This window comes from Oncorhynchus keta, chromosome 32 (assembly GCF_023373465.1).
Source record: "Oncorhynchus keta strain PuntledgeMale-10-30-2019 chromosome 32, Oket_V2, whole genome shotgun sequence".
Lineage (NCBI taxonomy): Eukaryota > Metazoa > Chordata > Actinopteri > Salmoniformes > Salmonidae > Oncorhynchus > Oncorhynchus keta.
Genome location: NC_068452.1, coordinates 24,895,065 through 24,997,564, shown reverse-complemented (window position 1 = coordinate 24,997,564; position 102,500 = coordinate 24,895,065). Strand labels below are relative to the sequence as shown.

General features: G+C 46.1%; 8 protein-coding genes across 9 annotated transcripts in view; all 8 read left to right on the top strand.

Annotated features, from left to right (window-relative positions):
• Nucleotides 1-11,003: 11,003 nt before the first annotated feature.
• Nucleotides 11,004-17,119, top strand: LOC127914420 (basic proline-rich protein-like). The gene is made up of 4 exons (XM_052490266.1): nt 11,004-11,259; nt 12,125-12,820; nt 13,198-13,379; nt 13,728-17,119. The coding sequence occupies exons 1-4, from the start codon at nt 11,004-11,006 to the stop codon at nt 15,171-15,173; spliced, it is 2,580 nt and encodes an 859-aa protein (XP_052346226.1). The 3' UTR covers nt 15,174-17,119.
• Nucleotides 17,120-29,873: 12,754 nt separating this feature from the next.
• LOC118365790 (vascular cell adhesion protein 1-like) lies at nt 29,874-36,404 on the top strand. The gene is made up of 8 exons (XM_052491031.1): nt 29,874-30,473; nt 30,993-31,268; nt 31,360-31,689; nt 31,796-32,146; nt 32,270-32,533; nt 32,630-32,959; nt 33,211-33,453; nt 34,244-36,404. Exons 1-8 carry the CDS (start codon nt 30,410-30,412, stop codon nt 34,468-34,470), a joined length of 2,085 nt encoding a protein of 694 aa, XP_052346991.1. The 5' UTR covers nt 29,874-30,409; the 3' UTR covers nt 34,471-36,404.
• Nucleotides 36,405-36,681: 277 nt separating this feature from the next.
• On the top strand, nt 36,682-45,716 carry LOC118365411 (intercellular adhesion molecule 2-like). 2 transcript variants are annotated; one of them, XM_035747585.2, is made up of 5 exons: nt 36,682-37,017; nt 42,148-42,423; nt 42,519-42,848; nt 43,058-43,294; nt 43,805-45,716. In XM_035747585.2, exons 2-5 carry the CDS (start codon nt 42,261-42,263, stop codon nt 43,915-43,917), a joined length of 843 nt encoding a protein of 280 aa, XP_035603478.2. In that variant the 5' UTR covers nt 36,682-37,017; nt 42,148-42,260; the 3' UTR covers nt 43,918-45,716. The 2 variants fall into 2 exon arrangements, with proteins under 2 accessions (XP_035603478.2, XP_035603477.2); XM_035747584.2 differs by lacking the exon at nt 36,682-37,017 and adding an exon at nt 39,872-40,229.
• A 962-nt stretch (nt 45,717-46,678) lies between these two features.
• LOC118365412 (hemicentin-1-like) lies at nt 46,679-49,189 on the top strand. Its single transcript, XM_035747586.2, has 5 exons — nt 46,679-46,899; nt 47,457-47,723; nt 47,902-48,234; nt 48,355-48,606; nt 48,876-49,189. Exons 1-4 carry the CDS (start codon nt 46,848-46,850, stop codon nt 48,603-48,605), a joined length of 903 nt encoding a protein of 300 aa, XP_035603479.2. The 5' UTR covers nt 46,679-46,847; the 3' UTR covers nt 48,606; nt 48,876-49,189.
• A 143-nt stretch (nt 49,190-49,332) lies between these two features.
• LOC118365410 (hsp90 co-chaperone Cdc37-like) lies at nt 49,333-54,971 on the top strand. The gene is made up of 8 exons (XM_052491032.1): nt 49,333-49,647; nt 49,895-50,176; nt 50,383-50,488; nt 50,571-50,686; nt 51,080-51,202; nt 51,624-51,806; nt 53,918-53,989; nt 54,173-54,971. The coding sequence occupies exons 1-8, from the start codon at nt 49,537-49,539 to the stop codon at nt 54,311-54,313; spliced, it is 1,134 nt and encodes a 377-aa protein (XP_052346992.1). The 5' UTR covers nt 49,333-49,536; the 3' UTR covers nt 54,314-54,971.
• A 3,862-nt stretch (nt 54,972-58,833) lies between these two features.
• Nucleotides 58,834-71,397, top strand: LOC118365408 (non-receptor tyrosine-protein kinase TYK2-like). Its single transcript, XM_035747580.2, has 24 exons — nt 58,834-59,002; nt 59,592-59,800; nt 61,594-61,717; nt 63,432-63,564; nt 63,710-63,873; nt 64,077-64,461; nt 64,593-64,778; nt 65,043-65,200; nt 65,275-65,392; nt 65,532-65,715; nt 65,866-65,984; nt 66,528-66,704; nt 66,976-67,063; nt 67,361-67,488; nt 67,714-67,849; nt 68,226-68,377; nt 68,500-68,650; nt 68,781-68,872; nt 69,030-69,222; nt 69,456-69,574; nt 69,822-69,994; nt 70,104-70,221; nt 70,374-70,484; nt 70,578-71,397. Exons 2-24 carry the CDS (start codon nt 59,617-59,619, stop codon nt 70,716-70,718), a joined length of 3,534 nt encoding a protein of 1,177 aa, XP_035603473.1. The 5' UTR covers nt 58,834-59,002; nt 59,592-59,616; the 3' UTR covers nt 70,719-71,397.
• Nucleotides 71,398-71,927: 530 nt separating this feature from the next.
• On the top strand, nt 71,928-83,853 carry LOC118365409 (ribonucleoprotein PTB-binding 1-like). The gene is made up of 14 exons (XM_035747582.2): nt 71,928-72,284; nt 73,658-73,724; nt 73,886-74,355; nt 77,662-77,853; nt 77,963-78,083; nt 78,690-78,790; nt 79,298-79,376; nt 79,718-79,905; nt 80,053-80,134; nt 80,246-80,385; nt 80,819-80,890; nt 81,051-81,182; nt 81,717-81,776; nt 81,879-83,853. Exons 1-14 carry the CDS (start codon nt 71,970-71,972, stop codon nt 82,011-82,013), a joined length of 2,154 nt encoding a protein of 717 aa, XP_035603475.1. The 5' UTR covers nt 71,928-71,969; the 3' UTR covers nt 82,014-83,853.
• Nucleotides 83,854-95,795: 11,942 nt separating this feature from the next.
• Nucleotides 95,796-102,500, top strand: part of LOC118384161 (cAMP-specific 3',5'-cyclic phosphodiesterase 4C) — an 81,417-nt gene continuing 74,712 nt past the window's right edge. The window contains exon 1 of the mRNA XM_052491028.1: nt 95,796-97,574. Coding sequence (XP_052346988.1) covers nt 97,279-97,574 — 296 coding nt within the window. The 5' untranslated portion in view covers nt 95,796-97,278. The remainder of the gene's footprint in view (nt 97,575-102,500) is intronic.

Genomic DNA, 102,500 nt, shown 5'->3' with positions numbered 1-102,500 from the left:
CAGCCTCCAGGCCTGCCAGATGGACTCACTGGGTAGTATGACGGGAGTCATGCCATTTTATCCATGGCAAACAAAAGTCTAAACTAATCTAAGGCAACAGATAGAACAGTCACTGCAACACACACACACACCAGGAAGACTGGTTTGTTAATGAGAAGAGAGCAGTTGACTCATGGGACAGAGTTCATTGTGAGGAGGGCAGGCCAAGCAGAGCAGTCGTCCCTCCAAGGAATTATGGAAACTTCCCTCGCTAGGAATTAGGGGTGGCCTATGGGAAATGTAAGAGACGGGGGCCACATTAGATCCCTGTTAGAACCAAGCCTGTTCAGCCTCAGATTCCTACTACACTACCCCATGAGCGGGAGGTGTGTGTGTGTGTGTGTGTGTGTGTGTGTGTGTGTGTGTGTGTGTGTGTGTGTGTGTGTGTGTGTGTGTGTGTGTGTGTGTGTGTGTGTGTGTGTGTGTGTGTGTGTGTGTGTGTGTGTGTGTGTGTGTGTGTGTGTGTGTGTGAGAGAGAGAGAGAGAGAGATTAACAAGCTGTGATGGTATGGAAGTGTTTTGTGACCATGGACCGAGCTGTAATGCTGGAAAACATCCAGTGTTTATCTTGAAAGTCAGAGTTTGGCAACAGTGAAACTGTCCTGAAGAATGCTCCATAAAGTGACGAACATCGCTGCTAGCTAACACAAAAGAAAGCTGGCTTAAATTAAAGGCTCACACGAACCCCTCTTCCAGGGCTATCAGCGATCATGTTAACTTGAAGCAGATTGGTTGAGATGGTTCTGATAGTTTTATGACTCCATGGTGAAACTATAACAGCAACAGGCTTATAATGCTAATACGCTGTGGGTCTGTGTGGGTGTTGGTAACTTGCTGGAGGGTTTGTCCTCTTTCTGTTGCATAAGAGGCATTGTTGCTGACAATAACTTATGAGGCTGCTGGTGTGGCTCATTGAGAAACTGGTTCAAAGGGCAGAACAGTACAGTAATAGAGATACACACAGGTCCTTTTTATTATCACACTAACACACACACCTACAGGTGCATGCACAAACACGCACACACACAAACACACAAGTCACGCACACAACACACACAAAATCTCGTATGCAGTTGCTCAAGGGACTCTATATACGTATAAGGTTACACATGCTTGTCTCTACGTGCATGTGCATCCACAGCCCACAGAACAACAGTGTGGCTGATTCACTGTCTCAATGTGCATACTGTTCAGTCTGAACTATTGTAATCAGTTGGACTGTTACAAACCAGTCCACTTATCCTCTACAGTCTTCAGCTGACTACTTGAGCCAGGGAAATACTAGTTACCTAATCATGTGCAGTGTTGACCCCTTAGCTCAAATAACAAAGTTGAACTGTAGGGTTCCATCTTTGAGAAACAGATCTACCCTATAGGGATAGACGGGGTGAAGTGTGTAACTCAATGCAATGGACAGGCAGGGGGAAGAGATCGTTCATTAGCTTTCAACCTCCTGAAACCCATCTGGAGGAGAATTGATTTAACGGCCACGGGTGACATATAGCGCCTTCCCTGGCCTTCGGACCACACTCCCCCCTTAACACCCTGCTCCCTCTCCCACCAAAAGGACTCGAATTCCAGGAAAAGTTGGAGTGAAGTTCTGGTCTGGGCTCTATAAATCAGTGCTACATTACCGAACCGGACCTTGTTTCAGTGGGACCAGGAGTGAAACGTCACGACTCCCTCCACATCCCCCTACTTTCCCCCGTTCAACCATATGTGACGTTGTAGTGAGCTCCAGTTGAGACGATTTCCTCAACCACTCCTTAAACCTAACCTAACCAGGTGTCTGTTCAGTTTTGATTCAGACACTTTTACCTAAGATGGTGGATAAATGAAGATAGTTCACTCAGGCCGTTTACCATTGGAGAAAATGGTCAGTACAGGTCTACTTTTTTTATTGAACCTTTATTTAACTAGGCAAGTCAGTTAAGAACAAATTCCTATTTACAATGACGACCTACCCCGGCCAAACCTGGACGCTGGGTCAATTGAGCACCACCCTATGGGACTCCCAATCACAGCCAGATGTGATGCAGCCTGGATTTGAACAAGGGACTGTAGTGACACCTCTTGCACTGAGATGCAGTGCCTTAGACCGCTGCGCCACTCGGGAGCTTAAGGGTTTGCTCTCCCATAGACACCGATTCGATAGCAGCTGGGTCTGGTCTGCCTAGTTCAGTGAATCACATTGAAACAGACAATTGAGGGAGTGGGATGTCTTGCTTCCTCTTCTGTCTCTGCTCTAACCACAACTGTTTCTGGTCCCATCTGTCTGTTGCACCATAGTTGAGTCAGAGTCATGCTGCTCCAATCAGACCCTACAGGCCTTATTAACCTATTAACGCTGCTGCGTGTTCGTCATAGTGTCCTTGTTGCTCCTTTATAGGCCGCAATCAACGGCGGTGCCTTCCATTCATCCCTCTGTGCCTGAGGCTGTTGCTCTCTCTAACAGCCATCGACCAGGAGGGGAAAGTGAGAAACAGTTAGGTCACAAACACCAAGGAAACCATTGTTGTCATGGTGAAAATAACACAAACTACGGAGATGGTGGTCAGCGGAGATAATGAATGAGCTGGGGATAGCATGCAATATAACAGCTGTCAATAACAGCACCCACACATGTAATGGGTGACATAAGAGGCATTTGTTATGATTCATGAAATGATGGAACGTGTGTGTGTGTGTGTGTGTGTGTGTGTGTGTGTGTGTGTGTGTGTGTGTGTGTGTGTGTGTGTGTGTGTGTGTGTGTGTGTGTGTGTGTGTGTGTGTGTGTGTGTGTGTGTAACTGGCTCTGATACAACCCAGCCCATGGGCCATGTGAGTGATAGACCTGTCTGCACATGCCTATTAGGCCGCAGTGAGGCAGTAGGCTGATTCAACTGCAGAAGCTAGGTTGGTTCGTTCACAGGTGAATGACACATCCGTCAAAGGGCAGCAGCAGATGATCCTCTGTTCTGGGCCAGGCCAAGGAGAAGAGGAGTCATGACAGGACCTCTCAGCTCAGCTCTCATGAATAACACACAAACAGACAACATCCGTAAACAGTTTAGAAGTTAGCCGTTTGTTTCAATTCTTTCCAAACGGGTGGGTGGGGTGGAGGGATGAGGGGATTGGAGGGGTGAGAGGGTGAAAGAGTGAACCAGGGCAGTTGATATGCCCTCTGTAGGGGCTCAATAGGGTGTAGTGACATCATCAGCCTTCCTCTGCCTCCCCTGCTCCTATGGGACGTTCTGCCTGTACAAACAAACCCACCCTCTGGGCCTCTTGTCTAATGGGAACCAGACCTGCCCAGGCACTGAACCCTCCCTCCATCTCTCTCTCTTTCTCTCCCTTTCTCCTTCCTTACTCCTTCCCCCCCCCCCTCTCTCCCTCTCTCTCTCTCTCTCTCTCTCTCTCTCTCTCTCTCTCTCTCTCTCTCTCTCTCTCTCTCCCTCTCTCTCCCCCTCTCTCTCTCTCTCTCTCTCTCCCCCTCTCTCTCTCTCTCTCTCTCTCTCTCTCTCTCTCTCTCTCTCTCTCTCTCTCTCTCTCTCTCTCTCCCTCTCTCTCTCTCTCCCCCTCTCTCTCTCTCTCTCTCTCTCTCTCTCTCTCTCTCTCTCTCTCTCTCCCCCTCTCTCTCTCTCTCTTTCTCCTTCTCTCCCTACACTCCCACACTCCACAAGCAACTACAGCTGAGGGATGCACTTCAATTATCCCAAACAGACCTGAAACTATTTCCTCTCTCTCTCCCTCCTTCTTTCCCACATAGCAATGAGTCATGACGTTCAACCTTTCCTCCGCTCTGGCTGACCTCTGTGACCTTGGAGCCACCAGACGCCCACCAACCTTTGCTTATCTCTCGCTCCCAATCTCCCCCTTGACCCTGCTCCTCTCCTCACAGTTACATGCTCTCTTTCTTGCCCTCGCTCCCTCCTTCCCTCCCTCCCTAACTCACTCACTCCCTCGCCCCCTTTTCTCTCGCTGATTATTTCATCCCTGTAACACTTTAGTGTCACTCTGGCCCTTGGCAAGCTCTTCATCTTATGTGCTATTTTTCCTTGACCTAGTTTTGATGTAAAGCTTTCAGCTTGTGAGATAGTGCAGTCTAAGGCACTGCATCTCAGTGCTAGAGGCGTCACTACAGAAACCCTGGTTCGAATCCAGGCTGTATCACAACTGGCCGTGATCGGGATTCCCGTAGGGCGGCTCACAATTGGCCCAGCATTGTTCGGGTTTGGCCGGGGTAGGCCGTCATTTCAAATAAGAATTTGTTCTTAACTGACTTGCCTAGTTAAATAAAGGTTCGATATATAATTAGACATTGAGGGGCTATGCTAATTGGACAATCTCATGGCAGTAACTGCATCATTAGATTTCTAACCAATGAGGTAAGCACGTACTAATCACAGACTCTCCACTTGGCCAACAGAGGACGAGGCACCATCTTGGACTGAGTGTCAGTGAGTGCAGTTCCTCTCTGAATGCAGGTCTGAATGTTCTTATTGTGTAAGGAGTATGTTCATAGTATATCTGTGAATGTCCTCCCGGTCTCCTAGCAGTTATTTTATCTGAATGTTCTGTTTCACTGCAGCATGAATCATGGCACAGAGAGAGAGAGAGAGAGAGAGAGAGAGAGAGAGAGAGAGAGAGAGAGAGAGAGAGAGAGAGAGAGAGAGAGAGAGAGAGAGAGAGAGAGAGAGAGAGAGAGAGAGAGAGAGAGAGAGAGAGAGAGAGAGAGAGAGAGAGAGAGAGAGAGAGAGAGAGAGAGAGAGAGAGAGAGAGAGAGAGAGAGAGAGAGAGAGAGAGAGGGAAAGAGAGGGAGAGAGAGAAAGAGAGAGAGAGAGAGAGAGAGAGAGAGAGAGAGAGAGAGAGAGAGAGAGAGAGAGAGAGAGAGGGAGGAGAGAAAGGCTATCAAACCACAGGGACTCCACATCGAGTACAATGCAGAAAGGGCTGGTTGAGAGAAAGTAAAACCACAGGGACTCCACATGACAATGCAGAAAGGGCACTTCCTAAGACATTCACTTCACTGTTTTTATAGTACTTCCTTATCACTGGATGACTGTGTCACTGCTAATTAGCATATCTCTGGAAGAGGACGACAGAGTATGTGTTGCTGCTGCCTTCTGTTCCACTGACTCGCTGTGTGCGTGTGGTTGCGTGTGTCTGTGTGTCTGTGTGCGTGTGGTTGCGTGTGTGTGTGTGTCTGTGTGCGTGCTTATGCGGTGTCTACTAAGAGTGTGTGTCCAACACTAGAATATGTGAGACGGCCCTAAGGTGGTGTGTGCCAGAATCAGCAGCGGGTGGGGAATGAAATGTCCTGGAAACAGAAGAGATTTGTTGTAGAGGCAGCACCATGAGAATGACTGGAGGGATTGGCAGGGATTCAGACACACTGGATCTTACTGTCACTTCTGTGTCTATCCATCCCTCCATCCATCCCTCCATCCATCCATCCATTCCCTCCCTCACATCTGGACACAGACCCACCAATGTCCCTGTAGGCAGAGTGCTCAGACTCCACAGCCTCCTCAGTGAATTCACCCCCCACCCCTCTCCTCTCTGCCCCCCTCTTTCCCTGGCCTGCTCTGTCTGTTTTTCTCCTTTTCTGAGGAGCTGCTGTGTGTTGCTTTCTGGCAGCGCTGCTGTCTTTGTGTCGTGAGGGCCGGGAGTGGCCAGGCCCCAACACACCCCTCTGGAGCAACAGTGTGTGTTTGTGCACCGTCAGCAGAAAGCCAGACCTGGCGGTAACAGACATGTACAGACTCACTGGGGATGACTGTCCTGGAGACTGAGGGAAGGAGGGAATGCAGGTGAGTCTGTGAAATATAAATGATAGGTGAGTGTACGTGTCAGTTTGACTTTGTTCTTGTGAGTGACTGTGCGTGCAAAGTTTAACCTCAAAATCCTGATGCTTGTGGCCCCCCAGTGCTGAATCGATCTGCCGTGAATGTCTGCTCGCAGCTCTCACATGCCAGCTGGATGAATCACACTGAAGGCATTGATCAAAAATGGTCTTTCTCACTACTCTCTCTCTCTCTCTCTCTCTCTCTCTCTCTCTCTCTCTCTCTCTCTCTCTCTCTCTCTCTCTCTCTCTCTCTCTCTCTCTCTCTCTCTCTCTCTCTCTCTCTCTCTCTTTCTCTTATTTCTTTCTTAAGTAAAACTTATTGTGAGAAATTGAAAAGGAAAGGTCGTCTTGTAGGGCTTGACCTGATGATAAGGTAACATGTACTGAGTCTACAAAAATATTAAGATCACTCGTTCCATGATGTAGACTGACCAGGCGTGCAACTCAAAATTAGGAGGGTGTTCCTAATGTTTGGCGTGCTCCGTGTATTTAAATAGACCTAACCATTTGCGATGTATATATTGATACTTTACATAAAAAAATAAACACTATCACTAATGTAAATCATAGCCAAAAGTATAATAACCAATTACTTTCATAGCCTTTACAGACAGTGTTTATTCAAATCTAAGAGTTTGGTAGTGTAAATGCAATGTGACGAATAATCTATTCTGCTCTAATCTAATGTTCACACTGGTGAGGACCCACTGGTGCCTCTTCGAAGACAACAATGAAGTTAAACAGGGAGTCAGGTACTTTCCATTCCTTCTTTAGAATCACTTAGACGTTGGAATGGATTGGAATGATCTTTCTTTTCACAGGTCGAGCGTTTCTCTAAATGGGGAACGGTTTCCTTGTCCAGAAGACAGAGGATCTTTCCAGAATGCAGTAAAAATACTCACATTGTCAGAGGTGTGTGTGTGTGTGCGTGTGCACGCGCGCGCGTGTGTGTGTGTGTGTGTGTGTGTGTGTGTGTGTGTGTGTGTGTGTGTGTGTGTGTGTGTGTGTGTGTGTGTGTGTGTGTGTGTGTGTGTGTGTGTGTGTGTGTGTGCATTCATGTATATATGTGTCCATGTGCACGTGCATATATGTCCGTGTGCGTGTGCACGTATGTGTGTGATCTTCCTAGTCCACAGTAGGGCCCCCTGAGAGAAAGAGCTGATGCCTGCCCCAACACCTCCTCTGTGTAGAAGGCAGCAGGCCAGGTGGGTGTGTTCCTGTTGCTGCTGCCTGAGGAGAAGCAGCTGTAGAGTTGAATCAGCTTTGCTTCAGCCTTGCCTAGGCTTTTCCTTGATGTCATCAGAATACAGCAATAGCGCCCTGGCAGCAATAAACCGTCAGTCAAATTCATTGACTCACATCAGGGACAAAAGTTTCCAGTCAGTTTGTCTCTCCGTCTCCATGTTTTTACGACACATTGACTTGGGTTTTCACAGAAAGTTACAGTAGCCTATAGCATGTATCTAACCAATCAGACGGATCGGTTCTCCATTCCTTTTGATACGTTGTGCTTCATTTACAACTTCTCTATGTCGAATCGTTCTTCTCTTTTCTTTTCTGTGGCTTTTCTGTTTCGGTCCTTCCTCTTCCACAGTGTTCCACTGCCACATTGCAGTCCAGTCTAGACCAGTTGTGAAAGTTCAGCTGCTTCGAACCTGGATCTAGAAATGCTTTTCACAGAGGGCCTTTTGGTTCCTTTTGGTTCCTGGTGGCACCTTCATTGTGGAGGACAGGCTCATAATAATGTCTGGAATGGAATAAATGGAATGGTATCAAACACATGTCCATGCGTTAGATAACATTCCATTCACTCCATTCCAGACACTATGATCAGCTGTCCTCCCCGCACTCCTGTGGTTTTAATGCATAGTATAGTCAAGTATAGTCAAGTGATCATGATGATGTGTCATGAGCAGTGAGCACTACTGAGAATCAACTGAGTTAGGGGCCTCCACACCCCCTCGTTCCCTCCGCCAGACCACTCTCCACTCCTCCACTCCACTCCCTCTTGAATAAAATATTGAGTGTGGGATTACTTTCACAAAAGGAGGAACATGAACCCCTGACTTCCTGCCTAGTGATGAGGTCACCAGTCTCTAAGGGAGTGTCTGTGAAATGCATGCTCAATAACAGCCCAAGCAATGGATGGCAGGGAGAAGAGGAGAGGGGGGGGGGGGGTGGAGGAGAGAGGGGGGTTGAGAAAATAAGTATGTGGAAGAGAGGGAGGGGGTGGAGAATGAGGCGGGGGGGCAGAGAGTGAGGGAGTGGAGGAGAGAGGGGTAGAGGACTAGAGTACTAGAGGGATGTGATGTGGTAGTGGAGGGTGGCTGGGGAATGAGCTGGTGGTGCGGGGGTAGGGGGGAGGTAGAGGACTAGAGTACTAGAGGGAATGAGCTGGTGTTGTGGGGGTAGGGGGAGGTAGAGGCCTAGAGTACTAGAGGGGAATGAGCTGGTGGTGCGGGGGAGGTAGGGGACTAGGTAGAGGACTAGAGTACTGGAGGGGAATGAGCTGGTGGTGCGGGGGTAGGGGGGAGATAGAGGACTAGAGTACTAGAGGGGAATGAGCTGGTGGTGCGGGGGTAGGGGGGAGGTAGAGGACTAGAGTACTAGAGGGGAATGAGCTGGTGGTGCGGGGGTAGGGGGGAGGTAGAGGACTAGAGTACTAGAGGGGAATGAGCTGGTGGTGCGGGGGTAGGGGGGAGATAGAGGACTAGAGTACTAGAGGGGAATGAGCTGATGGTGCGGGGGAAGGTAGAGGACTAGAGTACTAGAGGGATGTGAGGTGGTAGTGGAGGGTGGCTGGGGAATGAGCTGGTGGTGCGGGGGTAGGGGGGAGGTAGAGGACTAGAGTACTAGAGGGATGTGAGGTGGTAGTGGAGGGTGGCTGGGGAATGAGCTGGTGGTGCGGGGGTAGGGGGGAGGTAGGTTTTAACGTCCAGCGATTGTCTCTAGCGTGCCGCGGGCACTTGGCCTAGCACAGCATGTACTCATGTTATGGAGAAGGCTCGACTAGCTCTTAAAAAATTACTCCAAGGGGGTGGGGGTGTGAACGCTCCACAGCCAAGAAAATCTCATGAAATGGGGGAGCGAGTTCCAGAGTTGGCCGAGAAACCCCCTTCTTTTCATTTATCCCAGATGGCTCCATAACAGTAAATTGCTCTGTGAGTGGAGACTAGGGGAGTATTTGCTTTGTGATCAGTCTTATGGCCTATGGGGAGAGATATGGATCAGTATACTCCAATACCCAGCATGCTCTACTTCTCCCTGGGGCCTGCTTCATTTGTATCTGACAATGTTGAACCTTTCACCAACCTAGAATATCTTCCTGACAACCCCCAAATCCTCACAATAGCTCCTTTGGATAAAAGGAACTATGAGTATTACATCAAATGTCCCTCCCTGTCTCATGTAACCCCTATGTAACCTGTTGTATCACAATCTGTTCTGAATCAGCTGGCTTCCTCTTCTCCCTGAAATTCTAGATGATATAAGTGTGCTGATTGGAGTGGGACCTGCTCTGTGTCTGCATGTGTCTCAGTGAAGGTCATGTGCTGTGTGTGAGCCATTAGCTACTCTGTTCCCTCTCCCCAGGCCCAGGGCAGCTGGCTGGTCCTGGGCTGCTGGGACGACTGATGAGGGGGGAGCACCTCGTGTACCCTGCCTGAGGCTGGGCCGAGCCGGCTGGGGGTGAGGATGGGATAAGGGTGTCTCTCTCTAACACACTCACACAAAGCCATTTTGTTTCTAGCCCAGGCCCAGATGGAACTGTTCTGTTGCCAAGGTTCCTGATCTCTACATCCTGCCTCCCAGTGAAAAGGTCCAGTCTTCAAACGACTAGCAGGAACAAAGACTCATACAGCACACTGAGTGGCGCTAGGTCACACACTCACACATTCCCACTGCCTATGTACACACTATCGCTCTGTCCCTTGATCCTTATCTCCCCTCCATCTCTCCTTCTCAGCCTCCTCCATCGTCCTCTCTCTGTCTTTTTAAAATTGCTCATACATTCTCTGACCCACAAATGTAATTGACTACACACACACGTGCGTTTTTCTATCCGTATGGGGACCAAACAATTGATTCCCATTCAAAATCCTTTTTTCCCTCACCCTAACCCTAACTCTTAACTTTAACCCTACCCCAAAATCCTAACCCTGACCCTAACCCTAAACCTAACCCCTCAGTCCCCATAAGGATAGTAAAAACCAAAACAAACACTCTCTCTCACACACACACACACACACACACACACACACACACACACACACACACACACACACACACACACACACACACACACACACACACACACACACACACACACACACACACACACACACACACACACACACACACACACACACACACACACACACACACACACACACACACACACACACATTCTCCCTGCTCTTATTCCTCCTATGTCTCACCCTTGGGCAGTAACAGCATAATGCTTTCCAGATGCTGTATATTCTCCACCCTTACCCCCTCTCAAGGTGTTAATGGTGCCCTCTGAGAGGGGGAAGGGTCTGCAGCCCTTTCATGCTCCCACTGAGCCGCTAAAACAGTCCCCTTCCCTCCTTTCCCTTTCACAAAGTAATCGCTGACCTGTCGTCTCTTTGCCCCGATCTGCAGGGTTACATACAGTACATGGCTGTGTTGGAAGACATTCTGACAGTATTTCAGTACACAGATAAGCTCTAAAGCATATGTGAAAAGTCCACTGCTGTCCTTTCTCCAGATGGTTAGTGATGTTCGTATTGGGTTTCCAAACTGTCTGCAGCCCCTGGATGATGATGGGCTTAGGTTATTGGCTGTAACCATGGTGGGGTATCTGGTGTCGGTGGTCTGCTGTTCAGCGAGGTGCCTCGCTCCCTCTGTCTTCGTTCCTCTTACTGTATCACCCAGTCTGAATGATGAACATCTATCCACTGTAGAAAATCAATGGCCAGTGAGTGTAGTCTCAAAAGCTGTCTTGGTTTACTGCCCTCCCTCCCCACACACTGCTAATGGGAGAGGATCATTAAACCAGTATGATTAAACCTCTTAGATCTCTGTGTGTCATACAGGGAAACATGCTGTAATCGTTAGTGTGAATAGCTCCATCATTAGGCTCTTTCTACTCCTCAGTATGAAACCTCATAAGGGCCACAAGGGTTCCAGTCCCAGAGCCCCAGACCCTCCAGCCCCAGAGCCCCAGTCTACCCCAGCCCCAGAGCCCCAGTCTACCCCAGCCCCAGAGCCCCAGTCTCCCCCAGCCCCAGAGCCCCAGTCCGTCCTGCCCCAGAGCCCCAGTCCCTCCTGCCCCAGAGCCCCAGTCCCTCCTGCCCCAGAGCCCCAGTCTCCCCATGCCCCAGAGCGCCAGTCCATCCAGTCCCAGAGCACCAGTTCCTCCTGCCCCAGAGCCCCAGTCCCTCCTGCCCCAGAGCCCCAGTCCCTCTTGTCCCTGTGCCCCAGTCCATCCCCAGAGCCCCAGTCCCTCCAGTCCCAGAGCCCCAGTCCCTCCAGGCCCAGAGCCCCAGTCCCTCTTGCCCCAGAGCCCCAGTCCCTCTTGCCCCAGAGCCCCAGTCCTTCTGCCCAGAGCCCAGAACCCCAGACCCTCTTGTCCCAGAGCCCCAGTCCCTCCAGTCCCAGAGCCCCAGTCCCTCCAGTCCCAGAGCCCCAGTCCCTCCAGCCCCAGTCCCTCCTGCCCCAGAGCCCCAGTCCCTCCAGTCCCTGTGCCCCAGTCCCTACTGCCCCAGAGCCCCAGTCCCTCCTGTCCCAGTGCCCCAGTCCCTCCAGCCCCAGAGCCCCAGTCCCTCCTGTCCCAGATCCCCAGTCCCTCCAGTCCCCAGAGCCCCAGTCCCTCCTGTCCCAGAGCCCCAGTCCCTCCAGCCCCAGAGCCCCAGTCCCTCCTGTCCCAGAGACCCAGTCCCTCCTGCCCCAGAGCCCCAGTCTCCCCCTGTCCCAGAGCCCCAGTCGATCCAGCCCCAGAGCCCCAGTCCCTCCAGTCCCAGAGCCCCAGTCCCTCATGTCCCAGATCCCCAGTCCCTCCAGCCCCAGAGCCCCAGTCCCTCCTGTCCCAGAGCCCCAGTCCATCCAGCCCCAGAGCCCCAGTCCCTCCTGTCCCAGAGCCCCAGTCCCTCCAGCCCCAGAGCCCCAGTCCCTCCAGCCCCAGAGCCCCAGTCCCTCCAGTCCCTCGAGACCCAGAGCCCCTGTCCCTGCAGTCCCAGAGCCCCAGTCCCTCCTGTCCCAGAGCCCCAGTCCCTCCAGCCCCAGAGCCCCAGTCCCTCCTGCCCCAGAGCCCCAGTCTCCCCCTGTCCCAGAGCCCCAGTCGATCCAGCCCCAGAGCCCCAGTCCCTCCAGTCCCAGAGCCCCAGTCACTCATGTCCCAGAGCCCCAGTCCCTCCAGCCCCAGAACCCCAGTCCCTCCTGCCCCAGAGCCCCAGTCCATCCAGTCCCAGTGCCCCAGTCCCAGTGCCCCAGTCCCTACTGCCCCAGAGCCCCAGTCCCTCCTGTCCCAGTGCCCCAGTCCCTCCAGCCCCAGAGCCCCAGTCCCTCCTGTCCCAGATCCCCAGTCCCTCCAGTCCCAGATCCACAGTCCCTCCTGTCCCAGAGCCCCAGTCCCTCCAGCCCCAGAGCCCCAGTCCCTCCTGCCCCAGAGCCCCAGTCTCCCCCTGTCCCAGAGCCCCAGTCGATCCAGCCCCAGAGCCCCAGTCCCTCCAGTCCCAGAGCCCCAGTCACTCATGTCCCAGAGCCCCAGTCCCTCCAGCCCCAGAACCCCAGTCCCTCCTGCCCCAGAGCCCCAGTCCATCCAGTCCCAGTGCCCCAGTCCCAGTGCCCCAGTCCCTACTGCCCCAGAGCCCCAGTCCCTCCTGTCCCAGTGCCCCAGTCCCTCCAGCCCCAGAGCCCCAGTCCCTCCTGTCCCAGATCCCCAGTCCCTCCAGTCCCAGAGCCCCAGTCCCTCCAGTCCCAGAGCCCCAGTCCCTCCAGCCCCAGAGCCCCAGTCCCTCCTGTCCCAGAGCCCCAGTCCTTCCAGCCCCAGAGACCCAGTCCCTCCTACCCCAGAGCCCCAGTCTCCCCCTGTCCCAGAGCCCCAGTCGATCCAGCCCCAGAGCCCCAGTCCCTCCAGTCCCAGAGCCCCAGTCCCTCATGTCCCAGAGCCCCAGTCCCTCCAGCCCCAGAGCTCCAGTCCCTCCTGCCCCAGAACCCCAGTCTCCCCCTGTCCCAGAGCCCCAGTCCCTCCAGTACCAGAGCCCCAGTCCCTCCAGTCCCAGAGCCCCTGTCCCTCCAGTCCCAGAGCCCCAGTCCCTCCTGTCCCAGAGCCCCAGTCCCTCCTGTCCCAGAGCCCCAGTACCTACAGTCCCAGAGCCAGTGTCCCTCCAGTCCCAGTGCCCCAGTCCCAGTGCCCCAGTCCCTACTGCCCCAGAGCCCCAGTCCCTCCTGTCCCAGTGCCCCAGTCCCTCCAGCCCCAGAGCCCCAGTCCCCCCTGTCCCAGATCCCCAGGCCCTCCAGTCCCAGAGCCCCAGTCACTCCAGTCCCAGAGCCCCAGTCCCTCCAGCCCCAGAGCCCCAGTCCCTCCTGTCCCAGAGCCCCAGTCCCTCCTGTCCCAGAGCCCCAGTCCCTCCTGTCCCAGAGCCCCAGTCCCTCCTGCCCCAGAGCCCCAGTCCCTCCTGTCCCAGAGCCCCAGTCCCTCCTGTCCCAAAGCCCCAGTCCCTCCAGTCCCAGAGCCCCAGTCCCTCCTGTCCCAGGAGCCCCAGTCCCTCCAGCCCCAGAGCCCCAGTCCCTCCTTCCCCAGAGCCCCAGTCTCTCTCTGTCCCAGAGCCCCAGAGCCCCAGTCCCTCCAGTCCCAGAGCCCCAGTCCCTCATGTCCCAGAGCCCCAGTCCCTCCAGCCCGAGAGCCCCAGTCCCTCCTGCCCCAGAGCCCCAGTCTCCCCCTGTCCCAGATCCCCAGTCCCTCCTGTCCCAGAGCCCCAGTCCCTCCTGTCCCAGAGCCCCAGTACCTACAGTCCCAGAGCCCCAGTCCCTCCAGTCCCAGTGCCCCAGTCCCAGTGCCCCAGTCCCTACTGCCCCAGAGCCCCAGTCCCTCCTGTCCCAGTGCCCCAGTCCCTCCAGCCCCAGAGCCCCAGTCCCTCCTGTCCCAGATCCCCAGTCCCTCCAGTCCCAGAGCCCCAGTCCCTCCAGTCCCAGAGCCCCAGTCCCTCCAGCCCCAGAGCCCCAGTCCCTCCTGTCCCAGAGCCCCAGTCTTTCCTGTCCCAGAGCCCCAGTCCCTCCTGTCCCAGAGCCCCAGTCCCTCCTTCCCCAGAGCCCCAGTCTCCCTCTATCCCAGAGCCCCAGTCCATCCAGCCCCAGAGCCCCAGTCCCTCCAGCCCGAGAGCCCCAGTCCCTCCTGCCCCAGAGCCCCAGTCCATCCAGTCCCAGAGCCCCAGTCCTTCCTGTCCCAGAGCCCCAGTCCCTCCTGTCCCAGAGCCCCAGTCCCTCCTGTCCCAGAGCCTCAGTCCCTCCTGTCCCAGAGCCCCAGTACCTACAGTCCCAGAGCCCCAGTCCCTCCAGTCCCAGTGCCCCAGTCCCAGTGCCCCAGTCCCTACTGCCCCAGAGCCCCAGTCCCTCCTGTCCCAGTGCCCCAGTCCCTCCAGCCCCAGAGCCCCAGTCCCTCCTGTCCCAGATCCCCAGTCCCTCCAGTCCCAGAGCCCCAGTCCCTCCAGCCCCAGAGCCCCAGTCCCTCCTGTCCCAGAGCCCCAGTCCCTCCTGTCCCAGAGCCCCAGTCCCTCCTGTCCCAGAGCCCCAGTCCCTCCTGCCCCAGAGCCCCAGTCTCCCTCTATCCCAGAGCCACAGTCCATCCAGCCCCAGAGCCCCAGTCCCTACTGCCCCAGAGCCCCAGTCCCTCATGTCCCAGAGCCCCAGTCCCTCCAGCCCGAGAGCCCCAGTCCCTCCTGTCCCAGATCCCCAGTCCCTCCAGTCCCAGAGCCCCAGTCCCTCCAGTCCCGGAGCCCCAGTCCCTCCAGCCCCAGAGCCCCAGTCCCTCCTGTCCCAGAGCCCCAGTCCCTCCTGTCCCAGAGCCCCAGTCCCTCCTGTCCCAGGGCCCCAGTCCCTCCTGCCCCAGAGCCCCAGTCTCCCTCTATCCCAGAGCCCCAGTCCATCCAGCCCCAGAGCCCCAGTCCATCCTGTCCCAGAGCCCCAGTCCCTCCAGTCCCAGAGCCCCAATCCTTCCAGTCCCAGAGCCCCAGTCCATCCTGTCCCAGAGCCCCAGTCCCTCCAGTCCCAGAGCCCCAGTCCTTCCAGTCCCAGAGCCCCAGTCCCTCCAGCCAGCCCGTGTTTATAATTCTAATCCCCTTCTTCAGAACAAGGATGAGACATCTCACTCGGCCGCCAGACTCCACTATAATGAGTGTTCTATTCGTTGTTGTGCTAGACAACCTTAGTGTGGTTGGAAGAGGAAATATGAATATGAATGGTACAGAACTGAAATCAAGGATGGCTGTGGCACATACACACACACACACCCACATATACACACATGGGAAAATGATACAAATTCGTCTGTATGTCTCAGGCACACTGAGGTGGAGAAAAAGAGACGACACAGAAGTAAGACGGTACAACTGGGGCACGGAGACATGATACTAGACAACACAACATCTTGATAGTCCAGCGGGTCCAGCGGCTCCAGGGGGCATGAGCATGGCCGGGGCCACAAACCAGACGAGACGGGCTGGGGGGCGGAGGGCGGACGGCGGAGAGCAGAGAGCGGGAACAAACTCCAATCTCCAGACAGAGGAGCTGTTCTGTGAGAATGTGTCCATCTGCAGCATACGCTGGAGCCCGCCCAAAATAAACAGACAAAATTAAACCACAGCAAGACAGCCAAGCTCCATGTTTAAAGTACTCACAAACAGAGAATTACTGTGTTATACCGTCTGTAAAGCTCTGAGAAATGACTAATAATGCTGTCTAAATCCTACCACAATACAGCCAATGGTCTTGCTAAACAGTCTGTTGTCATGTACTGTAATAATACACTATTGTTGAGTATCTATCATAGAGCAAAAATGTGATTATATAGGGTGTTTCTGGTCTGGACATAATGTAGATTGCATTTCAGCTCAGACTTTTGATCTTGATCTCTAGGACTTGTTGGGGGTATACATTTACTCTGGCAGGTGGTGGCTTTTTCTTCAACCACCCAGCAGCACCATATGTACAAACCACCCAGCAGCACCATATGTACAAACCACCCAGCAGCACCATATGTACAAACCACCCAGCAGCACCATATGTACAAACCACCCAGCAGCACCATATGTACAAACTACCCAGCAGCACCATATTGTGTATTGCCTAATGGTTCTGGTTAGAGGGAGAGCGCAATGACCACAACAGAGACTCTTTCTCATTCTCCTATTCCTCTGCAAATAGTGATGCATGCAAGGTGAATGTGAGAAACAGGAACATCATGTTAGTTTGTGTGCGTGTGTGCATGCGTGTGTGCGTGCGTGCGTGTGTGTGTGCACGTGCGTGTGTGCGCGTGCGTGCGTGTGTGCGTGCGTGCGTGTGTGCGTGTGTGTGTGCGTGCGCTCCGACCTAATTGTATCCCCATGAGGTTAGTTACATACATGACCTCAGTGTGATTGTCTGTGGTCTATGTGGTCGCCACTGTTGAGTTTTTCCAAATCCATAAGATACATGAGACTGTTGGCTGTGAGAACCACCTTCCCTCTTCCCCATACCCACCACCACACCCCTTTCTCAAGTAGTAGAACCGCTTGCTGACACAAAATAAGAAACAACATGAATCATTCTCCAGGATAAACAAACACCCTAATGGCAAAGGTTTTTTAGCTTCTGGTTAGCTGTGACCTTTGATATGATAAGAGACTGCCATCTAGTGGTTATAGACGCACAACTACAATGACTGAGGACATGACTCTGAACCAGGAGAACTATTGTATTGTTCATCTACAGCAGTATACTGTACAATATGTCCATTACCTGTGTGTGCGTGTCTGTGTGTGTGCTCACTCGCTCGTGCATGTACAAGTGTGTGTGCCAGGGTCGGAGTTGTGTGCTGCCACTAGTGGGCCTGGCCCGCCCTACCATACCTCCTTGCCCGTCCAAATAAAATATTGAAATATTGATAATTTATTTGACCGTGATGCATGCCGACAGAAAGAAGCATCAATCTCAGATAAAATTTCAGAGCGAGCGAAACAGCGCCCCTCTGTCTCTTTATGTGTAGACCATGTATCTGATGCTGTCTGGACAAAATGAGCACGGCATGTCATACCTTTTCTGGCCAGACAGCCTCAGATACATGGACTAGATGTAGTAATACAGAGGGGCGCTGTTTTGCTCCCTCGTTTCAGCAGAGAAGACGAGGCGAAGCAAGAGGGCCCACTCTCGCCAAAATCTGTCCTGAATAAGCCCAATGACTTTCTATGGGTATATTATACAGAAAAACGGGACGCCTATAGAAATCAAATGCCCATCCAACTGATTCCTTCGGGCGCTGGCTCTGGTGTTTGCGTGCTTGTTTGTGCACCTGGGTACTCGTGTGCCTGTGAGTGAAGTGTAGGGAATGTAAGCATATATTACTTCATGCAACAGGGCTGGAATTTCTCCTAGGAACAGCATCATCAGATAATATTGAAAGGTCTCTTGACTGAAAATATTTACACTTTAATGTCCCCTAATGCATTACACAATCTGTTATAAATAATAATATAAATAATATGCCATTTAGCAGATGCTTTTATCCAAAGTGACTTACAGTCATGTATGCATACATTCTACGTATGGGTGGTCCCGGGAATCGAACCCACTACCCTGGCGTTACAAGCACCATGCTCTACCAACTGAGCTACAGAAGGACCACCCATACCACCCATACGTAGAATTATAATTATAATTATAATTATAATTGTTATAATTCCTCCACAATCACCCCCCCATAATAAAAAAAGAAAACATAAACCACCCAGCACAGCCAGGTCCATACTTTCATAAAACATAACACATCTGACTTCTGTGTTTAATTAATCAGTTCCAAGCAACAGTTGCATGCTGGGGCTGCCATCATTCAGAAGCCTCTCATTCAACCTTTCTACTAACCATTCCCAGATGACTATAGTATGATGTCAGGCAGTTTGACTTCTGGTAGACGTTGCCTTGGCTTGATGCGGGTGATAAAGCCCAGGCTATTTTTGTTCTTGGCACAGCCGTACATATCACCCCCACGCACATAGTTACAGGATCTATCTTCATTCAGTCACATGATAACATGATAACAGCCAGTCAGCAAGCAGCTGCAGTTTATGATGGAGAGCTTCCTCAACCACACAGAAGGTGCTGGCTGGATCTGCTTGTTGTCAATGAGGAGGAGAGGAGGGAGGAGGGCTAACTCCTACTTGGGAAGTGCGGGAGTGTTTATTTTCCTATGACTCAGCAGAGATAGTGAGGTCCCTTTCCTGAAACCATGTGATTAATCCGAAGGGGAATGGTTGGGGGGAAACTGTAATATCCTGTCCCTCAACAGCCATCACTACCCCCCTCCCCAACCCCTCCTCATGTAAAGCTGGAGATCCAGGCCATGGTTTTGTAGAACTGGTAGGAAAGAACATATAGATAATAGAGAGTAAAGGACAATGGAGGGGGGGAGAGGACATAATAAGAGAAGAGAGGGGAATACTAGAAGCAAAGAGAAAAGGAGAAAGGGTGAATGAGCCTCTGATACATCAAGCCAATGCTTACCTCATGCTGATGTGCCAGACATTTATTCACATTCAGGGCTGGCTCCAGAATGAATCAGTTGGAAGGGAATCTGATTTCTATAGGCTGGCCTGTTTATTTTACGGGACTTCCTGTGAGCAAACGCTTGCTAATGGGTGTTATCAGAGGCGATGTTAGCATGTAAATCTCGGTGAGGAAAACACGAAACAATACATTAATTGCACTCTACTGATGACAAACGGTGCCCACAAACTGTTAGGGCCTACATAAAGCTGTCCCAACATCTTACCACGGCTACACTTGGCTATCAGCAGAGCCTTGTCTGGCAGAGAAACAGTTCATTCAGCCTCATTTACTGCCTTTTAAAAAAACATAGCTGATATGGCTGACTTGCTTAAACAAATGTGGTTTCTACTGACAATTGAGATGTACAAACTATGGGGACGTCAAGCAGATAAGCAGCAATCCGTAATTTTGATTAAGACAATGAGCGAGCAAGGACGTACGTAATGTTAATCAATATACAGTGGGGCAAAGTATTTAGTCAGCCACCAATTGTGCAAGTTCTCCCACTTAAAAAGATGAGAGGCCTGTAATTTTCATCATAGGTACACTTCAACTATGACAGACAAAACGAGAAGAAAAAAATCCATAAAATCACATTGTAGGATTTTTAATGAATGTGTTTGCAAATTATGGTGGAAAATAAGTTTTGTCTATAATTTCTCTTCATTATTTATCTTCATATGACAAGGAGTAGATTGCCAATCGATTGTCGACTTGATTCATGATGATGACTGCTAGCTAAGATTGTGGAAGTATGATGTTGACATGATCAGTCCAATCAAAACTACTGTACATATAACGTGATTTGACATAATTTTATCTGTGGCCAATTACCTTTAGCCTTCTTGAATGGGCACATCTATGGCAGCAGCCGAAGGGCTAAAATTTTCAATGTCTCCTCTGTCTCCCCAATGTATCCCTGGTGTATTTATACCTGTGTTTTCTGTTTGTCTGTTGCGAGTTCATCTTGTCTTGTCAGGTCTTACCGGAGTGTTTTCCAGTCTTCCTTTTTCTCGTTTCCTAGTTTTCCCGGTTCTGACCATTCTGCCTGACCTGACCCCAAGCCTGCCTGCCGTCCTGTACCTCCCTGACTCTGACCTGATTATGAACCTCTGCCTGCTCTGACCCCGAGCCTGCTTGCCGTCCTGTACTGGACTCCATACCCTGGCAGAATGCCATGACCAGCAGACTCAGACCAGCTCCACAATGATGTCTCCCAGGAAGGAGCCACCATTGGATGACACGAGGAGTTATGGAGGGACTCCATACCCTGGCAGAATGCCATGACCAGTCGTCCAATACATTGCTGGAGCAATACCGCAGATTCCCTACTAGGCAGCGGGCCACACCAGTAATCCCCAAGACTCTCAGCAACCCTGCCACCAGTGGCGTTTCTTTCCAGCCTACCTCAGTTTCCCAAGAACCCTGCTTACCTCCTCCGGTGTGCTATGCTGGAGACTCTGGAACCTGCTGGGCCTTTCTCTCCCAGTGCTCCCTCATCTTTGAGTTACAGCCTTCTTCGTTCCCCTCGGACCGCTCAAAGATAGCATACCTCATAACGCTGGTGTCCGGGAGGGCTCTCACCTGGGCCACGGCGGTGTGGGAGCAGCAGTCCGCCGTCTGCCTCAGTCTGGAGGAGTTTGTGGTGGAAGTACGTAAGGTGTTTGATTCTCTGTTGTCTGGGAGAGAGGCTGCTCGTAAGCTGCTCCAGCTACGTCAAGACTCCCATAGTGTGGCAGACTACACAGTGGATTTTCTCACGTTGGCGGCAGAGAGTGCCTGGAACCCGGAAGGATTGTTCGACATGTTCCTTCATGGATTTACCAGAGGTGATCGAAGATGAGCTCGTAGCCTGGGAGCTGCCCATGGACCTTGTCTCCCTCATAGCCTCGGATCAACGGGAGGCTATGAGAACGTAGGAGGGAGAGGGAATCTGAGCCCTGTTGCTCTCACTCACCCTCGATTCCCACCTCGCCTCCGAGGAATCCAGGAGACCCCCAAAGTCTACATGTTCAAGTGAACCCGATGTCACCCGAGTTCTCTCGGGAATCACAGAGGGCTGCCAACTCGCCTTCTTCGGGGCCCATGCAACTGGGCAGGGCTAGATTGTCTCCAGCTGAGCGCGAACGCAGACTTAACAGGATGGATCCAGAAAGATGGACATACAGGAAATCATAAAATTTTAGGGTGGGTCTCAATTCAGAATTTTGAAATGGACTCCCATTCAACCCATGAGTTGAAATTCGAATTGAATTAGCCACAACCCACAGGATGTAGAATTAGAGTTTGAGTGACAGGGAGTAGTATTTAATTCAGTGCAATTCAAAGAAATTCCACTGCCTGTCACGATGTTCGTAATAATGATGGTCGGACCAAGGAGCAGCATACGTAGAGTTCCACATACCTTTAACGAATAAAGTGAAACTTAAGCAATTACAAAACAATAAAGAATAAACGAACCGTGACGACAATGCTGTGCTAACAGGCAACTAAACATAAACAATATCCCATAACCCACAGGTGGAAAAAAGTCTACTTAAGTATGATCCCCAATTAGAGACAACGATAACCAGCTGCCTCTAATTGGGAATCATACAAATCACCAACATAGAAAATCAAACCTAGAACCCCACAAAGAAAATATAAACTAGAAAAAAAGACCCTAGTCACGCCCTGACCTACTCTACCATAGAAATACAGGTTTTCTATGGTCAGGACGTGACAGTGCCATAGTACATGAGAGAGTTTAATTGAATCTAACTGGTCACACTTCCTGATACCAAAGAATATATCACTCACTTCCTCTGAAAACAATGTTAATTTACTCCTTAGTGATAAGAATAGTCAATTATATTTTCTGGACAAGCAATGCAGTTACTGTATATTAGACCATACCTTATACATACCTTATACATTTTAGCCCTTGACATTTAAACACATTTTGTTGTGTTACAGCCTGAATGTACACATATGGTTATCTGTAAGTTCACTCAGTCGAGTAGTTTTCCATTGCCTCGATAAGAACGGCACCTAGTGATAGATGCGTAAAAAAAAGAAGCAGACACTGAATATCCCTTTGAGCATGGTGAAGTTATCAATTACGTTTAGGATGGTTTTTAATGGTTTATAAAATATATACTAAATAAAAATCAATCAATCAATAGGTAACACACTAAATGTAAATAACAATAACGAGGCTATATACAGGGGGTACCGGTACTGAGGGGTACAGGTTAATCGTCACTACAAATATACAGCCGTTCTTCCTAACTCAGTTGCCGGAGAGGAGCGAAACCGCACAAGGATTTCACCATCAGGCCAATGGTGATTTTATAACAGTTACGGAGTTTAATGGCTGTGATAAGAGAAAACTGAGGATGGATCAACGACATAGTTAATCCACACTACTAACCTGCATGGCAGAGTGAAATAAGGAAGGGTGAGATCACAAACTTCAATTCTTCCCAGTCTGATATTGACATGCAAGCGGTAGGTCACATTTAGAAATAAAGCATTTTGTGTGTATGGTACCTGTTACCTTGGATGTTATTGCTGTAAGAGCAAGTTAGCTAGCATACTCTAATTGTAGTAGTCACATTAGCTCCCTGCTAATTCACAGTTATTTCCATGCTAACAGATAAATCACGAATCTACAGCCATCAACATACTGTTGTCCTGCACATCTAATGTGGTTCCTTGTGTCTATCGTGAGGTACTTACATTTATTGTATTTTGTACTGTTTTTGTTATTGTTATGACGTTTGATTACAAAATACCCAGTCTGATATTGACATGCAAGAGGCAAATCACGAATCTACAGCCATCAATATACTGTTGTTGCTGCACACCTGAGTTGCTTCAATCAACTGGGATTACTGGCTGGACAGGCCTTTTTTTTAACACAACACAAGAGAGTTACGAAGTGTGATGACATCTGTTACATATGTATATATCAACATGTTTGATGTTGATGTCAAATATCTAACCCTAACCTTAATAGAAGAGGTATTTGGATTTAATTGAATTTCACTGAATTAAATGATATTTCCTTTCATTCAAATTCTGTATCCTGTTGAATACTTTTTTTATTTTTATTAAAAAATTATATATATATATATATATATATATAGATAAATATTATATATTTTCAAAAAAATATATAAAAATTTTTTTAAAGTACTTTTTAGCAGACACTCTTATCCAGAGCAACTGGGCTTAAGTGACCCTGATACAAATAAGAGTAGGAAGAGAGCTGTATCCTCCATCAGTGTCATCAACTATCACTAGACTGTTTCTGCTGCTCTTGACTCAACTCCTGATCAGACTCTGGTTGGAGGAGACTCGTTGTGCGCCATCGCTCCTGTCCTTAAAATATCCTTGTAAAGTAGACATTTCCTGTCTGTTATCTGATTCCTGCCTGTTTTTTTGCTTTGCTTATTTTCCTTAAGTACCTTGACCATTGTTCATTAGAGTGTAGAAAGTTCCCCACCCATCTATTTGCAGTACAGAGTTGAATGGTTTTTCTTTTAAGATTACTGGAAAAGTGGAAGTAACGCTGATAACGAGTTTTAAGTATCCCAACTGGGAAGTCTATGACTGAGGAATTAACAACCACGGCCACCCAAATTACAGTGGATATGGGGAGTAATGGTTAAACCCTTCTGGAGTATGACTCTAGTATACTGTATGATAAAAAACACATCTAGTTATCAGCATGTGATACGAGTATTCTTAGAAGTTCAGACAGAACCAAGTTTATGCTTTATGGCTGCATTTACACAGGCAGCCCAATTCTGATTTTTTGCCCAATTATTGTCAAAAGAGCTGATCTGATTGCTCAAAAGACCCACTAGTGGAAAAAAATCAGAATTGGTTGACTACTGTGTTAACGCAGCCAAAAAATCTTTAATTTATAATACTCAAACATTGTGCTGGCTAACATTATGCTCTCCGTGAGTGATTTTTCCCTGAATTACTCCTCATGATGATTGGCAAACAAAGAACGGCAACATCTGGATAGCTGGATCCTTCCCAGAACAGTTTGTATGGAATTAGAGTATACCTTCCCTCAGAGCACATACAGTACGTAGTCCAGATTGGACCCAATCAGGGAAAACTTAAGTTTCCCAATCAGGGAAACTTAACTTACATAAGCACTGAGGGGCGTGTGACAGAGAAAGATGGATCCGGAGAAAACGTTTACATCATTGTAAAATAGGGACCTTGTAGCAGGTGTAAGAGCAGAAACGTTTCAGGAGTCAGACAAAATCTGGTGCAGACGTTGACTTTTATTTACAAAAGAGGATGGTGGTTCAGATGTGCAATTGTATTTTATAAATATCAATATTTACAAATCAATTTTTAAAAAAAGTTTATTTCCAAACCTCACAATTTAACTGGTCAATGAAAATAAAATGCCATATTGGAGCAGACAAACCTGTCTAGTCCATAAGACTGAGGTTGGGGGTATGTCAGGCTCACGTCAGCCTCCCATTACTATTACCAAGATGAATCTGGCAGAGAAGCTCAAAACAGCCACTTGTGCTCTCCCTAGGACATACCAATGTCAAATTACATTTACAGGTTAACTTTTTTTGTAACAAAATCATTTTTTAAATGGTAATGGTAATCATGTTAACTTTGAATAAGAATATGGCCATGTGAAACTTGTATGTCTACTGGACATTCATGTATGTGTAACAGTATAACTTTAGACCGTCCCCTCGCCCATACCCGGGCGCGAACTAGGGACCCTCTACACACATCAACAACAGTCACCCACGAAGCATCATTACCCATCGCTCCACAAAAGCCGCGGCCCTTGCAGAGCAAGGGGAACTACTACTTCAAGGTCTCAGAGCAAGTGACGTCACCGATTGTAACGCTATTTAGCGCGTACCACCGCTAACTAAGCTAGCCGTTTGACATCCGTTACACTCACCCCCCTTTTGACTTCCTCCTTTTCCGCAGCAACCAGTGATCCGGGTCACGGCACCAATGTAACAGTATAACTTTAGACCGTCCCCTCGCCTATACCCGGGCGCGAACTAGGGACCCTCTGCACACATCAACAACAGTCACCCACGAAGCATCGTTACCCATCGCTCCACAAAAGCCACGGCCCTTGCAGAGCAAGAGGAACTACTACTTCAAGGTCTCAGAGCAAGTGACGTCTCCGATTGAAATGCTATTTAGCGCGTACCACCGCTAACTAAGCTAGCCGTTTCACATCCGTTACATATGTGACTGATTTGAGCTAAGATAAGCTGATATCGATCACACCATTGCAGATGATCGAGACTGCAGTTCTGTTGTCATCATGAATCATTATTGCCTGGCTACCCAAACGCTTTGCTCCAGTCAAGTGATACGCCTACAGACGTTAGTTTCTTCTCTGTTATTAGTCTGGATCTGAGTACCTCCCCAATGATTTCTAGAATGCTATCACATTCTAACCGTTCCAGAAACCAATAGGTTGAGCCAGAATTGTAACACACGTGGGCAAAGCGGCGTTTTGAAAATTCTGTATGTAGTACTATATGTAGCAAACATAGAGCAGCGGAATAATTCAGTTTGAGTCTTCAGACAAGAATCATTTTGGAAGTAGTTATAGTCCTCTGGTGCAGCCATCGTTCTGCAACCTGGTCTCAGAGCATTTCCTATCATTCATTCTCTATGTAAATCCGAGACACTCCATGCTATGTTATGTTTCGTATGGTAAGTATTCATTTGTGGATGTCCATCATCCATCTCGTATGATAGGTTACAAGTTACAATTAGTTTGATATGTTACGAATTGCAATTCCAATCCAATGTTAGCTGGATGGCTAGGCAGCTAACACTAACATTGGCTAGCTCTACGGGTTAGGGTTTAAGGTTAGGGTCAAGGTTAGGAGTTAGGTTAAAGGGTTAAGGTTAGGGGAAGGGTTAAGTAACATGCTAAAAAGTAGTAAGTTGATTCAAAGTTGCTAATTAGCTAAAGTTTTCTGTGATGAGATTCGAACGCACAACCTTTGGGTTGCTAGACGTTCACGTTATACGCCCACCTACCATCCTTTCATTTTTGTCATAAGTAACCTACAATCTTATGTAACCGTACCAAACATAACATATCATACTAATTTGAGTGTCCTGGATTTGACGTTAACTATGTTACGTCTAGTCTATGAGACCAGTCTGGGGCAGCTGACAGGTCAGGGTTGTTTTTATCTTTCTAAAACTCAGGACTAAACGCAGAGCATGTGCAGACTTGGTTGCGAGTGTGTGTTCTGAGAATAATATGTGTTTCACAAACCCTGATTCATCCTTGTGGGTGTTTAGTTTTGAAACCCCCTTTCAAAAGCTCTAAATAATGTTTGGGAAAGAACCCGCAACACCCAGAGTACCCAACCCACTTACTCATCCACTCACCAGGCCTTATTGTAATTGGCAAGATATGGGAAAGGGCTTTTAAATTCCAGTATCCCCATGAAGAATGTGTAGACACAGAGGGGCGTTTGTTGAGCTCATGTATTCTACATAATCATATTTCAGAGGTTTGCGTCAGGGATTAAATGAACAACAGCCAGATTGTTTTAATGTGCTCCACAAAATGTAACCATGTTTTACTTGCTATCTTTTACACTTTTAAACAGCTTACTGAACTGTGTTAACAACGAGACTGTTGACTGTACTCAGAAGTGTGAGAAAATACAGTCTGGTCACCAAAGCTGACGTGGTCTTTAGTTTGTCAACAGGGTACAAGGTCATGCCGTCAGTGTCCTGTATCAAGGCATTACAAAGCTATCAGAAGCTGGCCTTGGAGTGGGACACACACTGACTGTACGCACACACGCACACACACACACACACACACACACACACACATGTACACACTGAGAGGCACAGAGAGCAGTGAAACAGTGAGGAGAGAGAAATGGAATGGGATAGGCCTGCAAAAAGGTGAATAGATGAATACACTGTAAGAGGGACACAAGGGACAAGGGGCCACATTCTACATTTCAGAAACAGTGTAAGAGGGTGCCAACATTTTCCTTTTCCCCAATTTCTACCTTCTTGAACACACTGTACTGTTTTCCTCTGTGTTAGTGTATTAATCTGTCTGGTGCATTCTCTGTTCTTTTTATGTTGCTAGCAGGGATGTACTGTCCTGCAAATGATGCACTGTTGTCACGTGTTCTGGTGTCAATGTTGCTTTAAAAAAAGGACTGAAAGTGTCATGTTAAGGGAAAGTCATGTGTGGGACAAACAGCTACTGTGTTTCAAATCCTCTAGTATATTTGCATTTGTTTGACATGTCGCTCTCTGAAACATCTGAGGACACTGAGGTGCAAAATAGTCCTTTGATCCACAGGAAACTGAAATGTTGTATCCACAGGAAACTGAAATGTTGTATCCACAGGAAACTGAAACCCAACATGCAACGTGTCAACTCCCTCCAGGTCTCTCTGCTTTAATGTACAGGGGAGCTACAGGATCTCTGGTCAATCAAAACATACACAGGGCTGACAAAGGGCAGCGGGAGGGAAGCTAAGTGTTGGTTTCCTCAGCTACAGTTCGGAAAATATCTGTCCCATTTGACAACTATTTACTTTGCCTTTGACCTTGTTGCTTAGATACGCAGAGCCCCTGGTGGAGATTAAAGTTTCCTTTTGGCTGGTGGTCAATAACAACATATTTGATCTATCCATTTACATTGAATACTATTGTTCACATTGAGTGTCTGTGTATGAACGTGTAACGGATGTGAAACGGCTAGCTTAGTTAGCGGTGTGCGCTAAATAGCGTTTCAATCGGTTACGTCACTTGCTCTGAGACCTTGAAGTTGTAGTTCCCCTTGCTCTGCAAGGGCCGCGGCTTTTGTGGAGCGATGGGTAACGATGCTTCGTGGGTGACTGTTGTTGATGTGTGCAGAAGGTCCCTGGTTCGCGCCTGGGTATGGGCGAGGGGACGGTTTAAAATTATACTGTTACAAACGTTCTATAGCGTTTTTGGACATTGAATAGAAACTTTACACGTGGATGTAGGACATATAGCACAGACTCAGAGTGTCTTGAGAGTACTACAGTATGAGAGCACTATTGAATAGTGAGCGTGTCAGAGACATGATTGGAATTCAAATGCTTGTTTTTGCAACAAGAACACACTGTTTGTTCTTACGGGGAGTCCAGTCCTCCCCTGTATATCACTTTGTCTCTCCTCTCCCTTCACCTCCCCTTTCTCTGACAACTAGTTAGAACAGCCTCTGACCCTAACTCAAGTCTAGAACTGCTTAAAAATAGCAGCAGCTGGAATTTTGTAAATACTTCTCTTGTTCTGATCCCCTGGTATGACTTATCATCACCGTATCTTATAAACACAGACAAGACCTGGGCTGATGGATGATGTAGGGCTAAGAAATCATCTAAAAGGCTAGAGCTTTAGCTAAATAATTCCATTGTATTAGTCCAGACTCCTACTGTAACTAGACTGAGGGACCCATTCAGACGAGTAGCAGATACGCCTTTTGATTGGATGGAGCTCTTGAGTTTCTTCCCACCTGCACTTGCCCACCTGTGGGTTGCTATAAAGCCTGTATAGTGTATAAGATAGTGAGGCATTTCTGTGTTCTCAACATCTCTATTCTAACTAAATATCAGTCTAAGTCAACAGAGATGTTATTTGTGGATGGAGCCATCCCACCACCCACTACCTCCCCCTCATCTGATGACTTATTATATCATCACCACTTCACCACTCAGTTCTGCATCCACTCTACCAGAGCTCTACATGACCAAGATATTTAGTACTTTCCACAAGTCTCATAAATAGACAGGAAACTGCAGAGAGAAACTGGAAATAACAGGTCATTCTGGAATGCACAGAGATTCCGCCCTACTGCGCTAATGTCAACACTATGAAAAATTATAATAAAACTATTAATATAAATATTGTGAAATTAAATAGATGCAATCAATTGAGCGACTGTTCCCCTGAAGTAAATAATATACACAACAAAATTAAAAGACAAATGACTTATTATGTAAATGTGATGGAACTGTTAATGTTGTTTGAAATGGAAGAACACAAACACTGCATCACATTGCCTAATGCTGTTGAGTGGGTGTCAATCTGTGAGCTGGTGACCTGAGATGATTAGGCATAAAGCCTTTCAGCAAAAAATGAATATTGCTATTTAAATCTCTATCTTTGTTACATCTGCTCCTGCCACACCTTCTACTGCTCATCCTGTGTCTCCTTGACTTGCCGCCACTCCCCCAGTACTCTCTCCCTCTCTGTGTGTGTGTGTGTGTGTGTGTGTGTGTGTGTGTGTGTGTGTGTGTGTGTGTGTGTGTGTGTGTGTGTGTGTGTGTGTGTGTGTGTGTGTGTGTGTGTGTGTGTGTGTGTGTGTGATTGTGTGGGCAGAGACAGGTGTGCTGGAGTCAGAGCATATCCCCACCAGCTGCAACCTGTTCCATAATCAAGACCTTTACAAATGCTCAGCCCTGCCACTTCCACACTGCCAGATTGTAATCTCTGCTCAGTCAGTCTACGCTGCTTGCCGTTTGTTGTGCCTGTTTTCCTTGCCTGGCACTGTTTTCCTCTCAGCTACAGTTCTGCCTGCTCTGACTCTGGTCCTTGTCTCCAGTTCCACGTCTCGTCATCCTGCTACTCTGTCCTGGATTCCCCACTCCACTACTCTCTTGGATTCCCCTCCAGACCTGCTTACCCTGTCTCAACCCCTCTCGCTCCAGCCTCAGCCTCCGCACCTGGTTTCTTGCAACCCACCCAAGCTTCCCCTGGCCTGCACACAATCTTCCCCGTTTTTCAATAAATACCTTTGTCACTTTATCGCAGTCTCCTCGTCTGAGTCTGCTCTTGGGTTCCCCTGTTCCACCCGGTGTAACTATCTTGGAATTTTCCATTGGGCTACACACAATCCACAACTAAGCTATAAAAATAAATACAAACTATTGATCCTCTTTGGGTGAATGATATGCCTACTACTGGTGTTTTCTGAATTGTTTCATTTCTTTCTGAACAGACAATAATTCTATAATTTTGACAAATGTATTTCAATTTATCAGTGGTGAAATAAATGATTAAGAGCAACGCTGAAGAGATGACAGTTGCAGGCTCGTATCAGAGCAGAGAGGTCACAAATCTAGTTCTATGAGAGATACAGGCGCGCTTCTCTCTCCGACCACAGCAATGGCCACGCGTTGGTCTGTAGACTACAATGTTTCGCAAACCATAAACCGTGTCGGGCCCAACTCGAATCAATTCTTACTGTAGAATATCAGGCACGTTTTCACATTACGTTTTTTAGGAGGGATAATTAATACAGAGCAGGCAACTTGAATGAACTCTGATTGCTTTTATTATAATTTTTACATTACAAACAGTGGAAATAATTTTTCATGCGAAGAGAGCTACTGCATCATGGAAAATGGGTTCCGGAATGAAAAAGTCCAAACGAGGTGCCGGGTACTGTTCCATGGAAATTCCCCAAGTTTATATTGTTAGGTTTCTTGCGCTTGATGGCTGAAATCGTTCGAAGGGGTCTTCCAATAAAGAGCACGTGACTTCTCACTCTTTCCCGGTCCTGTTCTTGTAATTCAATACAGAGCCAAAATATAATGTGAGACAACTGACCGCTGCGCCTGTTGAAGAGTTGGGCTGTAGTATGCATGTGGGGACTGGACACTTGGAAATCAGACACTGACCGCAAGGAATACATACATTTTTCTACGTCTTTCTGGGAATAAAACATTAGTTTAATATCAAATGTGTGAAATAATATTTAGTCGGATTTTTCTTGGGTTTCCCGTACTTCTCCTCTGGATGTCAGGTACAGTTTGTTTTGTTATACCGGTATTGAAAGATTTACGAATTTCAAGCAGAATAGGAACATTGATAACACTAAACTATACGAGACATTCCAGTTAAGAGGGGTAAGAACAATTCAAATCCGCAATAACTGGATCGTCTTTCATAGTGCCCAGAGAGATAAACTAAGAACCAATAACACGTTTTGGAATAACCAGGAGAGGGCAATGTAGTAGCGAATAAGATCTGTATGCTGGCAGTGAAGATGATGTGACATATGACACAAAATGTATTTTTTTTAGTTGTGTCTTAATGGTTATGTCTTTGTCCAATATAAAACGTTCTAAAATGTATTTCCTATATTTCAATTACTGATTAGCAACTGTCTTCTGAAAAAGGCAACTAATTTGAACCTCTTGTTAATTTACCATTCTGCATTCTAGGCCTAGACATAGGATAATTTTTGTTTAAAGCTACAGTATGTCTGCTTGAGAATGCAAATTAGCTGATTATGGTCTCTGCCATGTGGTCTGACCTGTAGGTGGGCTGGCACATGCTGCCTGTCCTCTTGAGCTCAACCCTCCCAGATTGGTGGTGAGATATGGAGACTCAGTCTCAGTCAACTGCAGCACATCATCCACGGACCACGAGGGGATGGGCTGGGAGGCCACATTCGGAGGTACAAGTTTAGAACAAGATGTCATTGTTGTCACCTGGACTGTGAAGAATTTGACAGACTGGACAATACAACCTAAATGCTACATCACATCAAAAGATGGAAAGCAGTGTTTGGAAACGTTTCCTGTCATTTTATACAGTAAGTTGTTTTTCTTTTGCGTCTTGTAGTGAGTTTGGTCAGTGAAAACTTTTTATTTTGTTCTCACTACATGTAACTATTTTGTCTCTAGAGACTCCAGACAGAGTCTCCATCTCTGTTCTGAACCACTCTGGTCCCATGGTGGAGGGGACACAGTACCAGCTGCAGTGTGACATTCAGAACATCGCTCCTCTACAGAACCTGGTTGTGAAGTGGTACAAAGGGAATGAACCCTTAGATAATGTCACTTACAGTCACGTCAGTAAGAGACCAGTGGATGTGTCAGCTACTCTGATGATCAGCCCCAGTAGAGATGATGATGGAGATCAGTATAGATGTAGAGCAGAACTGGACCTGGGACCAGAGGGACCACAACCCCATCCTACAGTGACATCAGAACCTCTCAACATTACTGTGCACTGTGAGTTTATCAATACTCGATCTTACCTCTGTACCCCTGACCAGGAGGGAAGTTCTACAACTTTATACGTTTAAAACTGTCTAAAAGCACCTCCTTTTCTCCTCAGATGCTCCTGAGTTCCTTCCAGGAAATGACACGGTGGAGGTGAGTGCAGGCAGTGATGTGTCTCTGGACTGCAGTGCTGAGGGGAACCCTCCTCCTGAGCTGAGGTGGACCAACAACATTGCAGAGGGAAATGCCAATGAGACCACTGTGGGGCGCCTGCGTACTCTCAATATCTCCAGAGTAACAGCTAATGCAACTTACAACTGCACAGTCACAAATAGACTGGGCTCCATCACCAAGCAGATACATGTCTTAGTAGATGTACCTCCACAACAACACCCAACGATGTTCTCCACAGCACCTTCAATTCCGGAAACTATGACCACCCTTCCAGGAACAGCCAAGCCAAAATGTATTTTCCAGCTCATCTCTGTGCTCACATGATTTAATTCACCCTCACTTACCTCACAAGGCAGAACAGTTTATATTTGATGTGGATTTCACATTGATGTCTTCATTCTTGTATGTTTTACAGTAGTTACCTTTCCTCTTGAGCTCAACCCTCCCAGAGTGGTGGTGAGATATGGAGACTCAGTCTCAGTCAACTGCAGCACATCATCCACAGACCATGATGGGATGGGCTGGGAGGCCACATTCGGAGGTACAAGTGTAGAACAAGATGTCAACGTTGTCACCTGGACTGTGGATAACCTTACTGATTGGACAATAGAACCCAAATGCTACATCAATCTCATTGATGGCAAACAACCCTCAATAGTACTTCCAGTCATTCTCTACAGTGAGTATTTTCCTCCTTGTGAATGTGAAAGGTATGTTTCTATTTAACTGTATATCAGCATTGAGGGTTTTTTACATTGTTGAACCTCGTCTACAGAGACTCCAGACAGAGTCTCCATCTCTGTTCTGAACCACTCTGGTCCCATGGTGGAGGGGACACAGTACCGGCTGCAGTGTGACATTCAGAACATCGCTCCTCTACAAAACCTGGTTGTGAAGTGGTACAAAGGGAATGAACCCTTAGATAATGTAACTTACAGTCACGTCAGTAAGAGACCAGAGGATGTGTCAGCTACTCTGATGATCAGCCCCAGTAAAGATGATAATGGAACTCAGTATAGATGTAGAGCAGAACTGGACCTGGGACCAGAGGGACCACAACCCCATCCTACAGTGACATCAGAACCTCTCAGCATTACTGTGCACTGTGAGTTGCTGAGAACTGTTCATATATACAAACCACGCTAACGTTGTATAACGTTTGATAATATTTTGTCTCAAAGCACATTCCATAATTGCTTATGTTCTACGGTGAAGTCTCACTCCACTGTCTTTTAATGTTAGAAGAAAATAATCAAACTTACAATTGTGTTTGTTTCCTTCACTGCAGTAATTCATTCAAGAAATGTGTTGTCATATTTTCACCACCCGCCTTTTTACTCCCTCCCTCTCCCTAAGATAAGCCATGCATCAATGCATCTGGACTGCCAGTGAGGATACCTGTGTTCAGGGGCTATCCTGAGGAGTTAGTGTGTGAGGCTGAGGGTTACCCACAGCCCAGGATAAAGTGGGTCTATGACCCAGCGAAGCATGTCCGTGAGGCGGGAGGCAACCTGACTGTCTTTGAGGCAGGGCTCTACAACTGCACCGCCACCAACGACGTGGCGACGAGCTTCATTGTGGTAGAGGTGGTTTTAAATGGTAATGGAACCTTTATTAAACTGTATTAAACCCTTTATTAACCCACTATTTACTGTTTATGAAAGTCTTGTAGGATGTTTTCTTCTTGCTGGTCTGCTTCCTCCTCCTGTCTTTCTGGTCTCCTTTCTCTCTTTGTGTCTGCTATTCTTTGGTTGACGGATTAATGTTCTCTGAACAAATTGTCTTATTAACTGTTCACTATGCAGTTTTCCTCATTGTCCTTTACCCGTTGACTAATCCAATACCTCTTAGTTACTGGTTTCTGAACTGCTCTCCTCCTGCCACATTCTGTAGTCAGATACATGTAGTACATCTCTGTTGTGTGAGGGAGTTTGAACCAAAGCTGAAAAACATGAGGAGATGACGAGGGGACAGTATATTTTCGTTCACATATTAGATTAGGCATCAAACAAACTCTTTGGTTGAGGGCACCTGGTGAGGCTAGGTAGAACACCCATCATTCATTGAAGAGTGTTGGGTAAAGTTGTTGAATATTTGGCAGTTTAGCTCAGTACTGACTGTTGCCTTGTAGAAGACTATTTCAAGGGTAAAGTTGAGCAATGTCCCCACTCTTACGGTATGTTGTAGATCTACTCTGACTGGTGGGATCATGTAATATTATGTTAAGTAATACGTGCTTATTCTTTCCTGTTGGAGGAAGTAGGATAAATCAGTGTTATTGATGCTTCTCTATTTGATGGTGAAAATGGTTCAGTCTGAGGTGGCGCCAGAACGTTAACAGAGTGTGATGGATTAATGGGTGTTTGTTGTTATGTCTCTCTGGTCACAGAGGACTACCTGCCCCTCATAGCGGGCTTCGTGGCCTTCATGGTCGTGGTCATCTCGGTCATCTTCGTCGTCATCTACTCCATCTACTACAAGAACAACAAGATGGGCCGCTACAGCCTGAAGAAGGCCAAGCTCAGCAGCACGCCCAACGGCAACGTGGCGCAGAACGGCGGCCGGGACACTCCGTTCCCGATGACTAAACTGTCTCAGCCAAACATCTACTTCTAGGAGAACCAAGTTTTATTGGGATGGCCCACTGAATGAAGAGCCCTCTTTCCTTGCTGAGAGACTAAGTGACTAAGTGAGAGACCAAATGGTTGAGGTGGTTGAGGGGCTGGTCACAACTCATTCAGCTGTCAGATGCAGGTCTGGATTGTGATAGTTGGGAGTGTCTCCTGGCTCTCCTCCAACCTCCCTATGCTTCATATGCACTCCCTTTCCTCTTTAGCACTAAGATTTGAAGTACAGATCAGTCCCTCTATTTCCCCTTCTACTGGAGAACCTGATGAGGTAGAATAACCTCTGTTTTTAGTGTGAGCTATATGATCTATTCTACACATTCAAAGTGTAGCTGATCTTTTCTCTGAAGGACAAAAAGAGGCAGCAAATGGACAAGGTGAAAGCTTTTTGGAAATTGGTTTAATTGAAATATATGTTTTATATGACTGGTTTTGGAAAAACTGGTTTGTGTTGCATAAGCACCAACAAGGGAATTGTTATGTCATTTTGAATGTCTTTTTTTAGTTTGGTCTGATGACAATGTAATTTCTGTCACATTAAGCAATTGCTTGAAGAGCAGCACATGGTTGAAATTGTGAGAATGTCTCCTTTGCCTGGATGTGATGTCTTGCTTGTGACAAGAAGCTTGGAGTGTAAACCTGCATTACAATGGAGGCTGCTGAGGGGAAGACGGCTCATAATAATGGCTGGAACGGAGTGAATGGAATGGCATCAAACACAAGGAAACCATGTTTGATGTATTTGATACCATTCCAATAATTCCACTCCAGCCATTACCACGAGCCCGTCCTCCCCAATGAAGGTGCTACCAACCTCCTGTGCTACAGTATATGCACACAACCTCTTTAGGTTGTGAGCACAATGATCACTGAAACCAATTAATGTAGCCTACATGTGAAAAGTATTATTTCCCCAGAGTACGGATTATATCGTGACATGAAGGGGGTCTCCGTTTTTTTACGTGACTTCCTACATTTTTTGGGGGGGAACTAATAGTAAAGATGTATTGTAATGGTAAACATTATTACCTTTTAATGTGGCATGAACACAAACAGTCATGATGCGTTCATCTGATTCTCAAAAAAATCACTTCAAAAATTAAGCTACCTGTGCACTTTTGTCCACAAAATAATTCCAGCTTCCAACAGTGCACCCGCCATTTCATGAAGGGAAAGAGACATCTGTTACAAAACACCAAAAAGTGTGATGACATTGGGCGATTGTCAGGAAGCCTACACTCTTGTAGCCTGAATTCATTGATGCGTCTTGCTGACAAATTGACTGAAAAAATATATATAAAAATCTGGACACCTGAAAAGGGGCTGAAATACGGGAAGCAACTACAGCTGTCTGTCCCAAGCTCATGTGAGGGCCCAGTTGAAACATTGTTGCAAAGCTCAAAACAGACATCAGAGAGGCAGACAGGCGGAGAATGAATGCGATTGAAAGAACAGTGGGGAACACATTTAGGGGAGCTCATGTCTCATTTGGGGGTCAGAGCAACTCTGTTACTACTCTACACTGTTCCACTGCATCTGGAGTGTTCAGTGTTTTAACTGCATCACTGTAATGCCTGACTGCATGTGAGTTCTGAATGTGTGGAGGTACAGGCTGGTGGCGGTGGTGTATCACCGTCCAAACTGCAGCAACTACATGATGCCATCGCGTCAGCATGGACCAACATCCCTGTGGAACGTTTTTGACTTGTAGAATCCAAGACCCGAATAATTCAGGCTGTTCTGGACGCAAAGGGGGTCTGACCCGGAACTAGATGGGTGTGCAGTGTGTGTAGTCTACGCAAACTTCTGTGGAGATCTTTTGTTTCACAGTCCACTCATGTCAATACTACTGTATTAAGAAACCTTTTGTATAATATTGCTTTCAGTTATCATTAAAATATTTAGTTTTTATTATGATAAAAACATCTCTTTCTTTGTTTTCTTGAGTAAGGCAGCTCCAAAATGCAGGTGTTTCATCACAGCTCAATGCTTTCTGTGGTGGTGGGGCGGGTCAGCAGAAAATAAGAACAATTCGCTGTGATTGGCTCAGTGTTCTGTCACTCATGGGGACCTTATGCAATCGCCAAGCTTCAGTCATTAGTAAGGGTAGACATCCAACATTTCAGGCCTTTGGGTCCTGCCATAGAGTTATATTAGAAGTGCCCTTCCAATAAGGCTCAAGGTCATTGGCCACAAAAATTATGTCAAATCACATGTACAGTAGCTTTGATTGGGCTGATCATGTCAACATTATACTTTCCCAGATCGCGCTGCAAGTCCTGCCTCTCCCATCTCCTCATTGGTTTATAGAAGCAGGTACCCACGTGCCATCTCCTCATTGGTTATACCCACGTGGGTGATTGAAAGACTAAAAGTTTTGTCGGTTGTCGTGGTAATACTATAAAAGTGTAGATGGATCACCATATAAATTCAAAAGATGAAAAAGCCTGGAAGGAGGAGAGATGACTAGAAACGATTTGATTGGCCGTTTTATGTGTGGATTCATTGTTGGAGTAGAGGACCTTGTGCATTTCAGGTAAACTAACAACTCAATGTTTATATCCCAGGACAAATTAGCTAGCAACAGCAAGCTAGTTAAATAGGACAAATTAGCTTGCAAGGTAACTAGCTAAATTGCCATACATGTTTAATGCTTTTCGACCTGTCCCCAAATGAATGTCATTGGTTCAGAGTTTGTTTTTATATGTTAACCTGCGTGTAGTGATCGCGTTTGGTGTAGGGGGACAAAATACATGTATGCACGAAGGCGGTTTGGGTTCCGTGTTAGCCCTAATGAATTATCGAAGAGACCTGAACACGCACTAATTTGTTCATTTCAAATAATCTATCTCATAAGATTTGTTGTGTGATTTTTCATAACTTTATTTTTATTGTACGTTGCTCATATGAGGAATCTACAGGATTTCAAAACAGCGGGTCATCATTCTGATCTTGCACAACATTTCCTTTGCGACGCGCGCTTTGGGAACTACGTCATCGATTAAGCAACGGAAGCCCATTCATTTTCTATGAAGGAAGAGAAGTGTGCGGGGCGAGGGAGCGTGAACAGGGTGGGACCAAAATTGTGGAATGTCCGTTTATCCATAAACTTTGGGAAAGTTTAACTATTGAACTTTTGTCGCTTACGCGACATCTCGTTGCTATTGACCAATCGAAGCTCACCATGGTTGCCAGACCCTACTGGATTGGCTGTTGATACTTAGCAGTATATGGCTTGCTAGCACCAACATGATACTTAGCGGTGATTCAGGGTTGCCATGTTCGCGAATTTCGTACAATTGAGCAACTTTGAAAACGATGTCGCGGTTGAAAATGTATCCTAATTCACTATGACCTGCTGCTGACTGTTTCTGAGTGAAGATGGGGAGGGCCAGAGGGGTTGTGTGTGTGTGTGTGTGTTGAGATTATTATTTACAAAGACTGCTTTGGAACAGCAGGTTAACTGCCTTGTTCAGAACAAAATATTTATACCTTGCTAGATTGAATCCTCAAGCTAACAACCTTTTGGTTACTGGCCCAAATATACAACCCTAACTTTAACTATTTGCACATCGTTACAACACTCTATATAGAAATAATGACATTTGAAATGTCTTTGTTATTTTGGAACTTCTGTGAGTAATGTTTATGTTCATTTGTATTGTTTATTTCACTTTTGTTTATTATTTACTTCCCTTGTGGAGTTATGGAGTTCTATTTCCAAACCTTTTTCTATAAAACATTAACACGCTAGAACTGATGCGCATCACCAAATAACGGCACAAAACTTGAGGTGGTCGAGTGCGCATTAGATAAATTCACTAGGTGGTTTAAACTGCATTCTAATGTCGACTTTGCTAATTTAAAACCATAGTAAAGCCAAGTGTTTTACACATGCTCAGTGGACATTTTAAATTGAAGTTATGGAACTCCCTCGCATGCTTCTGTTAAGGGAAAAAGACTACAATGAAACTGACATTAAAAGTGGAAATGATATCCTACATTTGTATCTGTTGGCCATCATGTAGCCTATTAATTTCCATGTCTATGGCGGCTACTGTAGCCTAGCATTTGGTACAATGACCATATTACTGGAGTCATTGCAAATCGATTTGTGCAAGTGTAACGGATGTGAAACGGCTAGCTAGTTAGCGGTGATGCGCGCTAAATAGCGTTTCAATCGGTGACCTCACTTGCTCTAAGACCTTGAAGTAGTGGTTCCCCTTGCTCTGCAAGGGCCGCAGCTTGTGTGGAGCGATGGGTAACGATGCTTCGTGGGTGACTTGTTGATGTGTGCAGAGGGTCCCTGGTTGGCGCCCGGGTATGGGCGAGGGGACGGTCTAAAGTTATACTGTTACACAACTTAATAAATAGCCTATACCTTCAGTTTATTGTTGTTGTAGCCTTGTGTTATTATGTCATTATTAATGGCCATGTTTAGTTAACAGTTCTAGTGCGATTGCCGATCAGCTGTAATTAGAATGCATTCGATTGAAGGTAACAGTCAGTCAGATTAGGCTACAGGTAAAACTAAATAAAACACTGAATGACAAGCATAGGCCTATTCAGTTCATATCCATATTATTAATATTTGATTCAGTGATTAAAATTACGACCCCATTCTTACTAGCCTGTTCCAACAGGGCAACAGAAACACTTCTTACCTCAAAATCGCCTCCCTACTCATGTTGAATAAATGAGTCTGTCAATTTGAACAAAGCAAACTGCTAAATCGTTCATTTTACATCTTGCCTACATTTTGCCTAGGTTACTTTAGGCCATCTCAATTTAGATGTAGTCCAATCACTGGCTACAGGCTACCTGCATCTCGTTAACCAAACCATGGCAGAGTTTTACAGTCATGAACCCAGATTTGAGTCAGTAGGCCTAGGCTATGCCTATTGAAATGACAAGTCAATCTCGCAAATAGGCCATTTATAACTGTTTATAGTCTTAACATCTTGCACATAAAGTCACAAATGCCAGAAAATTGCCCAACATTCATTTTTTAAGTGTGTGGTTTGAGCCCTGAATGCTGATTGACTGAAAGCTGTGGTATATCAGACCATATACCACAGTTATGACAAATTACTTTTTACTGTTCTAATTATGTTGGTAACCAATTTATAATATCAATAAGGCACCTCTGCGGGTTTGTGGTATCCAGGCACTCTGCGTTGTAGCCTTTATCCATGGTATATTTGCCATATATGGTACCACACCTCCCCAGGCCTTATTGCTTAATCATAGCAGTCAAACAAGTTAAATCAACATCTAATGATAAAAAAATATCTGGCGAGTTTAATGAGTGCTAATTATAATTTATTTTGCACCATATTTAAATTCATTTTAGTCAAGTTAGCTCGCAATAATTATTGTTTTGATGGAAAGCCGAATTTAGCTCCTTACATCATTACAAGTTACGTTGATATTCATTCTTAATTCGCTCGATGACGTTATGGAAAAGGTTTATATTGATTAAATGTCCCAGCTCCTCTCAGGCATTGGGGGAGGGTTTAAAAAAATGTGATTGGGCTAGCAATTTATGCTGACATGGCAACCCATGGATGGATAGAGGATGTGCACTCGTGTGGGAAAGCGTTTGTGTGCTCTGCTGCTTTTAGTTTCGATAACCATAGTTATATGTTTTCAAGGTGACGGTCAACATTGAGATATATTTGCTGGATAAAATAAATATGGTGAAAGGACTTTATGGATTTCTGACACTCTGTGTGTTGGTGTTTACAGGTAGGGTCTATAGATCAATGTTACTACTTTTTTGTTAAACTACAGATGTTTGCTGTTCCCGTTACCGTATGAATTTCCCATTATGTTCAAACAACTCAATTACTATTTCATTGTATTTTCAGGGTATGATGATTAACTTCCTGGAAGTCATAGTAAACTTGTTTTTGACTATTTGAAGTCCAATCTCTCCCACTGAATCAATATGTCTCTGATCAAGAAAGAGCTCTATTGATGGGTGTGGTCGATTCATTTGGAAGAAAAGCAATTGTTTTTCTCTCTCGAATTTGGTCCCTTAGAACAGTTTCCCAAACTGTCGGGCGGTCCCCCTAAGGTGCAATTTCGAAATTGGGTAGTGTGTCATCAGTTCCTCTTGTCATGTCAGTCATTGTATACCTTAGATATTTATAACTTGTCAGAAATGTCCAGATCAACTAGCCCAGGTGTACTCAACTACTATTTGAGAAGGTCCGGTCACACAAATTTCCTAGGAGGTCAAATTCTGGGTTGGTATCATCTTTATCTGCGTAATAACAAACCTCCACCTCGCAAGTCGCGACCCATATGACTTCAAATTGTTCACAATGCTTTTGTTGACAGAAATAACATTTTAGCATGATTTAAGCTAATTTCCCCAAAATGCTCCATATTTTGCTATGGACGGGGATAATTTTTTTGTGGTTTTAAAGCAAATTTCCGGCAATTATACAAATTTAGCATTGTCTTAAATGTGTTCATATTATACCTGAGTGAGTCAACAAAATCAATGGGGGCCTCCTGCCTCCTGGGGGTCGAGGCACACATTAATGGCCATGATAACTACAATATTTAGATAGCTGGTTAGCCTAACATACCTACCTAGCTAACATGGGTTAGTTGATCAAATCAAATCAAATTTTATTTGTCACATACACATGGTTAGCAGATGTTAATGCGAGTGTAGCGAATTGCTTGTGCTTCTAGTTCCGACAATGCAGTGATAACCAACAAGTAATCTAACTAACAATTCCAAAACTACTGTCTTATACACAGTGTAAGGGGATAAGGAATATGTACATAAGGATATATGAATGAGTGATGGTACAGAGCAGCATACTCTACATTTCTGACAGATTAGAAATAGCTCTCTAATGTCTGTCAGTGAATGACACAACAAGAGGAAAACTTCCCATACACTACCAAATGTAAAACATTGCACCTTGTGCATTCTACTGTTACAGCTCTCAACCACATTAATACATTGAAAGCCTGAGTTTAATTTTTTATTATTTTTAAGTCGGGACACATGTCAGCAAACGTTAAAAAATACATTTAAAAAATGACCCATAGATTTTGTTGTAATGTTTGAGTCACTTAGATACACATTAGACATGGCAAAATGTATAGAATAAAAATGCTACATTTTCTCAGTGCTTCATGAAAAAAATTGTAGAATTGCAGAAAATAAGCTTTAAACCTGCATGATTTTCTCTTCGCCAACCAGAAGGGTGTGAACAGTTTTTGTCATGAAAAGTGCTTTTGCTCAAAGAAATAGACGCGGCTCGTGCGCAGGGTGGCACGGATTGTTCCCCCAATGCTGGAAGGGGGGTATGAGTGCAGAAGTTTGGGAATCCCTGCCTTAGAGCACTATCAATATTAAAACAAGTTTCATTCATTTACTCCCTTGTTGCTGACTTGACTGAGTGACATTGCTTCTGCTAGTTGTTTAAAAACAATGGGCAACTTTCTCACCCTCTGATAGTGAAATGTATGGCCACAGTCAAACCAGTTGTCTTGGTCAGCAGAGTTTGTGATACGAACCAGCAAAAATACTAGCAAAGATGTATTTATTGACAGACAATGTATTGTGATGTCAGTGTTACTTTCTGGTTGTATGTAATCATTGCCATGTTGTTCACATGTCATGTGCTCTGACCGGTAGGTGGGCCTACACATGCCTCCTTTCCTCTTGAGCTCAACCCTCCCAGAGTGGTGGTGCGATATGGAGACTCAGTCTCAGTCAACTGCAGCACATCATCCACAGACCATGATGGGATGGGCTGGGAGGCCACATTCGGAGGTACAAGTTTAGAACAAGATGTTACCTTTGTCACCTGGACTGTGGATAACCTTACTGATTGGACAATAGAACCCAAATGCTACATCAATCTCATTGATGGCAAACAACCCTCAAAAGAACTTCCAGTCATTCTCTACAGTGAGTATTTTCCTCCTTGTGAATGTGAAAGGTATGTTTCTATTTAACTGTATATCAGCATTGAGGGTTTTTTACATTGTTGACCTCATCTACAGAGACTCCAGACAGAGTCTCCATCTCTGTTCTGAACCACTCTGGTCCCATGGTGGAGGGGACACAGTACCGGCTGCAGTGTGACATTCAGAACATCGCTCCTCTACAGAACCTGGTTGTGAAGTGGTACAAAGGGAATGAATTCTTAGATAATATAACTTACAGTAACGTCAGTAAGACACCAGTGGATGTGTCAGCTACTCTGATGATCAGCCCCAGTAGAAATGATGATCGAGATCAGTATAGATGTAGAGCAGAACTGGACCTGGGACCAGAGGGACCACAACCTCATCCTACAGTGACATCAGAACCTCTCAGCATTCCTGTGCACTGTGAGTTCCCTCTAGTCTTATTTTCAATCATTCCATTCATGTTTACAGCTGATCATTTAGTTTGATCTTATACCCTACTGTGATATTTAACGGAGTCTTCCAATAATCTGTTATCTTCTCATGGTTTCATCCTCCCCAAACTCTGAATCTTGTGGGAACAGTCCATGTTGATTGGTTATATGTTTATCTTATTTCTCCTCATTCTTCAGACCCCCCAACCTTTTCCAGACCTGAAGCTGAGACCCTGGACATCAGAGTGGGGGAGGAAATCACCTTAAACTGCACGGCTACTGGAAGTCCCACTCCTCTGTACAGGTGGCAGTCTTCAGATTTCCAAGAAGCTCTTTTCACCCCCCCGTCCGAGGTCCCAGGAACCTACACCTGCACTGCCTACAATCAGATAGGCAAGATCAGCAAGACATTCACTGTGAATCTCAAACCTAAAGGTAGGATCATGTTTATAATTAGTACCCAGTCTTATCTTTTTCACAAATGCTTCTATTCTCACCTACTACCCCTCCCTCTTCCCCTCTCGTTCCCCCTTCACTCACTTACTAGGTGCATTTGTGTTACCCTTTACCAGAATGAGACTGTGTCCATTGGTAAGGCTACATCATTAGATGACCACAAGTACTTTGTTACTTTGCAATTATTACATTGTAACTTCACTGTACATATGAAACGAGCTACCATGGAAATATGTTTTTCAGGACCCAATTTTCCTGTAACATGAATATGTGTTACTTTCTTAATATTTCCCAAATAGACTGCTCTGAGAAATGTCTCCTTTGACAGTATATTTAAATGTCTAATATTGCTCCTGTTTCTCCAGGCAGTCGTGGAACCACTGCAGGGATAGTGGTGGTCATGCCAGCTTTCTTTGCTCTAGTATCTGTCTGTGTGGTGCATCACAAACAAATAAATAAACCCTTATTAACCACACCCTCTTCCCACAGGGGACAGAACAACGTTCTGGGTTATCATAGGATCGGGCCTGGGCCTGGCCATGGTGGTCGTGATTGTCTATTTCGTTGTCAAATACAGAGCAGGTCCCAACTCCATCATCTGACCAGGCCAGAGGAAGAGCAATTCTATCGCCAGTGTGACCAGCAGGACTTCCTCAATAGACACTGTATGAATAAGAATGGTTGTTTATTGAATTACCATGATGGAACGCTTCAATCCTGCATGGCTTATAACTCCAAAGAGTGCTTTCTATTAGCCTTCTCCAAACAATAGCTTTGTGCCATTTGGACGTGGTGATGCGTTGTTTTGAATGTGTCTTGGGCTGTGTCTGTGAGCATGTTGCGCGACACTACAAATCATTCATTCACATGCATGTGTGTCCTGTTTTATTATTTATTTTATAATCAAGCATACCTGAATGTAGTCTCTTCTCACAGCCACTGTGTCTCTGTCACGCAGGTAAAGCGGCTGTGTAAACATGCTAGCCAGATCGCTGTAGTCCGATGACAGCACCAAGTGACCTTATGTGACTGTACAGTGAGAAATGAGCCATGCAATGCATCACTTCCTGTCTAATGTCTTTTTTCTTTCTTGTTGCTCTAAAATGGTTGTACCAGAGCCTTTTAACCGATTTTAAGTTTGCTGGTCCAAGAGCCACAGGAAGCTTCTCTTCACTATTGCTAATTTTGTTCTCTGCCCACACTCTTCCGCTATCTCTCTTTTACCGTCACAGCACCCTTGATTCTCAGTAATGTCAGCATGTTTGATGATGGCTTTAATTGTTTGTCTTTCACTTTCTCAACCTATATCTGCAGACCATAGGGAAGCGAACATGCATACTGACATGAATCCCATGGATGCAGTTTCAGGGCTGTGAGGAGAGAAAGGCCACTGATGTGTTTTATCTATCTCAGGTATTTTAATAGTCTACACAGTCATATCTCACCATAGGTGGCTCACGTGGTCCTTTACGATGTTGCTATACTGTGTGTTAGTAGAAACAATACTCTGTTTTGACGAGTGGAGTGACACAGTCCTTCAATCGTTGTCTTTTTTTGTTGAATCACAATCAGAGGTTTGTGTTTATTTTTTGTATAACAATTTTAAAACAAATTCATGCTAGATATTTCAAGGTATGGTTAGTGTTAAGTGCAAAGTATGTTCTGTTCACGTTGTACAGGGCTGGAATAGCATTGGTACAGTTGGAAATGGTGCTTGTAAGGTGCACAGTTCAACTCAAATAGTTCTATGTAAACTAGCTTTTTACATGTGATGTTTGTTGTGTCGCTAACTAACTATGTGTATATTGTCCATTTGATTTCAGCACTGAATGTTGTTATATGCCGTCTTTAACAGCCGCTAACACTCATTCTCTACTTTATTTAGACATTTTTGTCAGCTTGCTTATGTTTATATGACCCGTGATATGTGTGTGTTTCCATCTGACTGCCCTTCCGTTCAGACATTTAGTTATCTATTCGGAATGTCAGTACTTGTTAGGCTCAGCATTGTCAGAGATTCAGTTTCAGGAAGTGTTCTACTGCAACCTATTTAGGTTAGAATGATGCTGTCTTTCATTTCCATTTCAATAGTGCTGCAAAATTGGTTGACAGTTCTGCATCGACAATGCAGGAGATGTTTACCAATGCCTACACAGCATTCACTGTCAAACCTCAACCAGCTATGCTCATTGAGTTAAAGTTTTGAAAGAATCAGTCTTTCACTGTGACATGTTCCTCTACTGTATTTTGTATGCCATTGGGAACCTTTCTCTCATACATCACTGTAACACTGACACATCAATACTAATCACTACAAACTAAGGTCCATGTAAAGCGACGCATGGAAGTCCATCTGTTATCCTGCCTACAGTGGCTCATATAAATACTTCCTTTTTCAGAATTGAGTGTGTGTCCTTTTTGTGTCTCTCGTTCTGCTTCATCCTGGTGAAGGGGACTTCTGCCCTGCCAAGAAACACTTTGTGTGTGCAGCCTGACTGTTGCTATAACAACCTGGCTGCAGTGTAGACTTATGGGCAATTTGCCAGCACATTTAGTCCTAGAGCAAAAACATGTTATATTATACACACATTATCATTTTCAGAAACAAGTGTACAATAGTGTACTTCCACAACAAACAAGGGCACAGCATAGAAACACAAAACAGAGTCGACATACTGTAGATACAGAATTGGCAGCTGAGCCTTCTATAAATACACCCAATAAGCATCCAATTACTGAGCAATGTTTCTGGCAGCCTGGTCACGGCTGGTGGTGTTGTGCAGTGGTGGTACATTCTGATCACAGTGTGAGGCCTACACACTACATACCGGACAACAAGTCCAACAATCCAACCTGCTGAGTCTTGACAAAAGCATGGGGTCTCCAAGCAGTGTGCGCATGGGAATCAAACATGCCTGCAGAAAAGAGAGTAGAACTGCAATGTGAGTTCTCTCAAACCATCTATGTATATGAATCCGCAGTCACGCGGGAACTGTTTGAGGCAAGTTACCACAGGTCATTGGGGTTTCATTTCAGATTAAAGAACTGAAAATTGTAACCGTAGCACCCTTCTGAAGTCCTAGAACGCTGTATGGGTATTTTCTAAAAACAGAAAAGAGTTGTCATCTGAACAGCTCGGGGTTGTGCTGCTGTAACAATACACGATAGCGAACAAAAATACAAAACATCTAGGCTGAGATTCTAGGAGTAGGAACACACATTGAACATTAAATACAGATTCTAACTAAACCACAAATAAATGATTAAAGGAAGAATTTCCCCTGTGGGATGTAGGCCTAATGAGTTACCATTGAGGAGGTCTGGCCTTGATGTCAAACTTCCTTAGCCCCCTCTTCTCCCCCTCGGGGCCCTGCAGTCAGACACAGACTACGGTATGAGAGCCCTCGTTTGGTGAGGGAGGGCTTTTGTTAGTAATCACAGTTCACTTTGGAGTTGCCAAGCAGGACCAAGTCGGAATTCCACTCGCCTTTCAACTCCGATCATAGTGGACCTCATCAAAGTCTGCAAAAAGATGGAAAACTACTTTCTAAAATGGATCCTAACCTTTTGCATGTTCTGCACCGGTAAGATGTTGCAAGAGACAACATTTTATTATTCATAAGATTTGCTTATTCTCTGTGGAGTCGAGGGTTATGGGACATCTGCAGTAGAGGCCCCCTTTGTATCGACGAGTTTGTAGTTTGAAGATGTTTTTTGGCAATAGAATTGGTCATAAATGGTTTTAAAGCACTTTGGCGAAATACTATTATATAATATTGCGTATATGAGTGTGTGAATTATTTACCTGTGCTTTGTCCACTGAAATTAAATTTGCAACCTAGAGATGATGGCAAAGTGAAACCTGCATCCCACCCAGTCTTATATACACAGTGATACAAACAGATCATAAACACCTGCTAAAGTCACACAATCAAATCACTGCAAGCAACATTTTCCTGGTATCTGTAAATGTGATTTTATTCAACAAATATGAATGTTTCGGATATGCCAGCAATAATATAACTTTCTAACTAGATTATGTGATGATCACGATGATAATGAAAAAGATTGTGAAAATGATGATGCTGATGAAGACAATGTAACGATGATGACGGTGATGATGATATTGTCCATGTCTCAGTGTCAGGTGAAGGATGCTCTCTGGAGCTGAAACCCTCCAGGGTGGTGGTGGGGTTTGGGGAGGCTGTGTCTGTCAGCTGTGAGGCCTCTCGCCCGGTGCGTGTCCTAGGCTGGGAGTCAGCCATCGGGGCAGCACACACCCAACAGGACCGTGCTGTCCAATGGAAGGTGGACAGTCTGATCGACTGGATCGAGGAGCCTATCTGCTACGGAGTCTTCTTCACTGCACCCAGACAGTGTGAGGAGAAACTCAACCTCATCCTTTACAGTGAGTCAACCTGGCCTACATAAAGCTGGCTTTTTTAAAGTCTTAGCTCAATTTAAGGCAGAGCATGGCTGCAGTACATGCATCAGGCCATACTTCATAATGATGAATTCTATTTGTGGCGACTACTACTACATGTACGTATTGTGCTTGACACACTAAACCAGCTGATCTTTCACAGAGACTCCAGACAGTGTCACTATCAGCTCAGCGAACCACACTGGTCCCATGTTGGAGGGGAAAGAGTACCAGCTGCTCTGTGATGTCCAGAACATCGCCCCCGTTCAATACCTCACCCTGAGGTGGTACAGAGGGCAGACTGAAGTTTACAACCACTCTTTCTCTGATCTGACCCCTGCCTCCCCTGTCCAAGTATCCTCCATCCTCCTGATCACCCCAACCAAAGCTGATAACGGTGCCCAGTACAAGTGCGTGGCTCAGCTGGACTTGGGACCAGAAGGACCACAACCGCCTCCTTCAGTGACATCAGAGCCTCTCAACGTCTCTGTGCACTGTGAGTCTATTGACTCAACCCAACCATTAATAGTTTCATGAGAAACAATGAAATCCAATTGTGTTTGTGTATTCATTTATATGCAATATCCATCCCTTTCCCTTATACTTATTTTCTCAGACCCCCCATCCTTCCTCAGTCCTGAGGCTGAGACCCTGGACATCGGTGTGGGGGATGAAATCACATTAAACTGCACGGCTACAGGAAGCCCCAGTCCTGTGTACAGCTGGCAGTCTTCAGATCCCAAAGAGAAGATGGAGGACCAACCTGTTTTTACCTCTTCCTCCTTGCTTCCAGGGACCTACACCTGCATTTCCTCTAATAAGATTGGCAAGAAGAGTAAGCAGTTCATCATCAAGACTAGGTCTTAAGGTAGGAGGACACAGTGAAGGGGGCATTGTTAAATGCAAACATTTAGAGGATAGAACTAGCATTCTCTACCATCATACTTGTTATAGAAGCCATAGATCTTATTTGGTATGTAATCTGAGGAGTCAGAAGGTAAAAAAGGGCCACGTTGGAGGTATGTGACTTTTCCCACAGTGGAGTGTTGGCTTTACAAAACAAAAGTCCAAGTTTGGGGTATTAGCAGAGGGAAGATATTGTCTGTCTCTAATATCAATTGCCCGGTTTTGTTACAGGTGTGAGAGCGTCATCATTGTCAGCCAGACCATCGCACAGAAAAAAAGGAATCGCCTTACATTTTTAAAGACTTTGGTCATGTAATAGTTTATAGTAGCATATTATTGTGTTATGATTTATTCTTGTTGTTATTGCAACATAAAGTATACTTTGACGTGTTTAAATATATATGTAGGGTATACAGTTCACTTTCAGTGTGGAGAACCCTAGAACGCGAGGCAGTGTGAATAATTCTATCCATTAATTAGCTATCCATTAACTTTATTGTTGTTTGTTCTTGTGTCATAAAAACACTAATAAAATTACACATTTATATTTGTTGTATTATTATCAATGATGGTAGGCTATTATTATTAAATCTACTAAATAATATAAATATTTTTTTTATTATAAAAATATTATGCTCCACCCACATGCCTTTGCCTTGACGTTCTTCAATGACGAGTTTACGTAGGTACGTCTAAACGGAAACTTCCAGGGTTTCTTCCTGAGCTAGCTAATGCTACATTGTGCACTATTGTTGTTTAGCAATAGTAAATATATTATCTACCGATATAATTTCTAACAAGGTTTTAAGTTAGCTAATTTAAAATCGATTATTTTCACTTTTAACGTGCTCTTGCCTCAAGCAAATTGTAGCCTGCTAGCTAGGTAGCTAGAATGACAAGTAGGATAGACTACAGCGTGTGGGACCACATTGAGGTTTCAGATGATGAAGATGACACTCATCCAAACATCGATACACCCAGCCTTTTCAAATGGAGACATGAGGTAACGTTATGTCGATTAGAGTGATGCATTTGATAGCTACTTGGTCTCTGTAAGTTAGCTAATTATCACATTATTAGCTAGCTTTCTAGATTTGCAGATGCTGTAGCTAGCTACGTTATGTAAACAGCCTGCTTTCGCAGATAAACGCAATGGAAAGATAAACATAACATTTAGCGTTATGTGTTGTATATCTACTTATCCTCGATGAGATCCCTTTGTCCTGACCCCTCTCCCCACCATCACCTAGGCGCGTGTGGAACGAATGGACCAGTTCATAAAGGCTGGTGAGGACCTGGAGAAGGGGCTAGCTGAATCTAAGCGCAAGTTGACTGAAGCACAGAAGAAGACCAAGAATCTGTCCAGTTCAGTCACGGACGATGCCAAAGCCGAGCTGAGCAAGGCACAGGCCGAGGAGAAGAGGCTGAAGAAGGAGGAGCGAGACTGGGAGAAGAAACTGGAGGACCACCGGCGGGAAGAGAAGAAGATGCCATGGAGCGTAGACACACTCTGCAAGGAGGGCTTCAGCAAGGTGGGTTTAGTGTGTGGAACCACTGGTGCACCCTGGCTGATGGTGATGGTTATTTGCTGATGCCACTTGTCTTGCCCCACTCCGATCTCTCTCTTTCTCTCTCTCTTCTCTCTCTCTCTCTCTCTCTCTCTCTCTCTCTCTCTCTCTCTCTCTCTCTCTCTCTCTCTCTCTCTCTCTCTTTCTGTCTCTCCTTCTGTCTCTCCTAGAGTGTTATGAATGTTAAGCCAGATGTGAAGGAGGACACCGAGGAGCAGAAAGAGCAGAAACACAAGACCTTCGTGGAGAAGTATGAGAAAGAGATCAAACACTTTGGTGAGAGTCATTATCCCATTCTTTGTTGTCCCCATTCTTTGTGGGTAGTTGTCATGGCCATGGTATCTGTCTCTGTTGTCAGGTATGATGAAACGCTGGGACGACAGCCAGAAGTACCTATCAGACAACCCTCACCTGGTGTGTGAGGAGACTGCCAACTACCTAGTCATCATGTGCATTGACCTGGAGGTGGAGGAGGTGAGTGCAGAACCGTAATACGACAAACCTCACCTCTAATAACCCATGAGGGATTTCATCCACTATACATTATTCCAGAGGACACTCATCAGGGTCATATTCAGTAGGGCACAGGGTAGCAAAATGTTTTGAAACAGAAAACGATAGTGTTTCTTGTTGAACAAGTCCAGGTAGACCCTTCCTGTTTCAGTCCATCTTCTTACATTTGGTGCATAATGAACACAATCCTGGTGTAGAGAAGGTTATGAAGTAGGTTAGTAAGTGATCGTCAGATCCTCTTTATTTGCCCAAACATGCCTCAGTACGAAGTACACATGCAGTTTCCTTTTCTTGATACAGATGAGCATAGACAAGGGTTAATGTCAGTGTCCTGTTGATGTTTTCCTCCTGTAGAAGAAAGCGCTGATGGAGCAGGTGGCCCACCAGACTATAGTGATGCAGTTCGTCCTGGAGCTGGCTAAGAGCCTTAAGGTGGATCCCCGCGGTTGCTTCCGTCAGTTCTTCGCCAAGATAAAGGTTTGTTTGTGTGTAAAGGTGATACATTTCCCACTTGCACTCAATAGCAAAGCATATACAGTGCCTTGCGAAAGTATTCGGCCCCCTTGAACTTTGCGACCTTTTGCCACATTTCAGGCTTCAAACATAAAGATACAAAACTGTCTTTTTTTGTGAAGAATCAACAACAAGTGGGACACAATCATGAAGTGGAACAACATTTATTGGATATTTCAAACTTTTTTAACAAATCAAAAACTGAAAAATTGGGCGTGCAAAATTATTCAGCCCCCTTAAGTTAATACTTTGTAGCGCCACCTTTGTAGCGCCACCTTTTGCTGCGATTACAGCTGAAGCCTGAAATGTGGCAAAAGGTCGCAAAGTTCAAGGGGGTCGAATACTTTCGCAAGGCACTGTAGACAGTTATATTTCCCTCTCTCAGACTGCAGATCAGCAGTATCAGGATGCCTTCAATGATGAGCTGGAGTCCTTTAAGGGGAGGGTGCGCGGCAGGGCCAAGATTCGCATCGAGAGGGCCATGAAGGAGTACGAAGAGGAGGAGAGACAGAAACGCCTGGGGCCCGGAGGACTAGATCCTGCTGAGGTGTATGAGTCCCTACCTGAGGTACAGGACATCTACTGCTGCACCTCCTTCATTTAGCACCGTCCTTCCATCATAATCATCATCCCTATCTCTGTTTTTGGTTTTGCAAGTTAACAAACCCAAAGATTGGAAAGCTGCCGCAGTCATCCCCCTCTTCAAAGGGGGAGACACTCTAGACCCAAACTGCTACAGACCTATATCTAGCCTACCCTGCCTTTCTAAGGTCTTTGAAAGCCAAGTTAACAAGCAGATCACTGACCATTTCGAATTCTACCTTACCTACTCAGCTGTGCAATCTGGTTTCCGAGCTAGTCATGGGTGCACCTCAGCCACGCTCTGGTCCTAAACGATATCATAACCGCCATCGATAAGAGACAATACTGTGCAGCTGTACTCATCGACCTGGCCAAGGCTTTCAACTCTGTCAATCACCACGTTCTTATCGGCATACTCAACAGTCTTGGTTTCTCAAATGACTGCCTCGCCTGGTTCACCAACTACTTCTCAGATAAGAGTTCAGTGTGTCAAGTCGGAGGGCCTGTTGTCCGGACCTCTGGCAGTCTCTATGGGGGTGCCACAGGGTTCAATCCTCAGGCCGACTCTTTTCACTGTATACATCAATGATGTTGCTCTTGCTGCTTGTGATTCTCTGATCCACCTCTACGCAGACGACACCATTCTGTATACTTCTGGCCCTTCTTTGGACACTGTGTTAACTAACCTCCAAACGAGTTTCAATGCTATACAACTCTCCTTCCGTGGCCTCCCAACTCCTCTTAAATGCAAGTAAAACTAAATGTATGCTCTTCAACCGATCGCTGCGCACACCTGCCCGCCCGTCCAGCATCGCTACTCTGGACGGTTCTGACTTAGAATATGTGGACAACTACAAATACCTAGGTGTCTAGTTAGACTGTAAACTCCTTCCAGACTCACATCAAACATCTCCAATCCAAAGTTAAATCTAGAATTGGCTTCCTATTTCGCAACAAAGCATCCTTCACTCATGCTGCCAGACATACCCTCGTAAAACAAAATGGACTATCCTACAGATCCTTGACTTCAGCAAATTGCATGCAGTCTATCACACTACCATCTGTTTTGTCACCAAAGCCCCATATACTACCCACGGTGACCTCTATGCCCTCGTTGGCTGGCCCTTCATATTCGTCGCCAAACCCACTGGCTCCAGGTCATCTATAAGTCTTTGCTAGGTAAAGCCCGTCTTATCTCAGCTCACATGTCATCATAGCAGCACCCACCCGTAGCACACGCTCCAGCAGGTGTATTTCACTGGTCACCCCCAAAGCCAATTCCTCCTTTGACTTCCTCCTTTCCTTCCAGTTCTCTGCTGCCAATGACTGGAACGAACTTCTAAAATCACTGAAGCTGGAGACTCATATCTCCTCATTATCATCCTCCTCATCATCTTTTTTTGTTTGTTTGTTTTTTTGCCTTTACCTCCCTTATCTCCCCTCATTTGCTCACATCGTATATAGACTTGTTTATACTGTATTATTGACTGTATGTTTGTTTTACTCCATGTGTAACTCTGTGTCGTTGTATGTGTCGAACTGCTTTGCATTATCTTGGCCAGGTCGCAATTGTAAATGAGAACTTGTTCTCAACTTGCCTACCTGGTTAAAAAGGTGAAATAAATAAATAAAATTTAAAAAATAACTTTAAGCACCAGCTGTCAGAGCAGCTCACAGATCACTGCACCTGTACATAGCCCATCTGTAAATAGCCCATCCAACTACCTCATCCCCATACTATTATTTATTTATTTTTGCTCCTTTGCACCCCAGTATCTCTACTTGCACACTCATCTTCTGCACATCTATCATTCCAGTGTTTAATTGCTATATTGTGATTACTTAGCCTCTATGGCCTATTTATTGCCTTTACCTCCCTTATCCTACCTCATTTTCACTCACTGTACATAGACTTTTTCTGTTGTATTATTGACTGTATGTTTGTTTATTCCATGTGTAACTCTGTGTTGTTGTTTGTGTCGCACTGCTTTGCTTTATCTTGGCCAGGTTGCAGTTGTAAATGAGAACTTGTTCTCAACTAACCTACCTGGTTAAATAAAGGTGAAATTTAAAAAATAGATTTTGTCCTTTTTGTAGGAGATGCAGAAATGTTTTGACGAGAAGGACATTGCCATGTTGCAGACTGTCATCACGAAGCTGGACCCAACGGTAGGTTACAAAACCAAATCCATTCCTGTGTTTCTTTTGTTGTATTGTCTTCCACGTGCTCAGGGCAAGCATACCGACAACATACATTGTTCTACAAATGTAAAGGCACGCTGAATAGTGACACAAAACCTCCTGAAGTTGTTACAAACTGGTGCTCTGAATGTCATTGTTCCCACCCGTCAGGAGGCTAAGGTCCACATGAAGAGATGCATCGACTCTGGCCTCTGGGTCCCTAACTCACGGGCAGACGAGGGAGACGACAAGGAGGAAGACGCTACTTATGAAGAGCTGAATAAGGAGATGGGCGAACAGAAGATAGAATGATTGACATGAATTGACTTTACGATGATGATATTTTCATCTATGTAGTCTTCTATTGCTACTCCCAATGTTTTTTTCATGAATTTCTCCTTAACGCTTTGGAACAGTGTAACCTCTCTGTGTTGATGTCCACTCTTTGTGGACAACAGTATCACACCAATATCACTTGCTGAATGCTTTTCTTTTTTTAAACATAATTCTTGCTTGGGCCTTTTATTAGTGAAGCTGTATTCTTAAACATGTGTGTGCCTGTACATAGTCTCTTTGGGTGTGTGTGTCAGCCAGCCAGCCAATCTGTTGTTTACCTTGTATTTGTGTGCTTTCAGTTGCTGGGGAACATTGTTTCTCTTTTTCATTCAATAGTCTCACTACTGGTTCTACGTGTATAGGGATAGGCATGGCAGGATTTTAGTTCTTGATGTGATAGAATTATACATAGTGATGTAACGTGGGATAGCCTAGTAACTGAGGTTGAAATTGAATCATATCAACATGTGACATTTTGAATCCAGTGTACTGGCCCCTTATGACCTTTTTGCTCATTGTTTTCTCTCCTTAATTTGACCAGCAGGTGTCACCTCACATCAACTTTTAAGTTGATGGGATAATCACTTTTGAGTATTATTTGCTATTAAAAATATCACTGATGTGGTTTACATGAGTCAGGATAGGGTGTTATTGAATTGAGATTTATTAGAAACATTGTAAGATAGTTTCACCCGTCTTTCATTGCATTATAATGCTTAGTGCAACCACCTAATATGGTCCAGACACACCAAGACAGTCGTGAAGAGGGCACGACAACACCTTTTTCTCCTCATGAGACTGTAACGGGTTGGCATGGGTCCCAAAATCCTCAAAAAGTTCTACAGCTGCACCATCAAGAGCACTGGTTGCATCACGGCCTCGTATGGCAACTGCTCGGTATCTGACCGTAAGGCGCTACAGAGGGTAGTGCGTACAGCCCAATACATCACTGGGGCCAAGCTTCCTGCCGTCCAGGACCTTTATACCAGGCGGTGTCAGAGGAAGGCCCAACAAATTGTCAAAGACTCTGTCACCCAAGTCTAGGTCCAAAAGGCTCCTGAGCAGCTTCAAATGGCCACCCGGACTATTTACATTGACCCCGCTTTTGTTTTGAGACTGCTGCTACTCGCTGTTTATCATCTTTGCATAGTCACTTTCCCCTACCTACATGTACAAATTACCTCGACTAACCTGTACCCCCGCACATTTATTCAGTACCCTTGCCTCCTGTATATAGCCTCGTTATTGTTATGTTTATTCTACTGTGTTACTTCTTTATTTTTACTATTTGATTTAGTAAATATTTTCTTGAACTGCACTGTTGGTTAAGGGCTTGTAAGTAAGCATTTCACGATAAGGTCTACATCTACCCTACCATTCAAAAGTTTTCACTTAGAAATGGCCTTGTTTTTTAAAAGAAAATCACGTTTTTTGTCCATTAAAATTACATCAAATTGATCAGAAATACAGTGAAGACATTGTTAATGTTGTAAATTACTATTGTATCTGGAAAGAGCAGATTTTTTTTAATAGAATATCTAAACTCAGCAAAAAAAGAAACATCCTCTCACTGTCAACTGTGTTTATTTTCAGCAAACTTAACATGTGCATTTGTATGAACATACGATTCAACAACTTGAGACATAAACTGAACAAGTTCCACAGACATGTGACTAACATAAATGGAATAATGTGTCCCTGAACAAAGGGGGGTAAAATCTAAGTAACAGTCCGTTTTTGGTGTGGCCACCAGCTGCATTAAGTACTACAGTGCATCTCCTCCTCATGAACTGCACCAGATTTGCCAGTCCTTGCTGTGAGATGTTGCCCCACTCTTCCACCAAGGCACCTGAAAGTTCCCAGACATTTCTAGGGGGAATGGTCCTAGCCCTCATCCTCCGATCCAACAGGTCCCAGACGTGCTCAATGGGACCCGGGCTCTTCGCTGGCTATGGCAGAACACTGACATTCCTGTCTTGCAGGAAATCACGCACATAACGAGTAGTATGGCTGGTGGAATTGTCATGCTAGAGGGTCATGTCAGGATGAGCCTGCAGGAAGGGTACCACATGAGGGAGGAGGATGTCTTCCCTGTAACGCACAGCGTTGAGATTGCCTGCAATTAGAACGAGCTCAGTCCGATGATGCTGTGACACAACGTCTCAGACCATGATTGACCCTCCACCTCGAAATCGATCCTGCTCCAGAGTACAGGCCTCGTGTAACGCTCATTCCTTCGACGATAAACGCAAATCCGACCATCACCTCTGGTGAGCCAAAAACGCAACTCGTCAGTGAAGAGCACTTTTTGCCAATCATGTCTGGTCCAGCGACTGTGGCTTTGTGCCCATAGGCGACGTTGCCGGTGATGTCTGGTGAGGACCTGCCTTACAACAGGCCTACAAGCCCTCAGTCCAGCCTCTCTCAGCCTATTGCGGACAGTCTGAGCACTGGTGGAAGGATTGCGCGTCCCTGGTGTAACTCGGGCAGTTGTTGTTAACATCCAGTACCTGTCCCGCAGATGTGATGTTCGGATGTACGGATCCTGTGCAGGTGTTGTTACATGTGTTCTGCCACTGCGAGGACGATCAGCAGCTATCCGTCCTGTCTCCCTGTAGCGCTGTTTTAGGCGTCTCAAGGTACTGACATTGCAATTTATTGCCCTGGCCACATCTGCAGTCATCACCCCTCCTTGCAGCATGCCTAAGGCACGTTCATGCAGATGAGCAGGGACCCTGGGCATCTTTCTTTTGGTGTTTTTCAGAGTCAGTAGAAAGGCATATTTAGTGTCCTAAGTTTTCATAACTGTGACCTTAATTTCCTACCGTCTGTAAGCTGTTAGTGTCATTAACGACCGTTCCACAGGTGCATGTTCATTAATTGTTTATGGTTCATTGAACAAGCATGGGAAACAGTGTTTACACCCTTTACAATGAATATCTGTGTAGTGATTTGGATTTTTACTAATTATCTTTGAAAGACAGGGTCCTGAAAAAGGGCCGTTTCTTTTTTTGCTGAGTTTACATAGGCGTACAGAGAGGCCCATTATCAGCAAACATCCCTCCTCTGTTCCAATGGCACGTTGTGTTAGCTAATCCAAGTGCATCATTTTAAACGGTTAATTGATCATTAGAAAACCCTTTTGCAATTATGTTAGCACAGCTGAAAACGGTTGTCCTGATTAAAGAAGCAATAAAACTGGCCTTCTTTAGACTAGTTGAGTATCTGGAGCATCAGCATTTATAGGTTAGATTATAGGCTCAAAATGGCCAGAAACAAATAACTTTATTCTGGAACTCGTCGGTCTATTCTTGAGAAATTATGGCTATTCCATGCGAGAAATTGCCAAGAACCTGAAAATCTCGTACAACGCTGTGTACTACCCCCTTCATAGAACAGCGCAAACTGACTCTAACCAGAATAGAGTGGGAGGCCCTGGTGCACAATTGAGCAAGAGGACAAGTGCATTAGAGTCTGGTTAGAGAAACAGATGCCTCACAAGTCCTCAACTGGCAGCTTCATTAAATAGTACCCGCAAACCACCAGTCTTAACGTCAACTGTGAAGACGCGACTCCGGGATGCTGGCCTTCTAGGCAGAGTTGCAACGAAAAAGCCATATCTCAGACTAGCCAAAAAATATATAAGATTAAGATGGGTAAAATAACACAGACACTGGACAGAGGAAGATTGGAAAAGGGTGATGGACAGACATATCTAAGTTTGAGGTGTTCGGATCACAAAGAAGAACATTTGTGAGATGCAGAAAAAATGAAAAGATTCTGGAGAAGAGCTTGATGCCATCTGTTAAGCATGGTGGTGGCAATGTGATGGTCTGGGGGTGCCACCCTGTGGATGGCGCTTATTTGGAGCCAATTTCCTCATACAACAAGACAATGACCCAAAGCACAGCTCCAAACTATGCAATAACTATTTAGGGAAGAAGCAGTCAGTTGGTATTTTGTCTATAAGGAGTGGCCAGCAGTCACCAGATCTCAACCCTATTGAGCTGTTGTGGGTGCAGCTTGGCCATATGGTACTGTAGGAAGTGCCCATCAAGCCAATTCAATTTGTGGGAGATGCTTCAGGAAGCATGGGGTGAAATCTCTTCAGATTATCTCAACAAACAGATTACCTCAACTAGAATGCCAAACGTCTGCAAAGCGGTAATTGCTGCAAATTGAGGATTCTTTGAAAGCCGTTTGAAGGACACAATTATTATTTCAATTAAAAATAATTATTTATAACTTTGTCAACGTCTTGACTATTTTTCCTATTAATTTTGCAACTAATTTCATGTATGTTTTCATGGAAAACAAATAAATGCATACGTGACCCAAACTTTTGAACGGTAGTGTATTTCTTGAACTGCAATGTTGGTTAAGGGCTTGTAAGTAAGCATCTCACAATAAGGTCTACAACTATTGTATTCGACGCAAATACGATTTGATTTGAGCTATCCCACAAGCCTACTGTAGTACAGCTGGTTCAAGGGGAGTGGCCAAACGTGTCTCGGTGTTTTCGTCTTGTAGCTGACTTCTCGATCTGTGCGCTTCACGGGAATGCGTAGGAGTAGGGGAAACACGCTTTAGGAAATCATAAGAGTGGACTTCGGTTGAACCTGCATTGGATTTTCTAACTACACGTTTTAGGGACGCAACTAAATGGTAAGAAACCTGTAGTTTGACAAATGTGCAATACAATTTACAAATACCCGGGTTTATTCCAGCATTGGCGGATAAAGCATACTATATCAGTATTATAGGAAGTGGGCTTTATGCCTCTGGTTTACAATTGTTTACAGTACACAGTAGGCTATATTCCACCATCTCCGTGAGCAATCAGGTCGATGACGAAGTGATTAATGTATTGGTGAAAATATATATTTGAAAACGTAGGAACATTGGATAAATTAAATCCGGATTTTCGTGTCATGTTATCGTTAAATGTTCGTCTTTACTGATATTCATGTGCAATACCCGGAAGGCCTTACTAGAAAATATTGGATCATATCGCGAGTTCTCAGAACATGGTAATAATGCTGAACAATTACATGGTAACAAATCTATTTGATCCAGATGTGATTACTTGCTACAATAAGGCTTACATTGTATTTTAGTATATTTTTTTTGTCGTTGATATGAACAAAAACCCACGTATAAAGTATAAAACGCATGTCCTTAATTGTTATCTGGATTTGTTACTATGTAATTGATTACAGGGAAATACTTTTCTCTTACTTCCTCCCTGTGACAGGTGTAGTGACTCAGCCTGGTCCATAATGTCTCGAAGTGGCCGCTCCAAGAGTACCAGGACAGGGTCATCCACAGGCCAGTGTGAGCCTCCTCAAGGACCAGGTGTCCATGTCTATCTGTTTTGGACCAAGGGAGGGGAGCGCTATCTGACCCACACAGAGGGTAAAGTGACAGCCGAGGAGCTTTCAATCTCTGCAGCACAGACTGTGGGTAAGAACAAGTGCCATTTATTGTGTTAATGAAACAGAAACAATATTTTATTTGAGTATTGAGCAATAATTTAGGGCATTCAGGTTAGCTGTGGGGTGTTCTGTTGTTTGAGGACATTGGCAGCCTGGCACGTAAGGGTGTGTTTGAGTTGATGACTCCAGGCATCTGGGTTTTACAGTGCATTCGGAAAGTATTCAGACCCCTTCCCTATTTCCACATTTTGTTACGTTACAGCCTTATTCTAAAATGGATTAAATCGTTTATTTTCTTCATAAATCTACACACACTACCCCATAATGATTAAGCATAAACAGGTTTTTAGAAATGCTTGTAAATGTATAAAAAAACAACTGAAATATCACATTTACATAAGTATTCAGACCCTTTACTCAGTACGGTGTTGAAGCACCTTTGGCAGCAATTACAGCCTCGGTCTTCTTGGGTATGATGCTACAAGCTTGGTACACCAGTATCGGGGGAGTTTATCCCATTCTTCTCTGTAGATCCTCTCAAGCTCTGTCAGGTTGGATGGGGAGCGTCGCTCAACAGCTATTTTCAAGTCTCTCCAGAGATGTTCAATCGGGACATTCAGAGACTTGTTCCGAAGTTACTCTTGCATTGTCTTGGCTGTGTGCTTAGTCGTTGTCCTGTTGGAAGGTGAACCTTCGCCCCAGTCTGAGGTCCTGAGTGCTCTGGAGCAGGTTTTCATCAACAATGTACTTTGCTCCGTTCATCTTTCCCTTGATCCTGACTAGTCTCCCAGTCCCTACTGCTGAAGAACATCCCTACAGCATAATGCTGCCACCACCATGCTTCACCGTAGGGAGGGTGCCAGGTTTCTTCCAAACATGATGCTTGGCATTCAGGCCAAAGAGTTCAATCTTGGTTTCATCAGACCAGAGGATCTGGTTTCTCATTGTCTGAGAGTCTTTAGGTGTCTTTTGGCAAACTCCAAGCAGGATTTCATGTGCCTTCTACTGAGGAGTGGCTTCCATCTGGCCACTCTACCACAAAGGCCTGATTGATGGAGTGCTGCAGAGATGGTTGTCCTTCTGGAAGTTTCTCCCATCTCCACAGAGGAACTCTAGAGCTCTGTCAGAGTGACCATCGGGTTCTTGGTCACCTCCCTGACCAATGCCCTACTCCCCCGATTGCTCAGTTTGGCTGGGCAGCCAGCTCTAGGAAGAGTCCTAGAGTCCTGTTTCCAAACTTCTTCCATTTAAGAATGATGGAGGCCACTGTGTTCTTGGGGACCTTCAAAGCTGCAGAAATGTTTTGGTACCCTTCCCCAGATCTGTGCCTTGACACAATCCTGTCTCAGAGCTCTATGTACAATTCCTTTGACCTCATGGCTTGGTTTTTTGCTCTGACGTGCACTGTCAACTGTGCGACCTTGTATAGGCAGGTGTGTGCATTTCCAAATCATGTCCAATCAATTGAATTTACCACAGGTGGACTCTAATCAAGTTGTATAAAATTGATCAAAGATGATCAATGGAAACAGAATGCACCTGAGCTCAATTTCGAGTCTCATAGCAAATGGTCTGAATTCTTATGTAAATAAGGTATTTGTTTTATTTTTGCAAAATGTTTAAAAAACAATTTTCACTTTGTCATTATGGGGTTTTGTGTGCAGATTGATGACATTTAAAAAATGTAATCCACTTTAGAATAAGGCTGTACCGTAACAAAATGTGGAAAAAGTGAAGGGGTCTGTGTACTTTCCGAATGCACTGTATGTCATTGAAAGGGTGTATCCAAGGTGTGTGTGACCTATATATCTGTCCCCCTAGGAATCACTCCACTGTGCCATGTCCTGTTTTCCCTGTATGACCCTGAATCCCACTGCTGGTACAGTCCCAACCATTTCTTCAACCCAAAAGAGCAGACAAGCCTGACACTCCATTATCGCATGAGGTTAGTGTGTGTGTTTAAAAAAGGCCATCCCGTCCCCTCCTTTCTACCTAGATTTCCCTCACACTCCCTTCATTTTCCCTTGAGTCCCGTTAGTTTGGCTGTTCAGCCTACCTCAGTTAGCCCTGCCGTTCCCAACAACTCAGAGCTCTTGGAAAGGCGCAACTGGACACTGCACCCACTCAGGTCAGAGTGTTATCTTTGTCTGAAGAAAGAAGACGCACATTTCTGAGGTCAATTTTTTTATTGTGGACAGCAACAAGAATACCTGAATGTGGTGCGTGCATCAAAATAATCACAAATCATTCGGAGTAAAACGAGTACTATTCCACCAAGATTCACTCCCAGTCAAGATTCATGTTGTATGACCAGAAGTGTGTGAAGAGAGAGGAAAAGGAAATTAAAACCCTGAAAAGAGAAGCATCGTCATTGTTCTGACCGGACATCCTGTGGAGGGTCAGAACCCAGAGAAGCATCAGCATTCTGTGATGGATGTAAGTCTATCACAGTGCCATCCGTTTTATCACCAAAGCCCCATATACTACCCACCACTGCGAACATGTATGCTCTATATGTATATGTATGCAGTATGCTCTCGTTGGCTGGCCCTCACTACATATCCATCGCCAAACCCACTGGCGCAAGGTCATCTATAAGTCTTTGCTAGGTAAAGCCCCGCCTTATCTCAGCTCACTGGTCACCATAGCAACACCCACCCGTAGCACGCACTCCAGCGGGTATATTGCACTGGTCATCCTCAAAGCCAACACTTACTTTGGCCGCCTTTCCTTCCAGTTCCCTGCTGCCAATGACTGGAACGAATTGCAAAAATCTCTGAAGCTGGAGTCTTATATCTCCCTCTCTAACTTTAAGCATCAGCTTACTGATCACTGCACCTGTACACAGCCAATCTGTAAATAGCACACCCGACTACCTCAAAATTGTTCTGACCGGACATCTTGTGGAGGGTCAGAACCCAGAGAAGCATCAGCATTGTTCTGAGCGGACATCCTGCGGAGCCTCAGAACCCAGAGAAGCATCAGCATTGTTCTGAGCGGACATCCTGTGGAGCATCAGAACCCAGAGAAGCATCAGCATTGTTCTGAGCGGACATCCTGTGGAGCACCAGAACCCAGAGAAGCATCAGCATTGTTCTGAGCGGACATCCTGTCGAGCACCAGAACCCAGAGAAGCATCAGCATTGTTCTTAGCGGACTTCCTGTGGGGCATCAGAACCCAGAGAAGCATCAGCATTGTTCTGAGCGGACATCCTGTGGGGCATCAGAACCCAGAGAAGCATCAGCATTGTTCTGAGCGGACTTCCTGTGGGGCATCAGAACCCAGAGAAGCATCAGCATTGTTCTGTACCGACACCCTGTGGAAGGTCAGAACCCAAATCCCAGTCAGCATAATTGTACTAGCAGGTGAGGGCATTCACAGCTGACTGCTCAGAAGGGCGAGGGCATACCAGCCAACTGTTTGTTTTTATAGTGTGTGTCAAATCAAATTTTATTTGTCACATACACATGGTTAGCAGATGTTAATGCGAGTGTAGCGAAATGCTTCTAGTTCCGACAGTGCAGTAATAACCAACGAGTAATCTAACCTAACACAGTGTGTGTGTGTGTGTGTGTGTGTGTGTGTGTGAGAGATTATGCACTGTATGCTTTTATGTACAGGTATATTTATATAGGGAATTGTCTCTTTCGGTTCCCAGGTTTTACTTTCGGAATTGGCATGGTTTGAGTGAGGCGGAGCCGTCAGTGTCGCGATATGCCCCACGGTCAGGGACAGAGCACAGGGGCTCACCTCTACTAGAAATGACCTCCCTGGAATACCTCTTCTGCCAGGTGAGTTTCAGAAAGAGGCGTGTTTTTATCCAAAATGTGTTTGTATTCATATATTCCTGTGGAAGTGTGCATTAACATAATATTCCTGTGTCACACGGACGTTTTCATATTGTGAAAAACCTCATTTCCCTTTTGTTTCTCTTAGGCAAAGTTTGATTTTGTGAATGATGTCACGCCGATGGAGGATGCTCAAGGAAAAGAAGAGTTGAGTCGCTTTAAGAATGAGAGTCTGGGGATGGCTGTGCTGCACCTCTCTCACCAGGCCCTGTGCTCAGGCTGCACGCTACAGGAAGTGGCCAAGTCTGTCAGGTAAGCCATGAGTCAGAGGGGATGGGTGCATTGTTTAGGAAGGGCTTTGACAAGGTTTCAGACATTACTATAGTCTGAGGCTGTGTTGAAAATGGCACCTTATTCACTATCAAAACTAGTGCATTATAGAGGGAAACTAGTGCCTTTACATACGCAGCCGTAATGTTTTGATTGACTTCCATATTCCCCTTGCCATACTGTAGCTTCCTGCGCTGCATTCCGAGATCCTTCTCCAAACATATAGCGAAGGACAACTTCCTGACCAAGATCCGTATCCGGCGTGTGTTTGCTGACTTCGTGAGGACCTTCCAGGAGCACACTGTGGACGTAGGACGCCTGGGCTCCCAGGAGGTCATGTATAAATACCTGTCTACTCTGGAGCACCTAGCCCCCCGCTTCGGTACCGAGACCTTCCTCGCGGCCCAACTGGAGCTGAGGAAGGACGGGGGCGACGGGAGCGGCTCCTACCTCAACACCAGCCACGCCCACGGGGCCTCTGACCCTGGGAACTTTGGCCCTCAGGTCATGCATGAGGTCATGGTGTCTGGTACCAAGGGGATTCAGTGGAGGAAGATCACAGTGCAGAAGGTATTTCTGTCTGTCTCATTGGATGTCTATCAAGCTCTTTGACTGCTAGTTAGAACTGTGAGTTGCCTTTGTGTGTTTCGCGTAGTGTGCCTTCTGTGGGATGCTCTGTAAGTTGTGTCTATCCATTCTAGGCCCAGGCCAACAGTTACTTTGGGAACGATTACTTAGGGAATCGGAAAAGTGTGAAGCAATCGCCCCTCCAGCAAGAACCCAAATCCTCTGACATATGGACGTCTTTCTGCGACTTCCCGGAAATCTCCCACATCACCATCACTGGAGCCAACGTCAGCATCATTAAACAGGACAACGTCTCTATGGTTCGAGCACCTGCCTCTCAACTGCTTTCTGTTGGGCCCCAAACCTATCTTGAGATACACACACGTAGCTCCATGTTTTGTGCAAATCCTCCATTGACAACATTGCATGATTTATGCAAAAACCTAAGTCAAGTGTGCAGATCTCAAGTTAAGTTTGTGTGTGAAGTTGCATCTTACTATATGATGTCTGTACGGAAGCGGAGTATCTGACTGAAATGTGTGTAGGTGGTGTTGTCTGAGGATGATATGTTTATATGTGTGCAGGAGGTTCAAATGAATTCCAGCCTTGAGGCTCTGTCTTTCGTCTCCCTGCTGGACGGCTACTTCCGGCTTACTGCAGACGCACACCACTACCTGTGTCACGAGGTGGCTCCGCCCAGAGTAGTGCTCAGTGCCACCAATGGTCTCCATGGACCTATGAAGTGAGTAACACACACACACACACACACACACACACTGCCCTGGCTCCCACTACAATTCTGACTGTCTTTTTCAGTGATGACTTTGTGCTGCAGAGACTGAGGAAGGAAGCAGTTGAAGAGGGAGCCTTTCTTGTGCGCTGGAGCGTCCTCGACTACCACCGCATCATATTAGCTGTTCTAAACAAGAGTCAGGTAAACGGGCGCCTCCGCACCAAGCCCTGAAGGACGAGGCACATGTAAAATGTAGAGTCTGAAAATGTGAAAAGCAATACAATGTCATTAGAAGTTATATATTTGGATGCATGTGTGTGTCTTTGCTGGCTTCCTATAGAATGGACAAGCTGCAATCCACAAGCAGTTCAGGATCTTGCATAGTGGTTCAGTGTTTTCTCTGGAAGGCTGGGACCGAGAGTTCTGCAGTGTCAAGGAGCTCACCGACAGCCTCAAGACCTTAGTGCTCAAGTCTGGCACGGACAATTTCACTGTGAAGAAATGCTGCCAACCCCGACCTGCAGGTTAGTGTTTTTTTCATAGATGTGCATTGGTGTTGTTCTGCCCCTAACATACCACAGCTCAACATATGTACAGAGATGTTATTCTGTAAGGTTGTGTTGTGTGTCCATGTTTTCCTATACTGTATTTAAATGAGTGTTTGTGTGCTGCAGAACTGTCCAACCTCTTGGTGATGAGGCAGGGTGCGGACCAGTGTGTTCAGCCTGACTCTGTGGCCCTCTGTCTGACTCAGCTGAGGTTCCATCAGATCAAAGACAAGGAGATCACCCAGGTGAGAGAGAGGGCATTCTTGCTGCACCCTCGACAACTACTGTGATTATTATTATTTGACCATGCTGGTCATTTATGAACATTTGAACATCTTGGCCATGTTCTGTTGTAATCTCCACCCGGCACAGCCAGAAGAGGACTGGCCACCCCTCATAGCCTGGTTCCTCTCTAGGTTTCTTCCTAGGTTTTGGCCTTAGTAGGGAGTTTTTCCTAGCCACCGTGCTTCTACACCTGCATTGCTTGTTGTTTGGAGTTTTAGGCTGGGTTTCTGTACAGCACTTTGAGATATCAGCTGATGTACGAAGGACTATATAAATACATTTGATTTGATTCTCTTCTATATATCTCTCTGTCAGCGCCCTTCTTTGTGTGTGTTTCTCCTGGGTTATGTTCAGTAGGGCACACCTTTGCAACAGTACCTCCCAGTTTCACTAAATTCCAATACATATTTCCCTACTGAACACTGATGCTCTTCTCTATCTTTGTCCGGTTTGTACCCAAGTACTTCTAAAATGGCTGTATGTCTGGTTGTCCCTGTGCTTAGGAGCAGCATCTGGGCCGCGGGACCAGGACCAACATCTACTCTGGCAGTCTGTTGGTGTGGGGCGGAGTCGAGGAGGAGGAGGATGAGGAGGACAAGTGGAACAACAATCTTACTGATCGCAAAGAGATCCGAGTGGTTCTTAAGATCTTGGACCAGAGCCACAAGGACATAGCGTTAGTGAGTTACCATTAATGTATCATTATCCTCTTACAGGAATTGATTGCGTGATGAGTAACCTTACCTGTGACCTGAAGACTGGCTCGGTGTGATAATGCCTGGACTTTAGCTCTGTGCGATAACACCATCCCAGGTTCCAACCCAGTTTGCCTCAATCACACAACGGTTACCTTGTTGGTTCGAAGCTACCGTTTTCACGGTAGACTCTGTTAAATGGGAACCTTTGTTTACAATGTCCTGATAATCCTTCCTCTTTCCTGTCCTCTCGTAGGCGTTCTTTGAAACAGCCAGTCTGATGAGCCAAGTATCTCACAGTCACCTGGTCTTTGTACACGGAGTGTCTGTCAAAGGATCTGAGAGTAAGTCACCATGGCACTACTCAACCTCACTTCCTCATTCAGCTGTGCAACTTATATATATAGGAACAGTGGGTTAGAAACTTCCTGCTTCAGCACTGACACTTCCTTCCCAGAAGGTTAATTGTATTGGTTGTTTGAATTACTTGGCAACAGGACTGGTGTACAGTACAACCACAAGCCTGACTCTCATCCAAACCGTAGCCTTAAAATTAGACTCAATACAGTGAAGTGTCAGTCATCTCTAACAGTAAGTGGTGTGATCCTAGATAATAATCCTTGTATTTGACCTGTCTGCAGACATCATGGTGGAGGAGTTTGTGGAGTTTGGGCCTCTGGATGTGTTCCTGCGAAGGGAAAGGGCGCTGGTCACGCCTCAGTGGAAATTTACTGTAGCCAAACAGCTGGCCAGTGCCCTGAGCTACCTCGTAAGTCAGCCTGATACCCTCGCATCACAACAAACTAAGATTACTCCTCACTCATTGTATGAAACAATGATCTTTTAGGATGTTGATCTCCTGTCCTCTGTGATAGTCCCGTTTCAAACTCTAAACCCTTGTGTCCATAGTTAATGTATTGCCAACCCTCATCTCCCACTATTGAGTGTCCTGAATGTACTTTATGTTGTTACCTATACCACCTGGTTACTGCAGGAGACTAAACAACTGGTACATGGTAATGTCTGTGCTAAAAACATTCTGGTGGCTCGCCGTGGTCTGGAGGAGGGCACCTTTCCCTTCGTCAAGCTGAGCGACCCAGGCATTGCCCTCAACGTGCTGTCCAGAGAAGGTTAGTTCCTACTCGAACAATAAAACAGTTAGTTCCTACCAGACCACTTCCATGTTGGGCAACACCCACTACATGATACATAGAATCTCTCTACAGTGAGTTATTTTGTCAACCCTCAATTTTCGTCTCTGGTGGTTTTTCTTGGTCTTCATTCTTTTAGATCAGATTGAGTCACAAGAAGCCCTGTGCAAACCACTTCCTGGTTGCTGTGCGGCCCACTTCCTGGTTGTCTTGCACTTGCCATCATATTGACACTTAGCAGGAAGGCTTTAGAGGTTATTTAGTTTTTGTTGTGAGACCATGTGATTCATGAACCTACTGAATGTAGTGGTATTATATAGCCTGGTCTGACTTAGACTGTCTCAATGCCCTACAGAGCGTGTCGAGCGAATCCCATGGATCGCCCCGGAGTGTGTGCCAAGCGGTGCCCCATTCGGCAGTGCTGCCGACCAGTGGAGCTTTGGAGCCACACTGCTGGAGATCTGCAACAATGGAGATTTGCCCATGAGTGGCAGCACGCTCACTGAGGTACCTACAACCCTATTGTCACTGCCCTTCAATTCTCCTCCCTCTAATCATAACTCATTATCTGCCATCCTCTTACCATGCCTGTGATTCATACTGACCCCTGACCTCTTTCCTGCCAACAGAAAGAGCGTTTCTACGAGACGCGGAGTCGCCTCACCGAGCCCTCGTCGCAGGAACTGGCCAGCTTCATTAGCATGTGTCTGACCTACGAACCCCGGGAGAGGCCGTCCTTCCGCACTGTGCTTCGAGACCTCACTGAACTACAGATCAAGAGTATGTCCTCTCCTTTTATTATTTGAATCACAGTCTGTTTCTCTCCGTTTCCTCTTCTAGCATTTAGATTGACCACATTTTCGTGATTGATTAGTGTTGCTTTAATGTTGCTCTCCCGGTTTCTGATCAGATCCTGACATATCTCCCATGGAGTCTCTCCCGGACGCTGACCCCAACGTTTTCCTCAAACGCTACTTGAAAAAGATCCGGGACTTAGGAGAGGTGAGTTAATTTCTCCGCAGGACAACATGACTTATAAACCCCTCTGTGCTCTTGATCTTCTGTTGTGCTTTGTGATCTACTGGCGTTATGTAAAACATTATTCCCTGGCCTCCCTCTAACTGAGAGAATTCTTTGTGCTCTCTCCCTTTGTCTCCAGGGTCACTTTGGGAAGGTGATTCTCTATGTGTATGACCCAGCCAACGACGGGACAGGGGACTATGTAGCAGTGAAGGCCCTGAAGCATGAGGGAGGCAGCCATCTCCATGAAGGCTGGATGAAGGAGATTGAGATCCTCAAGTCTCTTTACCACAGCAACATAGTCAAGTACAAGGGCTGCTGCTCTGAGCTGGGTGAGTGGCATGCGATCCAGTCAAGCTCACCTGTCTGTCATCCACCTGCTGTATATGACTGGCAGTCTCATTTTCATACAATGCTTGTTTATTACATTTCTTGCTTGGCTCCTTCCTACAGGTGACATGTTCATGTGTGGGGGGTTTCCAGCATCTGTTCACATTTACATGTGTAGGGTAGCGTCTGTATGTATGAGTGACTGAAGTAAATGCCTATTTCGTTGTCTCCACAGGAGGGCAGACTGTGCAGCTGATTATGGAGTTCCTACCTCTGGGCAGCCTCAGAGAGTACCTAGCTAAACACCGCCTGGGCGTGGCTCACAGCCTCCTCTTTGCACAGCAGATCTGCCAGGTGAGACGAGCACTGCACTGGGGGGTAATATAAAGATATATGTAATCTAGATTCCTTCTAGGGTTCTGTTTAGTTCTGTAGCAGGTACACTGTTTAGGTTCAAGTTGAAGATTTGCTATCCAATATTGGAGTATTGTTTTATACAACAATAGATTAAAGTACTCTATTTTCTTCTCTAACTGCTACTCTTTCACCTTGGTCTCCCTCATCTCTCCTCCTGCTCTTTTGGCTTTTTTTCCTTTTTAAGGGGATGGATTACCTGCACTCGAAGCGATACATCCACCGGGACTTGGCTGCCCGGAACGTACTGGTGGAGAATGAGCATCTGGTGAAGATCGGGGACTTTGGCCTTACCAAATACATCCCAGAGGGAGATGTTTACTACCGTGTGCGTGAGAATGGAGACAGTCCTGTGTTCTGGTGAGTCCTGGAGCCATTGAGCAATTACTTCCCTTCTGGGCTGCTAATTTAGAGTCCAGATGTGTGCATTAAAAGGTATCTTACGGTAACCTTTGACTTTATTTTACAGGTATGCAATTGAGTGTCTGAAGGAGAGCAAATTTTCCTTCTCTTCAGACATTTGGTCCTTTGGCGTGACGCTCTATGAGGTCCTGACCCACTGTGAATATCGTCAGAGCCCTCCAGTGGTACGAAACGACACCCTCTGTCTCCGTCTAAATCTGCATGATCCATTTAACCAAGGCCACCAACCCTTTACATAATTGTGATGCAGTCTGTGCGGTTTGCTGAGTGTATTAATTGTGACGTGTGTGTTTTGAATGTGTTTTTTTTTTAATAGAAGTTCTTTCAGATGATGGGTATAGTGAAGGGTCAGATGACGGTGATGGTGCTGATCAAGCTGCTGGAGAAACACAATAGGTTGCCCTGCCCCCGAGACTGTCCTAGCGAGGTAAAGCATACAGCTAAACACTCTCACACAGTCTTCATTATTTCTGTAAGCCAGATGCACCTAGGGGAACAAACCTGTCTTTGTTTTGAACAGGTCCGCATGTTGATGCAGCATTGTTGGGACTTTGACCCCGCGAGACGGCCATCTTTCAAATCCCTCATTGAGTCCATCGAAGCGATTCGCAAGACATACGAACGGCAACCCAATGTGCGGCTGGCCCAAATTAGCCAATGAGAACCTTACTTTTTCACAGGCCAGCTGGCCTTACTCCTGTATACCTCAACACTTTGCTACATAAGTCTACTCTAGAGTCTACACCACACCCTGCACCACAGTGCCCTCTGTCTGTTCTGAAGGAGTAGACTGCTCTTTGTATTAATAAATAGGAACTCAGGTTTTTAGTCATTCTCATCCATTCATTCATATAGATGAGCCCTTAGTGATGGCACTTGTTTTATTTTGATGTGACAGATATTATTTTTTTAGGTGTGAAATTCCCTGAATGGCAGCTATAGTGCTGTCTCGGGTGGAGAATCGGGTCCATGTTCCATGACTGATCCAATTAAGTTCTACATTTTAGCCCGAGTTGGAGGATCCCATTCATATGAAATATTTACTATCCAGAAGAGGAGAGGAGCTGTCGTTCCACATGATTTGTCACTCATAATGTTCACATGATTAATATAACACTTCAATTGAGGCATGTATATTACCAACCGTTTCTCTTTATTTCTGTATTGGTGTAAATATAAAACATTTACTGATTTTATTGTATCATATCATGTTTTTCCCTATGTTTGTATGTATTCAATGTTTGAGTGGGCGAATGTTGAAAATGAAGCATTTGTACCCCTTGACGGTGTTTTAATAAATTTGTCCAAAGCTCCAAAAAATCCAGGTTGTGAATTGTTAGTTCATCATTTGTAACATTTTAACCGAATGTAAATGATCAATTGTGTATTTATTTAAAAAAAAGGAGAGTTGAGTGCAAAGCACTTCTGTTTGCCAACTTGAGCAAACTGTCTACTCAGATGTGGTATGATAAACATGCTAAGGTCCAGTGTGCCTAGAGGCGAAAGCTAATAATTTGATTTTATGCCTAAATAATTTCCCTATTAGTTGAGCTTTTCCTAAATAAAATTACATTTCCTGTCAATCAGGGACATGCACAGCTGAATGTAATGCAAACACCTCCACTTCTATTGAATCAGAAATTCTATAGTGATTTTATCAATATGTTCATACCGGTAATTCAATTCAATGTACTTACTGGGTCATGTGGGTTTGTTGAATTTCTAGTGGGCGTAACTGGTTTTGATTTATGACAGGCAAGCTACATCTACCCGCCCCGCTCATGACGTGACGTGGTATAAAAAAATGCATCTTCTCGTCCAATTAGAAGCCGAGTTGCGCCCATGTGTGTATTGTTTAAACTGCTCAAATCTGACGGTGTTGTCAGTTTCAGAAAACTTTCAGGCAGAGGTGATGGCGGCCGCGGTGTCCGTTAGCGCAGCTGGCAGAGAAGAAAATCCAAATGCAGGGCCCAATTTCGCTAGCAGTCCACTTCACGAAAACTATGACCCCGCTGTCGAACACGACCATTGGGTGTCCAGGGATCCCGAACTCGAGCCCAGTGATGGGGGTGCATCATCGGACAACGAGTGTCAGCGAAGGGTCGATGAAGAGTTGACGACGCTTAGCCCTGAAGAGATTGAGAGGCGCTTGGAAAGAACTCGTCGAGAGTTTTACAATCGCCGGAAAATCATAATTAAAAACCTGCCATCCGATGTTAGCAATCAGGTACGTTTCCTAAACTTTTTTTAGTTTTCAGTAACGTTAAAAAGCTAACGCGGGTCAGTAATTGTCAGATCAAGCCCAGGATACAGCTCGTTAATCTAGAAACGTTATGTAAAAGATAAATAACTACACCCGTGCCATGAAATTGACATCTACCTATAATACCAGTAATTTAATGGAGTTCGCTGACTTTTGGTGATGTCTTTTTTATTCTAGTTAGGCATCTTATTTTAACGTTAGCTAGCACCGTTTCCTAGGAACTAACAATGACTTGCGAACTAATCGTAGTAACTAATTATGTCGCCAATAAACTTCTATTTGCGCTCTCAAAGTATTGCTACTTGGTAGGTGACGTTTGGTGGTTATTCACGGCCTGGCTGTAATTGCCCATTCCAGCATCACGCGTGGTTGATAGACAAGTTGAAAGTGCAGAATTAAAATCCTCGTGCGGAAAGGCAATGCTAATTGCTAACGTTAGCAAAACTGTTTGTTTTGTTTTGACCAGTAATTGTCAGGCTATGGATTGACATACATTGTATGTGACTGTTTAAAAAGTCGGTCGTTAAATTATTTTCAGGTACTGTCCCTCATTGAAACAAACTTCATGGCCCTGGAACATTTTGTAAAAAAAAAAAGTTGGAACATGCTTGACTCGTGGGGAACTGTGGCCTGTGCGCGTTTCATTGTTTGCCTGGGTGCATATTGGGAGTTCGAGATGGGAACGTGAGTAGCAGTGACAAAGGGTTGAAGGTGTAGAGGCAACGTAGCCGCTTTCAGAAAATGCTAGACAACATTGCGATTCGTTTGTGGAACAGGCAAAGCATTGTGGAACAACATTTCTCCTAGCACAGTGAATGGGGAACTTTTTTACACCATTACCCGATAGCTGGGGATGACTTTGCTTTTGTTTCATATTGGCAAAGACACCTGCTGTAAGCAATCATCCTCAATTGTTTTGATCAATACTTCTGAGCATTTAGGTACTACAGATGGTCTATACTCAAATATTGTTGTGGAAAGCACTTGCTAATTGGACACTTAAACTGATAGCAACATGCTTCGACCCCCCAAAAAAAAAAAAAACAACAACAAATGAATGGAAAAGCAGGTCAGTGAATAAAACTAGACTTATAGATGGAGCTACACAACAGATGGCTTTAGATTAGGGATGTTCACACATCACATTAGTTTGTCATGTTTTCAAGTGATTGTAGTCTCTAACACTTAGTTGAAAGCAGAATTTATGCCTACAATACTACACCGTTGGTAGGGCATCTCTGGCCAAGGAGGGCGTTTAAAAGTATAGTCTGGAGAGTTCTGTGGAAAACATTCTAGGGAAACACTGATTGTAGCTCACCATACTTTCTCCCTTTCAGGAGGTACATGAGCTGTTGCGCAGCTATGACTTGAAGTACTGCTTTGTGGACAAATACAAGGGAACCGGTAGGTAAAAAAATACTAAAATGTAAGACTAATTGGATGCAGCAGGCTCTCTGACAGAGCTAGACAAACATATTTCTCAACGCTCTTCCTATTTTGAGCAATGTAACCTTCCACATAGTTCTTCACAAAGTCTTAGCTCATATTCTCTCTTCTCCCCTCAGCTTTTGTCACACTGCTCCATGGGGAGCAGGCACAATGTGCCATCAAAGAGTTCCACCAGCACATGCTGCGGGAGAGGGAGATCTCTGTGCAGCTGCAGCCCACCGACGCGCTGCTGTGCATCGCCAACCTGCCCCATGCTTTCTCCCAGCAGCAGTTTGAGGAGCTGGTGAGACCCTTCGGCAACCTAGAGCGCTGCTTCCTGGTCCACAGCGCCTCCACTGGCCACTCCAAGGGCTACGGCTTCGTGGAGTACATGAAGAAGGACTCTGCGGCTAGGGCTAAGTCTGAGCTGCTGGGGAAGCAGCTGGGCTCCAGGATGCTGTACGTCCACTGGACTGAGGTGGGCTCCCTCACCTACCCCCTGCTGCACTCCAGGTGTCTCTGTGTGGACCGTCTGCCCCCCAGCCTGCTGACCGCCCAGGACCTCAGCAATGCCCTGGCCGACACGCACGCACCCATCTTCTGCCAGGTCAGTCACATGTGAACACGCGCACAGGAACTCCAACGACCTCTCACACAAACTTGCACTGATATTTTCAGAAGATTTAATATGTGTATCTGGCTCTCATGAATAGTATATATCTAGTAGCTTTTCTCAGTTCAATTTTTATCGGAGTGGCTCTAGTATACTCTACTAGCAAGCAGAACATACCTGCTTGTGCTTTTGGCACACCTTTATACTTTGTTAGTCATGAAAGCTGTTCCAACTGTTTCCCCCTAGGTTTTTTGTTGAAGCAGCGGTGGCAGAGTTAGCGTGTACATGGCTAATGGCACGGTATTAGAGGCCCTCTTTGCTTCAAACACCATTTTGTTTTAAATCTAAGTTCTTGCAGTTCTACACATTTTGTCGTTGTGCATAGGAAATTAGCAGTTTTAGAGAATTTCTTGCAATTATACGTTTTGCCATTGCGTATACCCTTTTCTTATTCTCTTTTCTTATGCTATCTGGGTGACACAAACGTATAACAAAATCAACGGAGTGCCAATGCAATGACATTTTTAAATGTGATTGTCCCGGACTGTTTATACTTTGTTAGTTCTTAAAGATCAGAGTTCCATTGTCTTGTCTACATACTTTATATCTGGTTGAAACTGACTGTTTTACCATCCTGAAACATTTTTTATTACATTAATTACAATTTTTCAGTGGTGGCCATGATTTAAAAACGGTGGTGGACTGCTGCTAAGTGCATGTAGGGGAAACACTGCAACTGCTTTTGTTTACACTGAGCAAATGTGTTTGAGGTAGCTGTGCTACAACGTTCAGATGGTTGTGTTATGTAACATGGGTCATCTATAGTGATGGCAGGGTCTTGGGCAGTTCACATAAAGGAGGTCGCTATAGGTGGGAGTATTTTTGTATGAATCTGGCTTTTGAGTCCTCACCTTTGACCTGCTTTTCCTGTGGCCACTTGTTTCTATAGCAATGAGCATTGCTGGTTTCTATGGAGATGACCATCTCACTCCCAGGTGGTGTCAGTCAGCATGCCTCTGGCCCTACAGGCCTTTCTGGAATGAGACAGGGGTGTTCTTTTGGCACCATAAGCACACAGTCATTCATATACCATTAGGGCACGGTAGTTTGAGGTCTGGCAGAAAACTGTTGTGTAATAGTGCGAGTGAGGCAATTTAACTATTGGACAGGTTCACTCAGGAATATGAAGCTCATTTTTTTCATAGCTCACTTGGTCTTACATTGTTTATTGCCTTTTGTAGCTGTGGCAATCTAGAGAAGATTTGGGAACATGAAGTTCCAAGTGTTTTTTTCCTACTTTATATTACAGAATGCCGCTGGGCATGATTAAGTTTAATCCCACCTACTGTCTCTAGTAGAGGTAGACTGATTAATCGGAATGGCCAATTAATTAGGGCCAATTTCAAGTTGTCATAACAATTGGAAATTTGTCATTTTGGATGGCGATTTTGGCTTTTTTAAACCTTTATTTAATCCTTTTAACTAGGCATGTCTGTTAAGAACACATTCTTATGTTCAATGATGGCCTAGGAACGGTGGGTTACCAGCCTTGTTCAGGGGAAGAATTAAAGATTTTTACCTTGTCAGCTCAGGGATTCAATCTTGCAACCTTACAGTTAACTAGTCCAACGCTCTAACCTCCTGCCTCACGAGGAGCCCGCCTGTTACGCGAATGTAGTAAGAAGCCAATGTAAGTTGCTAGCTATCATTAAACTTAATAAATCATAATCACTTAACTACACATGGTTGATATTACTAGTTTATCTAGTGTGTCCTGCGTTGCATATAGTTGTTGCAGTGCGCATTTGCGGAAAAAGGACTGTTGCTCCAACGTGTAACTAACCATAAACATCAATGCCTTTCTTAAAATCAATAAACGGCAGTATATATTTTTTAACCTGCATATTTATCTAAAATAAATCTAGCTTAGCAGGCAATATTAACCAGGTGAAATTGTCACTTCTCTTGCATTTATTGCACGCAGAGTCAGGGTATATGCAACAGTGTGGGTCGCCTGGCTCGTTGCGAACTAATTTGCCAGAATTTTACGTAATTATGACAACATTGAAGGTTGTGCAATGTTAGATAAAATGCATAACGGTTCCGTATTTCACTGAAAGAATAAACGTTTTGCTTTCGAGAATTTCCGAATTCGACCACATTAATGACGTACGGCTCCTGTTTCTGTGTGTTATCATGAAGTCTATGATTTGATAGAGCAGTCTGACTGAGTGATGGTAGGCAGCAGCGGGCTCGTCATTCATTCAAACAGCACTTTCATGCGTTTTGTTTATGAATTCAAGCCTATCAACTCCCGAGATTAGGCTGATGTAACCGATGTGAAATGGCTAGCTAGTTAGCGGGCTGCGCGCTAATAGCGTTTCAAACGTCACTCGCTCTGGGACTTGGAGTAGTTGTTCCCCTTGCTCTGCATGGGTAACGTTGCTTCGAGGGTGGCTGTTGTCGATGTTTTCCTGGTTCGAGCCCAGGGAGGAGCGAGGAGAGGGACGGAGGCTATACTGTTACACTGGCAATACTAAAGTGTTTATAAGAACATCCAATAGTCAAAGGTATATGAAATACAAATGGTATAGAGATAGTCCTATAAAAATACTAACTAAAACCTCTTACCTTGGAATATTGAAGTCTCATGTTAAAAGGAACCACTAACTTTCAGGCGACCCACTCTGTTGCATATACCCTGACTCTGCGTGCAACAGGCTGTTAACCCACTGTTCCTAGGCCGACATTGAAAATAAGAATTTGTTCTTAACTGACTTGCCAAGTTAAATAAAGGTTTAAAAAATATATATATGTTCTCCTGTTCTGAGCAAGGAACTTAAACGTTAGCTTTCTTTCATGGCACATATTGCACTTTTACTACTCCACACTTTGTTTTTGCATGATTTAAACGAAATTGAACATGTTTCATTATTAATTTGAGGCTAAATTGATTTTATTGATGTATTATATTAAGTTAAAAAGTGTTAGTTCAGTATTGTTGTAATTGTCATTATTACAAATATATTTTTAAAAATCGGCCGCTTAATCGGCATCTGCTTTTTTTGTCCTCCAATAATCTGTATCGGCGTTGAAAAATCATAAGCGGTCGACCTCTTGTCTCCACCATTATATCAAATACTCCTTTCTACTAATTGTGGTGTGGATGGTGTTTAAAAAAAAATGTCAAGCTGTTTAATATTACGGAATTCTGTGTAAACCTATTTAAATGGCAAATGTAGTCATATGTTTTGGACTGATTGCATAAGGAATGCATATTAACTTAATTTTCCTTTTCAGTTGGCTCAGGGCCAGGATGACAGTTTCCGGCGGTTTGCCATGTTGGAGTTCTCCTCGGCAGAGATGGCTGAGCAGGTGCAGAGAGAGGCTGACGGCAGGGCGCTAGGTGGGACCCACATCCGCGTCTCCTTCTGTGCCCCTGGACCCCCGGGACGGAGCATGCTGGCTGCCCTCATCGCTGCCCAGACCATGGTAAAGACTTCTTGGTTGCAACACCAGACCATATGTTTGAACTATTACTCCCTTATGTTACTGTGGTAAAACAACTGTTCTGAATGGCTCTCCTCTTCCCTCTCCACAGGCCCTGAACCGAGGTAAAGGTCTCCTCCCTGAGCCCACAGCCATGCAGATCCTCACAGGCCTCAGTAACCCTGCCACCCTCAAGATGCTGCTCAACCCCCTCACCCAGGGCAGGAAACAAGGTGAGTAAGATCATGCCATTTCCTAAAGGAAGATTATGTATGGTATGAGTCTCTTACCCTGGTGTTAATGCTTTAAAGCAGGTGTGTCAAACTCATTCCATGGTGGACCTAGTGTCTATTTTTTTTCCTTTCAAGTAAGACCTAGACAACCGGGTGAGGTGAGTTCCTTACAAATTAGACCGTAATTAATCAATCAAGTACAAAGCAGGAGCCAAAACCCGTAGAAATTCTGTGGAATGAGTTTGACACGTGCTTTTAAGCTACAATAGGTATCTTTCTCAGCGACGTGACCAAATTCACATTGAAATGTGAGTTATAGCTCTGTCATTCTCATTGTAAGGAAGTCTAAGAAGTGGTAGCTATTTTCTATGTGCGCAATTTCTATGGATTTTGTTTTTGTCTCTTTCTTTTGGTTTTGTACACCAGCTGAAAATATATTTCACATCAGTTAAGATCACACAATGATTCTCTACACTTGCTTGTTTTGTCACGAACTGAAATTAGGCAAACTATTAGAATTTTAGCAACAAGGATGCATATTACACCTTTAAATGCATGGTGAATGAATAGGTTGTCAGGTCTTACGGTCAAATGGTCTCTCTGCAGGTCTCCTTGGTGCTGCTCCCACCATGCCTCTGCTGGCTAACCCCGCCCTCTCTGCTGCTCTGCTCCAGCTCCTCCTCCAGAACCAGGCCCAAGTTCAACAGGTACCCTGCATACCATGCCCTGCATACTCACCACTCTCCTCTAGCTCCTCTCCCCTCTTTTGTTAGTTCATTAGTCTCTCATCCACACTTCTCCTACTTTATTCTCTCCTCTACTATCAGCAAGCCTTATTGGGAAATCATCTTCTCTGGGCTCAGGTTCTGCACAATAAAGAGAATCGACTACTTCCCTGTGTGAGTGATCACTGAGCGTGTGTGTGTAGATGTGTGTGTGTGGTAGATATAGGTTTGTCGTGAAGGGACTGATCCCTAAACCAAAGCTGGTAAATCCTCTCCCTCGTGAAAGCGTTTCTTTCTGCTGTGTTCTTTTTGAGGTGTTTTTCTAGTAATATTAATATGCAACTGGTTTGTTTTTGAAGTGTTTTACTGTGAATTCTGACTGACATAATTCTTTAATGTGACATTTTGGTTCAGTAAATATCTGGTATGTAGACTATTTTAGCATCTTGTGGGTCACTGAAGCGTGTGTTTAACTCGTGTCTCCTACAGGCAGGACTGATGGGGGACACCCTTCTGGCTGCTATGCCTCTCCAGCAGGGAGTCCATCTGCTGGGAGACCAGCCTCAAGGTTTGGCCTTCCATTCATCGCAATTCACAATTCTTTATTGGCATGTCTAAAGTCTATTTGTATTGCCTATACAACTCACTAGTGGCCCTTTCTCTAGTTTGGCTTATTTATCACATAGAGCAATGCTCTACATTGATGCTGAGCATATGCATGCTATGCTAGCCCTGCTGCTCTGTTACTGATTCCTTTTGCAGGTTCTGTCCACGTGCCATGGATTTGGGCAGTACTTATTACATCTAGGTTATTTACTGTGGTGTTGTATTGATTTTCAGTGTGATCTCAGGGTTCTCTACTTTGCAGTGATGGGGTGTTGTATTAATAAGTTTGTCTCGTGTCCCCAGGCGGTGTGGTTCCATCCCTGGGCCTCCAGTCAGACCCTATGGCTCCCTTAAACCCCCACTCTATGGGTCACCCCCTGGGCAGAGAGTCCCCTACCAGCTTCTCCCAGAACCCCTCCCCCACTCTCCAGGGCATGTCCATCTCCCACCTGGGTGGTGTGATGGGGGCAGAGGGGCTTATAGCACCTGGGGTATGATGATGATTTGAAATGCTCTGTATACTTTTCTAATATTGTCCCTACTAGCAGGGATGCTCAAGTCATTGTGCCTCATTACATAACATCAAGTCCCCAGATTAAAAACATTAAAAAAAATTTTTTTAATGTCTTCTCCAATAGGTGTCCATACTAGGACACCCTCCCAATGATGGGAATCTTCCCCAGAACCCCTTCAATGTCCACAGCCTGTTCCCATCCCCAGGTGAGCTGCCCCTTCCAACTGTCTGCAGCCTGTGAAGTTTGGCTCTGATTCCTTCCCAGTATTGATCCGTAGGTTTTTTCTCCTTTTCCATTCCTGCCGTCCTTCACTCAGGCGCCAACTGCAGGCCCCACCCTTACAGGAAGAGACCAGCGCTAGGCAACTCATCCAACCTGCGCACACAGAACATCCACTGTAACTACAGGCTGCGCTACCAGGAGTCCTACACCCCAGACTACACCCCAATACACCAGGTAGGTCCCCCTTATCCTCTAAGCTTTAATGTCCAGTCCTACTGCCTGGCCTGGCTCATCTGATGTTGTGATAGAATGCCTGCTCATTGATGTTTATTTGATATCTGAGGACACTGCTGTCTTGGTTAAGGTCATTGTGGCAACCGGTTTTGTTTTACCTCCCTGGCTGCCCAGTCAGTGCATGGACTTTTTTCTAGTGTGACGGAACAGTGGGCCTGCTTATCAGCACCACTTCCTCCCTGTCTGGCTACCGTGTCCTCACAATGGTTTGAACCAAGGTTCCTCGCCTCGCAAACACGGGACTGCCCGCTTGACAACGTACTAGCCAGATGTGCCACCAAAAAGCTTGCAGCTGTGGAGTAAGAGTACGGTACGACCTTAACTTGGTTACATGAGCAGCAGGTTTAATGGCGTCTGGCTCCTTTCTTCCCAGGATCCTCTGGGCCATCTGTATGAACAGCAGGAGGCTCTGGACACTGGAGCTCTGGCAGGGTTCGGACAGCAGGTAAGACACTAAACCATCTCCACTATTCACATCCAGCCTTCAAGCTGTGGCACCTTTTGCCTTTTCAATTTCCATTCCACTTTGTGTTTTTTTTAAACTTCTTAATATATACATGTATAACTGTACATGCAGCATAGAATAACATGATGAATGTCTCTAGTGGTTTGGTCACCCCGGCTACAGTGAGCAGGCCTCCTCCCGCTATAGTTACCCCCCCAGCCCGCCCTCGTCTTCCTACTACAGCTCAGTGGCACCTGGCCCCGGCAGCCTCCCCTCCAGCCATCTCAACAAGGTAGGGTCACACAAACTTTCCCTTTCCAATGTAATCAACAGATCGAATGAGGGTTGAGTGTCTGCTCAAAATATAAAGGCTGCCCTCTGTTAGACTTAGCGGCGAGGTCTTGACATCTGTTGGCTAGCCTAGCACCCATGTTGGGGACAATCTAAGTTATGAAACAGTAGGGCTGAAAATGTTAAGTGAAATTATTGGCTTAACCTGTGTCCTTGGTCCACTCAGACGAATGTGGACAACACATTATCTGATATGCTTGAAGCCGTACATGGTTGCAAAACCACAGTAGCCATGCTGGCAGAACGATTACAAACTACATGGCGGAGGAGTGTCTTGCAGAATCCTTTGAAGTCCCATGTAGAAGCTGAAGGGATCAATTGAGCTTTACTGTACCTGGTTGTTCCTCTTAGTTCTGCGCACACACTCAAGCCGCCCGTCTTTAATGAAGATCAAAACGTACATTGTGCCTTTTTTTAGATGAGACCAATGCATTGTGGTGCTGTTTTGATCCCTGAACACTGTTTGTCTGTTCAGGCTGTGGGCATGCCTCCTGTGAGCCACTCGAACATGTACCCATCTGGTCTGGGGATGAAGGTCAGTGTGCCTCTTTGTCATTGTCGGTTGGTCTGCCATTTCCTGTTCTGTCTCCATTTTTCACCATGGCATTTACAGTGATTATGTCTCTGCCCCCTCTAGACTCCCATTGGTGGTCACAAGCGTCTGATCCCGTCTCCAGAGCCCAGCCCAGAAGGGGGCTACGTGGGTCAACACTCCCAGGGCCTTGGGGGCCACTATGCTGACTCCTACCTGAAACGCAAGCGTATCTTCTAATGGAAACCAATCAACGCTTCTTGTACGAGATGCCAGTTAACAGCCAGGAGATGCCCCCCCCTGGAGCTCCTCCAATCAGCTTTTAGGTTTGGGCTTGGCGGTCCAGTGGTCTCGCACTTGTGTTCCTGCCAGCGACCCCCTGGAGCGCGCTGGGGTTGCAGCCTGTCGCTAATCGGGACATAACAATGTGTGCCAGTGTATTGGAGTTTTGATGTTTTTTTTTTTGTAAATATATGATTTCAGTGCTTGTAAATGAAGTTTTATCCTTTATGTCTTTTTTTCTATCAGGAAATCCCTTTGTTTACACACTGGGAGTTACCTTGTACTATAAGAAAAGAATTAACATCTGATTTCAGGTATTTTTTTTCTTCTGCGTATTCCCTTCATTGATTGGCTAAGCACTTTTTATTTTAATTTTTATATTGTATTAGTTTTTTCTTCCTGTTGTGATGGTGTCAACGGGTTTCTATTTTAAAAAGTTTTGCCTCCCGATATTTTTGTATATAGTTCATTAGTTTGTTTGATGGGATGTTTTAATTTTTTTGCGCGCCTTCCTCCTACAGGGATTATGTACCGAATGTCTGGACAGTATTCAGGCCTTTACTTGGATTCACGTAGATCTGTGTAGCAGTACTGCCTTTCTGTCTTTTGTCCTTTGGAAAAACTGTCCCCTTACACAACTAGTCTGGAATATGCTGTTTTCAACCCTTCACTCTTCTACCCCTCTGTCTCATTTGGGAGCCTGTTCTCTGCACTGAATGTTTGTTGTTGCGCTTGGAGGACACGGGCAGATCACAATTCTCCAGGTTTGTTGAATTTCTACGGTTCTCACTCGTTTCCCCCCCCATTCTGTTCTCTGCAGAATCTTGTATATTCTGTGTTGACGTGAGCTCTTTGTCGGCTGAGTATTTGCATCTCAACCACCATGGCACCTGATTTACTCTTGTTCGTTCGGAGGGGATGGTAGCTGTGCCTTATCCAGACTTTAATATCTACAGATTATGACAGTAAGCTGGGACATCTGTGGCCTCTGTCCACCCAGAGCCTAAACATTAATTAACTGTACTATCATTTATTAATGAGCCATGGCTAGGTTGGCTCCCCTGTGGCTGTCCCTCCCCTGTAGACCAGCAGGGGGTGCTGTTGATCCTCAGGCTATACTGAAATTAAATCAAGATTGACAGTTTCATACTGATGGCTGACAAACTGAAACGGGTAGAATTTCCATCCAGTTTTCCAGTCCAGGAGAAGTTGACTTCCAATCTGAAGTGTTAATACGATGGGAGTGTCCAATGACTCTAAACAGGTGTTTACTAGGTCGGCCTTGGAAGGTTTGCATGGAAATTAAGCTTATGATTGGTGATCAGTGATTGAGTTCTTAGTCTGTGAAGAATAATCTGGTTGACATTTTGATTATGATCACATTACCTCTTGACTTCTGATGGGAACTGCAATTACACTTGAGCCTTAACAGTCCCCCCCCCTCTGTCATCTCATCTTCCCCTCTGTGGGCTTTCTGGCGACATCCCGTTGTTTTTGCCGTGTACATACTTTAAAGCTTGATCATTTCCTCTGAGTCCTAAACTCTTGTTTTCTCAATCATATCTTTGGCCTCTGGTCTGTTTTAAGATTGAAACTGCTGCTCAATATATATTTTTTTTAGTGACCATTACCAAGTGCAGCCACCTGTCTGGTAGATTTCCCCATGTTTTGTATAGACCAACAGGTGCTGCTCGATGATATGAATTAAGATTGCTTTTGTTTTTCCTCATACATGCTGTCTGTCATCTGTACTGCCATATGTGTCTGTTTTGGCGCAAGTAAATGTTATTTAATTAAACTTTTTGTCGTCAGTTAATTTCCATGGTCAATAGGCTGGCTGTTAGACAGCACTTATGTTACGTTTTTTATGCTCAGTTAACTCAGGAAAACACTGACTTGCAAAGTTTGGTTGCCATGGATGCAGCCACCACACCTGAGCCCCCCCTACCTCTCAAAAGTGAGGAACACAAGTCAAACTTGTAAATAAATGATTGTTATCCCTATGGCTCTAGTCCCTGTTTGGGTTATGTTATAAATAACATTACCTCCATAATCCTTAACTGTCAAATGAATACATTTAAGAGTCCTGAACACTACTGGGTTATAATAACAGTCTTAAAGCAACCCCATAATTCCAAATACCAGATGGTTGGCATGCAGACCTGCACTCATTTTTGGTTGTAGGTCTACCCTATGCACAAGGACTGCTTTTCAATCTTTCATAAACAACCAATTCTGCTATTCATCAACTGATGTTTTCATTGACTACCTTAATCACTGTTGAGGTAAATCAATGATACAATAGATGGCTTCAGAATACAGATACAAACTGACCAAGTATGGCTTCTGTCATGACTTCTGTGTAGGATGGCTGTGAGGATAGTTATGTTCTTGTTTCTGGGTCTGTTGGGCCACAATCTCTCCGACATGCACATTACAGTCCTGGAGTTGCAGACACTCAAAGATGTTAGTCTTTACTCTGTGAACGTGGCTCTGGAAAATCACACTGGTTGACGCAGCCTGACTCCCAAGCCTCCCAAAGCCATGGCTGTGTTTGTCAACTCGAAAGGTTAAGATTTAAATATTACTTATCAATAAACACAAAACCAGTGATTTGTGGTAAGGATAAATGTCAATACGAAATGGAGAGAAATCCCAATGGAGAGCCTGACATGTGTGGAAATGTTAACTCTTAGTTTTGCCCAGTTCTCCCTCTGACTAGTCTTGGTAATAGGAGGGGGAGTTATGACTGGTGTTTAGGGTACATTGTATTGTGGACATGGTTGTCCAGTTGGGTGAAAATGTTTTGACATGGGGAAGTACTACTACCTGAGCTTGTCCAATAAAATTGGTTTACTGCTTCTTTGTCTTACAGCAGAAAAGGCACTGAGGTTAAGGGCATCAGCACTGGGATACTTGTGAAAACCGTTGGGTTAGGGGCACACCGTTGGTTTAGGGGCACACCGTTGGTTAGGGGCACACCGTTGGGTTAGGGCACACCGTTGGGTTAGGGCTACACCGTTGGGTTAGGGCACACCGTTGGGTTAGGGGCACACCGTTGGGTTAGGGCACACCGTTGGGTTAGGGCACACCGTTGGGTTAGGGGTACACCGTTGGGTTAGGGCACACCGTTGGGTTAGGGGCACACCGTTGGGTTAGGGCACACCGTTGGGTTAGGGCACACCGTTGGGTTAGGGGACACCGTTGGGTTAGGGCACACCGTTGGGTTAGGGCACACCGTTGGGTTAGGGCACACCGTTGGGTTAGGGGCACACCGTTGGGTTAGGGCATACCGTTGGGTTAGGGCACACCGTTGGGTTAGGGGTACACCGTTGGGTTAGGGCACACCGTTGGGTTAGGGCACACCGTTGGGTTAGGGCACACCGTTGGGTTAGGGGCACACTGTTGGGTTAGGGCACACCGTTGGGTTAGGCGCACCGTTGGGTTAGGGCCACCGTTGGGTTAGGGGCACACCGTTGGGTTAGGGCACACCGTTGGGTTAGGGGCACACCGTTGGGTTAGGGCACACCGTTGGGTTAGGGCACACCGTTGGGTTAGGGCACACCGTTGGGTTAGGGGCACACCGTTGGGTTAGGGCACACCGTTGGGTTAGGGGCACACCGTGGGGTTAGGGCACACTGTTGGGTTAGGGCACACCGTTGGGTTAGGGCACACCGTTGGGTTGGGGCACACCGTTGGGTTAGGGCACACTGTTTGGGTTAGGGGCACATCGTTGGGTTAGGGCACACCGTTGGGTTAGGGGCACACCGTTGGTTTAGGGGCACACCGTTGGTTTAGGGGCACACCGTTGGGTTAGGGGCACACCGTTGGGTTAGGGCACACCGTTGGGTTAGGGGTACACCGTTGGGTTAGGGGCACACCGTTGGGTTAGGGCACACCGTTGGGTTAGGGGTACACCGTTGGGTTAGGGCATACCGTTGGGTTAGGGCATACCGTTGGGTTAGGGCACACCGTTGGGTTAGGGGTACACCGTTGGTTTAGGGCACACCGTTGGGTTAGGGCATACCGTTGGGTTAGGGGCACACCGTTGGGTTAGGGGCACACCGTTGGGTTAGGGGCACACCGTTGGGTTAGGGGCACACCGTTGGGTTAGGGGCACACCGTTGGGTTAGGGCACACCGTTGGGTTAGGGCACACCGTTGGGTTAGGGCACACCGTTGGGTTAGGGGCACACCGTTGGGTTAGGGGCACACCGTTGGGTTAGGGCACACCGTTGGGTTAGGGCACACCGTTGGGTTAGGGGCACACCGTTGGGTTAGGGCACACCGTTGGGTTAGGGGCACACCGTTGGGTTAGGGCACACCGTTGGGTTGGGGCACACCGTTGGGTTAAGGGCACACCGTTGGGTTGGGGCACACCGTTGGGTTGGGGCAAACCGTGTTCTTAGCAAACCGTTGGGTTCGGGCACACTGTGGCCTTAGGGCAAACCGTTGGGTTAGGGCACACTGTGGCCTTAGGGCAAACCTTTGGGTTAGGGCACACCGTTGGGTTAGGGGACACCGTGGCATTAGGGCACACTGTTGGGCTAGGACACCGTGGCCTAACGTTTTACTGATGGTGCCCTTCACCCCCTCAGCTCCTCTACTGTACGAAACAAGGGGGACTGAAGAGGCCGGTCCTCTATCCTGTAATCAGGCTACAAGGTGACTTTGGTTGGCTGTTACTGTCTCCTGGTCACAACCGCTAGAAGCAGCAGTGTTATTGACTGGGGCACTGAGGTGAAACAAATTAGATGCCATGTAGAGGAAATGTTTGTGATTTTACAGTTAGGCAGCGAACGTTGGCTGAACACCATTCTTATATGGTTTAAATGGAACGTTCATATCAATTTTATGACAAAGGAAACAAATGTTACCATAGAAATGGAACGTTGCTCAGATGGTTGCGTCATTTCAGCATATTGGAAACGATAAATCTGCACACCTCCATTTTGTGTATTTGTTGATACTTTTAGTGCCCCTAATCTCTCTTGTGGTGCCTGCTGTCTGTAACCAGAGCGCTCTGGGGGAACCACCAAACGCGGCTCAGTGGACGGTGTGTCAGACACATTTAGATTTCTGCCTTCCATGTTTCCACCCACGCAGTCACCCTGCACGCAGAAGGCTGCGGAAACCTGTGATTTTCCAAAATACAGGAGGGAGGGAGATAGAAAAGGTGCAGAGGACTGCAGTTTAAATATCAGCAGCAGAGAAAACAATGTTTTCCCTGTGCTACACTTACAGACATGAAGTGTGCCTATTCTGCAGGATCAATTATGTTTATAATCAGTATAGTGAAATCACATTTGAACACTCAATCAACCAGAGACTTTTAAGGGGTTTCCAAATCACCCCATTAAAATCATTTTCAGATACAGGAGCTGTTATTAGCATGAATACCTTTCGAACCCCCCCTTTCCACTACATGGCTTGCATTGCTGACTGTATAAAAGCTTTGGTAGGTGATGTGAAAAATGTAAGGCTGCCTGCAATGTTTTATTAATCGGGAATCTCTATGTGGTGGTCAATGGGTCCAGCCCCTCTGGTTCCAAAGTTAAAATAAAAATCAATTGCTCTACCATGTACTCTCCATTTTAGTGGTGCCACATCCGTGGTGTCCAGTGCCTATGTTCCATACAGAAGCAGTATCAGCATCACTACTAATTGTGTTTGAAACAGAAGCCATGGCAGTGGATGGGGAGATGGGAGAGCGGCAGTGAGGATATTGGACAGCCTTGCGGAAGGGTCAGCAACTGGATCTTGCTCTCAGATATCCTCTCCAGCCCCTCAGCCTCATCAATATGCTCTTAAGAAGCTCCTAAATCTACTTATCTGGCTTTTAAAGTCATCGATGTTGCTCAGCTAGTCCCCAAAGTAAACCACAGTCTCCTCAAGGTCTCCAATTCCTAATACTTTAGGTCATGTCATCTCTCTCTCTCTTTCCCACCTCGGCCCTGGAACAAACACACACAGAGATACACTGCAGTGCAGGTTCAAATGGAGTTTAAAGGAGGATGATGCAGGTTGGTAACGGGCTCATAGCCAATATGAACACGCTGCTTCCCCATCACTGCAGCGCTGCAGAAAAAGATGTAGACAGGTTATTTCTAGGTTGGTGTCAAACCACGTCATACAAAATACATCAGATACCTCGCTGGAGGGAAATACATCTATTACATTCTTATGCACGGCTGCATTCACATGGTGGCTGTTCTCTGACACCATAGGCATATGAGCATGTGTGGACTACCTTCCACCACCCATTGTCCTACAGTACAAATGATCAACCACGTATTTACTGATACACCCACACACACAAAGTGAGTGGCCAGGCCAGATTATTATTCACTGTCAGAAAAGTGGTGTGGATTAATGTTTCATGGGCCTCCCTAAGTGGAACTCCAATTCCCAGAATTCTCTGGTGCTCACACTACACTACGTTACACTATACACAGCTTGGGACAGAGGCCAGACAGACACAGGGCTTTCTTGGCATGATATAAATAGAGGAGTGTTTCATGTGTTGGTGATGCATCAAAGAGCGAGAGCACTCCTTTTCCGGAATCATCTTAATATCAATATTCCAAAACATCAAATACCCAGCAGGCACTGGTTTATGTTGGGCTCTCTCTCTCTCTCTCTCTCTCTCTCTCTCTCTCTCTCTCTCTCACAGACAGACACGCATGCACTATATTCAGAGGACTAATGTGAGATTTCTACAGGGGGATAAATGTGAATAATCTCCATGTTATTTCGCCAGCAGCATGTAATAAAGTTTATGAAAGTTCAGCCAGTAAGACTGGTCTGAATGGATCGTCGCTTTTCATGAATCTAGTAAACTCATATAGTTCACATTGCTTCCTATCTCACTTACCAGCAGGTATTTATAAGGTAGTGTCTATAACATTACCTCATTAACACATTCTGTATTTACATGGTAGCTTTAATAAAGATACCTCATCAGCGTAACAGGTATTTATATGGTAATGATTATAACATTACCTCATCAGCATAGCAGGTATCTATGGTAGTGTGCATAATGTCCCCTCATCAGCATAGCAGGTATCTGATTATAACATTACCTCATCAGCATAGCAGGTATCTATGGTAGTGTTCATAATGTCCCCTCATCAGCATAGCAGGTATCTGATTATAACATTACCTCATCAGCATAGCAGGTATCTATGGTAGTGTTCATAATGTCCCCTCATCAGCATAGCAGGTATCTGATTATAACATTACCTCATCAGCATAGCAGGTATCTATGGTAGTGTTCATAATGTCACCTCATCAGCATAGCAGGTATCTATGGTAGTGTTCATAATGTCACGTCATCAGCATAGCAGGTATCTATGGTAGTGTTCATAATGTCACCTCATCAGCATAGCAGGTATCTATGGTAGTGTTCATAATGTCACCTCATCAGCATAGCAGGTATCTATGGTAGTGTTCATAATGTCACCTCATCAGCATAGCAGGTATCTATGGTAGTGTTCATAATGTCACCTCATCAGCATAGCAGGTACAGCAGGTACAGTATTTACGGAGTAAATACACGGAGTACACACACCATTAAGAACACGTGCTCTTTTCAGGTGAATCCAGGTGAAAGTTATGATCCCTTATTGATGTCCCTTATTGAATCCACTTCAATCAATATAGATGAAGGGGAGGACATGTTAAAGGAGGATTTTTAAGCCTTCGGACAATGAGACATGGATTGTGTGTGTGCCATTCAGAGGGTGAACGGGCAAGACAAAATATTTAAATGCTTTTGAACGGGATATGTTAGTAGATGCCAGGAGCACCAGTTTGTGTGAAGAGCTGGTCCCGTGTGGCTCAGTTGGTAGAGAATGTCACTTGCAACGTTAGGGTTGTGGGTTCAAGTCTCATGGGTAATAAGAATGAAAAATGTGTTCGCTCACTACTATAATTCACTCTGGATAAGAGTGTCTGCTAAATGACTAAAATGTAACAGCAACACTGCTGGGTTTTTCATGCTCAACAGTTTCCTGTGTGTATCAAGAATGGTCCAGCAAACTTGACACAACGGTGGGAAGCGTTGGAGTCAATATGGGCTCACGTACCTGTGTAGATTCCTTGTCCTGTGCTTACAGGGCTCAGGTATCTTGGTTATGATTTGGAGAATGCATTTAGACTTATAAAATGTGAATATACAAGGTTCCATTATTTTTGTGTTAAAGGCCCAATGCAGCTGTTTTTTTATCTCAGTAAGTGCCGATTTTAGCATGTAAATCTTGGTGGGGCAAACACCGCCACATTTTGTAGATGCATGCCAGCAAAGCCACGACACAACACAACACTAACCAATACATTCATTGCACTATAACGGTAACAAGCGGTGCCCACAAACCGTTAGGGCCTACATAAATTTAGTCCAACAGCAGAGCTTTCTTTCCAACACAATGGAGTGAATCCTTACCACCGCTACACCTGGCTGTCAGCCAGCGAAACAATTAATTCAGCCTCGTTTACTGCCTTAAAAAAAAACATAGCTGATATGACTGACTTGCTTAAACAAATGTGGTTTCTACTGACAGTTGAAGGAACGATGAGCAGATAAGAGGCATTTCGTTTAAGACATTAACGAGCGACCTAAAACGGACGTGGCGCAGCGGTCTAAGGCACTGCATCTCAGTGCCAGAGGCATCACTACAGACACCCTGGTTGAATCCAGGCTATATCACAACAGGCCGTGATTAGGAGTCCCATAGGGCGGTGCACAATTGGCCCAGCTTCGTCTGGGTTTGGCCGGTGTAGGCCGTCATTGTAAATAAGAATTGGTTCTTAACTGACTTGCCTAGTTAAATAAAAATAAAGACAAAATATATAGAACTATGTGTTCAGCACTTTTGAAATGTGCAGAAAAATGGGCTGCTCTTAAAGTATTTTCCCTGTTCACCAAGTCAGAACCATAGGATAAATAAAGGGGGCAAAGAAGAAGACAATGAAAGCTCTTACAATATTAGATGAGGACATTTCTCAAAAACAGGTTGTAGGCTACATGTGCACCACTGAGCCAGAACAGTTAGAACGTTAGACGAAATTAAGACGTGAAAATAGATCAAATTATTAGGGTAATGCACATGGGCAACTAACAGCTTATTACACAACATACACTTCATATTACTTTCTTAGTTACAGTATACATATCTCCCTGGCATATTACATTATTTATGCAGCAGGATATAAGACATTTTTGGACTCACGTTGTGGTGACGTGCTCACTTAAACACGAAAGTGGCGCAGCGGTCCTTCTTGGGCAAATTTTGGCATCAAAGAAAGAGATAAATGGACAATTCCGGGTTGGATGACCGTTCAAAATGTATTTTCCCAGTCTGAGCTTGTTTATTCCCGACTTCCCAGTTGCAATGCTTGCGGTTAGCCACGGGCACCGATTCCTTTCAAACCACTGCTAGCTAAGATTTTGGAAGTAAAATGTTGACATCAATCAAAGCTACTGTATATATAACGTGATTTGATGTAATGTTATCTGTGGCCAATGAGCTTGAGCCTTCTTGGAAGGGCACTACTAATGTAACTATGTGGCAGGATGCAGAGGGCTAGAATTTTCGTTGTCTAGCCTTACTAAGGACTGGTGACTTAGTTTCCTCATGAGTGACAGGACACTGATCACAGCACAGCACAACACTCCTATTTTCTGCTGACCCGCCCCACCACCACAGAAAGCACTGAGCTCGGCTGAAACACCTGCATTTTGGAGCTGCCTTACTCAAGAAAACAAAAAAGAGACCATGTTTGTATGCGGATTTATTCACTCAATTATATATTTATATTTTTTACATAGTTTGAAAACTGATATGTGACTCGTATTAATGCCAAAATAACATGCAAAACAGGCAAGCTCCCCCCCAAAAAAGATGTCCCACCTCGCAGTACTATTCCAACCTCACAGTGTGGAAATACACTATATATGCAAAAGTATGTGGACACCCCTTCAAATTAGTGGATTCGGGTATTTCAGCCACACCCGTTGCTGACAGGTGTATAAATTAGAGCACATAGCCATAAAATCTCAATAGACAAACATTGGCAGTAGATTGGCCCGTGCTGAAGAGCTCAGTGACTTTCAACGTGGCACCATCATAGGATGCCACCTTTCCAACAAGCCCTGCTAGAGCCAAAATGTTGGACTAATTGCACTTAGCACTTGCACTATGAAACTGCACTTACTCTGCCTATTTGTTTGTAAATATCCTTTGCTACTTATTTTCATTTTTAGATGTGATATGTTTTATGACTGCTGCAAGATGAATTTCATCTGAGGACATTAAAAGTTTTCTGAACCTGAATCTGTAAGTGCTGTTATTGTGTAGTGGAAATGTCTAGGAGCAGCAACGGCTCAGCCGCAAAGTGGTAGGCCACAGAAGCTCACAGAATGGGACCGGCGAGTGCTGAAGTTCATCAAATCGTCTGTCTTCAGTTGCAACAATCACTATCAAGTTCCAAACTGCCTCTAGAAGCAATGTCAGCACAATAACTGATTGTCGGGAGCTTCATGAATTGGGTTTCCATGGCCGTGCAGCCGCACACATGCCTAAGATCGCCATGCGCGATGCCAAGCATTGGCTGGAGTGGTGTAAAGCTCACAGCCATTGAACTATGGAGCAGTTCAAATGTATTCTCTGGAGTGATGAATCACGCTTCACCATCTGGCAGTCCGACTGTCACGTTCTGTCCATCGTTCGTATGTGTTTTCCTTGTTTTAGTGTTGGTCAGGACGTGAGCTGGGTGGGCATTCTATGTTGTGTGTCTGGTTTGTCTATTTCTATGTTTTGCCTGATATGGTTCTCAATCAGAGGCAGGTGTTAGTCATTGTCTCTGATTGGGAACCATATTTAGGTAGCCTGTTTTGTGTTGGGTTTTGTGGGTGATTGTTCCTGTCTCTGTGTTTGCACCAGATAGGACTGTTTAGGTTTTCACTTTTATTGTTTTATATAGTCTGTTCATATATAGTCGTCTCTATTAAAAACATGAATAACCACCACGCTGCATTTTGGTCCGCCTCTCTTTCACCAGAAGAAAACCCTTACAGAATCACCCACCACAAACGGACCAAGCAGCGTGTCAACAGGCACAGGAGAAGCAACAAAGGCAGCAACAGTGGCGCAATGAGGATTGGACATGGGACGATATATTGGATGGCAAGGGTTGCTACACATGGGAGGAGATCCTGGCGGGAAGGTTTTGCCTTCCATGGGAACAGGTGGAAGCAGCGAGGAGAGCAGAGGCAGCCGGAGAGAGGAGCCGGCGATATGAGGGAACACGGTTGGCAAGGAAGCCCGAGAGTCAGAGCTGTCAGCCTACATGGAGCAGCCAGAGCCGCCAGTCAGCGTGGCGCATACAGAGCCGCCAGTCAGCATGGAGCAGCCAGATCTCTCAGTCTGCCAGGATCTGCCAGTCAGCCAGACTCTTCTAGATCTGCCAGTCTGCCAGACTCTTCCAGATCTGCCAGTCAACCAGACTCTTCCAGATCCGCCAGTCAACCAGACTCTTCCAGATCCGCCAGTCAGCTAGACTCTTCCAGATCTGCCAGTCTGCCAGGCTCTTCCAGATCCGCCAGTCGGCCAGGATCTGCCAGTCGGCCAGGATCTGCCAGTCAGCCAGGATCCGCCAGTCTGCCAGGATCAGTTAGATCCGCCATTCAGCCAGGATCCGCCAGTCTGCCAGGATCCGCCAGTCTGCCAGGATCCGCCAGTCTGCCAGGATCCGCCAGTCGGCCAGGATCCGCCAGTCGGCCAGGATCCGCCAGTCGGCCAGGATCCGCCAGATCTGCCAGTCGGCCAGGATCTGCCAGTCGGCCAGGATCTGCCAGTCGGCCAGGATCTGCCAGTCGGCCAGGATCTGCCAGTCAGCCAGGATCAGTTAGATCCGCCATTCAGCCAGGATTCACCAGTCTGCCAGGATTCACCAGTCAGCCAGGATCCGCCAGAAGTGCCAGTCAGCCAGGATCTGCCAGATCCGCTAGTCAGCCAGGATCCGCCAGTCAGCCAGGATCTGCCAGTCAGCCAGGATCTGTCGGAACCACCAGCCAGCCAGGATCTGGTAGATCCATCAACCTGCCTGAGTTTCCTCTTACTCCTGAGCTTCCTCTTACTCCTGAGCTTCCTCTCACTCCTGAGCTTCCCCTCGGTCCTGAGCTTCCCCTCGGTCCCGAGCTTCCCCTCGGTCCCGAGCTACCTCAGTCGAGTGGGGCCCGTTGTTAGGTTTCCTAGGCCAAGGTTAGCGGCGAGGGTCGCCACTCAAGGGACACTAAGGAGGTGGACTAAGACAATTATGGAGTGGGGTCCTCGTCCAGCGCCAGAGCCGCCACCGCAGACAGATGCCCACCCAGACCCTCCCCTATAGGTTTAGGTTGTGCGTTCGGAGTCCACACCTTGGGGGGGTAAGGGGGTCTGTCACGTTCTGTCCACCGTTCATATGTGTTTTCCTTGTTTTAGTGTTGGTCAGGACGTGAACTGGGTGGGCATTCTATGTTGTGTGTCTGGTTTGTCTATTTCTATGTTTGGCCTGATATGGTTCTCAATCAGAGGCAGGTGTTAGTCATTGTCTCTGATTGGGAACCATATTTAGGTAGCCTGTTTTGTGTTGGGTTTTGTGGGTGATTGTTCCTGTCTTTGTGTTTGCACCAGATAGGACTGTTTAGGTTTTCACTTTTCTTGTTTTATATAGTCTGTTCATGTATAGTCGTCTTTATTAAAAACATGAATAACCACCACGCTGCATTTTGGTCCGCCTCTCTTTCACCAGAAGAAAACCCTTATACCGACGGACTAATCTTGGTTTGGCGGATGCCAGGAGAACGCTACCTGCCCCAATGAATAGTGCGAACTGTAAAGTTTGGTGGGACGAATAATGGCCTAGGGCTGTTTTCCGTGGTTCGGGCTCGGCCCCTTGGTTCCAGTGAAGGGAAATCTTCACACTACAGCAAACCATGACATTGTAAACGATTCTGTGCTTCCAACTTTGTGGCAACAGTTTGGAGAAGGCCCTTTCCTGTTTCAGCATGACGATGCCCACATGCACAAAGTGAGGTCCATCCAGAAATGGTTTGTCAAGAGCTGTGTGGAAGAACTTGACTGGCCTGCACAGAGCCCTGACCTCCACCCCGTCAAACACCTTTGGGATGAATTGAAACACTGACTGCGAGCCAGGCCTATTTGCCCAACATCAGTGCTTGACCACACAAATGCTCTTGTGGCTGAATGGAAGCAAGTTCCCGCAGCAAATTTCCAATATTTAGTGGAAAGCCTTCCCAGGAGAGTGGAGAGTGGAGGCTGTAATAGCAGCAATGGGACCAACTCGATATTAATGCCCATGATTTTGGAATGAGATGTTCAACATACTTTTGGTCATGTTGTGTATATATATAAAACACAGAAAATGACGTGTTTGACTGCACTGGGACTTTAAATGATTCATGTAGCCTATAGCCATCTCTCTCCACAGCTGTAGAATATCTAACTGATAAGCAAAAAAATATGTTTAATGTGAGAGCATTTCTGCAGATTAAAAAGCAAATGATTTAATGCTTTTATGGGTAAACAGACGTGCTCATATGTGGTATTACAAATACTTAATTCGATGGCGCACGGTGCCTGGAGATTTAATAAAAAGTGGAGCTGAGAATCCCTGATCATTATGCATCAGCAGATGAGACGATAATACGTTTAACGCTATGATTAACGGAAGGTTGTAGAACTGCAGTTGTGATTGCGCTCTACAAACGCATCTTGCATTGAGAGTGCGCTTGGCTTCAACCCTGCGTGTCCAGATATGATCCAATTATGCTGAAAACGGTCAGAGAAATCTTAAGTGACAGCTCGCATCAGTGGAACGACTGCGACAAATAGCTAAAACGGATACAACAAATAGAGCGTTTTGTGAGAGGTGGTTATCCATTTACTACGGCTTACACTTTTGACCACGTCGGCAGTGCACTGAAAGCAGACAGTGGTGAAAAACGATTTAGTAGGCTATTAAAATACATCAGTTCTTTTGATTTTATGTCGAGGGCTTTCCAGGAGAATATCGTCAATATGAGGGAATTAATAATACGTTATTAAATTCCTTTCAGTCCAAAGAGATAAACCAACTGGACAGGAGCCGCGAGTGTGGGCTTGCTGGAGAGAAAAAAAGGGAACTAGAAAGAAGCGAGAGACTGGAGGGGTTGATGATGCGTTATGGTTAATGTAACATTTGTCGTCAATCTGGAGTTCAGACGTGACAATGGACAGATAATGGAAGCAGCGACTACAGGATTTCGAGAGTCAATGATTTTCTGGTAGCCGTTTGCTTTTGATAATGCATTGTGTGAAGAAGAGCGGCAAAGGAAATAACATCGCGTGGGTTTTGGATACAGGCACAACCACAACTCCAAAGACAACCGAAATTATGTAATTCATGGAGATGTTCTATTGCTCGAAATCTAATTTAATCTCAAACTGAAATAATTGGATCAAACATTTTAATATAGGGAAAAGTCGAGACAGTGGGCTCCGCGCGTGCGGCTCAGCCTATGTAGTTCCAGATGCACGACGGTATTCTGTGTTACTTTTTATGGCTACAGCTGGAGACCGAACGGTTACGAGCGAGCTTTGACAGACATGTGCGGTCGAGAGCAGCAATAATATCCCTCATCGCACAGGAGCCAACGGTCTGTGATTCTGCAATAAGGAGCCGATAAAAGCAATAGATTGCTCTGTAACTAAAGTGATCAAGTGCGCAATGGGCGACAAGGTGTCAAACTTCAGGGGAAGCACCCGTGAGGGTCTATCGTCACCTACCAGACGGATACTTTAACGATTGGCGAAGCTCTCAGCAAAAAAGAAGGGAAACGTTTTACATTTAGAAGAGAGATTAACTTTTGGTTTGGAATTTAATTGGATTAACGGTAGGCAAAAGAAAGACACTTTCTGGGTGAATTTAGTCACATTCTCTGCCTGACAGTACCACTGTGATAATGGTCGAAAGGTTTACATGTTATTATTTAGAATATTACATATAACATCGGACTGCACTTGACTTGATCACTTTTGTCTACTCAATTACACAGGGTAGGCTACGATTAAGTGGCAATGATGGACGCCAATAGGTTAGTCTTTTGAAGTCAAAGAATATATAGCCATATTATTATTTGTGTCAATATATTGAGATATAAAAGGGATATTTTAATTTGCACTATGATGGAAGTACCACCACCATGCTCGAAAAAGAGCCTTTCTCTCTCGCTCCCCGTTCCCCGGGAGCAGGCGACCCTAAAGCCTCCGCAACATCTTTGGAGACAGCCACGGACCCCCATCAAAATCAAACACCGGGGATACTCCGACACCGACCGCCATCACCACCGAGGGATAGAGCGCTCTAATGCCATGGACACGAGCGACAGACCGGGGCTGAGGAAGTGTCGGATGTCCTGGCCATCCTCGTTCCAAGGAACCACGAACCCCTCCATCGGCAATTGTGTTGGAAATAAACGGTATGACGTGCATCCAACAAACATTTCCAAACATTACAATCGCCGTGCATATGCATACATAGAGCCACTACTAATGAGTGGGTGGTGCTCTGTGTTAAAGTATGCCGGAAGGGTTAACTGATATGAAGTGTTTGGTATTGGGAGGCGGGACGCGTGGGTTCTCGGTGGCGATGCTTTATGCGTCTTGGGCATGTCAGAGAACATGAGTTTAAACACTCGGATTGGCACTGTCTGTAAACCCGCCCGCCCACACAAAAACAGGAATAACAAAGGAAAATATCAATAACGCTTTAAGAGTAGCCTAGGCCTGACATATGACCATGACAAACATATCATATAGATAACAGAAATACATTTGTTTTGCGCGCTTCTAATGGATTCAAAGGTCTAGTGGGTGCGTTCGTGCATACTTGACTCAGATAATCTTCCACTGAAACGTTCGGCTATTTGCAATGTAGGCGTAGCTGATACACCATCCATGGGTAGAGTTCACATAGAGGTCGGGCATCTCCATGTAACATACCTGGCTGGACAGGTCAGGTGCATCACCTGCAGGCAGTGGTTCTCATTTCAGGGCTTGCGTGCCTCATCTTTCTTATTGAATTGAATCATGAGAACCAGCAGATTATGTTGCCCTGAAGGGTGGAACTGACCTGGGTTCGGTTGGCTATAGCCTCGGTAGCGTAGCTATACCTCAAAATCACTCTGTTGTCACGCCTTCTTGGAGGTCTGGGGACTTTTATATTAGTTGAAACGGCTAAAATGGTACGCTGGCTTCTAGCTGCTACATTTCTATTGGATGTTACATTTCAAGAAATCGTATAAAGTGTTTATTTGTCATGTACTCCCCTGCTAGTGTGAATTTACTCAGTCATTATTGTTTACGATTTCATTCAGGATGATCCATAATCATTGTAGCATCCACATGAGTGTAGAAGTGTTTATAAACATGTTATATTCTTATTTACAATTTAAGTGATTCCAAAATCTGAAACACAACCAAATCAAACAGGAAGTGCATCCAGAAAATGTGTAGAGTCCGAAGTTTGATATAGGCATGGTGTACTATGAATATGGGACCAAATACTTCTCTTTTGACTACTTTAATACACATATAAGTGAATTTGTCCCAATACTTTTGGTCTCCTGAAATGGGGGGACGATGTATAAAAGTGGTGTCATTTTGAAACTGTTCACCGATATGGATGAAAATACCCTCAAATTAAAGCTGACAGTCTGCACTTCAAAGTCATTATATCATTTGAAATCCAAAGTGCTGGAGGACAGAGCCCAGAAAAAGTCACTGTCCCAATACTTTTAGAGCTCTGGGTATAAATACTAAAAAGGTATGTACAGCAGTAGTTATATATGATGAGCTATGTCGAGAATACAGTATGCACATACCCTGAGTATACCAAACATTAGGAACACTTTCCTAATATTGAGTTGCCCTCAGAACATCCTCAATTTATCGGGGCATGGACTCCACAAGGTGTCGGAAGCTTTCCACAGGGATGCTGGCCCATGTTGACTCCAATGCTTCCCACAGTTGTGTCAATTTGGCTGGATGGCCTTTGGGTGGTGCACCATTCTTGATACACACGGAAAACTGTTGAGCGTGAAAAACCCAGCAGCATTGCAGTTCTTGACACGAACCGTCATAGCCGCAGGAAGTAGGGGTGTTGAGGGTGCTGCAGCATCCCTGAAACATCAGAATAAAAAATTAAAAAGAATAATAAATTTAAAAAAATATATATATATATGAAGAAAAAATCTCACAAAAGTAGTGCCTTTACTAGTCTTGTATTAGTGGACCGATATACACCTATGCGAGAATGCTGTTTATTGACTACAGCTCAGCATTCAGCACTATAGTGCCCTCCAAGCTCATCGCTAAAGCTCAGGACCCTGGGACTGAATACCTTCCTCTGCAACTGGATCATGGACTTCCTGTCGGGCCACCCCCGGGCTGGTGAGGGTAGGCAACAACACGTCCGCAACACTGGCCCTCAAAATGGGGGCCCCTCAGTGATGCGTGCTTAGTCCCCTCCTATACTCCCTCTTCACCTTTCGACTGCGGGACCGCGCACGACTCCGGGACTGCACACGACTCCAACACCATCAATAAGTTAAGTTTGCTGACGACACCGCGGTGGTAGGCCTGATCACCAACAACGATGAGACAGCCTATAGGGAGGAGGTCAGTGACCTGGCAGTTTGGTGCCCGGACAACAACCCTACCCTCGATGTCAGTAAGACAAAGAATCTGATCATGGACTACAAGAAATGGAGGGCCGAGCACCCCCCATCCACATCGACGGGGCCGAGCACCCCCCCATCCACATCGACGGGCCCGAGCACCCCTGCCCCCCATCCACATCGACGGGGCCCGAGCACCCCCCATCCACATCGACGTGGCCGAGCATCCCCCATCCACATCGACGTGGCCGAGCATCCCCCATCCACATCGACGGGGCCGAGCACCCCCCCCATCCACATCGACGGGGCCGAGCACCCCCCCATCCACATCGACGTGGCCGAGCACCACCCCCATCCACATCGACGTGGCTGAGCACCCCCCATCCACATCGCGGGGCCGAGCACCCCCCACCCACAAATCGACGTGGCCGAGCACCCCCATCCACATCGACGGGGCCGAGCACCCCCATCCACATCGACGGGGCCGAGCACCCCCCATCCACATCGACGGGCCCGAGCACCCCCCATCCACGTCGGCGTGGCCGAGCACCCCATCCACATCGACGGGGCCGAGCACATCCCCCATCCACGTCGACGGGGCCGAGGCACCCCCCATCCACATCGACGGGGCCGAGCACCCCCATCCACATCGACGTGGCCGAGCACCCCCATCCACATCGACGGGGCCGAGCACCCCCATCCACATCGACGGGGCCGAGGCACATCCCCCCATCCACATCGACGTGGCCGAGCACCCCCATCCACATCGACGGTGCCGAGCACCCCCATCCACATCGACGGGGCCGAGCACCCCCATCCACATCGACGGGCCCGAGCACCCCCACATCCACGTCGACGTGGCCGAGCACCCCCATCCACATCGACGGGGCCGAGCACATCCCCTCCATCCACATCGACGGGGCCGAGCCCCATCCACATCGACCCGAGGCATCCACATCGACGTGGCCGAGCACCCCCCCCATCCACATCGACGTGGCTGAGCACCCCCCCATCCACATCGCGGGGCCGAGCACCCCCCACCCACAAATCGACGTGGCACACCCCCATCCACATCGACGGGGCCGGCACCCCCATCCACATCGACGGGGCCGAGCACCCCCATCCACATCGACGGGCCGAGCACCCCCATCCACGTCGACGTGGCCGAGCACCCCATCCACATCGACGGGGCCGAGCACATCCCCCCATCCACGTCGACGGGGCCGGCACCCCATCCACATCGCGGGGCCCACCCCCATCCACATCGACGTGGCCGAGCACCCCCCATCCACATCGACGGGGCCGAGCACATCCCCCCCCATCCACATCGACGGGCCGAGCACCCCCATCCACATCGACGTGGCCGAGCACCCCCATCCACATCGACGGGGCCGAGCACCCCCATCCACATCGACGGGGCCGAGCACATCCCCCATCCACATCGACGTGGCCGAGCACCCCCATCCACATCGGGTGCCGAGCACCCCCCATCCACATCGACGGGGCCGAGCACCCCCATCCACATCGACGGGCCCGAGCACCCCCCACATCCACGTCGGCGTGGCCGAGCACCCCATCCACATCGACGGGGCCGGGCACATCCCCTCCATCCACGTCGGCGGGGCCGAGCACCCCCATCCACATCGACGGGGCCGAGCACCCCCATCCACATCGACGTGGCCGAGCACCCCCATCCACATCGACGGGGCGGACGGGGCCGAGCACATCCCCCCATCCACATCGACGTGGCCGACACCCCCATCCACATCGACGGGGCCGAGCACCCCCATCCACATCGACGGGGCCGAGCACCCCCATCCACATCGACGGGCCCGAGCACCCCCCACATCCACGTCGGCGTGGCCACCCCATCCACATCGACGGGGCCGAGCACATCCCCCCATCCACGTCCCATCCACACCCCCCATCCACATCGACGGGGCCGAGCACCCCCATCCACATCGACGTGGCCGAGCACCCCCCATCCACATCGACGTGGCCGAGCACCCCCCCCATCCACATCGACGGGGCCGAGCACATCCCCCATCCACATCGACGGGGCCGAGCACCCCCATCCACATCGACGGGGCCGAGCACCCCCATCCACATCGACGGGGGCGAGCACCCCCATCCACATCGACGGGGCCGAGCACCCCCCCCATCCACATCGACGGGGCCGAGCAGCACCCCCCCCATCCACATCGACAGGGCTGTAGTGGAGGGAATCGAGAGCTTCAAGGTCTTCGGCTTCCACATCACTAAGGAATTAACATGGTCCACACACAACAACACAGTCGTGACAAAGCCTCTGCTTTGTTACCCGGACTGTCTGCGTTGACCCCTTTTAGAACCAGCTCCTTTGACTCATCACATACGCTACTGCTCCTGCTTATTGTGTATCCTGTAGCCTCGTCACTTCGCCTGTATGTGCAGGCAGAATCAGCCTTAATGACATCGTACCCCTGCACATCCAGTCAGTCCTGGCACTCAGTGTATACAGCCAAGTCATCGCGACTCATTGTGTATTTATTCCTTGTGTTAATAATCTTTCTATTATTTCTCTATTGTCTCTGCGTTGTTGGGAAGTGGCCGGTAGAAAGCATTTCACTGTTAGTCTACTACGCCTGCTGTTCACAAACTGTGTGACAAACACAATGTGACTTGAGCTGACGTTAAAGGTGAGGTCAGACGGACTGATCTACAAATCACCTTGCATCCCAAATAACT

Bases quoted from the DNA above. Each gene is read 5' to 3' on its own strand.
- LOC118365790 (XM_052491031.1), top strand. From the start codon at position 30,410: ATGTGTGAAATAATATTTAGTCGGATTTTTCTTGGGTTTCCCGTACTT. The intron at 31,690-31,795 runs GTGAGTTTATCA...TTTTCTCCTCAG, and splicing joins TCTCAACATTACTGTGCACT to ATGCTCCTGAGTTCCTTCCA. The intron at 32,960-33,210 runs GTGAGTTGCTGA...CCTCTCCCTAAG, and splicing joins TCTCAGCATTACTGTGCACT to ATAAGCCATGCATCAATGCA.
- LOC118365409 (XM_035747582.2), top strand. From the start codon at position 71,970: ATGGCGGCCGCGGTGTCCGTTAGCGCAGCTGGCAGAGAAGAAAATCCA. The intron at 79,377-79,717 runs GTTTGGCCTTCC...TCGTGTCCCCAG, and splicing joins GCTGGGAGACCAGCCTCAAG to GCGGTGTGGTTCCATCCCTG. The intron at 80,386-80,818 runs GTAGGTCCCCCT...CTTTCTTCCCAG, and splicing joins ACTACACCCCAATACACCAG to GATCCTCTGGGCCATCTGTA.
- LOC127914420 (XM_052490266.1), top strand. From the start codon at position 11,004: ATGAAACCTCATAAGGGCCACAAGGGTTCCAGTCCCAGAGCCCCAGAC. The intron at 11,260-12,124 runs GTTCCTCCTGCC...CAGTCCCTCCAG, and splicing joins CATCCAGTCCCAGAGCACCA to CCCCAGAGCCCCAGTCCCTC. The intron at 12,821-13,197 runs GTCCCAGAGCCC...CTCCTGTCCCAG, and splicing joins CCAGAGCCCCAGTCCCTCCA to AGCCCCAGTACCTACAGTCC.
- LOC118365408 (XM_035747580.2), top strand. From the start codon at position 59,617: ATGTCTCGAAGTGGCCGCTCCAAGAGTACCAGGACAGGGTCATCCACA. The intron at 61,718-63,431 runs GTTAGTGTGTGT...TTCGGTTCCCAG, and splicing joins ACACTCCATTATCGCATGAG to GTTTTACTTTCGGAATTGGC. The intron at 65,716-65,865 runs GTTAGTGTTTTT...TGTGTGCTGCAG, and splicing joins CTGCCAACCCCGACCTGCAG to AACTGTCCAACCTCTTGGTG.
- LOC118365411 (XM_035747584.2), top strand. From the start codon at position 40,178: ATGGTGAAAGGACTTTATGGATTTCTGACACTCTGTGTGTTGGTGTTT. The intron at 40,230-42,147 runs GTAGGGTCTATA...TCTGACCGGTAG, and splicing joins CTGTGTGTTGGTGTTTACAG to GTGGGCCTACACATGCCTCC. The intron at 42,849-43,057 runs GTGAGTTCCCTC...CTCATTCTTCAG, and splicing joins TCTCAGCATTCCTGTGCACT to ACCCCCCAACCTTTTCCAGA.
- LOC118365410 (XM_052491032.1), top strand. From the start codon at position 49,537: ATGACAAGTAGGATAGACTACAGCGTGTGGGACCACATTGAGGTTTCA. The intron at 50,687-51,079 runs GTGAGTGCAGAA...TTCCTCCTGTAG, and splicing joins TTGACCTGGAGGTGGAGGAG to AAGAAAGCGCTGATGGAGCA. The intron at 53,990-54,172 runs GTAGGTTACAAA...CCCACCCGTCAG, and splicing joins TCACGAAGCTGGACCCAACG to GAGGCTAAGGTCCACATGAA.
- LOC118365412 (XM_035747586.2), top strand. From the start codon at position 46,848: ATGGAAAACTACTTTCTAAAATGGATCCTAACCTTTTGCATGTTCTGC. The intron at 47,724-47,901 runs GTGAGTCAACCT...GATCTTTCACAG, and splicing joins ACTCAACCTCATCCTTTACA to AGACTCCAGACAGTGTCACT. The intron at 48,235-48,354 runs GTGAGTCTATTG...TTATTTTCTCAG, and splicing joins TCTCAACGTCTCTGTGCACT to ACCCCCCATCCTTCCTCAGT.